General features: G+C 41.6%; 1 protein-coding gene across 4 annotated transcripts; it reads right to left on the bottom strand.

Annotated features, from left to right (window-relative positions):
* Window positions 1-25,357: 25,357 nt before the first annotated feature.
* On the bottom strand, window positions 25,358-125,663 carry ATP10B (ATPase phospholipid transporting 10B (putative)). 4 transcript variants are annotated; one of them, XM_045999267.1, is made up of 22 exons: window positions 125,374-125,663; window positions 123,990-124,184; window positions 107,259-107,463; window positions 90,925-91,010; window positions 88,121-88,227; window positions 85,886-86,017; window positions 82,402-82,529; window positions 80,572-80,824; window positions 79,032-79,270; window positions 69,382-69,573; window positions 67,248-67,848; window positions 64,753-64,862; window positions 62,412-62,538; window positions 59,071-59,255; window positions 54,468-54,789; window positions 51,098-51,174; window positions 49,007-49,132; window positions 42,152-42,352; window positions 40,889-40,969; window positions 39,575-39,679; window positions 33,181-33,368; window positions 25,358-28,241 (listed from the first exon to the last, which is right to left on the bottom strand). In XM_045999267.1, exons 1-22 carry the CDS (start codon window positions 125,646-125,648, stop codon window positions 27,782-27,784), a joined length of 4,395 nt encoding a protein of 1,464 aa, XP_045855223.1. In that variant the 5' UTR covers window positions 125,649-125,663; the 3' UTR covers window positions 25,358-27,781. The 4 variants fall into 4 exon arrangements, with proteins under 4 accessions (XP_045855223.1, XP_045855224.1, XP_045855226.1 ...); XM_045999268.1 differs by lacking the exons at window positions 123,990-124,184; window positions 125,374-125,663 and adding an exon at window positions 122,424-123,087; XM_045999270.1 differs by lacking the exons at window positions 123,990-124,184; window positions 125,374-125,663 and adding an exon at window positions 122,546-122,698.
* Between the last annotated feature and the right edge of the window lie 18,516 nt (window positions 125,664-144,179).

Raw genomic sequence — 144,179 nt, 5'->3', positions numbered from 1 at the left:
ATTTGTGGGTGTTGAATCATCCTTGGGTCCTTGGAATAAATCACACAATTATGGTGTATGATCCTTTTAATGTACTGTCAAATTCAGTTTGCTAATATTTTGTTGAGGGTTCTTGCATGTCTGTTCATCAGGTTATGAGCCTGTAATTTTTTCTTGTAGTGTCATTATCTAGCTTTCATGTCAGAGTAATGCTGGCCTTGTGAAAATGAGTTTGGTAGTGTTCTTTCCTTTTCTAAGTTTTAAATTTCTGTTGTGCACTTTCAATGAAGCTTCTATTGGCTCAATACCTGTCTGAACCATGATTAGACATGAGTATTGCATCAAAGACTTTCACAATATGGACAGTAGTTAAGTTCCCACAGTTCTGTACCTTGCTGTAGTAGGTAGATGGTGAGGAACATTGTCAGTGAGTCAGGGGATAGGTATGTTCCTAGATGCCAACAGTTTCCATATGACCTTGACCCTTGAAGGTAGAGACAGAGGCACAGGTTGACTATACTGTCTGCTTTGATATCCTCACCAGTGCTGGTTCTCTACAGGGTAGTGGGTGGAACTATACAACCTTGCTTCTACCACCACCGCTTGTTACACAGTTGCAAGGGCCTACCCACATCAGTTAAGGCACTGCTATTAGGCCTCACTGTTTGCTTCTGTAACCACAGCCGGGCAAGGTTATTAGGTGGTTTGGAATCTTAGTAAGTAGGGAATTTCTCTCTGACCACCCTGGATGTGTTTTGGTATTTTAACAATTGTCATGATGTGATAGATTGAATTATCCTCACATCTTTACTCTTTCTGCCATGTAACCCTGCAGTGCTTTGGGTGGAAGGAGTATATTTCCTAGTTCTATTGATGTTGGGCTTGGCCACGTGGCTTCTTCTGGTCAATGGGATGTGGGCATAATTAATAGTTTGCCAGGTCTTTCTGAGATGCACATGGTACAGATTGCCATTGTTCCTTTATCCTGAACTCAGAGTGAGACCAATGGATTAGATGGAAACTGCCCTGAAGCCAGAGCCAAATGTAGCTGTCCTAACACCTGAACAACCTGCTGTCCTATGAACAAGAAATAAATGATTGCTATTACAAGTTGAGTTTTGGAATGTTATGTTTTGCAAGAGTATTGCCATAACAGCTGTCTGTACATAGGGCCAACATGCTGCATGCTAGTATAAGTTAGCCTTAAGAGTAAATGAAGGGCGCCTGGGTGGCTCCGTGGGTTAAGCCTCTGCCTTCGGCTCAGGTCATGGTCTCAGCATCCTAAGACTGAGCCCCGAATCGGCTCTCTGCTTAGCGGGGAGTCTGCTTTCCCCTCTCTCTCTTCCCGCCTCTCTGCCTACTTGTGATCTCCCTCTCTGTCAAATAAATAAATAAATAAAATCTCTTAAAAAAAAGTAAATGAAAAATTTGTTGTTAGAGTTGTTACATTAACTGCTTGAGAAAGCACGAAGGAGGAGGTAGAGAGGGAAGAGGCAAGAGCTAAGATTTATAGGCAGTGATGTTCAAAGGTTACAAAGCGGGCAGTGAGGAGGTCTGCCTGTTTGAAGGAAAAAAATAAAGCACCAGGATTCAGGGGAAGGCCTCCAGGCTTTTTGACATGGACTTTCTTCTTAGATTCCATTTGGGACTCACAAATCCCCTCTTGTGAACTCTCTCTCATGTCTTCAATGGGATGTCCACTAGTCTAGCCCTGAAGAACAATTTAGCAAAATACATCAAAGCTTTAAATGTGCATATTATCGGGGTGCCTGGATGGCTCAGTGGGTTAAGCCTCTGCCTTCGGTTCAGGTCATGATCTCAGGGTCTTGGGATCGAGCCCCGCATCGGGCTCTCTGCTCAGCAGGGAGCCTGCTTCCTCCTCTCTCTCTGCCTGCCTCTCTGCCTACTTGTGATCTCTGTCTGTCAGATAAATAAATAAAATCTTTAAAAAAAGATGTGCATATTATCTACCTTTGACTCTGCTATTCCTCCTCAAGTCTGTATCCTAAGGGAATAACTGGGCAGGTGAGAAAGATGGAACAAGAATACTTTTTCCTTAATTTCTAATATTAAGAAACTGGTATCCAATAATGAAGAATTACTTAATGCATACTTTGCAAGATATCATACAGCTTTGAAAATGCAAAAGGATATTTATTGACGGAGAAGTTTGTGATAGAGTAAATGAGATTAATGACCATATATTTATATCCCATGTGTATATAGGTACAGTCTTAATTGTGTTTATGGGATTTTGACTATAAAATACTGCATGCATACACTCACATTATTGGAGGCAACTCCATTCATTAGGATATCTCTTGGGGAGTCTTCTTAGCTAAAAATAAATGCTTTCCTTGGGGGTGGGGTATGAATCCTGAAACACAAAAACAAAAATAAAATCCTAACAATATGGGATGCCTGGGTGGCTCAGTCAGTTAAGTATCTGCCTGTGGCTCAGGTCATTATCCCAGGGTCCTGGGATCGAGTTCCGCATCAGGCTTCTTGTTCAGTGGGGAGCCTGCTTCTCCCTCCACTTGCTATTCCCCCTGTTTGTGCTCTCCCTCTCTCTGACAAATAAAATCTTAAAAAAAAATCCCAATAATTTTGTTGCTATCTTGTTCTGAATAATAAAGAAGTATTGTGGAGGGAGGCAGGATCCAACAAGGCTGGTCATTAGGTATAATAAGAAGGGTAAAGAAACTATATTCTTCCTTGGCCTCCCTCTTACCCTTCTTCTTGATTTCCTCCTTGCCTGACCAAAGTACAGCCTAGGAGGGACTTTGAAAGGACTGAGAGATCTAATGAGGGAAATTAGAAGTGGCTTTTGTGGAGTGTGTGATGTAATCTCCCTCCATTTTTCCTCTGAGTTCTAGAGTCTCCTCCACTTTGTTCTCTTGTTTTATACCAGTGGCTGGTTTTGGGAGAGGTCGAAGTGGAGGTTAAGGGAACAGCTCCCAGAGTGTGGAAGAATACTCAAAGCACTGACCATGATTATTATGGGCAATAGGAATTTTTCGTTTGGTTTCTTTGTTGTCTAGGTAAAAAATATTAATTTGTATTAAATAATCATCTTGGTGCTTGGGTAAACTCAAAAGAATTAACGTGCCTCTTTGTGTTCTTCTCTTGAGACAGGAGTTCTCTAGGGCCTTTCTTCCCCAGAGGGCAGGAACAGGCAGTTGGCTTCAGCACTGGTCCTCCCCATCAGTTGCCATAGGTATGGGTGCTTTTCAACCATCACTATGGCAGAGTTTGTTCATGATGCTCTGATAAAACTGGAATCCAGGGATTTGAGTGCATACTAGCCTCAGTTTATTTTTTAAGAGCAAATTTGGAGAAAAAGCCAAGACCAAAGGCATTAGCTTTTTACAAACTTTGTTTCATTTATTTCTCACAACAGACTTGAACAGTTGGAAAAAAAAATGAGGTTCAGAGATGTTAATGACTTGTAGAAAGTCATATAGTAGATCTAATTGATCCAAAACCAATCTGATACTAAAGAGTTTTTGTTTGTTTTTTGCTCTTGCTTTTATCTTTTTAATTCCAAGGGGCCATCTGGCTGGGGCTATTTAACCTATGGAGTAAAACAATGTTTTATTTAGAATCTCTCTCAGCCACTAACTTTTTTTTTTTTTTTTTTTAAAGGAAGAGTATGAGGAGAGAGATACCTGCACCTTGAGGGAATGAAGTTAGCAATTAGGGAGAAGAAAATCCTTGGCTGTGTTGGGATGTTCCTTGGACACTGGCATTGGTTGCCAAATATTTAATCAGACTGAGTTTTTACCTAAAGGTGAACTTAAGGATAAACTGCCTGAGGGAGGATAGTATAGACAGGATGATTTCTGTAGTCCCTTGAAAACTGTGTTTGGCAAAGAATGGTCTGAGACCACACATCAAAATTGTCAGGGGTGGTTCTGTGGGGGATTTGCATTCTTCACAAGTTGACTTTATCAGTTATGGTTCAGTCAGGGAAACTGCAATGGAAAAGAGACTGAGGCTGAGGAATAAATGAACAGAATTCAAAAGGATCAGGGAGTCTGTTGAGGAGGAAGCAGCTAGTCTGGAGCCCATGCAGGCAGTGCTGGGACCTTGGAGAGTGGGTACCTTTTGCTACTGTTACTGCTGGAATTGCTGAAGAGATACCACCTACGCTTGGAACCAGCGTGACTTCTCCTTTCTGGCTGCCAGGGGTCTGTAATGGCTCAACCTAACCAAAAGTCCCTGGTAATAAAACCTGGGACATTCAGCATGCAGTCTTCCAGGCCTGGCAGTACAAAAGCAAGGATGGAAGCGAGAGTGTGGAGCTTCAAGCAGATAAGCCGACAATCGTCCCTCTCCTGTGGAATTCTCACCGCATTACAATTTTGAGACCTGCTGCTGTAATATACTATGATTCTAGAGGAGCAGTGAAATGTGAACCCATTCCTAAGAGGAACACTGGCTGCATCAATTAGGGATTGGCAAAGAATTCCCAGGGAATTACTCTTGCTAATTTTTACCATGTAACTTGGCTGCAGATAGGCATGTGGACAGCATGACAAATCTGAACGGGCAAGACAGTCAGATTTCAGTCCCATTCATTACTATGTCAGAAGAGATTATCTGCATGGAGAAGCCATAGACCTAAAAAACCTTGATGTTTGCCATCTGATCTGTTGCTTGCCTGATGGTCTTAGCCATCAGCACAGGGAGTATTTGCCTGCAGGTGTACGTGAGTGGGGTATAGAGAGGAAGGCAATCAGAACAACAACAACAAAAAAATGAGGATATTAATCAAATGGAGATGATTAGGCAGAAAGTCTGTCTGTTAAAGGTCGATAAAAAGACAACTCTGGATTCATTAATGAGGAGAAGGAATTTACAGACCCTATTGACACAGAAATCCAGTAGTTTCCACGTAAGAGTCAGATAATGACTGACTACTGCAGCTGTGGGGACACCTAAATGATGGGACAAGGCGTGGGAAGGCAGAAGGCAAGGTGACAAATAGTACAAAGATGACTCTGTTACTGGGGAGTTTATAAAAATTCTACACTGAACACCCCAGAAGACTAATTATGGATCCTGAAGGCATTTAAATATGTAATGGGCCAATCTGGCACAAATATATTTTAAATATTCATTACTTTCTTGTAAAAAAAAAACAACTCTTCTTAACAGTGATATTTATACTGGGGCTTAATCAATTAGTATGTGAAATTGGCCTGCAAACGTGGAAAAACTATAGCTATATAAACTTAGCTTCTCCAGCAAGATGCTTCAGAAATGATCTACTCCTTCTCCCCTCCTTGTGCATATGATGACACCGGTCCAGAAAGGTGGAGTATCTTTTCTGAAGTCACACAGCTGATTAAAGATAAAATCAGTACTAGAAGTCAGCTTGCATGATTTCCAGTTGCGTAGTTCTCTATCCATTTACCAGAATTTGTACCTTGTATTTTGACAGAGATCAGGCTTGTATCTAAATGAAACTTAAAGACCATGTTTTCTAGATTCATCATACTTACCTGTGGGTACTTATTCAAAATGTATCTGACCAAAGCCCAGCCTAGAACTTGAGAGGCAGAATTTCTGGGGTGGGAGAATAAAGCCTTAGGAGCATATATACCAAAAAACTTAAGAGTGTTTCTTATGAACCGCCCCATTTTCCTTGTCCAATCTGCCTAAGGATGTGGTTTTAGGTACTGGTTGGCAGAAGAGAAAATTCTTTGCAGATACCTACATACTTCTCATTCAGTAAGGCTTTTTGCCTGAAGCCCTTCTTGACTGAGTGACTTCCTGAGTGGTTCACGTGTGGGACAACCTCATTAGAAATTTCCATGGATCCATTCTTTGTACTGGGAGTATCAATACGGAAGGTGAAATATTAGTCATCAGGTTGGTTCCTCCAATATCTGCAGTCCAGGAAACTGTACAATGATACCCAGTTCAGGACATCTCAAGTATTGATCCTCAGGTACCAGGGTGTGTGTGTTTACCTGAAGGTGAGGGTAAGTTAAATTTACTAATTATAATGGGGAGGGGAGCTGGGTCTTAGGATAAGTTTCTCTTGTGTATTGCAGTGTCTGTAGCTCCTAAAGTGGTACCTGGAATATGTTAGGTGCTCAGTAAATATTTGTTGACTTAACGAATGAAAGGGAGCTCTTCATTGGGTGCCAACTATGAAATAGCTGTACTTAATATTTCTTGAGTTCCTAAGTGTCTTCTTTGTGGGAGTGTGGTTCGATTCTGCATGTAGTTTGGATTCATCCAGTAAAGCTCCATGGGGCCTAATGTATGATGATAAATCATAACCCTCCTAAGTGTTCAGAATCAATTTCACACCTCCTCCGTTATCATGAGCAGAATGTGAGAAAGTCCCCTCATTGTGGTAATACATCAGCTCACACACACAAAAAAATGCCTGAAGATCAGAAAAGGGAACACTGTTATAGTCCATGGTGCTTAATCAGCTACCCAGACATTGATGGATTTCAGGGATATTTCAATCATGGCATCCGGAATGTTTTAAGCAGAACCCATAGTTGATGGACAGCATAGAAACACCTTTAAAAAATCCTTATTATCTGTTACTCAGAACCTAGTCTCTTCATAGAAATACTAAGTAGAAAAATGAGAAAAAGCTGAGGATAAAGTACTATGTAGAGGATAGGCTGGACTGTCAGAATCCCTCACTGTGTCCATGAATCCCTCACTGTGTCCATGACTGACACCACTAAGTGATCAGTGCATATTCTCATGCTGTACCTGGCCCGATCTCCTTATTTCTCAACCCAAGGCTCTAAGAAGCCACTACAAGTTGGTGAGACTTGGCATGCTGAACTGAAACTCACTATTGCTGATCTAGAGTTTGACTATGATTTTTCTAGAAAGCTAATGCTAGTAGGTAATAAGATGAAGGGAAAAGAAAATGAAGTATCATAGGTTGGGAAAACATACTGAATTAGGTAGTGGGTCTCTTCTCTCTCTTCTGGGCAGGATAATATTCACAGCTATGGGTTGAAGATGCTTTCCTCATGGCGGTGTTTCAGCAACTGAGATTTTTGGGCCATATGCATCAGAATCACTTTGGTGATAATGTAGGTGCTTGTGCTTCACTCAAGACTTCCTGGATCGGGGGGCGCCTGGGTGGCTCAGTGGGTTAAAGCCTCTGCCTTCGGCTCAGGTCATGATCCCAGGATCCTGGGATGGAGCCCCACATCGGGCTCTCTGCTCTGCAGGGTGCCTGCTTCCTCCTTTCTCTCTGCCTAGTTGTGATTTCTCTCTGTCAAATAAATAAATAAATAAGTTATATATATATATATATATATATATATATATATATATAAAGACTTCCTGGATCAGAACCTCTGGGTTTGAAGCCAAGGGCACTGCACTGGGACAGATTTCCTTGGTGTGTCTTATTCATGCTCAAGTTGGTGAACCAGTGCCCTTTGGAGAACTGCATTCTAGTCTCTGTTCTGCCCAATCACTTGCTGTGTGAATTTGGGCACATGCTTACCGGAGCCTCAGTTTCCTTACTGAAGAATAATAACACTTGTGCCATCTACTTCATAGGGCTCATTAAAGATAAAACCTGAGGATGCTTTGGAAAGGTGCTATAAAGATGGAGCATGTTGTTGTCCACCTGTTAAACTTGGTGGGGAGTTGGGGAATTTGGGTAGATTTATGAACATTTATTCTAACTCCATCAGGAGTCCACAATCTACTAAAATTCAGAATGACAAAAGAGGGAAACCATTCTTCTGAAGAGACCAAAGAAGTAGTTATCAACCATGTTTACAAATCAGAATCATCAGGAGAAATTTTAAAACTACTTAAGCCAGGTCCCCAGCCCAGAGAGAGTTTAAGAGAAGCCAGAAGTGGGTCTTGGGTCTTGGCAACTCTTGTGGGAACCGTTCTGGGTTCCAGCTTTCCAGAAGAATAGCTGACCTGTTTGTGTCTCAAGCCTCTTGGCATTCCAGTATTCTTCCAACACTTTTCTTTTTATCTAATTTACTTAGGCTCAGATCTGTTGCTTGTATCCAGAAAACCTTAACCAACATCTCATTAGCCAGTTAACCCCCAAAATAGGGACTGTGGATGTCTTATTTACTTCTGGATCTTGAGCAACCAGCACAGTTCCCCACACACAGTGGAGATGAGAAATTGGCTTAAATGAAGTGAGAGCTACCCAAGTGGTGTTCTTAACTGGGTAGATTAAATCTAGGTTTCTTAAAAACAAAGATACAATGCACGTAATGTTCCCGGCATTTATACGTGGACACTCAGGGAATGACTGTTGTGGTGTTTTCTGAACATCAAGGAGATAGAGGTGGGTAAGACTTAAATGAATTTTCAGGAAATAAAATTTTATAAGTAAAGAATGAAAGTAAATTTTTATTGGAAAATAAAAGAAAATGTTCATTTATGTGTTGTCTGTGAGCTTTATTTTTTTGGTGCTATGATGGCAGAGTTAAGTAGTAGCAACTGTATGGCCTGTAAAAGCTAAAATACTTACCATCTGGTTCTTTATGGAAAAAGTTTGCTGTCCCATGGTCTAATGGTATAGATTCAATAGATGCATGTGTGCCCTTCTGGATCAACATTCCACCCCTTCCACCCTGCTCTGTATCGCGGAGGCTGGCTGGTATAGTAAAGTCTATGGCAGCTATTCTCACTGTGTGTCCTGAGATCCACATCTTTCCTGCATTATTGGTGGTCTTCTGGTCCCACCCAACATCAAGTGAGTCAGAAAACTTGGGGATAGGGCCTGGGAATATTTGTTTCAACAGTCCTCTGATGATCCTGACCTAAAAGTGTAAGAACTACTAGTTTATAGCAATGAGTTCCCTTGCCCTTCAGCTTCTGGCAGATTTCCGTCAGTGTAGGGCAGCAGCAAGAGATGGGAGGGAGGAAAGAGAGCAGATGAGGTGGTTATTTTCTGTTTCCCACTGTATGGGCTTTTTATTCAACTGAAACATCTCTGCTCTTATAAGACTGTCTTCTCTGTGTTGGGTTTCATTATGTAAAAACATCCCCTCTTCTTACTCTTTCAGGCCTAGAAATTGTTATAGAAGCCGTAGGGCTTTTGAGGGTGCTGGAGCCAGAAAAGATTTGGGGAGACACCTGATTTCTCACTCTGCTTTGTCCCCATGCTGAGAATTGGTCTTATACCGCTAAGTTGAAGAATCTGGGTAGACTGAAACTTTTAAGTAAGTCTCATAATTCCTGCTTCCTCAACAACATTTATTTTTATTTTTATTTATTTTATTTTTTATTTATTTATTTTTTTTTTATTTTGACAGAGAGAGAGCACAAGTAGGCAGAGAAGTAGGCAGAGAGAGAGAAGGGGAAGCAGGCTCCCCCCTGAGCAGAGAGCCTGATGTGGGGCCCGATCCCAGGACCCTGAGACCATGACCTGAGCTGAAGGCAGAGGCTTTAACCCACTGAGCCACCCAGGCACCCCTTTATTTTTATTAAAAAATTTTTTTTATTATTTATTAACATATAATGTATTATTAGCCCCAGGGGTATAGGTTTGTGAATCGCCAGGTTTACACACTTAACAGCACTCACCATAGCACATACCTTCCCCAATGCCCATAACCCAACCACCCTCTTCCGCGCCCCCCCCCCCCACTCCTCCTGGCAACACTGTTTGTTTTTTGAGATTAAGAGTCTCTTATGGTTTGTCTCCCTCCCCATCCCATCTTGTTTCATTTTTTCCTTCCCTACTCCCCAAACTCCTACTTTGCCTCTCAACTTCCTCATATCAGGGAGATCATATGATAATTTTCTTTCTCTGATTGACTCATTTTGCTCAACATAATACCCTCTCATTCCATCCATGTTATTGCAAATTGCAAGATTTCATTTCTTTTGATGGCTGCATAGTATTCCATTGTATATATATACACCAAATCTTCTTTATCCATTCATCTCTTGATGGACATCTATGTTCTTTTCATAATTTGGCTATTGTGGACATTGCTGCTATAAACATTCGGGTGCATGTACCCCTTCGGATCACTACATTTGTATCTTTAGGGTAAATACACAGTAGTGCAATTGTTGGGTTGTAGGATAGCTCTATTTTCAACTTTTTGAGGAACCTCCATACTATTTTCCAGAGTGGCTGCACCAGCTTCCATTCCAACCAACAGTATAGAAGGGTTCCCTTTTCTCCGCATCCTCACCAGCATCTGTTGTTTCCTAACTTGTTATTTTTAGCCATTCGTACTGGTGTGAGGTGATATCTCATTGTGGTTTTGATTTATATTTCCCTGATACCGAGTGATATGGAGCACTTTTTCATGTGTCTGTTGGCCATCTGGATGTCTTCTTTGCAGAAATGTCTGTTCATGTCTTCTGCCCATTTCTTGATTGGATTATTTGTTCTTTGGGTGTTGAGTTTGATAAGTTCTTTATAGATTTTGGATACTAGCCCTTTATCTGATATGTCATTTGCAAATATCTTCTCCCATTCTGTCAGTTGTCTTTTGGTTTTGTTAACTGTTTCCTTTGCTGTGCAAAAGGTTTTGATCTTGATGAAGTTCCAATAGTTCATTTTTGCCTTTGCTTCCCTTGCCTTTGGCAATGTTCCTAGGAAGAAGTTGCTGTGGCTGAGGTCGAAGAGGTTGCTGCAGCTGAGGTCGAAGAGGTTGCTGCCTGTGTTCTCCTCAAGGATTTTGAAGGATTCCTGTCTCACATTGAAGTCTTTCACCCATTTGGAATCTATTTTTGTGTGTGATGTAAGGAAATGGTCCAGTTTCATTTTTCTGCATGTGGCTTTTCCCAACACCATTTGTTGAAGATACTGTCTTTTTTCCATTGGACATTCTTTCCTGATTCGTCAAAGATTAGTTGAACATAGAGTTGAGGTTCTGTTTCTGGACTCTATTCTGTTCCACTGATCCGTGTCTGTTTTTGTGCCAGTACCATACTGTCTTGATGATGACAGCTTTGTAATAAATCTTGAAGTATGGAATTGTGATGCCACCAACTTTGGCTTTCTTTTTCAACATTCCTCTGGCTATTCAAGGTCTTTTCTGGTTCCATATAAATTTTAGGATTATTTGTTCCACTTCTTTGGGAAAAAAAGATGGTATTTTTTTTATATTTATTTTTATTTGTTTATTTACAGCATAACAGTGTTCATTGTTTTGGCATCACACCCAGTGCTCCATGCAGTACGTGCCCTCCCTATTACCCACCACCTGGTTCCTCAACCTCCCACCCCCTCCCCCACCCCCCTGCCGCCCCTTCATAACCCTCTGGTTGTTTTTCAGAGTCCATAGTCTCTCATGGTTCATCTCCCCTTCCAGTTTCCCTCAACTCCCTCTCCTCTCCATCTCCCCATGTCCTCCATGTTATTTGTTATGCTCCACAAATAAGTGAGACCATATGATACTTGACTCTCTCTGCTTGACTTATTTCGCTCAGCATAATTTCTTCCAGTCCCATCCATGTTGCTACAAAAGTTGGGTATTCGTCCTTTCTGATGGAGGCATAATACTCCATTGTGTATATGGACCACATCTTCCTTATCCAAAAAGATGGTATTTTGATAGGGATTGCATTAAACGTGTAGATTGCTTTAGGTAGCATAGACATTTTCACAATATTTGTTCTTTCAATCCATGAGCATGGAAACTTTTTCCATTTCTTTGTGTCTTCCTCAATTTCTTTCATGAGTACTTTATAGTTTTTTGAGTACAGATTCTTTGCCTATATGGTCAGGTTTATTCCTAGGTATCTTATGGTTTTGGGTGCAGTTGTAAATGGGATTGATTCCTTAATTTCTCTTTCTTCTGTCTTGTTGTTGGTGTGAAGAAATGCAACTGACTTCTTTGCTTTCATTTTATATCCTGACACTTTACTGAATTCCTGTATAAGTTCTAGCAGATTTGGAGTGGAACCTTTTGGGTTTTCCACATAAAGTATCATATCATCTGCGAAGAGTGATAGTTTGACTTCTTCTTTGCTTATTTGGATGCCTTTAATTTCTTTTCATTGTCTGATTGCTGAGGCTAGGACTTCTAGTACTATGTTGGATAGCAGTGGTGATAATGGACATCCCTGCCGTGTTCCTGACCTAAGCAGAAAAGCTCTTAGTTTTTCTCCATTGAGAATGATATTCGCTGTGGATTTTTCATAGATGGCTTTGATGATATTGAGGAATGTACTCTCTATCCCTACACTTTGAAGAGTTTTGATCAAGAAAGGATGCTGTACTTTGTCAAATGCTTTTTCAGCATCTATTGAGAGCATCATATGGTTCTTGTTCTTTCTTTTTTAATGTATCATATTGATTGACTTGTGGATGTTGAACCAACCTTGTAGCCTAGGAATATATCCCACTTGGTCCTGATGAATAATCCTTTTAATGTACTATTGGATCCTATTGGCTAGTATTTTGGTGAGAATTTTCATATCTGTGTTCATCAAGGATGTTGGTCTGTAATTTTCCTTTTTAATGGGGTTTTTGTCTGGTTTTGGGATCAAAGTCATGCTGGCCTCATAAAATGAGTTTGAAAGTTTTCCTTCCTTTCTATTTTTTGGAACAGTTTTAGAAGAGTAGGTATTAATTCTTCTTTAAATGTTTGATGGAAGTCCCCTGGTAAGCTGTCTGGCCTGGGCTCTTGTTTTTTGGGAGTTGTTTTTTTTTTTTAAGATTTTATTCATTTATTTGACAGAGAGAAAGATCACAAGTAGGCAAAGAGGCAGGCAAAGAGAGAGGGGGAAGCAAGCCCCCCACCGCGCAGAGAACCCGATGTGGGGCTCGATCCCAGGACCCCGAGATCATGACCCGAGCCGAAGGCAGAGGCCCAACCCACTGAGCCACCCAGGAGCCCCTTTTTGGGAGATTTTTTGATAACTGCTTCAATTTCCTTACTGGTTATGGGTCTGTTCAGGTTTCCCATTTCTTCCTGGTTCAGTTTTGGTAGTTTATATGTCTCTAGGAATGCATCCATTTTTTCCAGATAGACAAATTTGATGGTATATAGTTGCTCATAATATGTTCTTATAATTGTTCGTATTCCCTTGGTGTTGGTTGTGATCTCTCCTTTTTCATTCATGATTTTATTAATTTGGGCCCTTTCTCTTTTCTTTTTCATAAGTCTGGCCAGGGGTCTATCAATCTTATTAATTCTTTCAAAGAACCAGCTCCTTGTTTTGTTGATTTGGTCTACTGTGATTTTGGCTTCTATTTCCTTGAATTCTGCTCTGATCTTTCTTATTTATCTTTTTCTGCTGAGTTTAGGATTTCTTTGCTGTTCTTTCACCAGCTCCTTTAGGTGTAGGGTTAGGTTGTATACTTGAGACCTTTCTTGTTTCTTGAGAAAGGCTTGCATTGCTATGTACTTCTTTCTCAGGACCGCCTTTGCTGTGTCCCACAGATTTTGAACAGTTGTTTTTTCATTTTCATTTGTTTCCATGAATTTTTTAAAATTCTTCTTTAATTTCCTGGTTACCCATTCGTTCTTTAGTAGGATGCTCTTTAGCCTCCCTGTATTTGAGTTCTTTCCAACTTTCCTCCTGTGATTGAGTTCTAGCTTCAGAGAATTGTGGTCTGAAAATCTGCAGGGAATGATCCCTATCTTTTGGTACCAGGTGAGATGTGATTTGTGACTCAGGAAATGATCTGTTCTGGAGTATGTTCCATGTGCACTAGAGAAGAATGATTATTCTGTTGGTTTGGTTGGAATGTTCTGAATATATCTGTGATGTCCATCTGGTCCAGTGTGTCATTTAAGGCCTTTATTTCCTTGTTGATCTTTTGCTTGGATGATCTGTCCATTTCAGGCAGGGGGGTGTTAAAGTCCTCTACTATTATTGTATTATTGTTGATGTGTTTCTTTGATTTTTTTTTATTAATTGGCTTATATAATTGGCTGCTCCCATGTAAGAGGCATAGATATTTAATATTGTTAGATATTCTTGTTGGACAGACCCTTTAAGTATGATATAATGTCCTTCCTGATCCCTTATTATAGTCTTTGGCTTAAAATCTAATTTATTAGATAAAAGGATTTGTACCCCAACTTTCTTTAGATGTCTATTAGCATGGTATATCTCCCCCCTCCCCAGTTTAAATCTGGAGGTGTCTTTGGTTCTAAAATGAGTTTCTTGTAGATAGCATATTGATGGGTCTTGTTTTTTTCGCCGTTCTGAAAACCTGTGTCATTTGATTAGGGCATTTAGCCCATTTATATTCAGGGTAACTATTGAAAGATATGAATTTAGTGCCATTGTATTGCCTGTAAGGTGACCGTTACTGCATATTTTCTCTGTTCCTTTCCGGTCTGTTACTTTTAGGCTCCCTCTTTGCCTAGTGGACCCCTTTCAATACTTCCTGTAAGGTTGGTTTGGTGTTTGCAAATTCTTTTAATTTTTGTTTGTCCTGGAAGCTTTTTATCTCTCCTGTTTTCAATGACAGAATAGTTGGGTGTAGTATTCTTGGCTGAATATTTTTTTCACTTAGTGCTCTGAATATATCATGCCAGTTTTTCTGGTGTGCTTGGTCTCTGTGGATAAGTCTGCTGCCAATCTAATATTTCTATGTATGTTACAGACCTCTTGTCTCAAGCTACTTTCAGGATTTTCTCTTTGTCACTAAGGCTTGTAAGTTTTACTCTTAGATGATGGGGTGTGGACCTGTTTTTATTGATTTTTGAGGGGGATTCTCTGTGCCTCCTGGATTTTGATGCTTGTTCCCTTGCTATATTAGGGAAATTCTCTACTATAATTGGCTTCAATATACCTTCTGCCCCTCTCTCTCTTTCTTCTTCTTCTGGGATCCCAATTATACTAATATTGTTTCGTCTTATGGTATCACTTATCTGTGATCCAGTAGTTGTTTGTCTCTCTTTTGCTCAGGTTCGTTTTTCTCCATCATTTGGTCTTCTATATCACTAATTCTCTCTTCTGCCTCATTTATCCTAGTAATAAGAGCCTCCATTTTTGATTGGACCTTATGAATAGCTTTTTTGACTTCAACTTGTTAGATTTTAGTTCTTTTATTTCTCCAGGAAGGGTTTCTCTAATATCTTCCATGCCTTTTTCGAGCCTGAGTATCACCTTGATAATTGTCATTCTGAACTCTAGTTCTGACATATTACTAATGTCTGTGTTGATTGGGTCCCTAACCGTCAGTACTGCCTCTTGTTATTTATTTATTTATTTATTTATTGTGGTGAGTTTTTCTGCCTTGTCATTTTATCCAGATAAGAATATATGAATGAGAGAATATAATACTAAAAGTGTGGCAAAGACGCTGGAAAAATATGTGCTAACCAAATCAGAAGAGACCCTAAACTGGCGAGAGAAGAAAGGGGGAAAATTTATATATATATATATTAGACTGGTGAATAGAAGAGAGCCACCCACTTTGATTTTGGGTGTATTCTGATCTCTTATAAGAAACTACCTCCCCAAATTTTATTTTATTTTTTTATTTATTTTTTTTAAAGATTTTATTTATTTATTTGACAGACAGAGATCACAAGTAGGCAGAGAGGCAGGCAGAGAGAGAGGAGGAAGCAGGCTACCTGCTGAGCAGAGAGCCCGATGTGGGGCTCAATCCCAGGGCCCTGAGATCATGACCTGAGCCGAAGGCAGAGGCTTAACCCACTGAGCCACCCAGGCGCCCCATACCTCCCCAAATTTTAAAGAAAGAAAAAATACATATAGGTAAAGATGATGAAGGGATGGAATATGACTGTAAAGATGAAAATTAAAATTCTAAAAGAATTGATAAGTTGGTTGGGAAAAGAAAAAAAAAAGAATGTGATCAGGCTGGAGAGTAGAACAAAGCCATGTGCTAGATTTAGTGTATATTTTGATCTATTAGAAGAAATTGTATCCCAAAATTTTAAAGGAAAAAAAAACCCTATATGTATACAAAAAGTAGGGTTAAATACAATGAAGGGATAAAATATGACTATAACAATGAAGATTTAAAAAGATTTAAAAAAAAGTATTGTTAAGATAAAGTATTTAAAAAAAATTAAAAGAGGAAAGAGGAAAAGTTAAAAAAGATAGAATAAGGAAAAAAATTTAACTTTGCAAGACTAAAGGATCATGGATCTGAGAGCTCACTCCTCGGCTCTGTCTCTGTGGTTAGATTCCCTGCTCTGATACCTGGGAGTTCTGCCACACTCAGACACCCCTGGTCTTTCTGTGACATGCGGGACCTGAGACCACACTGTCCTCACAAGGGCTCCGCCCCTGCTTAGCCTCTGGAGTGATGTCACTCAGTGGAGCAGATTTCTAAAAGTTCTGATTTTGTGCTCCAGTGCTCCACTGCTTGCCAGGAGCTGGCCCCTCCCCCCATAGTCTAGCTTCCTGTTGCTTTGGATTCATCTCTCTGCATGTCCTACCTTCCTGAAAGTGGTCTATTTTCTGTTCCTAGAATTGCTCCTCTTCTTGTATCTCCTGTTGAGTTTGTAGGTGTTTGGAATGGTTTGATAACCATCTAGCTGAACTCTTGGGACCTGATGTCATTTCAGTCTGCTACTCCTCTGCCATCTTGTTTCTATAGGACTGATCCTCTTAATTAAAATGTTCACCGCAGGGGTGCCTCGGTGGCTCAGTGGGTTAAAGCCTCTGCCTTCAGCTTGGGTCATGATCTCAGGGTTCTGGGATCGAGCCCCACATCAGGCACTCTGCTCTGCGGGGAGCCTGCTTCCTCCTCTCTCTCTCTGTCTGCCTCTCTGCCCACTTGTGATCTCTGTCTGTCAAATAAATAAATAAATAAATCTTAAAAAAAAATGTTCACCACAGTTAACTTTTGCCTATCTCTGTGTTCTCCAGAAATGATTATGAAGGGTAATGGCCACCCCTGATCCTTTTTAAACTCTCATTTTAAGCATAAGGGGGTGAGTTCCTGAGAGGGAAAGAATTTGCACAAGGTCATGCAGTGGTTTAGTCTAGGATTTGAATCAAGACCTCCTTACACTGTAGCAGTTGCTTTGATCCACAAAGAATGAGATTTGAAGGTGATTGTGGAGAGTCTAAAGTTAGTGGTCAAACAGTGGCTGCCTCTTATTAGCTGGACCACATCCTTTATTGGAAGCCTCACAACCTCCTACTCCGTGTATAGTCTTATATGAAAAAGTACAGTTAATAATCCTGCCTGAAATGGCCTTATTCCTGCTCCAGTATTTGTGTCCTGCTGGCTTGTTAATTTTAGTGTGTGAGACCTAGTTTAGTTTCAGAAACCTAGTGATGACCGCTACCATGCCGGGCTCCATTGCTGTTCGGTGGATGCTAATAAACCATTATCTGCCGTCCTAACAATCGCTGCTGCTTGAACCAAAATGCAAGGGCAAAGATTACTTTGGTCTGAATTGGATTGGAAACGGCTGAAAGAACAGGCTTTGAGTGTGCAGTGGCACTTGAATATTAATTAGAGCGGCACTGCGGGTCTGCAGAAGGTACAATGGTTCAGCAATGAGTGTTAAAGAAGGGTGAGCAAATGCAGGCGAGATGCTTCTGCATGTGGAATCTGGGCGTGTGGCTTCAAACAGAGTCCAGGGAGCCTCGGGTGATTTTCTGCAGCTTTCCTGGTGTTCAGAGAGGTCTTTCTGGCCTTCTAATTTGCTCTTTTTATTTACTTCTCAGAATCACCAGGATGACTTGGCCAAGAGCTATCTTAGGGGCAGGTTTTAATTAGTGGCTTGGGGATTCAGAAAGTGGCAGTGAGGTAGATGGGGTTTCCATAACCCCTCTGACCCACTGATTATTTCCCACGTTTTAGGAATAAAATACTGTCTACAGTGATCCAGACACATAATTACAACTAGACTCTATGTGGTAGGCATCTACACACAAAGACATAGAGCATTAATAGTATGGGGTGAGTGTGGGTGGGGATAGTGTTTTGCTTATGGATGTACCAAGCCATAGGCAAGTAATAATTTCCATATATCTCAACCCCTGGAAAACTTTTAAATTATTCACATTGAATAATTTCCTACAGATCTAACTGCCTGATAGATTGTGTGACTAATTGTTTCTTTCCACTTAAAATGGGATCCTCCTAGTAGGCTGTATGTTTTGGTGCAATTATGTTGCCCAGACCAAGGCTGAGGCCATTTTAGCCCCCCGAGGAGTGTGCTAATTGTCCTGAAGTATGTTGCCTGGTGTGTGCCTTATTGCTGTAGTGGTTTTAATGGAACTTCTAATTAAAAATAAGAAGAGAGGCAGGGATGGGTGCATCTCTCCCACATCAGGGGTTCAGGCAGAACCCCTTTGAGCATGGCTATGTAACCCTTCCCAAGGTGGGAGCCAGCTGGGGCAGAAAATTAATGTGCTTCTGGTGTGGTTTGTCTGCTAGGCACAGCACAGGCCTTTCGAGCTGTAATTAGAGCTAGGCCAATGTCTCATGGCTTTCAGGATGCCAATCCTTCTTCCAGGCTCTATGTGTGTTTGGAGGGTATTCCCATGGAAAACTGGGAGGAAAGGAGGCTGGAAAGCTTAAATACCTAGAGGTACAAACTAGGACCTTGAGAGAGTCTGGGAGATAGAACTGTGGAAAATTACAGGATGTGCTGTTTACCAAAGACCAGGCTGCCCTTGTTGCTAATTACAGTGGGCTGGGAATCTGGTCTGGGTTTGGAATAACTTTTCTGCTTCTTTTCTGGCTCTTATTAATGCATTATTGATGCCCATCATTATTGAAAATAATGCATTTTTGGGGGGGAAGCCTTGTGGCTCATCTGATTCTTGATCTCAGCTTAGGGCTTGATCCTGGGGTCCTGAGTTCAAGCCCCATGTTAGGCTCCATGCTGGGTATAGAGCCTGCTTAAAAAATAGCGCATCTTTGTATAAGCTACCCAAATTTTCTGAGTCTCAGTTTGCTTACCTGTAAAATGGAAATTAAAAATACCAATTGAAATTTTGATGGTATTTTGGTGTCATCATAGACCTAGAATACAGGAATGTCTGCAACCCACATGGATAATCACTTAATCTCCCCTTGGTGGGCCTTCACTTTCCCAGTGCTCTACTTCCTTCTCCTCATACTAGTACTACCAGAAACATTAGCAAAATGGAAACAAAAATAACTTATTTATAACTGTGATCCCAACAGCCCAAAGTAGAAGATGGATAAGGGAGCAAAGGAAAGGTTGGTTTTCCCTGTGAAGCGATACTTAGCCTAATTGTACTGTTTGACCTCATGGAAAGAGGAAATGGAAGAGAGACAGGAGAGCCCAGAATGTGTCTGAAGCTGTTTTAAGATTTGGCCCTCAAGAACTACTGATTTTTCTGGAACATTGACCATTGGATCATCCTTTGGTCTTTGCCTTTGGGGAAGAGAAGAAGTGGGAGGCTGAGGCAGAGAACTTTTGGCATGGGGAGAGGCAGAGGAAGTGTCTTTCCCTACCTCTGCCTCCTGGGTTTGCTGTCAGGAGTAGATGAAAGAACGTTCTTATGAGACAGTCCACTATTATTATTCGCCAAGGCTTGGTTCTAGCGCGGGGGTGAATCATTTAGGACTTGTCACTTCAGGCTCTGTCATTCCAGCAAGTATGATTGAGGGAGGAAGGAAGACCTGAGTAACGAAAAGTGTCTGTATTGAATACCATAAGATATGTACAGAGAGCTTTGGGAGTTCAGTGACTAGGGATAGCTTTATGGAAGAAGTGGTCTCTAGAGGGCTGAATTTGAGATTCAGGCTTTGAGCAGGCATTCTAGGTAGAGGAGATGGCTCAACCAAAGGCACAGAAGTTGGAAAGTATACAGTGTGTTTATAATGGTAAGCAATTAGTTTCCCTTGAACAGGTGCTCTGAGCCTGGCAAGGCAGGTCAGGATCAAGTGATGGGGGCCTAGTGTATACCCAATTCAGGAGTTGGGGCATAAGTAGAACACACAGCTTTTGCTTACTTCCTTTGGGATTTATCTTAATATCTTTCAGATTTCTTCTTTACCACCTGCTTACTTTTCCTGCTCTCCATCCCCAAGATGTATTTGTGATTTTCTAATGCTTAGCCAGTCAGCAGGTCTTCAATTGACTTGCTAGTGGCTCTAATTATCCTGTACAAGAGCTGATTATTTTGGTTTACAACTCATCTACTTGAAAAAAGATTTCTTATTGGTAGGTTGAGTGAAAGCTTCAAGGGCACTTAAGAGTAAACTGAGTATGTGTTCTTATAGGTGAGAATGATGAATTCAGAATAATCTGGGGCTTTAGAAGTCTCCATGCCAACCCCCTAATTTTAAGGATGGAAAATGATAAGGGAAGAAAAGTCTCATAATAAGAAATTTATAGATTTGGGAACCCAGATATCCCAACCCTTAATCTAGTCAGGGCTCTTTTCACTGTAGTATAGAAGTGTAGTATAGTTGTTAATATTTTGGGCCCTAAAATTGGGCTTCTTGGAGTTGAATCTCCTCTTTCACCCACATATTTGTCTGTTGACTTGGGGAAGTTATCAGACATTAGTTGGCTTCCTTGTTCCATTTTATAGAGGCACAGAATTGAAAAAAAACTTATTGGCATTTACAGGGAACAAAAAAAATGAGGTGTATTCCCTGTTTTTCCTATTGTTCCAAGAGCCACCCAATGTGTAGGCAATCACTTCCAGGGGATGAAACAAGGGCTTTCTAAAGAAAGGGTCTTCTGACAAAAGATGTCTATGTTCCCTTGCCCCTGCCACCATTCTGGTCTGCCACTCTGTCTGAACTCCCATGCCTGCTTATTCTTAATGATGAAGTACCCCAAAATGCTGATAAAATATGTTACCAAGCTCTCACATTTGGTCATGATATTCATTAAGACCATGCCCTAAAGACATCCTCTGATTATCCTGAGCCAACTGATAAATGGAGCCGGGAGAGTGATATGAGGTCCTACTGGGAGAGGCACCAATGGGACCATTTGGTAAAAGGGTACTCCATAAATTTCATTTTCAACCTGGAACCGACCTTCTAAATTACTACCCTCTAGCCACCTGGGACCAGCTCATGGGGTAGCTGAGGATAGCAGAGGTGATTTTCAGTCTCTGGCAAGTTCATGTCCCCTCTTTGGGCCTTCTATTCCTTCTCTGGTTCCTTGCTTTTTTTTTTATTTATTTATTTTTTATTTTTTTAATTTTTATTTGTTTATTTACAGCATAACAGTGTTCATTGTTTTGGCATCACACCCAGTGCTCCATGCAGTACGTGCCCTCCCTATTACCCACCACCTGGTTCCTCAACCTCCCACCCCCCCCCCACCCCCCTGCCACCCCTTCATAACCCTCTGGTTGTTTTTCAGAGTCCATAGTCTCTCATGGTTCATCTCCCCTTCCAGTTTCCCTCAACTCCCTCTCCTCTCCATCTCCCCATGTCCTCCATGTTATTTGTTATGCTCCAAAGATACAGATGTAGTGAAAAGAAGGGCCATTTGTACCCCAATGTTTATTGGTTCCTTGCTTTTTAAAAAGAGGAGTGCTTGGCTGGAGGCATAGCGAATGTTAAGCTTCCCTGGGGTCTTGTATCCCCTTCCTGAAAGACCACTTTCACTGCCTAATGTTCCGGTCTGTTATAAATGGGGAAAGCAAATAGATGCTTCTTTTCAAACAGTTCTTTTTGTAAAAAGGGGCAAAAGATTATAAATCTTTCTCTCTCTCTCCCTACCCCCAGAAAATCTGGGTAGGTTTGAAGGCAGGATTAGAGACTTAGAGGCAGCAGCAGTTGGAGGGTTTCAGGAGTCACTTCTGGCCCTGAAGATGGGAGAAGAGAATTCTGAGAGGTGACTTACTGGTATAACCCTACCCTTCAACTCTAGGCTGCCCTTTTGCAAACAGGGTGATATGAGGAGTTCTGGAAGGATTCTGTGGTCAAATAGACCCTGACTCACCTGCCGTAAAGCCTGATATTTTGAAATTTTACTCCTTTGGATTAATATTCTGAGATTTAAGTGTCCAAGCAGCCCTGGAAAGGACTGCCAGTTAATCTCTGGTTGATGAGGTGGTCAAAGAGCCTTCACTAATTGGTTCGGGAACCCCAGTTCCAGTCTCAGCTCTAATTATAAATTAGCTGGTAACTCTGGGCTCATCCCCTTACCTGTTATTTGGGTTTTGTCACCTATATCTGCAGGGTATCTTTCACCTAATTTTGTGGGATAAAGGTTAGCTGGGGTAGGAAAAGCTCATGACTCTGACGGGAGAGAAAACATTTTTCCTAAAAAAATCGGTCAGTCAGCCTCCCTTTGCTGAACTGGCACTGGGGACAGGCCCTGAGGCTACTGTTCCCTCCCAGGTGGTATTGGTTCCTGAGGGGCCTGGGCTTGTCTTTCCCCAGGCTTGACCTGTGAAAGGCTGCCCTCTCCTGTAGACAGACTGAGGGTCAGGGCACAGACGGTGGCAATTTAAATATTAACAGAGGAGGGGCTTAGGCACAGTGATACGCATGGAAGGAGGGTACTGGAGACGCGACTTGGTCCTTTATTTAAAGATTTTTTATTTATTTATTTATTTGACAGAGAGAGAGGTCACAAGTAGGCAGAGAGGCAGGCAGAGAGAGAGAGGAGGAAGCAGGCTCCCGCGGAGCAGAGAGCCCGACGTGGGGCTCGATCCCAGGACCCTGAGATCATGTTGGTCCTTTATTTAAAGGACAGAGGGGACAAAGGGGTGTTGATGGAGGAGATGGGTGCCTAAAACTGTTCTTCCCCACTCCTTAGACACCTCAGCACCTGGAGTGAGCCTACAGCCTATGTGAGGGAGAGAGATGTCCTAGCTCTGGCTTCCCCCGTCAGCTGGAGATGGTGGCTTCCCTGGTCCTGCAGCTCCTTACAAGCTACTGGTCTGAGAAAGGCAACCAGGGGCCTTACAAAGGCTTGGGGGGTTCATTATCTTCCCAAATAGTGTTTCTGTCCTGCCTGCTCTACTCCCTCTGAGACCAGCCCCCATTAATGAGTTTCTTCAACAGCAGAGTCACAACATTGTTGAGCATTGCCATGTACTGAGTACTTGGAACACAGCAGAGGAAAGATTGCAGGGTCCCTTCATTATGGGATTTTCCACTGTGCGTATGCATGATAGAGAATCAGACAGTTGCACAAATAGTAAACCAAAGGCTGTGGTTGCACCAGGGCATTCTGCAGTGTAACCCCTCACAAATAGCTCTTAGAACCACAGAATGTTAAAACCAGTCCAGTTCCTACCTTGAGTGTTTGGCGGAAGCCAAGAGAACCTCAGCGTGAGGTTGAAACCTGGTGAAGGGATTTGTCCAGAGTCACAGTGGACACCACTGGCAGAGCGGACTTGAAATCTCGGCTCCCACTCCTGGCTGAGTTCCCCGTCCATCTTGTTTTCCTTGCTCTAGCTGCGGGAAGAGTCGTCAGAAGCAGCAGCTCCTCCGCTGATGCTAGGTGGCACCAGACGCCTTTGAAAAAAAAGACTCTGGGTTTCAGCTCTTGTCTGACAATGCCCCATCCTCATTGTGGGCATCCTAAAGTTCAGATGGGCAGGACTTCTTTTGTAATGCTCTCAAAAGGCCTGTTGGCCCAGCTCACAATCCCCACCTTCTTTAAGAGTGAAATGGTGCCTGGGTTGGAGGTGCAGGGAGGGGCTATCTCTTCTTCGAGTGCATGGGAGAATTTGCTCCTACGTGATTTCTCCCGGGGCTCTCAGGGCAGAATAGAAAGTTCTGGCTAGGTGAACAGCTAATGGGAAGATATTTTAGGGCAGTGTAGGCATGAGTTCCAGTTCATCTTAGCTGTTAGTATTTTCTTTACTTAAGCCTTTGTCTGGGTGTGCAACCCAGCTGAACACAGTGTGGTCTTTCCCTGGGTCCCATGGCCAGTCTGTGACAGAGTTAGGGTGGAATTCCAGCTCACTGAATACTGGACTACTTTGCTTCTCAGGAGAATGTGGAGAAGACAAGACCCTCTGTCATCTGTTTCCTACGTGCCTGTTCAGCCCCATCTTGCAGTTGTGTAGCTTCGTGGCTAAGAGTATAGGCTCTGGTTTCAGACTCTTGAATGCTGCCTCCCCACTTGTTAATTGTGTGACTGTGCCATATTTATTTGCCTTGTCTTTGCCTCAGTTTCTCCCTTTGTAATGGGATGCCGTGGACCTCAAATTTCTTTGTAGATCCTCCCATTAAAGGTGGGATGTCAATGACCTCAAATTTCTTTGTAGATCCTCCCATTAAAGGTGGAATGTATTTTCCTCACTCCCCTGAAACTGGGCTGGCCTTGTGATTTGCTTTGATAGAATGTAGTGACATGGATGATATGTGAGTTCTGAGCCTGTCTCAAGAGGCTTTGTAGATTCTGTTCTCACTCCCAGGACATTGCTGGCATATGATGATGTTGGCTGACATTCTCGAGGATGGGAGATCCCAGCCCATCCACCTCAAATTGCACAAGGAATCTTGAGCGCATAAGTAATTGTATTGGTCCACTCCATTTTGTGGTGGTGGTGGTTAGGTATGTTGCAGGAGCTAACTGAAATAGTGGAGCATAATATTACCTACCTTGGAGGGTTGCTGTGAGGTTTCCATGATGATGTGCGTTAGTCTAGTGTCAAACACACAGTGAGCTAGTATGGTTGTGACTCTTAACATTACCGTGGGGCACTTACTCTTTCTTATTTGGGATCTAGTCATCCTGACCTTTCTTTTCTTTTTCTGAATACCAAACTCTTTCTTTTCAGGGCTTTTTTTTTTTTTTTTAAGATTTTATTTATTTATTTATTTGACAGAGATCACAAGTAGACAGAGAGACAGGCGAGAGAGAGAGAGGCGGAAGCAGGCTCCCTGCCGAGCAGAGAGCCCAATGTGGGACTTGATCCCAGGACCCTGGAATCATGACCTGAGCCAAAGGCAGAGGCTTAACCCACTGAGCCACCCAGGCGCCCCCTTTTCAGGGCTTTCGCCGTTAATTCTCTCCATCTGGAATAGCCCTCCCCTGCTGTATTATCATGGTTAAAGTCTTTTCTGGGAACCACCCTTCCCTTCTTTTTCATTCTTCTTTCTTTTCATAGAGTCCAACAGTCTCATTTATCTATTTCCTTAATTACTAGCTTCCCTTCTAGGTTGTAAATCCCCTGAGGGCAGGAGATGGGCCCATTTTCTCTCCTATTTTATCCTTGCTGCCTAACACAGTGCTGTGTACAGCAGGACCCCACTTGATCTTTTCCAAAGGAGTGTAAGGAAGCACCTGAATCAATCTGGGTTGGAGGTTGGTGTCAACCTTCCATCAAGAGGAGAGTAGCCAGCCTAGAGTTTCAGACAGAGGAGACTCTGTGTGCTTCTGCTTCTAATTCTTATAGCCATTTCGGTTTGTGTCATACTCTCATGTTAGATCAAACATGTTCCTGATACTCTGTCTGACAAGGTATGAGCTTCTTTTAAGATAGGAACTGAATTTCTCACAGCACATAGCACATCACCAGGCATATAGTAGGAGCTTAACAGAAGTTTATTGGATAGATAAATGGATGGACAGACTACTGAATAAATGAATGCAAGAAGGATGGATGGATGGATGAGAGGGTACTCAGAACTGCAGGCAATTATGGAAAACAATGTTTATTTTTTTTTCTCATAACAGATAACACATTTCCAGTCAATCAGTAAAAGGTCATAAAAGTATAAAAGTGTACTATGTACAATCATTAGCATAATGTTATAGGACAAGTTGTTATAACCCTTTCCCTTAAGATGGCATGTTGGATGGTCACAGTTGGTTTGGTTTCAAAGAGGGGCAAGAGTAGGTGACCAGTTGTCTCAGGTGCCCCAGGATTGAGGGGTTTCCTAGGATGTGGGCCCCTCAGGGCTGAAACTTGGAAAATCCCAGGCAATCTGGGATGGTTTGATCATGCAAGAAAGAGCACAACATCACAATGTTGGGTATGGTTTGACATATAGGTACAGTGGTCATTTTCACAAGTTTCCCATTACCTTGTTTCCCCTTAGCTCTGAAATGAAATCCCTGTGTTACTATTGAGGGTGTTACAACTTTCAAAGTGTTTACATGTCCCCTGCATATTTTTGACTTGATCCTTATGCCAAGCCTGGAAGGTAAGGCAGTTTTAACCTAACTTGCAGGTGTGGCATCTTGCTTCAAGGCTCCTGGCTCCTAAAGAGTACAGATGCGAAGACTCAAACCCAGATCTCCTGAGGCCAGTGTTCTTCCACTCCTCTGTTCTTCTCTAAAACAGCCTATTGCTCTCAATCTGGCTTGCAGGAGTGGGGAGGGATCAAATGGGGGAAAGCGGGGACCCCAAGATCCAAGTTTTGGCTCAATTCTCTCATTTGGAACAATTCTTATCATTACTGCTTTGCCTGCTGTGTTCACCTGCTCCTTCTCTGGCAATCAGCATATAGGATTCTCCTGTTAGCCATTATTGGCATCATTATGTAGCACAGTCAGTAAAAGAGATCCATGTATTGGTTCCAGGGACACAATGCTTTAAAACGTCCCCCAGTTAGGCTTGTCCACAGGAAGTTCAGAGGATGAGCTCAGTCTGTCATTTGCCAATTTGATTGTTGAGATTATTTTTGTGCATCCTTGCTGAGAAGTTACTCAAGTGATAAGTCAACTTGTGGGTGGCTATGATTCTTAGGCTCAAAGACTCATCACCTGTGTTGCATCTATCACTAATATACAGGGATTTTTGTTTAATATATAGGTACTACCTTAAGGAGGAGAGGGTTCAGTAGCCTTGTCTGACTTATCCTAAAGACTAGGGATATACTATCCTTGTCCATAATAGGCCTGAATTCTCTTGATAGCCTCTTGGAATTCTATCATGCATTCTTTCATTTCAACACTGTTTTGAGCACTTGTACATTTTGGCATTTGTAACCTCTAGGAATAAGAAGTTTCCATAATCCCTTAACCTCTGAAATGAGACTTCCTCTGACTCTCCCTAATATAAATGAAGCATGGGCCAGTGTCTTCCAGCTGGTAAGAATCTGGGATAAGCTTAATGATAGAGTTTAATATTGGACCTGTCCTTTGAGGTGTCCTTGTTTGGGCTTGGAGTTTCTCTATCATACAGGTTTATTCTGGGTCCAGAGGTATTAAAGTCTACCAGTCTTATATCTGAATAAGGATGAGTACTTCCATTTAAAAATAAATAAATAGCTTAAACAGTACTGCTCCTATTCTCCTGGTACTAACTGTGGACATATGGTCCTTTACAAAAGCTTGGGGTTTCTAGTGCACCCATTCACTTTTGTATGCTTATGTTGTTGCCTCTTATACTAGCTATGGACCTACAACTCTCAGAAGTGTCTGAGAAGTGTCAAATCTAGTTTTAATCTTTAGATGTTTTCTTTGACTTAGAGACAGAAAGCAACCCAATTCTCTATGAATGAAAGTGTTGTTAAGCTTGACATAATTACCCCTGCAATACACTCAAGATGAACGACCTGTGAATATGGGCCTCTTCTGAAACTTTAACTTTTGGCACAATAAGATGAGATGATGGCTTGACAAGCCCAGAACCTTCCATATCCTGAGAGATTGCCTGGGTTGATAGATCTCTTGGAATCTTGGAAAATTATGGCCCTGTTGTGTTGGCCATTGGCTCTACTTACCTAGAAGGTCACAGCAATGTCTCTGGGCTAAAAAAATTTAAGAACTCAATACATTAAAAACATAGCTTTCTTATAAAAATTTTGATGGCATGATGTGCTGCCTGGCAGCAGGAGAAAGCTAGAGGTTGACTGGTTTTCAGTCCTTTGTCAAAGCCTTGGGGCCAGCATTTTCTCCAAGGAAGTCAAGCCTGGTTCCTCCATGAAGAGGAAGATTCATGGGTTAATTAGGCCATCAAGTGGGTGGCTTCTTCTGAGCTTGTACAGATTTCTGCAGGCCATTCATATGGTCATTGAACTCTGGGATCGGCGATGACTGCCCCTGCTTAAGGGCCTGTCTTCATCAATATGTCCCCTTGAGTAGACTCCTGAAGCCATTGTTCTGCTAGGCCCCAGAAGAGGGTATTCCCTGGATGAGGGTTTAACTGAGGAGTCCCCTGGGCACGGATGATCCTTCAGATGGTCTCTGCTGTATTTCTCTCCATGTAGCACCCAATCCTCCTTACACTTCCGCTTGTGAGGGCTAGAGCTCTTTGGGCTACTGGCTCTGAAGTCTTGTTCTGGGACAGGTGGCACTGGATGGTGGGTGCACTGAGCCTCTCCAGGAATAGGGACAGGCCTCCGTCTGCTTCTCCAGCTCTGTATTTCTAGGTCTCTTTTGTCTGTGGGGAGTTTGTCGATTTTTTGAGCTTTTAAGATCAGAGACTTCCCGTAAGTCCCTTGTAGAGATAGGAAAAAGTACCTGGTGGGAGACAACACAATAAAAGTTCTTTGTTTTTTTGTGGACGTTTTGAATTTCAGCATTGGAAAGGGCCTTAGAATCCAATTCCCTATACAGGGCAAGATCTTCTTTGTTACAGTCCTGATTGTTGCCTATCAAATCTAGGCCTGGGCACCTCTGGTAATGGGGAGTTCAACAACAACAAAATATAATAGCTAACATTTATTGTGTGTCTGAGCTATCCTAAGTGTTTTAGATATTAACTCATTTCATTCTTCCAACAATCTTGTGCAGTTTGTACTCTTGTTGTCCCTGTGTACAGATGAGGAAACTGAGGCACCAAGGGATTAAGTGATTTGTCCAGAGCCACACAATGACAGAGCTGTGATCAGAAACAAGCACTCTGGATCCCAAGGCTTTTATCTACCATGTGAAAGTGGTCCATTCTATTTCTGGGATATTCTAATTCAGGTAAATGTATTTGCTTTGTAATATCAACCCTTTGTGGAACTTACTAATTTTTTTTAAATTTTTAAATTTTTTTAAAGATTTCATCTATTTATTTATTTGACAGAGAGAGATCACAAGTAGGCAGAGAGGCAGGCAGAGAGAGAGAGGGTGAAGTAGGCTCCCTACTGAGCAGAGAGCCCTATGTGGGGCTCGATCCCAGGACCCTGAGATCATGACCTGAGCCAAAGGCAGAGGCTTAACTCACTGAGCCACCCAGGCACCCAGAACTTACTAATTTTCAAGTAGTTTCTAAATACATACTTTCCCTGAATCTATGGACTGACTTGACAGCATCACTGTATTATTACTATTTTCTAGATGAAAAAACGGAGGACCTAAGTGACAAGAAGGGTTTCCCTTCTTAATTGACCTCCCTGATGGTTAACTCAAGTGTTCCTTTGTCCCTGCCAAGTTGAAGGTAGACTCTGAGAGTCTCTGTGTTTGAATCTTTTCTCTAGTCCAAGTTTAGGGAAGAAAGGAGTGGGGAGGTGAGGAAGACTGTATGGTGTATAGAGAAAGAATCACACCATTACACCATCTTGTGATACTGGGCAATTCATGTTCCCTCTCAATTTCTTAACCTAAAATGTAATTCAGCTGGTCAGGAGAATACTCATGGTCTTTTCCAAAAATAATTCTTTAAAAAGTTTTATTTCTAAAGCCTTATAGAAAGGCTCCATCCTTCCACTATTGTCTAAAAGCTTTAGGGTGGCCTCACAGTGGGCAAGGGTTTCTGAAGACAACAGTAGGTCCAATGGAATAAGATAAAATTTCCCCTTTTCTTTCTATCTCACCCAGTGAGGCAGTATAGGTGTCCATGTATATGTTTCAGGAAAGATTCAATTTCTTGGAAATTTAAATTTTTCCCTCAAGTTATCACTTTCTTTTCTCCATCCATTTATTCAACAAATACCTGTAAAGGCCCTACAACAAGCCAGGTCCAAAGGGATCAAACTGTGAACAAGACAAGGTTCTTGTTTTCATGTAGCACATAAATAGACTTTTATAAATGGAGAGAGCAATGAAAAGTGTCAAACACCTGATCTGGTGTGAGAGCCCTTCCTTGAGAAGCAAACGTTTAAGCTGAGGACTGAGAGATGTGTAGGAGGAAGTCAGGCAAAGGGGATGAGAACAAAATCCTGCATACAATGGCTGCAGTATGGAAAGTGAGGATAAGAGTTGGGGGATATGAGACGAAAGGGTTTGGTAGGGCCAGAGCAGGCAGGGACTGTAGCCATATGTTGAGTTTTTGTGCTTTATTGTGATGGCCTTGAGATGCTCTTGGGTGGAGGGTGGTACATAAACAGATGACAAGATTATACTTTGACACAATGATAATGGGTTAGAGCAAACCCATTAGAAAACTGCTGAGGTAATTTGGGGTAAAAAGATTAGAAATGGAAGTAGTAGATGGATTTGATAAATACTAGGGGATAAACCCATCTGTTCTTCTGACAAGTCAGATATGAGGTGATAGGTGGTATTAAGGATAACTCCCAGGAGTTTGTTCTGTCCTGGTCCTAAGTGGGAAGCATTTGATGGAGAGAACTCTGGAAGAGACCTGGTTCTTTGATGGTGGTGCTGATAGAGGATGGGTCATGAATTAAATTACAGATGTCTCTGTTTCCTCAGAGTAAATGTGCCTCATGGTGGTGATGATAGGTAGCTAGAAAGATATATCTGGAATTCAGAAGAGAGTCTGGACTAGGAACTTATATTGGAGATTCATCTATTAAAAATGATATTTAACTTCACAATAGTGGTTGCTATGTCTATGGAGACAATATAAAGTTAGAAGACAGAAGAACCTATGACCAAGGCTAGACATCCACTATGTCAAGAACATGAACCAGCAAAGGAAGCAAAGAAGTTGGAGAAAGACCAACAGAGTGCTGTGTTACTGAAGCCAAGGAAAGAGTGTTCAAGGATGGTTATCCTCCCTTATAGCTAATTAAGACACTGCTTTGTGTTGTAAACTTAGTGCAGTAGTTTCTTTTGTTTTATCTGTAAAATGATTTACATGTTCCTAGTTTAAGAGAATCTGTACATTTCTTTTATACTGCTTGAATTAATTAGACCAAGATAAGTGAGGTCACAGCTAGTGGGCTAATTATCACAAGATTGGCGTGTGAAATCAATCTCCATTATGATAAATATAGCTTACAACTTTAAGTGAATGAGTAGTTTTCTGTGGCAAATATTCTTTCTTGTAGGTTTCTATATGAAACATTTATTTTTCCAAGGTTATGAGTCTATAGTCCTTGGAACTATTAAAATAATCTTTATCAGAGGAAATATCTGCTTTTCTTAGAGAATGATGATAAAGAACAGAGATGTAACTTATGTGCAATGTTAATTAGCAAGCAAATATTTGTTAACTTTTTCCTAACTTGTCCCTTATCTGTTATAACAAGCTCTGATGTTGAAGGCATGTCTTTTCAAAACAGGTGTCAACAGCCTTGATACTTTTCAAATATCCCAGCAACCTGATTGGTTTTGGCTCTCTGTGTTTCCCACCCAAGGGTAAGACAAAGAATATAGGCTGATGACTTTCCTTCCATACCCTAAATATGATATGCAACAGGGGAGCTCAGTCCTTGGCTTGTGGTGATCATACCTATGTTTAATCCAAAAGTGTGAACAAAAGTACTTAACCCACATTTTGATGCCCCTTTCCAGTGAGCCCACATTCTTAATGGTCTCTCCCAAGGGGTTGGGCCGAAGAAGGGGTGGGGTGGGCAATACATTCTCCGAGGCTTGTACTTGTTCTTAATTGCTTCCTGTTCTTCACTCAAGGCCCTTTTTCAAAACTTGTCACTTCCCCTGTATTATGGTCACAGTTCTATTGGAATTGTCTGTTGGATTGCAGGTTTCTTTTAGAAAAAGTGTCCTCTCTTATTCCCCTTTCTTTTCTAACCTGGATTGCTCATTTGTCTCAGAATGAAGCCTATGTGACAGGAACTGTGCTAAGTATTGGTTATATAATGATAAGGAGGATACCTTCTGTCCAGAAATTAATGGTCAGACAGAGATAGACGATTTATAACAAATGGCTATAAGCAGTGACAGAGACACACTCAGGTGATGGGAACAGGCAAGAGAGGGGAATGTATTTCCACTTGAAGGTAGGTGAAATCATAGAAGGGTTGGAATTGGCCATGCCTAAAATGTCAAAAGATGAGGAGGTTTGGTAATAGAAAATGTATTCCAAATAGAAGGAACAGCATGAATAAGAGCAAGAAGGTGAGGAGACCTTGTGTTTCCATCTAGGTATCTTCAGCCTTCAACTTTGCATCAGAGGTGCATCAGAGATCAAGGTTCTGAGCTGGCGTAGGACAAGGAAATGGCGACCAACCTAGGTAAGCAAGCTGCCACATTTATTAAAGGAAGTATGACTGGCTATGGCTCTCTAATTTTGGATTAGAGAAAGTTCTGCACAATGTTGAGATTGTCTGTTTACTACAGTTTATGAGGATAAGGTGGCTGAATTTCAGTGTTCAGAGTGGTGAGATCTTAAGGATGGAGAGGGGCTAAGTCCTGCACACATGTACATATTCAAGTTCATTGACTGTTCTAACTCAAGTATGGGCTGCAGAACAGAACACTGGCCATGAAATTGGGAGAATCCAGTTCCCACTGTGGTTTTTGGTAGACTTATGGACACATTAGGGTGCATCCTGGGACTTAGCTGTCTCATGAGCAAGTGGTACTAGAACTATAGCTCTGCCTAACAACTAGTTGATGGCAAAAGCAAAACAAAATGCTAGATAGTGTGTGGCAAGAATGAGCTTCAAGGAAATGCAAGGCATTGTTGTTGTTATTCTTCTGGAAAAGTAAAATGCAGGTTTAGTCCAGAAATGTTAGAAATAGTCTTTGGGCTGGAATTGGCTAATACACATTTTTTTATGTGTAATATTTTGAATTACTTTAAAAAATTGGCTATTTTATGCAAAATTTGAATTTCTGAAAGAAGCCTAAAGCTCTGGAATGCTGAGACTTGATCTTTTGTGGTGACAATGATAGGGAGAAGCTGAGAAGATCTTTCTCCCCATGTCTGTACGACACCTGGTTTGTTGCAGTTGTGTGTCTGTCCCTATAGTTATTAGAGTTATGAGACTCCTGGGCTAGTAAAGGACCACAGAACTTCTCAAAACGGTCCCTTATACACAACAAAATTTGTAAGGCGGTAGGGCAGGAATTATCATTTTATAGATGTCACAACTGAGGCCATGCCAGTTGGTGACTTTGCTACTCTCTGGCTGACCTGGGATCACAGTCCCTCTTATTTGCCTTCTAATTCATTATTCTCTTCGATCTAATATCCTGTTTTTGAAACAGTAGCCTCAAGGTTCCCAGCAGGAGTCAAACTCCTGACTCTTGGCTTATGAAAATAGCTTATTAAGAGGGGACATTTGTGGTTCTAGGAAGAAAACAATCCCTGTGCTCAAACCTTGGGAGAAGAGCCATGACCGGTGTGAGGAAACAGACGAGGTAGAAAGTGGGGTCTGAGAGCTGGCCTTCCATCACCCAGTAGGGATTGGTGGGACTGTTGCAGATGACGCAGGTAGCATTGTAAACAAGGGATACCACAAAATACATCAGGAAGCTGCCTATAAGAACAAGCCCGTGGATAATGGTCTGTGGAAGGAAAGGAAAAGTAAACACTGTTGAAACTATAGCTTAGATCAGGGGGCAGTGAAATCATGGCACAAATTTTGTTTGTTTTTAAACTTTTTTTGAGGGGGGAATGTAACACACAGACATAAAAAATTTAAAAAAAACCATGCAGTTTAATGGAGCATTAGAAGCAAACACCCATATTGCTATCACCTGGAATTTGAACATACTTACTCAAAGAACCCCTAAAGATTCTGTCTCACCCTTGAATTTGGTGATACTTACCAGCCATCCTTTGTAGTTTCACTGCCTATATACTCTGTTTTTCAAATGTTAGATAAATAAAATCCTGTTTGGTGTGAGGAATCCATTTTTTCCACATGTGGTTGGCAGTTTATTCGTGTTCAAAGCAATAGTATGTCCTGTTGTCCAATCTTATTTTGTCCTGTTTTGTGTTCTTTTACCCATTCTTATTTTCTTTTAAACTTGATTATTTTGTACAATTTCATTTTCTCCCTTTACTGGTTTGAAAGCTGTGTACTCCATTTCTGTTCTTTCATTGATTACTCAATAAATGATAATAAGTAATCTTAACTTACCATAGTCTAAAGTATGTAACTACTTTTCCCTACTCCTGAATCACACAAGGGCTTTAGAGCACTTTAACTCTGTTTACCTCCCTCCTGACTTTAAATCTTATTGCTACTGCATATTTTAATTCTATCCTCTTTTAAAGCAGACAAGTCATTATTATAGTTGAATATCATGTCAGTGAAAACTGACAGTTACTAAAATTCATGTTAAATTTCTACCCAGGAAAGAGAGTGTTTGGCTTCAAGTACTTTCAAAAGGGAAATACACTTTCTCATAATGATTTTAGTAACTGACTCCTTTTCCAAGAGCACCGGAAATTACAAGTAACTACTGGTTTAGCTGGTCTAGAAATGCATTGGGCGGGTGACTGATTTATTCAGGTTTGCTAAATGACCTTGGTTATGTTCTGGTAAATTTTATATTTAAAGAAATTACCAACTTGTTTTAAATTTTCAAAAATTTAAAGTGAAAGGAGTGAAAGGAAAATGTCCTCTCTTTGAAAGCAGATGGATGTGGTGCTGTGAGAAGGTGGGCTGAGCAATCAAGATACAGAACCTTTTTTTAATTTTTTTTAAAATATTTTATTTATTTGACAGAGAGAAATCACAAGTAGGCAGAGAGGCAGGCAGAGAGAGAGGAGGAAGCAGGCTCCCTGCGGAGCAGAGAGCCCAATGTGGGGCTCAATCCCAGGACCCTGGGATCATGACCCAAGCCGAAGGGAGAGGCTTTAACCCACTGAGCCACCCAGGAGCCCCAAGATACAGAATCTTTAGTTCCTCACCCATGTGATACACAGTCGAGGCCTGATTGTACTTTTCAGGGCCTTTTGAAGGGCTAAAAAAATCTAGTGGTTAAGAGGGTGGTAGATAGTAGAATTCCTCTTGGAAAATGTCTTGAGCTAGTTTTCTTTTATTTAAATGTAATTAAATTGTAAAATATTTCAAGCATACAGATAGTACCTCATACACCCAACATCCAGCTTTATCAAGTTTAAATATGTCATATTTCCTCCAGTTTTCATTAAAGAAATTTAACATATACAATTAAAGTACCCATGATTCCCTTGCAAATGTTTTCTTTTCAGTCTTGAATGTAAATTCAGTGGTTCACCATTCTTATGCATATTTTTACATACATGTTTATGAATGCATCTTTAACTTTTTTCCCTAGACCTAATGCTTTGGAATGCCATCTTTGTTGATAGATCTGGCTGTGGTTATTTATTTTAACTGTTCTATTATATGAATATGCCATAATTTATTTTCCTGTTGATGAACATTTAGGCTTTTTCCTTTTTTTTTTTTTTCCTCCTGCTATTAGGAACAATACTATAATAAGCATTTTTGAAGACATCTCTGTATATACACATGTAAGAGTATTTCCAGGGTGCATCATACTTAAAAGTGGAATTGTGTCCTAGCAGGTGAGTACTTAAACTCCTCCAGCTATTTTTTTTTTAAGATTTTATATATTTATTTGACAGACAGAGATCACAAGCAGGCAGAGAGAGGAGGAAGCAGGCTTCCAGCAGAGTAGAGAGCCTGATATGGGGCTCCATCCCAGGCCTCCGAGATCATGACCTGAACTGAAGGAAGAGGCTTTAACCCACTGAGCCACCCAGGCACCCCAACCTCCAGCTATTCTCAAACTGCTCTCTAGAGTGGTGACATCAGCTTATAGTTCCTGGTCTACTACCAGGATATGAAAGTTCCTTGGTTGGGCTTTCTCAGCTTTCACATATTCTGAGTTAATTTGTCAATAATTTATTTAGAATTTTTATATCTCTGTTCATTTAGTCAGATTGGTCTATAATTTTCTTTCTTTGAACTTTCTGCGCCTATTTTGGTATCAGGATTATTTTAGCCAATTTCTTTAATGTGACTGATTTATTCAGGTTTGCTAAATGACCTTGGTTATGTTCTGGTAAATTTTATATTTAAAGAAATTACCAACTTGTTTTAAATTTTCAAAAAATACCTAAAAATTTTATCTATAATTACCAGTCATTCTCATATTTTTGTGGTCTTTTTGGTGTCTTCTCTTGGATCAGGTTTGCCATAGATTAGTTTTTTTAGTTAAAATTTCAGTTAGCATACAGTACAATATTAGTTTCAGGTGTGTGATACAGGGATGCACCAAGTCCAGACAACACCCAGTGCTCATCACAAGTGCTCTCCTTAATTCCCATCAGCTATTTAACCCATCCCTCAAGCACGTCCCCTCCGGTAACCATCAATTTGTTCCCTACAGTTAAGAGTCTATTTCTTTGTTTGCCTTTCCTTTTGCTTATTCGCTTTGTTTCTTAAATTCCGAACGAGTGTGGTATTTGTCTTTCTTTGACTGACTGACTTCGCTTAGCATATACTCCCTAGATCCTATCCCTGTTGCTGCAAATGGCAGGATTTCATTCTTTTTTTAAGGCTGAGTAACAGAGATTAGTTTTTATTAGGGTTTTGAAGAACTCAGTTTTGGTTTTATTGATCCTTTCTATTAAGTTCCTTGAATCAAATTCTTGTTTTTTATCTTTTTGTTTTTTAATAATAAAAGTATTAGCTTCATCCCACAAGTCTGCATATATGGTATTTTTATAGTCATTCAGCAATAGTTTCCATCATGATTTACTCTAGACCTCATGGGTTATTTAGAAGTACATTTTGAAACTTCCAAGCATGTTAGGTTTGTTTGACTATCTTTTTATTGTTTGCTTTTAATTTAAATGCATTGTCAGAAAAGATGATTATGATTCTTTCAAATTCCTGTAAGAATTTAGAATTTGGTCCTTCAGTTTTTGGTACATGGTCTGTGTGTTTTTGAAAAGATGCATGCTTACCAACTACATTAGATCAAATGTGATAATTTCAGGCTTTTATATTCTTTCTATTTTATCTGTTTCTGATAGGGTTGTATATAAATCTCATACTACAATTGTGAATTTGTCTACTTGTCCTTATGTCTGCTGGACAAAAAAATCCAATTTGATAATTTTTGCTTTTAATAGGTGATTAAATCCATTAACATTTATTATGAGTACTGATACATTTGGATTTCTTCTGAACATCTTATTTTGTGGGTTTTTTGGGGGGGCTATCATTTTTCTTTGCTCTTAACTTCTTATCTTTCCTACATCATGCAGAATTGATAGTTTCCTATTTCCCTCTTATTTCTTTCCATTTCTTTATGGCTAAACCTTAAGTTTGGAAGATACATTTTCAAGTATTAAGAGACCTTAAGTTTTGAGACACACTAAATAAATATGGACTTTTATGGAAAAATTGATAGTTAAATACATATTTCTATTCTCCTATTAATGATGGAGATTTTAGCATAAATTGCCTATTGAACAATCTTTTCTTACCATGTTGTTGTTTCTTATAGTTTGGCTTTTATGTTCTTACAGACATATGTTTCTTCTTTAGGAGTAGCAAACCTTACAATGTCTGTTTATCTGAAAATGTCATTGATTTTGCCCTGGTTCTAAGTGATGTGTAACTGTTTGTTATTTCCCCTCAGGTCTTTGAAGATAATTATTCCATTGTTTTCTAGCTTCTATTGTTTGTCAGTTTAATGGCTATTCCTTCTCAAGTAAGTTGTCCAGAGCCTCTGGTCAACTTTAAGATTGTCTCTTGTATGCTATACAGTTTCACTATGATATATCCAAGTGATATGTTCAGATTTATTTTAATTTTCTGTTATTATCTCTTCAGATACTGCTTCTCTACCATTTTTTCTTCTTCTATGACCTCTCTCTTATGCGGATGCTGGAGCCATTGATTCTAGCCATTATTTCTTTGAATTACTTTATCGTATTTGGTGGCATTCCAGTGATTTCCTAATCCTATCTTCAATCTGGTAGTTTACTATTTGTCAGAGTCTGATCTAGAGTGTATCCCACAAAATAAATCCTTAATTTCAGTGACAAAATTGTTCATTTTGAAGAGTTCTATGTTTCCTCAGCTTGGTTCAGTTCCCAGTATTAAAATCGTCTTTGACTCTTACCTCCCTTCCTCATGGCTTCTGATAAAACTGGAATTCCAAATAGCATGTCCTTGTCAACTTTTCTTTAGCTTGCTTTCTTGAGTGGGCAACTCTAGTCAAGACCTTGAACCTAGCAGTAAACAGGGCTCCAATCTTCCTTATCCCATAGGAACCAGACTCCCCACTGCCACAGTCAGTTTCTTGTCCTGGATTCTGGAAAGCCTTTAGTTTCAGCCAGGCCAGTACCTCTCCCTCCTCTGCCTCACTGTTCTTCAGCCTCTTCTGTTGCTGGTGCTTCTTCTTCTTCTTTTTTTTATTTTTGCTGGTGCTTCTTTAAGAAATTTATCCTGTGCTTAAGCTTGACTATACCTTTTTGGTTTTATCACTTTGTTCTGTTTGTCTTTGGCATGAATTGGAACACAGGGTGTCTGTGATCTGGAAGTTTCCTTGGGTAACTCCTACTAGCTCTCACGTCGTACAGGCTGATCTAATTGAATTGATATCCATTACTTTACAATAAGTGTATATCAAGTGATTATCTCGTGTACCTTAAACTTGTTGAGGAATAATTACAGCACTGTATAAGACTAACCACTACCCCCCAAAACCTACAGAGTGCTCTGGGATGTTAGATAAGATGATACATTAAAAATCATATAAATAGGTACCTGCTATATGATTTTAAGCTCTTTGTTTTTATAATTATCACTGACTATAAGAATTTAATGAAAAAGCTTGCATTACCTTTTTGGATACTGAGATGTGATATTTGGACATGCTTGAGGTGTGCTCACATGAACGTAGCCTTCTAATCTTTTACCCTGAAATTAAATGGAGAGCATATGCTTCCCTAACACAGCCTTAAGTCCAGTCAGGCTACTGTTTTCCTCATCTCCAAAAATACCCTAAAAGTTTTTAACCCCAAATACCTAATTTTTGCAATGAATTGTCTCATGGTTTTATAGGTCTAATTTTCGTAATCCTGGATAGATGATAAGCAAATTGAGGTTAGGCACTTTATTTTTTTTCTTTTTTTAAAGATTTTATTTCTTTATTTATTTGACAGACAGAGATCACAAGTAGGCAGAGAGACAGGCAGAGAGAGGGGGGGAAGCAGGCTCCCTGCTGAGCAGAGAGCCCAATGTGGGGCTCGATCCCAGGACCCTGAGACCATGACCTGAGCTGAAGGCAGAGGCTTAACCCACTGAGCCACCCAGGTGCCCTGGCACTTTATCTTTTATACCTGGCTCCTCCCTGTTCAAGTGGGACACAGGAGTTCAGTAGTTATTTTTTTATTATTATGTTCAATTAGCCAGCATATAGTACATCAGTAGTTTTTGATGTAGTGTTCAACAGTTCCTTCGTTGTGTGTAACACCCAGTGCTCATCACCACATGTGCCCTCCTTAATACCTATCACCCAGTTACCTCACTCCTGCTCCCTTCTGTATCCCCCAGTTTGTCCCCCAGAGTCCAGGTTTTTCTCCCTGTCTGATTTCTTCCCATTCAGTTTTCTCTCCCTTCCCCTATGGCCCTTATGTTCCACATATGAGTGAAACTATATGATAATTCTTTCTCTGCTTGACTTCTTGAGTGGATCAATGATACAGAGTAAAACAACTCAAATATTTTAGGTCAGAGAGGTTCTGAGGTGCTTACCCAAGTCTTCATTTCCATTGCCTGGTGCAAGAGAATTGTGGTGAGGGAGATGGTATTGATGGGTGTCCCAAAGGTAAAGACATCAATATCAGAATCCTTGTAGGTCTGCAGAGAAGGAAAAAACAAGCACTATTAGATGTGCCCTGGGATTCAAGGTGGGTGTCATGGGAGGGGAAGGAATGAAGAGAAGATATGCAGCTGTCATCCATGGGGAACGGGCCCAAGGAACAGACAAGATGAGGAGTGAGTTAATATGGCTAAATTCTTTGGAAACACATTTGTGGCAGAATCCACGATGGGTATTCCAGAACATTGTGGAGTGACTGAACCAGCAGGCACAATGACAAATGCTTAAGATACTTCTGTGTCTACCTTCAAGGAGGTTATTGTCTACTAGGCAGGGAAAATGTGGTACAATTAAGGGGATAAAGGATACAATGGTACAAGGTATACAAAATACCCTGGGGGTACAGAAGAGAAGATGATCAGCTGAGACCATAATAAGAGGAGTTTAACTCTTGAAAAGAGAGGAAAGGCAGGCCAGACAAAGGTGAGAACTTGAGGATGAAAAGTTCAAATAGACCTAGAAGGTAGGTGGGTTGAGCACAGAGTAGGGACAAAAAATAACCAAGAAAGGCAAGCAGAGTCCCAGAGAAAGAAAGTATTATAAAATCGGAAATTCAAATGAAGCACAAAATGACTGTCTCCTTGACCTGTCTTGTCACTAACTTCAAAAGAATGCACTTACCCTACCTTCTGGTACCCTATCCAGGAGAAATACAGCTATGCTTGACTATCTAAATTCCCACTCTTTAAACTGGGAACCATATTGAGATGGGGCTGGTATCTCTTGCTTTTATTTCAGATGATGTAACATCCGTTATTATCAGAACTTACTGCCTGAATGCATGCTGCCCTGACCCTGGAATCACAAATCTAAATATAAATCAACGATTGTAAATTCAAATACCTTCAGTGTTCAAGTAAGGAATGGTAAAGGAGTGTAGAAGGCTAGGTATAAGACAAAAGGGAGTGGTAGAGACTATGGCAAACTGGAGAACATACACCCCATCTACCAGGTAGGTGAGTCAATTCTGGGTTTTTGCCATGTGGGGAAAATGACTCAGTGTAATGGTAGCTTCCAGTTTCTCAAAAGCCAGCAACAATTGAGATGTTTTGGTAAAGCAGTCTGATTTTTCAAATACTGCATTGGATGTAGTCTGCAGATGGGGCCTCTGTGCTGCAGTATTTCATATTAACAGGACCAGTTCCACTCTGTGATTTGTATAGTTAGAATGGGATTATAGAACTTACCAGGTAAGGAATGAAGAAACAGACAAGGCTCTGGTAGAATGCATCCACTATGGAAATCCAGAAAGTCATCGGGTTGTAGCACTGCCAGGAAAAAACACATCAACTACCACCAAAGTGAGCCTCCATTCTTTGTAAGCAACTTTCTTGTGCTACCTGGACAGACAGTATGGTATTTACAGTGTTCTTAGAGGCAATAGGATGGAAAAATTAGAGTAGAGACCTGGGGGTGACAGACCTTAGATCAAGTCCTAGCTGTGCCACTAACTGTATGACCTTGTGAAAGTCACTCAACTGCTTTGATAACTGCTGCTGCTTCCACAAAAAGGGTAAAAACAACATCAACTCTCTCCTTAGGTTCTGAGACATCTCAATGCAGTTGTGCTTTAGTCCCCAGGAAGTGCTCAGGTATTAATAACTACCATTCATCAGCACATCACTAGTGTTAATACACACTTGGTAAGTTTAGAGATTCTAAGATTTCTACATAACATCTGAAAGGGAGTTCTCCATCCCAGCCCAGGATCACAGGTTCTCAACAGACAGGGCTCAGTGGCTTCAGAGACAAGTGTTCTCATTTTGTGCTTCCCTCTTCCTGCCTTCCCTTGAAAAGCGAAACTGTTCTCAGTTTGTTTTTGTTGTATTAACTTCTCTTACTGTTAGATACCCAAGGAATACATTATACATCTAGCACATCAGCGGGAGGGGAAAAATCAGAGGAGCTCTGGGTGTACGTGTGCTATCACTGTGTCTCTCTCGCCTGCTGTGCTAGGGTAGCTCTGTTGCTCTCCTACCATTTTTGGGTTAGGACTGGGCTTGGTTCTTTGTTGGCTGTCCACAAAATATTACTAGCTCTCAAACACCTTTCTCCCGGGCCCAGAGGTATTCTCATGCATTTAATGCCCCTCTTCCCAGAACTCTTCCTTCAAGGCAGTCAGTTTCCCTGTCTGTCTCTTCCATCCAATCTCTGGGCTGTGTCTGTGCAAATCGGACCACCTGGAGTGTCTGTGGTCTGACTTCTCCAAACCATTCAGGGTGTCAGTGTGACCTCTTTCTGCCTTCTAGGAAACTATCCTGATGGTTTCCTAGAAACCCACTGGTCTGATCTATCACCCTCCACAGCAAATGAGAAACAGGCCAGCAATGAGGAGTGGGCCACATGGGAGGAAAGAGGCAGAGTGGTGACGGGAGTGCAAGGCCCCCGACCCCAGGTCAGTGCTCCCTCTCTGACACCAGCAGGGAGGAGCTGGGGCCTCTCCATCTTACCTCAGAGTTTTGGCCACTCTTGTACAGCTCAGGCAACGCCAGGAGTGTTTCTGCAGAGATGTCTTTATCGAGGACTCCGAAGACGAGAGGAGGCAAGGACGTGAAGAAGAGATTGAAGAATATCATCTGCCAGTAATCGATCATGGTGGAGCCAGAGAAACCACAGAAAAACTGGTACCAGAAGAGCAGGTTGACGTAGCACTGCAGGCAGAAAGTGTGGCCTTGTGAGGGAGGACCCATGGGCGGTGGTCACCAACGGCTGCTTAGGAGCCTCTGGCAAGTCACCACGCTGACTTGGAGCTTCTGTTTTCTCATTTGTGACATGCAGAGTTGTGTAGGGATCAGAGGTAACTAATCCTTAGAGTAGCAGCTGCCGCTGCAACTCCCATGAATGTGCGTTAGGACCTGAAGGGAACTACACCACCTTGTTAAGGTAAGTACACTGCTGGTTAACAGCACAGGTTGTGGAGGCAGAAAATGTTGGTTTGGAATTTCCAGGTCTGTCACTTACTAGCTGTGTCACCTGGAGCAAATTGCTTAACGTTTCTGAACATCTCCTTGCCATCTTTCACACAGGAACAGTCGTAACCTAGACCTGTCATGGGATAAGGTAGTTTTTATGATTAGCAGTGTGGAAAAAGAAGGGGGTGCTCCTGGGGAAGGAATCATAGAAAGACTGGACTATGGGCAGGAAGCCTGATGGGAAGAGAATTGCATGAGGTTTTCCTTACACTATTTTCCTAATGGTCATGCAACTCAGAAGGGTAAGTAAGAAATCTGCTCCCTGTTTCTTTATGCTTTCTAAAACTGTTTCCCACTCAAAAGCACCCCACCCTGAGATGGGCCGGGTCACTAGTACAGCCTACCACACTGTGATATGCTTTGGTAACCTGACCAAGATGGTCACGTAAACTGCTGCTCCCAGAGTTAGGACTAGAAATTCTCAGCTCTGTGTGACTGAGGCACAGAAAGGTGAAATGTATTACAAGAAATCATTCAGCAGTTTTGTGTACAAACTAGAATGTTCATGTTCTAACTGCTGGGCCAATGTTGTTTTGGAGAGGTTCCCTAGAATTTTAATAACATGGACATGTTAATTCTAGGAACACCAATGATCATTGCTGAAGCTTCTATTCGTGCCAGGTGTGTGATATATATTATACTATTTTAGTATCTAGTGCATTAGGTGTGCAACAGACCTAATTTGTCCCAAGACTCTTGAAAGCTTATTGCTAATAAAAATAGTACATATTATATTAATGTTATACCTTGATGATGTTATTAGCCCTACTCGACTGACAAGGAATCTGAGGTTTTCAGACTCACTTACCTCTTGTTCAAGTTCAGAGCTAGAAAGTCACACAACCAGCATCCGAGTTTTCAAAGCTCTTTCTCTTTGACTACCCCCAAACTTTCTTAATCTCCTGTTGGTTTATACAGAAACAATGCTAATGGAGATTCTCGCTTAGGAGCTCTATCCTTCGGCTTTTCTGCTCAGGTGACCTGTGGGATGTTTCTTGGCTCTGAAAGAGATCCTAGTGCCCTGAGATATCCTGGACCTTTCATCTTTCTGTCAGAAGGAGTGAGAAGGCCCAATCTGTTTGCTGTGCTGCCAGTAGGTTTGAAATATACTATGGGCAGACTTAGAGTTTTGAGATCAACAACAACACTTGGGCACTTGACATGGTCGGCTTAAGAGGAACTTGAAATACTGAAGTCCCCTTGATATTAGCATTCAGCAGCTGTATGAGGCTTTGACCTCTCTCTCTCACTTTTTTTTTCCCCTTTGAGAACCTTGCCTTACTTCTCCCTCCCCAGCAAGATGGGCAAGACAGTAACTCTTATCTCCCTTACACATAGGTAGACTGAGCAGCTCACATAGGTAAGTGACTGTACCAAATACCCTTGGCCACCTGGGGTTGGAACTGTGACTTGAAGTTGTAGAAGCCTAGGATGCCAGAGCTGGAAGTGAGGCCATCTTACAGATGAGGATACTAATAGCAACACAAACACCCAAAGCACTTACTATTTGCTAAACTCTGTTCTGACCCTGAGCCACCTAATAGCCCCATGAGGCAGTTATCACTACTCTCATTTTACAGTTGAGGAAACTGAGCCTCAGAGTCCTTGCTTTGGCAGTAGACAGCTGTTAAGTAACAGATTGGAGTTCAAGCTCAGATGATCTGGCTCTAGAGTCCATCCTCATAAACATGATGGGGGAAGTGGATGCTCTTGTTAAACCAATTCAAGATTTGAGACTGCAGCTCAGTCTCCAGCACTAATGTCTAGAGTCGTTTATCCTACACCATGAGAGGCCAGGTGGATCCATCCTAAAGTGCTACAAGTGGGAGAAAGTACTGAACACAGAATGCTGTGATTGGCAGTTCCCGCCATGGGGGCCAAGAGAGCAAGGCAGCAAGTTTGCCAGCTGTAGGCCATCATCTGATATTTGCAATGTAGATCTGGTCTTTCTGACTCCAAGCCTCAATCTTTCCTCTCCAAATTGCGGCTTTCAAGTTGTACAAGTTTATGGTAGATTCTATGATGCTTGACCCAGTTTTCACCCAAGCTCCAGTCATAGTCTAAGCTAAAGGAGGGAGAGAGCAGTGACTGGCTGGTGTTGGAGGCTGTCTGAAGCTCTCCGGTCAAGTGTGATACCACATGATATTTCTTGAACAATTTATGTTGAGACACGGTGCTAGAGATGCTTGGACAGCAGAAAACACACAAAGAATTTGGCAACTGCTGGAGAACAGGGTGCTTGGACCTCTGGGAGACACTGAATGCCATGGCGGTGAGGACATTCAGTCTGGGGATTTTGGAGTACCGTAGAACTAGGTCCCATCCTGATTCTGTGATGTACTTAGCTGTGTGATCTGGGTAACCCCTCTGGCTTTCAGCTACCACATCTATAGATGAATAATAACTGTCCCTACCCCCACAGAGCTGATGAAGCATTTCCTAGGTACCTCACACATATTAACTCATTTATGCACATAGTAACCCTGTGAGTTAGGTAGTATCCCCCTTTTACAGGTGAAAAAACTGAGACACAGATCTGAAGTAAGTTACTCAATGCCACATTGCTGTTAAGTAGCAGATTGGGGCTGGGATTTGAACCCAGTCTGGTTCTAGCACATATTTTTGGTCTTAACCCCAATATTATACATAGCTCTTAGAGTTACATACATACATAAACATACATACCAGGACAGCACCTGGTATGTGGTTGGTTCCCTATAGATGTTGGTGGATATTAATGCTAGTGATGCTATGCCAAACATTAACCAGCTGTGCTAAGTACCAAGGACACTACAGCAATCAAGAGTGGCGTGGAGAACTCTGGGGACCTGGGTGTTGGAAAACTAGCATTTACTGAGCTCCTGGCCTTGCACTTCACCCATGGGCAGTATCAAAGGGTTTTAATCCCTAGTCAAAGGGAGAGAACACTGCTTGGATATCATTGGCCCGTTTTTCCATAGAACCATTTCTACCGAATTATAATTTAATACTGATTTATCAAGGGTTGTTAGAAAAAGTTACCATATGGAGGTTAATTTTCATTTCCAACAAAAATGCCACAGAAGTCAGTTTCTTGAAGGTTTTTGTGTGTGACCTTCTAAAGGTTTGCTTGACAAATTGATGCAAAGAGAGAGTGTTCCTCCTGGAGAACTGGTCTGCTTGTTTTAACCAGACATTTAATAATTAGCATCTTAACCCAGGTTCCTGGTACAACTGACTTGTTTCCTTTCTGTAATTCTGCTCCATACTCTTATAAATTTCCCTTCTTACTTCTCTATTGCCTCTGTTTTTACTATAAGTCACTTTCATCTCTTTTTTTGGAATTAGATACAGTATATGATACAAAAATTATAAACCGCCTAAAATATTTTTTATAAAGACTCAGGTTGTCAAGACTCTCCTTCTTGCAAGGAAACTGGCAAATTCATAGTTCTAGCTCTTCTTTTTCGTCCTAGCTTAAATGTTACTTTCTTTCTAACTGATTAGGTCAAGAATCTCCTGGTGATATGTCCTTAGCACCTTGACCTTCTTTGAGGGAGATGTGCCTAAGAAAATATTGTAAAGTATTTTTTCTGTTCTTTTAGTATAGTAATACTTCTTTTCCTATAGTAGTACTTTTAATCTTTAAGGTGCATACAAATTAGCGGGGGATCTTACTAAAAGTGACATTCTGAGATAGTAGTCCTGGGATGCAGTTCTAAGGACCTGCATTTCTAACTAGCATCTAGGTGATGCTAATGCTTCTGGTCCAGAAACCACATTTTGAGAAGTAAGATTTATGGAGCCCAGGAGATGACAAACCGCTTCCTACAGGCCAAATCCAGCCATAAATCAGGTATTGCTGGGACACAGCCACATCGATTCATTTGCATGTGGTCTACAGTTTGCTTTCATGTTGCCGCAGCAGAGTTGAGTAGGTCAGATCGGGAGTAGGTAACATGGACTATGAGGCCTGCAAAGCTGAAGTCTTTCTTACCTGGCCCTTTGCAGAACAAGCTCACTGAGCCCTGATTTAGACTGTCAGCTTCAGGAGGCAGGGACAGAGATGTTCAATAATGATTTGCATAAATGAAATCAGTCATTGTTCCATTGTCCCAACAATATCCTGGAGTTTAACATTGAAGTATTTTCTTCCTCTGCAGGCCCTGTTAGGACCTTGCTTGCTTCCGCTTCCATCCGCTGGAATATCTGCCCTATGGAGGGGGCGCCCAGAACCTGATGACGGCATCACTGAGAAGGGGGCCTGCATTTTCCTCCCAAGAAGCTACAGTGCAGTAATTAATTCATTGTTCAAATTTCAGAGCAGGCAGGGTTTTAATCCCCTCTGAAATTGGTTTCGGATGTGGAAGTCATAGTTCTCCACCCTCTAATTGCAATGGGGAGATAATGCGGCATCAGTATCACAATTTCGAGCACGGCATCAGGCTGGAAATAAATACCATTTAAGCTTTGAAAGCATGGCTGGCTGGAAACATTTCCTTTTCTATTTCACAAATTTAATGCGGAGAAGAGGTTGTACTTATTCAAAGAACAGCTCCTTTGGAGGCAAGAAAAAAAAAATTAAACGGGCATTTTGAATTCTAAGTAAACAGTCTTTCATGCCCAGAGTGAGTTTCAAGTTAAATAGAGTGACTTGTTTGCATAGACTGGCTGAATATTACCATACAGTTTATCGAATTTACATCATTTTTTGTCATGCTTTTTATTTACATATACATTGAACTTTGCACAAAAATGCTTACTCTTGAGGGAGGGCAACTGTGACAGTGCCTAAATCAGGACTGGGAGAATGGAACAAGGGGACAAAATGCAATTTTGCAGCTGCTACTTGGCTAATGCCTTTCTCTGACATCACTCTACTCATCACTCAACTCTTAATCCTCCCTTTTCCCTTATGCAAACAGGAATGGGATTCTATTTGGAGACTCTTGGGGATTATTCAAAGGTCCTTGAACTAGGTAATGAAAACTCAGGCCCCTTGTTCCCTCCGTTAGTACAGCAACATTCTGGCTTCTTCCAATACCCATTGTTAGTCAAGGGCTTTTCAAATAAGAGCCTCTGAAAGTTTTAATGCCTCAGTTAGGGTGTGCCTGCTTTGGGCTCTTATCAACAAGACAGAAATGTATTTTTTAGGAGAAACAACGTTACCTTCCTATGATTGTATAGTGCCACATGCTTTCCTGAGCTCTGACACTGAAGTCTCTTGATAATACTTCTAGGGACAGAGGGAGTCCTAGGGTCTCCATATTATTGATGAGGAAACCAAGGCTCAGAGAGGTTAAGTAACTTCCAAGTTCACAAAGTATGCTAGAGTTAGGCAATACTAAAACCCAGATGATCTCTCAATCCAAACATTTTTGCCATGAGGCGTTTTATTTAATGTCCTGACCTCAGTGCATTCCCTGCTGAGAAGGCTGGGGAAGCTGAAATGATACTATGTATCAGGGACTCTAGTCTTTTTTTTTTTTTAATTTTTTTTTAAAGATTTTATTTATTTATTTGACAGACAGAAATCACAAGTAGGCAGGGAGACAGTCAGAGAGAGAGGAGGAAGCAGGCTCCCCGCGGAGCAGAGAGCCTGATGCGGGGCTCGATCCCAGAACCCTGGGATCATGACCCGAGCCGAAAGCAGAGGCTTTAACCCACTGAGCCACCCAGGCGCCCCAGGGACTCTAGTCTTAAACCTGTACTCTCCCAAGGCGTGGGATATAGCGCTTGCATTGGGGTGGCTCTGTCTGGAAAGAAAATTTAAGATATGTGTCAGGCTAATTATTCTTCAAGTCCTTTTTTCTTGTAGTCAGAAAGTAAATCTCATTTATGGAGCCCAACTAAGAGCAATGGCAATAGCAATAATAAAAATAATGGCTGACTCTATAGGGTGATTACCATGTGCCTATCACTTTATATACAAGCTCTCCTTTAATCCTTCTAGTAAATATAGGAGAAAGGTACTATTATCATTCCCATTTTACAGATAGTAAAAATAAGGTATAAGGCCATTACCAAATAAAAGAGCCTAGACTTGAAACAAATATGTTCGACTCAAAAGTCCATGCTTGTAACCACTCATGCTGCTTTCTTTGTACCAGGTGCTTTCCATACAGTGTTGCTAACACTTACAATAATGTCACAAAAGAAGAAATTGAGACCCAGAGAAGTGAGTTATACCGCTCAAGTTCACAGAGCTAGTAGGAACGTTTCAGGATTCAAAATCTAGGTCGGCCTGACTCCCTCCCTTATGCTGAGCTTGTTTGTCTTACCACTGTGGTAGGAACGTGTCCCCTGGCAGGGCCTATTAAGGCCTGCGCGAGAGGTTCCCATAGGGCTACTCACCACGTTCTTGTAGAAGTAGTACACCACCATCCTGGCCAGGCGTGAGTAACACCAGTGGCCGTGCACAAGCAGCAGCTTCTTGAGGTGTCTGAAGCGAGATATGGCAAAGTCGCTGGCCATAACAGCCTGAGAGGGCAGAACAGAGACATCAGCTTCTATCCATGGCCACCAGTGAACCAAAGAGTCCCCCTTGAGGGCTCTGCTTTGTTCTAGGTCCATACCTGGTAGGGCCAAAAAGACTCTTTGTCATTAAGTGGAACCTAGGGTGGCTCTTTGGAACTGGACATCCCCCTCCTTTCTTCTGAAAAATCCAAACCTCACTAGAATCCAAGAAAGGCAGCTTGTAAAGAATTAGTGGTCTAGTCTGGCCTTTCATCTCCCTCCTTTTATCTGATAAACATTAACTGTGGCCTAAAATGTGTTAGCACCATGCTAGAGATGCGACGGCTAACCGGAAAGTAGCGGCGTCCATGCAGAAAAGCCTCACACCTCTCAACGCCCTGGTTGCCTCCTGCGGAAGAGCGTGGAGCTGATGGCGGGAGAGCTATTCCTTTACATGGAGCTGAACTGTGTCTTCTGCCCTTGGGATTATTCAGAACAGGACATAGTTCAAGGTACTCTTAAGAGTATGAGGTATGAAACTATGGAAAGAGTCTAGATGTCCATCAACAGATGGATAAAGATGTGGTGTATATACATATAATGGAATACTATGCAGCCATTAAAACCCCCGAAATCTTGCCATTTGCAATGACATGGATGGAACTAGAGGGTATTACCCTAATCGAAATAAGTCAATTGGAGAAAGACAATTATCATATGATCTCACTGATGTGAGGAATTTGAGAAACAAGACAGAGGATCATAGGGGAAGAGAGGGAAAAATGAAACAACATGAAACCAGAGAGGGAGACAAACCATAAGAGACTTAATCTCAGGAAACAAACTGAGGGTTGCTGGAGGGGAGGGAGGTAGTGGAAGGGATAGGGTGGCTGGGTGATGGACATGGGGGAGGGTATGTGCTATGGTGAGTGCTGTGAATTGTGTAAAACTGATGAATCACAGACCTGAACTCCTAAAACAAATAATACACGAGTATGAGGTTTGGAAGTGCCTGGTTATGGACCCTGGTATAAGTCTCGGTCAGGCTGTTTAACCTTTCCCAGCATCAGTTTCATCTAGGAAAAAAAAAAAGGAATAATAATTCCTAACACACAGGGATGTGATTGTTCAAATCAATTGAAATAATAAATGCAAGGTGCCTAGTACAGTGCTGGCTTATGGAAGATACTCAAAAGATAACTGTGTTCTTCATCCTCACCAACAAATTGAGGCAATGCCTCCTGTCTGTACTAGCGGTACAATGGTTAATGGTTCAAAACCACAAAGTGGGGTCTGTTTTAGTGGGAAATGTTAGTAGCTCAAGCTAGTATCCTTGTCCCAAGCTGAATTTTGACTTAGTAAGTGTACCTTACAATTTATAGGTCAATCTAGCCATCAAGACTAAAATGGCAATTGAAAAATGTTTTCAAATGTCCTTATATCTGTCACTGCTCATGGAGGGCACTGCACTCTTGGATGTGGATAAAGTTACAGAGAGGAAGAACGGAGTCAGTAGAAAGCTTAGCCCTCCCATTCAGGGAGGCTTTAGAATACAGGTATTGCTGACTGTAAAAAAGCTAAGCCCCCTCAAGGTCCTGGAAACCTTACTTCCAGAGTTCCCTAGGGACTTATGCTATCCATAACTCCCTCCCAACTTTAAAGTATATAACGGGCCACTCCCCATGACCTTGGTGCAGCTCTTTCTGCCCGTGGGTCCTTCCCCATGCCTTAATAAAACCACCTTTTTTTGCACCCCCCTCCCCCAAAAAAGGCTAAGCATCCTTCAATTTTCCTCTGTATCAGAAGGACTGGGCAGCAAAGGATATAGTGATGGAGGTTATGTATAGGCATGGAAGCCCTGTGACTCTCAGATGATAATTCTGCAAAGCTCTTGGGGAGAAGATCCTCCAACACTGTGAGGGGATTCCATAACTCTCCAAAAAGAGTCAGAGAGAGGGAAGAAATGAGAATAATTGAGGGGAACAATACCTGCATGCCTTCCTGTCCAGATATCCCAATTCCAATATCAGCAGCTTGAATCATGCTTACGTCATTTGCTCCATCACCTGAAAGGAGAGAGATCATGAGATGTCTTTATTCCTGGTCTAACTGCTGCATGACAATGAAAAGGGTGTTACACGAATGGCTCTAAAGTCTCCCCGTTTGTACATAATTGAATACATTTAACATTGCTCTGAATAGTCCTACAAGAAAAGTCATTGTTACAGTATTTGGCCTGAGAGAGGTCTTTTCTTCTTCTTTTTCTTTAAATTTTTTTTTGTAAACATATAATGTATTACTAGCCCCAGAGGTACAGGTCTGTGAATCGCCAGGTTTACACACTGCACAGCACTCACCATAGCCTTTTCTTCTTTGACAAGAAGCTCTACTATTTGACAAATTTTTTTTAAGATTTTATTTATCTATGTGACAGAGATCACAAGTAGGCAGAGAGGCAGGGGGAAGTAGGCTTCCCGCTGAGCAGAGAGTCCTATGTGGGGCTCAATCCCAGGACCCTGAGATCATGATCCAAGCCGAAGGCAGTGGCTTAACCCACTAAGCCACCCAGGTGCCCCTTGACAAATGTTTATTGTACCTTTTGTCTAGGGACAATATTAGGTATTGGGAATAAAGTAGTGAGTGAGGCCAAGGCATGGCTTTGCAGTTTACAATAAAAGGCCTTCACAAACATTACAGTGGACTTCACTAATGAGCAAATGGAGAATCTGAGCAACATAGAGATTCTGCAAGGGTAAACCAAGCTAGGGAAGGGGCCCAGGAGCATTGGTGTGAAGATCTTTGTTACCTTTCCTAACTCAGTAGAAGCTAAAATATTGACCATATTAAGACCGTTGGAAGGTCTGGACAGCTAAATCATCAGATTGGCAATGGTGTCCAAAGACAGAGATGGTGTTCGGTTTTGTTTCTGAATATAGGGAAATGGGATTGACTGATTTTTTTTTTTTCGTTGAGGAACATTTAGTCACACTGTGTTCCCATGTAATGAGCTAAGGTGTTTGTTTCAGGAAATTGGAGGTTAGGGCACAGGAATACACGGACAGCCTCCAGCACTGTCATATCGTTTTCAGTGAGGATGGAAACATCATCTATCTTTACTGTCTAATATGGAGACCACGAGCCCCATGTGACTATCAAAACGTGGCCGGTGAAATTCTATTTAATTATAAACGTCAATACCTGTATATAGCTAGGCAGCAACCATTTTACACAGCACAGCTCTACCCAGGGAGGCTTTCCTTACAAACCTGGCTTTTCCCAAAGCTTTATCTTTCAGACTACAGAGATTAGCAAACTTTTTCTATAAGGGGCCAGATAGTAAATACTTTAGGCTCTATAGGCCAAGAAGCAAAACTGAACAACTCTTCTTGCTGAAAGGCGAGTAGTCTTGTACACGTTTCACAGTTAAAAACATAAAAGTCATTCTTATATTCCTGCAAGAGCATGTAGTGGGCGGGATTCAGCCTGGCGGCCATGGTTTGTGGTCTGCATTGCCTTCATTCTCCTCCTGACCCCACCTCTTTTTCTAGTAGTTTCTCATAATAGAATGCATTTAAATATATATTAGATAACATGGAGAATATGGAATTGGGGAGAGAATTTTCTTTCCTTTGTTACTTGGCAATGAAATTAATCTTTAAAACTTTATGAATGGGGCGCCTGGGTGGCTCAGTGGGTTAAAGCCTCTGCCTTCGTCTCAGGTCATGATCCCAGGGTCCTGGGATCAAGCCCTGCATCGGGCTCTCTGCTCAGCAGCGAGCCTGCTTCCTCCTCTCTCTCTGCCTGCTTCTCTGCCTACTTGCGATCTCTGTCTGTCAAATAAATAAATAAAATCTTTAAAAAAATAAATAAAACTTTATGAATGTAAGTAGCCATTATTCTTGTCATGATCATTATTTATTTTCTTCTTCCCCATGGAGAACAAATCTACTCTTTAACTTCTTCTGTTAGCAAACCAGTGGAAGGAGAGGTATGGAATCGTGCCATAACTCCCCCTGCTGGGTTTTTTTCTGCTTCTGCGGCAGTGGAGACAATTTCTTACCTCAGAATGTCAGTCCTGGGCTATTGCCTTGTGTGTGAGTAAAGTTCTGAAGAGGACAATTTGGGGAATAAAATCAGGATGCAGTTGCTAAAACTTTGCTCCCTATCTTTTTGCCTATGCACAAAGATAGGCATATCTTTTTTTTTGGTTTGAATTGCTTTCACCTGAAGACTGGGAGAAAAAACAATGTGCGAATAGTCTTCTTAATTTGAAATGCCGGGAAGGAAACTCTTTCTGCCTGTGTAGGAAGGATAGAACCTGGAACCATCTGTAGGAATATCCCTAAATGAATGTAATGTTTACTATGTGCTTGGTATGCGCAGAGCACAGACAAAATGATAAGACTGATATGGTTCCCCCTATTCAAGGAACTCCTGGTCTCCTGAGCAGGCCATCGCAGAAAGCGTATCAGTGCTCTGCAGCTCTGAGGGCTGTGTGCTGCAGGAGTTCCCAGAGATAAGGAAGGTTAGATGGGATTGGAACAAGGGGTGTTTTACAGAGGAAATAGCTTGGCAAATGCAAAGGCCCAGGAGTGAGAGAGATAGGCCTGGAGAATGGCAATCAGTTCCATCTGGTTAGAGCATGGAGTGCCAGATGTTGGGGAACAGACAGTAGCTGTGCTGAAGGATGTGGCTAGAGGGTTAGTGGAGACCAGATTGTGAAGATTCTTGGAAACCAGGTTTGCTTATCCCTGGAAGGTTTGATATAGGTACAGTTTTGATATCTCTGCCTTAACCACGTTTAAAGTTTAGGGTCCCATGAGGAATTTCTTCATCAACCAACAGGTCTGCATTCGTTGAGCGTTTGCTTTGTGCTGGGCCTTGTATTCCAGGATGAACATATGGGATAGGCTCAACTTCTACAATCTCCCCACAAGCCATCAACACTCAGCAGAATATCAAATCCACAAACACCTGATGTTTATGCTATTATGCCAGCTGTTAAGTATCAAAAGGGGAATGGACTGTATCCCAGAACTGAATTGGCCTGAGTGTATTTTACTGAGTTATGTGAATATTCTGAATTTGAGGCTCCTTCTGGCTTTAACCTCCATTCAAGTCGTTAAGTTTTCCTTAGTGATCTGCTCATCCTGAGAACTTTGATTCACTCTCCCACTCTGCTTAGCCTCTGCTTCATCTCCCAGCTGCCAGTCTTGGCTGTCACTTTGAACTCTCTCAGTCTAAGACAGTGACCCTCAGCCTGGGTATCTTGACTTTGACACATGACCTTCCACCTCTGGTCCAGGCCTCTTGCCAGATCAGCCTCACAGCTGCACCCACATCTCAGCATGATAGGTACCTATGGAAAGGGTCATGACGCTCAACTTGTCTCGCACCAACTTGACTATCATACTCTTCTGGAGCGGGGTGGAACGGCAGCATAGGACAGACCGGCAGTACTGCGTCAACTCCAAAAATTTCATCTCCAGTTTTCCCTGGAAAATGGCATTCAATGTCTTCCCATCGATGACCAATCCAACTTCTGGAACTGCAGCTCTTGAGGAGGGAGATAGTGTCTCAGAAGGTAGACAGAACCCAAAGAGCTTGGGGTCTGGCTTCTGTGGCCCATGAAATTGCTTTACTTCTTCCAGTGCACAGCTGAGGACGGATTCACAAGTTTCCTGTAGAGTCAGAATAATAAATATGGTATTAGTAAGCAACACTGGAAGTGTAGGTTAAAGATTTCACTTTATCCTTTAGTAAAATAGTTATGAAACTCTACCACCATAGAGATCACGCAGGAAGCATTCTCTGATTTCTCTCGTTTCCCTGCAATATTTCAAAAGGCATCAAAGCAATGTTAATTTGGAAGCAGATTAATGGCAAAAGAGAGATGGCTAGGGAATGGGAGTAGAAGTAGTTCAGCAAGATGGAGACTGATACAGGGATGGTATAAGCTCATAAATAATGTTATGAAGGTATTCTGCTTTCTATTTCTCACAAGTCATTTTAGTTCTCCTGAGGAAATTGAGTGATGAGGAAACTGAAACAGTGAAATCATTAGTAACTTGCCCTAGGTCACCCAACTTACATTGGAAGCAGATCATTATTACCAAAATTATGGCTTTTAATTAAAAAAATACATCATATGTTTATCTGTTGGCATGAATGTGTTGGTCATATAGGTTAAAACTGACTATGAATATGAACACCTTAATGATGTAAAGAAACTTCTCACTGATTTTTTCTGATGTTTACCTTGAAATCTAGTGAAGAATTTATTTGCTCTTATCAAAATTTTCCTCTTTTACTTTTGATTGTATCAGAGATAAAGTCATCTTTTGGTTCTAAGTATATCCTTTGTACCTCTTGAGATTTTGCAACATTACTTTCAAATAAAGATAGAGAAAAGTTGTGGCAGTCAACTGTATCATCAATTTTAATAGCATTGTTTTTTCATATAATCTTTATTTTTTGTTTTGTTTTTTAATAAGCTTTTTAAAAATTTAAATTCAATTAATTAACATATAATATTACTTTCAGAGGTAGAGGTCAGTGATTCATCAGTCTTATATAATACCCAATACTCATTACATCAAGTGCCTGCCCTAATGCCTATCACCCAGTAACCCCATCCCTCCACGCTGCTCCCCTCCAGCAAACCTCAGTTTGTTTCCTATGATTAAGAGTCTCTTATGATTTATCTCCCTCTCTGATTTTGTCCACATGATCTTTATTTAGCAGTGTTCTTTTATTCATGGCAAGGATGATTTTCATTTACTATAGTGCCAAAAAATTTCTAAAAATAAATTTAAGTGTTTAAAGTTAGTCAATTTAAATGAAATCATTAAATAAAAAAACAGTACAGGTAATATGTGGATTTAGGCAAAAATTGTGAAGACTGTTCTGATACGATAGGTTTAATCTAGAAGCTTCTGAGAATATTTGGAGTCATTTATTCTGGAGTGAGTAGAACTGCAGATAATCATTCCTCAGTCTTCCCTGAGAGGATGCTAAATTGAGTGTTGCAAGCAATAGGGTATGCCCAGAACCTAGAGGGGTAATAGGAAGTAGTTCCAGGAGTGGGTGGTTATGCCTGAGGCACTTATCTGGGAAAGAGATCAAGACAGTCCATGCTGGGAGTTGGGGCAGACACAAATTATATAAATTTCTCCAACATATGGCTGCAGGAAGTCACTGGAGATATAAGTTTCAAAATCTCTGAATTTACTTATTTCAAATTGTGATATAATAACCAAATAGTTACCATTCATTTAACCTTTAGTATATGGTAGGTACTGTGGTAGGGAACCCTGCCCTCCTGGGATGCATGCCCCTGTCTAATCCCTTCCCTTGGGTGTGAGCCACATCTAGCAATTCCTTTCTACTGTTAAGAATTCTGCAAAAGTGATGGGAAGTCTCTTCCAGATTAGCTTATAAAAAGACCATGGCTTCCAATTTGTCACTATTTTCTCTCTCTCTTGGATGGCTTACTGTGGGGGAAAGCAGCTGCCATGTTGTGAAGCAGCTCTATGGAGAGGCCCATGTGGTGAGGAACTGAAGTTTGCCAGCAATCATGTTTGTGAGCTTGGCAGAAAGGCTTCTTTCCATGTCCAAACAACCTACTGGTTGAACCTTCAGATGAACGTATACCCTTGACTGACAGCTTAACTGCAGCCTCCAGAAAGACCTGAACCAGAGGTACCCAGCTAAGCTGCCCCTGGACTCCTAACCCACAGAAACTGATAATAAATATTGGTTGTTTGCAGCCATTAAATTTTGGAGTAATTTGTTAACTAAGACAAATACTATGCTAATAAGTATTTTTCTTCTATGATTTTATATAATCCTGTCAATAGCCTCTGAAATAAATCTTTCTAATCCCTGTTTTACATATGAAGAGAGTGAAGTTTTGGGAGGTTTGGTACCTGGACCATATTAAGCTTTCAATATATGTTACTAAATGATAATAATCATTGCTGTTATTAATTTCTATCTAATACTCTAGTCCCTTCTAAATTCCTTGACAGACCAGCCCTTTCAGTGATGGATTAGTAATTCTCTCATTTTATGGATGTGAACCCTGAGGTCTAGAGAGGTCCCATAACATGCTTATAGATTTAAGGTACATAACAAAGAAACAGTAGCCCTAAATCAATTTATAATGAATTAGGCAGATTAAAACCCTTGGAGAAATTATTCACTGAATACAGAATTATATTAAACTAGGGTTTAAGTAAATCTGAGATTTGGAATGGCTTTTCCCAGTTTCTGGCTTTACATATCCTTGTAGCCAGGTAAGGGGGTGAGAAAAACTAATCTTAGAGGTTTAGTGGGCTTAGGGTGTGGACAGGGGCTAACATTCAGATACCATCTGGGAGGATCCCAGAAGCTTTAAATGAATCAAGAGTGAGTGAACAAAACATGAAATGTGACCCACTGTTCCTTAAGAACGTTGGCTAATTAATTGCTAAACATCTTTAGCTTCCTGGAGGAATACATTACATTTAACAGAAACCACAAAAACCCACTCTATCACTCTTGGTCTGACTGACTCAGAAGTTTGCCCATGTCCTCCTTCTGGGATCACCTGGAGTGAAATAATCCTTGTAAATAGAATTTCCATTGTAAGCAGGGCAGGAAGATATCAACTGTTATTATAGGGATCAAGTACTCAAGCAAGCAGCAAATTAGAAAGAAAAAAAAATTTCTTTCCTAAGCATAATATTAATGCCAAAGACTTCCCCAAGATTATATTCATTTTGAAAATTCATTGGGGTTTTAATCTAATCACAGCATAATCTGTGCGCTGGTGAAGAAAGCAATTTTTCCAATTCTTACAAAGGGCCTCAGGCACTTTTCATAGTATACACTACTTAAAAAAAATATGTGTATGTGATTCTTTATGGAAAACAACAACAACAACAACAACAACAACAGATTTAAACCTCCTAAATCTCTGTTCTGGGTCCAGTCAGTCTTAAGCAAAACTGAAAGAGTGTGGTTCCAGCATCCTCCCTGCCTCCCTTTTCTGTGCTGTTCGTTCCCATCTTTTTCCCTCTTCTCCATCTTTTTCCCCACGGAATGCCTACATCTCCCCGTGCCCTCCTCCCACCACCCCTCCCATACTTTTCCTGCTTGTTTCCTTCTGGTAGGAGCAAACATCTTGATACCTCCTTCTCATAGTCATCAGCCAAGATTTTGGAACTTCACTTTGTGCAGTTTGCATTGTGAAAATAGATTTTCCCCCCCAAATATAAAATTGTATTGTAACTTCGAATACTCTTCCTCAGACTTCACACAATCCTCTCTCCAAACCCCATCCCCTGCTGCCCACAGTCTCACTGGGGGTTGAAAACTGCAGTTCTAGGATTCTGTTTCTCCCTTTCTCTTTCTCTCCCATCCTATCTAAGCATGCTGTCTCATGAATCATTCCCTTCAGGTTTTATGCTGTGGCAAACCAATTGGACACATAAATTGGAGCTGCAATTTGAAACTCAGAATCATTTTAATGCAAAGGGGGCTTTTTCAATGGGAGAGTTAATCCAAAGTAGAAGTAGAACTCACAACTGGGGTTCTGTGAGCAAGTAATGTGTTACGGTACAGATAGCACGAGCCTGGCGGGAGGACAGTGTTCTAGATTTAGTTCTGTCAGAAACTACCAGGGTGACTCTGGGCAAGGGACTTAGTCCCAACGATCTTTAGTGTCCCCATTGTAAAATGTGGAGATTGGGCCAAGGGTGGAAGTTAAAAGATCAAAACGTTCTAACATGTACTCCTGGATATAATGTGATCAAACTGGTCAGTGGTGCATGGGGCTGAAGTGAGTGACTCCTGAGGGCCTCGGAGCTCCAAGGGGGCAGGGGTGCTTCCCTGTGTACCCAAGTCCTACCCGTAAGCCTATCTCTTTTGACTTAGAGGCTGTTCTGCACTTGGACATCTGGTCTCTACTTTGGTCTCACCTGACTTTCTGTATTAATGGAGTAAACCGTGTCAGTCTGATCTAACAATCTGCAGGAATAGGCGATGTTGACTGCTGTCTCCTGCTTATCTCCGGTCAAGACCCAGAGCTGGATGCCAGCCTCCCGCAGAGCAGCGACTGTGTCCGGAACCCCTTCCTGTAGCCGGTCTTCTATCCCAGTGGCTCCTGGAGTGATCAAAGACACCAGAGCTTACAATTAGTGTGAAAAATTGCTTAAATTCCCTCAAGCCCTCTCAAACCAGATAGGGATTATTAACTATCTCCCATGTCCTAGGCTGTGCTAAGCAGTCAGCATACAGCAGTGAAATGGAGCTCGTCTCTACCCTTTTGCAACTCAAAAGCTTATTGAAGAAGGATTTATAATGGAACTGTATGAGAAGAAAAGCCCAGGGTGCCATACACTAGGAGACCTGAACTTCATCTAGAAGGTCAGGGACAATCTTGGTAAAAAGTGCCGTTTGAGCTCAGACCTGGAAAATAAGGCCAAGAAATGGCCAAGGAGGAGAATTCCAGGTAGAGGGATGAGCATCTATAAAGGCCCAGAGGTCAGAGTAGAAGAAGGCAGAAATGGAGGCCAAGTGGGCTAAGAGATGGGGACAGGAAGAAAGGAAGTCTGCTGGATCCTACAGAGCTTTGTCGGGGCATTACAGGATTTCGGATTTACTGTAGATGAGAAAGGATTAAAGGGAATTAAGATGGAGAGTGATGGGATCAGTTTTGAGTTTTAAGAAGATCATTGTAGAGAAGGACTGGAGATTGGGGGAGGTGGGATGAGATTAGAGGCTGAGCCGTGTGCAGAAATCGCCTGGGTGGGTCTAGCAGCAAGGAAACTGGAGAGAAGTGGAGAGACTTTGCTCTGGAACCGCTCACCGCAGAATCGGGACTCAGGGTTTTGATACTGTTCTTGGAATTAAATATGCAGACTCTATTATAATTTTTGAATGATCTCAAGCTTTGCACCAACCCTGATGAATATATAGCCAAATATTAAATAGTTGTGAAGTGATTAAGCATAAATTAATCTGCATTTAAATTGAGATTCACTTCAGACAACAGACTAATGGCTACCCATTTTACTCTGGGCAGGAGCAAGGCATTTCATTTCTTTTAATAGTCCCTAGCGACAATAGGTTGGCAAAGCAGTTACAGTGGATGCATATTGAAAAGATCGTTTCGTAGTGTGGGACCCAGGGTGAATGCAATGCGGCTTTCGTGGCGTAGCAGATTCTTGGTGGTAAGATGAAATCTCTTCCCAGCCCCAATCCTCCCCTCCCCAAGCCACCTTGAGGGAACAAAAATAATGACTCTATCCTGAAATGTGCCTCTTTTGTATTGCAGGCCCAGATGCGCAAACAACCCCATGAAAACTGATGGCTCAGGCCTTGTCTTTCCCTCCAAGGGTTAGCCTGGAAGGTGAGATTCTGAAGCTGATTTATATTACAGGGAAGCAGAGTGAAGGAGAAAAGAGGAAAAACACATTTATTTGCGTGAAAGAAAAAATGGAGCAGAAACACCGTGAAAGTCTTTCGCAGCAAGGGAAGTCGACAGATCCCGACACGCGTGTTCTCGTTCTGCAGAACCCGCTGTGGAGTACCGCTCGCTGACTGAGACCGAAGTGCTCCCTGACACAAAAGCAACCTGGGGGGAGGGGAGTAGGGGGGTGTGGGGGGAGTGAGGAGGGAGTCATGTGCCCGAGTGGGATGACGTTCTGTGGCCTTGCGTGTGGATAGAGCTGTCTGGCCTGGCTACCTTCTGGTTCCTGTTAAAATAAGTTCTCATGGCCAGTTTTCAGAAAGGCCTTGGGAGGCAGCGGGCAAAGGCCCCGGAGTCAAAACACAGGAAAAGAAAAAAGGCTGAAGGAGGTGGGGAACAGGTCTCCTCATTTGCCACCCTTCCTGACAAATCTTGCTATCTCTTTCCTTTTTTTTTTTTTAAAGATTTTATTTATTTATTTGACAGACAGAGTTCACAAGTAGGCAGAGGGGCAGGCAGAGAGAGAGAGGAGGAAGCAGGCTCCCCGCGGAGCAGAGAGCCTGATGCGGGGCTCGATCCCAGGACTCTGGGATCATGACCTGAGCCGAAGGCAGAGGCTTTAACCCACTGAGCCACCCAGGTTCCCCTTTTGCTGCTATCTTTAATCCATAAAGTCGTCACTGTCTTCTTACAGCACTCCTGGTGCTTTCCCCTTGCACTGCTGCCTGGCTGAGAGTTCGGAGCAGTCTGGTTTACATGGAGGGGCAGCTAGGGCTCAGCGGGGTGAAGGGATAGGTCCCCGAGCATACAGCACAAGACCAGGATTTGGCCCTCATCCCCAGCTCAGCATTGCCTCCCAAGACGAAAGAAGGCTTTCGCCATGTGGTTAGCACATACACACATCAGGCGTTGCCTTTTCCAGATCTTGCTGCCAGCGGTGAGGTGATTAACCCCGATAAACAAAGCCTCCTCCTTCTGCCCAGGTAATGTTTTCCCTCCCACAGAAACATAAGACTACCACATAGCCCGTCTCCCCGCTTCTCATCTTTACCTCAGTGTTATCGGTCGGACTGCCATAGAGCAGCAGCTTTTTGTAAAGCTTGAGTCTGTCCCTGCTTTTCGTCCCTTCTCTCTAAACCGTTAGCATATTATTTATGTGTCCTTCATGACCTGCGTCATGCTGAGCTTTCTCCCCGATACTCTGTGGTTTAGCCATGACAGATCTCGGGGTTTCCAGCCCGTTTGGGCTGTCTCACATCTAACTCTTCTGTAGGTCCCTCCCTCTGCCTGACAACGCTCTGCCTTTGCTTGACCAACTCCTCTGCCCTGCTCATTTCCTGCCTTCCAGCACTCTCCTTGGCCCCAGTCTAGGCTGGTACCTTCTCTTTTGCGCCCATACCACCAGGTGAATCTTCCAGCCCGACCCTCATCACACTTGGTTGAAATTCCTTGTTTAATCATCCAGTTTCCTTGCTAGATCGAGCTCTGAGAGCATAGGGTGTACGGCTCTTATTTGTTAGTTCCAATATCTAACATGCCACTTGGCACATAGTAGGTGCTCAATAAACATTCAAATAACTGGAGGAGAAGTAACCAAGCTCCTGGGCTTCATCCAGCAGGCAGGGTGGGAATGCTCCTGGGCATCCTCAGGAAGCAGCTTGTGGAGTCTGGATTGGGTATCTCTACCACTTGTGCCAAATACCTGGAAGGGCACTCCAGGGAAGGCTTTTAATTGAGACACATCTGCAGCAGTGCCAGAGTCAGGGCCAAGAACTCCTTCTACAGCGTGTAGCCTTCCCTTTTTTTTTTTATTTTTTAAAAAATTTAGTGATGACTTATTTTAGTTACCGAGTAAGGTGAGTTGATTCTCCAGATGCTGTGCAGTCTCCATTAGAAGCTCATCTCGGTTGTCAAGGGATGCCTCTGCCTCACACCGGAAGGTGGCCCATCGCTGGAAGTCGTCTTCAGTTATGACCTGCAGGACAAGGAAGAGGCTCTTTCCAAATGTAGAGTGAATCCCAGAGCATTTTCTGTGGGCCTGTTTGAGGTTCCCTATACAATTAGATATAGGAATTACACTTCTCTACACAATTATTTCTCCTCATTGATTTTTTTTTTTAAAGATTTTATTTTTATTTATTTGACAGAGAGAGATCACAAGTAGACAGAGAGGCAGGCAGAGAGAGAGAGAGGGAAGCAGGCTCCCTGCTGAGCAGAGAGCCCGATGCGGGACTCGATCCCAGGACCCTGAGATCATGACCTGAGCCGAAGGCAGCGGCTTAACCCACTGAGCCACCCAGGCACCCCTGATTTTTTTTTTTTTGAATGCATGAATCATTGAGATATTGATCCTGAGGTTCCATTATCACCAGCGAGCCCCTGCTGTGCTCTAGACACTGGAGGTATAGTAGTGATCAAGATGGACAAGATCCCTGCATGCCTGGGCTTATGTACTAGTGGAGGGTGAGAGGCATTAATCCAAGTAAATTACTTAAAAGGACAGATCACTTTAAGGGGTTACAGAAAACAAAGAGGGTGACGTGACAGAGTGTGACTAGTTGGGGGAAGCTGTGTGGTTATCTCATTTGGATCTTCAGTTCTCTTAGATAAAGTGACATGCAAGTTGAGATCCAATGATGGGAAGGGGTCAGTCATGGAGAGGGGCAAAGGCAAAGGCCATGAAACAGCAATGAGCTTAGCTTTCTTTCTGTTCCCTTGAATATACCAGTTGGCTAAAGGATGGAGAGCCAGAGAGAGAAGAGGCAGCAATGAGGCTGGGAAGGTAAGCAGCAGTCAGATCTTGCATAGACTGGTAGACTATTTCACCAGCAACTGGAGATACACAGTAGTTGGAAAAATCCAACTGGAGGACGTCTCTTCCTCCCTTACAGTCCATAGCACATTAGACCCCTCTGCTGGTGTCATGTACATACTGTCTCTAATAGCAATAAATGATTCTTTTGTCCAACAATCAAATATTCCTTGCTTTTCCTTCTGTACATGGCATTATGGGGAAAACCAAGGGGACACATGTAGGCCTTGGCTCTTGAGGTATTCATAATTCTATTAGAGGAGACAAAAAGGCACAAAGAATTTCAATGGTAAATAGAAGGTGGTAAGGATATACTTAGAATTTATGGATAGTAAGCACTGGTCACTGTCTCAGGCACTGTATATGTGTTACTTTAATCTCCATGATAACTGTATGAGGGAGGGACCATTAATGCCATTTTACAGATAAGAAAATCCCAAACTCAGAGAGGCGAAGAACTTTCCCAAGTTCACATAATAGGCAAGTAGTGAGATTGGGACTTGTACCTGGGTAGGTCTGAGTTTAAAGTGGGTGCTCTTAAACGTAGTTGCACTAGGCGTCATAAAAGAGATGAAGACCTCTGGGAATTTATAGACAAGAAACTAATAAAAGATGAATTTTAGTCATCTAGAAATGCATATCATCATAGCTCCCTTATCTGATTTTTAGGTGCCTCATTAGATGGCCCTACTCTGGGATTCATATTTCTTTGCCTGCCTCCCTAGCAGGGTCTGCAAAGTCAAAGGTCTGCAGGGCAAGAGGTTGGTAATTACAAGACTACAGCTGGGCCAAGGGCAAGACAACAGGGAAGGTAGGGGCTGTGACCAATTGCAGAACACAGAAGAATATACCCTATATTGAAGGGATCAACTACTACAAGGCTCTAGCTATTAGTTGCTCTTCAAGAATGGAGACATGGTTCATCAGATTCTCTAAATTTTTAAGAGAAGCCAGAAATCTAGATTTTTATGTGATCACATAGTCTCTCCCAAATTTCAAGTCTAGGCAAATAATGCAAAATTTAAAAAGTCTACTTTGAAGGTAAAATTAGAACACTAAAAATTATTTTATGAGTTATGGGTTACCAATTATATATGTATATATAAGGAAAAACAGGGAACATCAAAGCTACACTGAAATGGAACCTTGCCATTCAGATTTCTGCCCCAGCATAATTGTCAAGATCCTGGGTCTTTATGGTGAGTCAGAATAGCAAATTTTGAAAATATATATGTGTTTTGAATTTTTAAAATATATATATTTTTTGAATTTTGAAAATATTAAATCAACCAATATTAAGGGTCTTCTAAAAAGAAATAGAAAGGACAGACTCAGGGCTGAGACCTTATAGCTACTAAAGAAAGAATTTTCTTTTACCTTCTTGGCGATGCACAGTGTTCGAAGGCCATCTCTTGCATACAAGTCTAGATGTTTTTGGGTCCTGGCTCGAATTTTCCTCACCTTCTTTTCCACATCCGTGTCAGTTGCTGTCAAATAGTCATTGTCCTCCATGAGGTCATGTACAAATGCATGGGGATCCTTGTTTCTAACACTCTGAAAGAGTGAGGAGGAATCCCCTTATAGCCCACCCCAGAAATATGGACGGTCTCTCTTGTTTGCCATGATGTTCGTGATAACTCCAGGAATCCTTAAATTTTTTGCTTTCTATATCTGATCCACAAAAGCCTGGCTGAGAAAAGTCCTATTTAGGGATGGTGGGTTGTCTTAGGTATTGTTCCCAAACACAAGTTTGCATCAAAATAAGCTGGGAACTTACACAAATAATAGAGGTTCCCAGTTGAAGCCCTGCTGAATCTGGACACAGAAGTCTGAATCTTTGTTGTTACCTCCAGTGTTTTCCATGTAGCCAGTTAGCCCTGCATGATCTTAAGACATACCATCCATGATCCCCTCTGTCCTCTATTCCAGTCTTTATACAACTGAGGGCTCAGGATAGCCACAGCTCTAGATCTCATTGCTAAGCTCTTCATCACATTGGGTTTTTTGAGTTAGGCTTTCTTTCTATAATGGGAAATGGCCCTAGAAAAAAATATTTTTTGTATTTCCTATAAATCTAGCTGGAAAAAATATTTCATTGTGTTGCGCAACGTTCCCTTTATGAAGTCTGATGGGTTTTCTTTTATCTTTTTCTCCTGAAAATCCAGTACTTTTTTCTATCAGATAAAAAGAATGTTTCAGCCTGGGTTGGCAGGTCTGGGGCAGCTCTGATGCCATCCCCACCTCCTTTACTTAAGATGTCCCAGACATCACTAATCAGGTGCAGCACTGTAAAGCTGAGCTGGGAAAAGGCTTCCAAGTCCTCCCTTACCAGGGCTGGATTGCGATCTTCAGACGCCCAGGGAGTAAGCAGATTTTGTGTACCTCATCTATTTCCTCCATATAAAGCAAAATCAAACATACAATTCATTACAGTAAAATGAATATAAGGGAATGCGACAAATCTCTGATTTTTCCCATGATACTATTCCAAGGCCGTTTTTATGCAATATAAAAATCATTTTAAAGATTATCTCATTTTTCAGATACTACTTTTTTCCCTGGTGCCTTCAGCACAATCTTTGTGTTTATTGAGCACTACTGTCCCAACGAGCACTGTCTACAATATTTTATTTTCAAAGACACTAGCTCCCTGAGATGAGTCCCTTTTGCCTTCTACTGTGTGCCTTGGAGTTTATTTTTTTGCTCAGGCTACCAGGAACCTCAGGGTCAAATTGAGTGCTCAAACACTGTAATTATATTATACCTAGGGTTATTTTCTTCTTTCCTTTTCATAGCGTTGATTCTCAATTCTTATGGTAATATTGTGTATGTGTCTTTTATTGGAAGCATCTCTAATCCATTTTGGAATCAGGTGAGGAACAAATAAAAAAAAAAAACAACCACAAAAAAACATCTCTAGGGCAGTTTGGATGGCTGTTGCCCAGGGATAGAGTGCCGTGGTTCCCTTGACTCAGAAACACTGAATTCATTGTCTGCCAGAGTCTGGGATGAAGAGACCTAATTAGCTCCCTTCCCATTCTAAACACTCATCAATCCCCATGAACCTCTTGGCTTTGGTCCACTGCTGATACTGCAGGAGGCACAGGGCTGCCCGGGCAATTCTAAAGCTTGGCTGAAATCTGCTATCCCGGGAGAATCATGGCCCCATAACTGTCTTCTTCTTGTTAGCAATCAGGAAGCGGCTGCACACTAATTCATGCTGCTCCAAAATTGGACACAGAGATGTAGGGACTTTGGAACATTTTTCTGGCTTGGCTCAAGTTTATGAAAATCCATTTGGGGGAGGCTGGGGAAAAGGATGATAAAGAGCGACACCTGAGGCTTCCCAGAGCAGACTGGGCCTGGTGCAGAGTTCTGGTGGCATGGAAAAGGCTCCAAACTGGGATTCAGGGTACCCGGCCTAGGATTTACCACTAGTTAGCTGTGCACCTCTCTTACGTCACTTCCCTTTCTGGGTTCAGCTGGCTTCTTTCCAAAGCTAAGAGTTAGGACCACAGTGTGTTCTAGGGCATGTTAATGGGTGTCATGGTAGAAAAAAACTGTGTACGGCTAATCCATGTTTAAATGAGTTTGAGAAACCAGAAATTGGGATAAAGGTAAAGAGGTTTCTCCAGCATAAGACTGCCCTAAGTCTTTAATAAGCTCACGAACACTATAATTCTCCAGGGCTCGGAGATGCAGAAGGCAGCATGATTTAAGGAACCTGCTTTGAGGAAAGCACCTGTGGCCTCTGTTCAAATTAGGATCTGTGGGACTAAGTGACACTATAACTCAAGCTCCTTATTACTGTTCTGTGCTGCCTCTTAAACCAAGGAGCCCTCTTCCTAGAGCCCTGGTGAGGTGGGACTCACCGCACTCTGGGTCTTCCAGCAGATCCATGATAACTGAGTCTGCCCCCTTGGTGTAGACGATGATCTCACTTGTCAGTGGGTGCCTCACAACCACGGACATTCTTTTCCTGACAGAGTCAAAGCCCAGCGTACAGAGGATGTCAAAGGTGAGGCAGGTGCCCTGGGGCAAGCGCACGGTCACCTGCTCCGGTGTCCGGGATACCAGTGTGAAGCTGTAGGCATGAGCAGCATGCACCAGGGCTGCCTCATCAGGGCTCTCAGCCTCATAACAGAGCTCAGGGCTGGCCAGGCCTAGAGCTGGGGCCTCCAGCACGTCCTCCAAGGAAGCCTCCAATCCAGACCCCTGGATGTCGCCCTCGTCCCATGCGCTGCTCTTATAGCCACCATCTGTGGAGTAGCCTCCGCTGTACACAGATGCATCATCTCTCTCTTCTGAGTCTGTGGTAGGCATGTTGGCTCCCAAACTCTCCCCCAGGTCAGTGTCAGAGGGCGCAGTAGACGAGAATGACTGGCTGAGGTTCAAAAGCTTCAGTCTGTGGAAGAGCTGCTGAATCTTCTCCAGGGATGTCCCCAGAGTCTTGGTCGAGGGTGGCACGGTGACCTTGCAGTCAAAGGAGGAAAGCAGAACATTAACTCTCAGTGTTGGAAAAAATGTCAAGCTGTTTTATGGAAGACTATGAAGGTCATTTTGAAGTAAGTGGATTATTTGGGGTTTCAGTGATTATGGGCAAGTCTTCTCTGTGAACCTCATTTCCTCTACCTAGAGCATGAGGGAATTAGGCTAGATAGTTCTTTCTATGTTCTATGTTCTATGTTCTAGGGATTGATAATGCTCAATTTTACCATCTTGCTCTGGTCATGGGCAAAGGAAAAAAAGGAGACAAAGGCCAGACCCATATTAAGAGTTCACATTATCCAAGTCCTTACCATGGCTTTGTTTGCTTTATCCTTGCATTCAGCATCTCATCTCACTCCCTAGTAACTCTAGGGGATGCTATGTTATCCCAACTTCTGGATGAGGAAACCAAGACACAAAGAGGTTAAATAAATAGGCCATAACTACCTGGTGTGTAGGTAATAGAGCTGGACTCAAATCAGAGGCTGCCTGGCTCCAGAGATTGGTCTCCCGAGCTCCATGCCAGCTAATATCTCCCCATTAATTTGAAAATCGAGAGTTAAATGCTCTTTCCCAAAATGTACTTCTTCCTTTCTTGAAAACAGAACTAATTTCTCAGGTAATGTTCTCTGTCTCCCAAAGCTTTCTAAAAAATTTTTTGATAACTTGGTGAGGTTTCAGTGGCTGGAATGACTGTTCAGAGCAGTTTGGGATCTAGGTGTAATAATGGGAGGCTCTGGTTTGGTACCTGGGTGAACATTCTTTTTCCTGATTTCACAGCCACCAGTTATAACACTCAGTTACTCTCATCAGTCACTCATAAGGGACCTTGGGTGAGAGTTTGTGGATAATTGAAGATCAATCCATCTTTAGTACTAAAAAACAATTCAGAGTATAAACTTCTATAAATAGCCATCCAGCTGCATTATTTCTAAATTGGCAGAACTTCACCCATGGTGTTAATAATAATAATAATAATAATAATAATAAAACAATAATAATAATTTTTTTTTGCCCTCACATAAAAGCAGAGACCAGTGTAATGTGATATTATTATGGAGTTGTACAGATGGTTCTGCTGTGTATTGACTATACATCCTTCCTTAAGTTGCTGAAACTCTCTGAGCCACTGTGTCTTCCCTTGTGAAATCCAAGGACATACCGCATAGGGTTTTGGGGTCGTGATGATTAAATGGTAATGTAGAGGATGTGTTTAGCATGGAGCCTGGCACATACCAAGTGCTTAGTAAATATTAACTTTTAACATCTATCCTATAGACAGATAAAGAATTTGAAAGCTATAGAGAAAGCACATATATAAGTGCATATCTTCCATTTTATTTTAAAAATGAGGAAACCGAGGCCCAGAAAAGATAAAGAATATGTTCAAAGTGTCACAGTGATGAGATGGTGACTCTGTGACTAGGGCTCAGGTGTCTTGTCTCTCTGTTCAGGGCATCACCCCTTACCCCGAGCTCTCCTTCCAACCATCCCACCACCCACCCCAGCGATCCTTACCCTCTGCCGGGGCTGTGTGGTTGTGGAGACCATGACAGAGTTGCAGATGGTTAGGGCAAGGAAGAAGTCAGCAATGGAGGAGGCAGTGGAGGGGAAAGGCTTGGCAGCTTTGGTGTCGGACAAGGTCTCCAGCCACAGGGCAGCATCTTGCACTTTAGGCAGTAGATTTTTATCTGGAGTCACATCTTTTTCCTGAAAAGGAAAGGCCTGGATGAGAATCTTTCCTGAAGGGACAGGGGAGGGAGGCCCCTCCAGCAGATGCTTTGCACACCTGGGAAAGGAAGATACAGTCTTTCCCAAAGTCATGCCTCCAGCACATCTCCTCCTCCCACAGGCCTGGTCAATGCATTCGTACGTGATTCCTCCCTTTCCCTACACCTTGCATGCTCATCAGTGACAGACTCTGGTAGCCCTTCCCTCATAGTTTCTTCCTGCCATTTGCCCTTCATTCCTGATGCTTTCAGCCAGGCACAGATCTCTAGTCCTCAAATCTGGATTTCTGCATCAGCCTCTGAAGTGGTGTTGCTGCTTCTTATCTCTCTTTTTTCTAACCTTTCATATGTATTATCCATGCATCTTTCTTTCTTTCTTTTTTTTTTTTTTTAAGATTTTGTTTATTTATTTGACAGACAGAGATCACAAGTAGGCAGAGAGGCTGGCAGAGAGAGAGACAAGAGGAAGTAGGCTCCTCACCGAGCAGAGAGCCCAATGCAGGGCTTGATCCCAGGACCCCGGGACCATGATCTGAGCCAAACACAGAGGCTTTAACCCACTGAGCCACCCAGGCGCCCCAACCATGCATCTTTCTAAAACATCATTTCCCTCAAGGTATTCTTGAGCTTGAAAACCCCTTCAGGAGATCACCGTTAGCACAGTCAGTTCGGTCTGGCATCTAAACTCTTCCACAGTCTGCATTCCCGCTCTTTACTCCTGCTGCTTCTCCGTGCAGACCCTCTGCTTAGTCTGCTGTTCGTTTGCTGCCTCCTGGGTGTATACTCCCTTTAAACGCCTCTGACCATACCCTGTTGGAAAAACCATCTCTCTGCCAAAATCCCACCTAGACTTCAGTAGCTGTGAGAAGTTCCCTCTGTCCACGAGATCTTATCCAGCCCACAATGAGTTCTCAGCCTTTTGAGCCACAACAGCGTGTTCTTGAACTTAGAATGTCCATAGGAGTCATGTAGGTAAGGTGAATGAGGGTAGTGGGCCACGGTACAGATGAGGACGCTGTGGATGGCAGGGGCCGTGAGCCCTGGCACGTCCTACCCTGCCTAAAAGGTGGCAAGTGCTCTGTAGTGTGGTGCTCCGGTGCTAGCCCAGTTTGCCAAATCTATTGATTTTTCAAGATGAAGAGAGATGGTGTGAGAACTCAGTTTTTTAGGAAGAAAAGTCCGTGGGCTGGGTCTGACTCATGGGTTTCCAATTTTTCACATCTTTGCGGAAACTGCACTTGTGCCGTCCCTTTGGAATTCACCACATATTGACCTATTTTTAAAATTCAATTTTCTTAGATCCATGTTGAATCTCTCTAGAGATAGGGTAAGAGCCTCAGACATAGAGATCGCATGTTCCACAAAGCTGTACCTTCAAGAGCCCCGGCTCTTGCTTTGTTTGAAGCAGAAGCTCAACAAACACCGACTCTTAACAGATACGACAAAAGTCACCAAGCAAAGATGTTTCCACACAAAACGACTTCTATCAGTGTTCATAGTCCATAGGTTAAAGTTTAGAAGAAATTCAATGGTTGAAAAAGATGGGCTGAAGGAATCTGGATTAATTTGTCTAGGGTGAAGACTGAGTGCCAGTGAACTGGACTGAGTGCCAAATAAAACCCAAATTGAGATTAAAAAAAAAGAAAAAAGGAAAAAAAGAAACAGAACCCTGTGGAGAGAGAGTCCCCAGACTGTGCCTTCTCTGATTACCAAATGGGATGCCTCCAGAAGTCTGTATTCTCTCTGGGGTTGCTGGCACAGGTGAGAGCACAGGAGAGGAAACCCAGACACCCAGGGGAGGAGCTTGATGCCTGCAGGGATGAGAGTTGGGCTTTCCAACAGCACAGGGAGGCGAAAGGAAATGGACTGGAGCAGAGTTCCAGCCTTCATCTGCAGTGCTTTCCAAGCGTCTACATTACACTCCTCGGGTTCACACCATCTTAGGAAAACAACATCCAGAGAAAAGCACTTATTAACAGGAAGAGTGCTAGTAAAACCGCAGCAAGTCTGCATTTCTTCTCATTGCCTTGTGATAAGCAATGGTGAACCATCTAGACCATATGGTGTCACTATTTTCAGAAAGCCTAGGAAGGGAGCATGCACTATCCAACCTCTTTGCCTTTGAATGGGTTTTCCTGGCAGGAGTTCACTTTGAGATAGCTCTTCCTACTTTTCCAAGCAAAGTCATTTACGTGACCTCACTGACTTCTCACAGTCCCAACCTAACTGAAACCCAGAAAGATGGGCTGACTTAACCAATCATTCAGAGAGTCAGTATAAAGCCAGAATCAGATGTCAGACCCTCTGACTGCAAGTCTAGAGTCTTCCTTTCCTTTCCATGGTCATGGTAAAGTAACGGTGCTCCCTTATTGATGGTCATCGGAAAACGCCCCTAGCCAGATACCAGACTCCGACTCCATCCACTGCCTGTTATCAGTGCACCATCAACACTCAAGGGTCTCGGAGCTCCTTTCTTAAGGTAGTAATGATAGTTTCTATGCATACAGTACTTCTTACATTCTGCTTACCTCCATTATCTCACTGTGGTTCCACAGCAACCTTATCTGTTCAGTACAATCATTCTCCTGGTTACCCATGTAGCAGATAAGGAAACTGCTGCCCTGGGAGACTAAGTGTTTTTCTCAAGGTCACACGGTAAGTGAAAGAGACTCCTTTGCTTGATTTGAGATCGTCCAAACAGAATTCATGCTCTTAACCTCTGTGCCACGCAAGATCCCCCACAAGGGGGAAGTAGCCTTTGATACTTGCTGACAGCAAGCATCTTTAGTGTTTGGCATCCCAAGCACAACTAATAGGCTTATATATCTAATCCTCAGGACTCAGCAGATAGTCTGTGAGATTATAAAAGGGATTATGGGAATCTCCTTTTTTCAGGAAAAAGATTTCATTTGGGGCCGAGGGTATACATGAATGGGATACTTTTAACCCCTTGCACAGATTCACAGAGCTGTGGACGAGCTTGGGGGTCATCAAAGCCAAATGTCCCATTTTCCTGATGATAAAATTGAATGTCAGAGAGGTGGGAAGTGAACTACTCAAGACTGAACATTGAATTAAGGTTAGAACTAGGGCAGTTTTCACACCAGCTGACTCCCAGCTTCTGACAACATACTGCTTTGCTCTAAGGTATGCATTACATATTTCCAAATGGTGACACAGTTAAAATGATTTAATGGCTATTTATTGCTTGCTCATTTACCCTTTAGTCTATGAGTGCCATGAGGGCAGAGACAGCCCATGGTATGTCCCCAGTGCCTGGCAGCAGCAAGCACTCAAACCGATGCTACCCCATCACTGATTAACTCGTGGGATCTCTTTGTTAAAACTCTTCTTATTTCAACCCAATCATACAAAAATGCATTACTGGAAAAAAAGTCTCTGCAAAGAGCCTACTTCTCTCTGGCACTGGCAGCAGGCCCAGCCTGCAGTGTCAGCAGCAGACATCAGTTAAGCTTTATCCTGTCACCACAGACAGTTTCTACAGGGCAAAGTTCTTCATGGTTCCCTTCGCCCAAGCTCATTGGTTTCTTGTCTGGCCCATTAACATATAGGAACTTGGCACTTAGGACACTTAGAGAAAGCAATGCTCCCATCCACCTCTGAGCCCTTTGGCTAGTCTACTTCTCTGAGGGAAAAGAAATATATAATTGTGGGTTACCTGGTTGTTCAGGCTAGAGCTCTGTGGCAGCCAGCCACCCAACTGGCTGGATTTCTTTCTACTGCAGAACACCTATAGCTCATTCAAACCTTCTTTGATGAAGGTGATCTTGGACCTCCCACTATACCCTCAAGGATCCTATTATTATCATTAGATTACATTTATTGAGAAATTATATCAAAGTCAGGTGTTTTGGTAAGTGTGTTCATGTACATCGTTGAGTTATCATGACCGCATTGAAATAGGTGCTATTATTCTCCCACTTTAATTATGAGGTAAAGGAGGCTTACTGAGTTTAAGTAATTTGACCAAGGTCACAAAGTTAATAAAAAGGATGGGGCATGGGTCCAGTTCTGCCTCCTGATACCAACGCCTAAACCCTTCAACTCCATGCTAGCCCTTCCCAAACGCTAACACACACACAATCAACTGGGCCTCTGGTTTAAACTCAGATGCTGATTCAGTGGGTTGGAAATGTGGCCTGAGCATCTGCTTTTCTACAATGTTTATGCCGCTGGTCCCGGAAACCCCATTTGAACAGCAAGAATTTATATGGGCACCGTGTGCTACATGGCTGAGGTATGTCCCACACTGAAGGCTAGGGAAAGCAGGCCAACCTCCAGTCTGCCCCTCTCTTCTCAGTTTTAACGATAACTCACTCAAGTTGACATTGACAACGATCATTCATTGGGTGTAGCAGTTTGCTGCTATTAGGAATCCATGGAGCCAGCAGTGGAAGTAAAAGGGGAACCCTGGTCTCTAGCCTGGAAGAAAAGTCTCTGTGGCGTGGTTCTTCCTGGGCCTCCATCTCCAGGTGTCAACCTCTCTCCGACCTGCACCTTCTGTACCAGCTGCTCCTCAAAACCCCAGTTTTCCATGTCACTTGCACTCTTTGCTGTTCCCCACTAGATGGTCTTCTCTTTGCTCTGGTTAACCTTTAATTTTGTCTCGAATTAAGCTCAGGTGCTAACCCTTCCAGGCAGCCCTCCTGAGACCTCATTGGATGCAGGCGCACCCCTTCTGGGTTCCTACAGCCCCTTGGTACCCATTCACCCAGCACCAAAAGGAACATTCTATAGGAACTGGTGTTCTCTCCTCTCTTTTGGGTTGTAACTCCTGAAATCAGGGACGAGACCCTATTAAACCTTATATCCCAGTGTTTAGAACAATACATGCTATACTGTGGAAGCTTACTCGAAGTTTGACAATAAATGACAGGCTATTCCAAAGAAATGTAGATACTGAGTAGATACACAGAATTGGCAGAAGTGGACAGAAGCACATCCTTCTGTTTGTTGTTGGTGAGTGTCTGAACTAATAGCCTCTTGGGAAGTATCAATCAGAATAAAAAAGATACAATTTATCAATTATGTTTGAAGAATACTATAGAAAAATACACATGTGTAAACAGACAATGGCTCAACCACCCAACAAATTCTAGCAGCCATTAAAAAAAAGATGAGCCAGCTCTCCATTGAATATCTGTCTACATCTGTGAAATAGTCCCTCAGATTCTCTAGGTTAAAAGAAAAACTCCAAAACAATGTGCAGGGTGTGCTAATATTTGCACTGAAGGATGTACTCATGTGTATACCACACTTGTATGCTCCCATATAGGTAGAACATCTCTGGGACATACACAAGAAAATGCAAATAATGGTTGTCACCAGGGTTGTGGGAAGAGAACAGGAGGGAGGGAGACTTATTTTTTATCACTTGACCTTTAGTTACTTTCTACTACTTACTTAATTATGTGGTTATATCACTATTGTGTAAACAAACTTTCTGGGTTGCTGGGGAGCTGGAGGCTGAACTATGATTTAAGAAATTTACAATTTTGCCCAAGTTGAGGCTGTGACCTAGAGGACACTGCCTTTCATTCAAGAACTGAGAGAACCTGGGGTTCCTGGGTGGTTCAGTTGGTTAATGGCTGCCTTCGGCTCAGGTCATGATTCCAGGGTCCTGGAATTGAGCCCCGCATTGGGCTTCCTGCCCAGCGGAGAGCCTGCTTCCCTCTCTCCCTCCGCCTGCTGCTCTGCTTACTTGTGCTCTCTATCTCTCTGTCAAATAAACAAAATCTTGAAAAAAAAGAACTGGGAGAACCCAATGTTAGCAAATATTTGCTTAAATAGAAGCATGTGGGTTTTAGATAAGCTCTTCCCAAAAGGGACATAAGCCCCAAGGAAAGAAACTAAGCGGCCTAGCAAGGAGGGAGTTTTCCAGATCTTGCAAGACCTCACGCTCTGTGAACAGGGTCACCGCAGCTGTGCGCCCCCTTCTGGTACCCTGGAAGCTAAGGGAGGCACAGCGGGTATAGGCTTCATCTGTTCCTGCCCTGTGTGGCCACATTATTCCGAAAAGATTTTGTGTGCTTGGCTAATTAAATCAGGACTCTTATCTAACTTTCGAGTGGGAGTTTGTATCTGTGGGCTGTCCTCATCTGTCCAGAGAAGACTGGAAGTGCTGCACACATTTCTTTCAAAGAAAGGAAGGAAGACCAAGACTAAGGAAAGCAGACAGAGGGCCAAAGACACCACCTTTACTTTTCTTCATTGCCTTCTTTCCAGACAGGTGGGAGAGGCCATGCCCACAGAAGGAATTGGTGGTGCCATCTGGAGGAGTGTAAGGGCTCCAGGGCAAATTTTATGATTAGAAAGATATTCTTTGGTCTGATGGTTCCGGAGAACCTCTTGTAAATGGCACTTCTAAACAAAGACTCTCTGCTCAAATCTTGGCTTCTTACGCAGCTGGGAGGGTGGGGAAACCATTTCATTTTCCATCTGCCAGTAGTCTTAAACACTGGCTTAGAACTAACTCACCACTCTCCTAAGTGTATTATCCCCACCCTAAAGCCACAGATTTTATAGCAGCCAATTAAGGGGCATTAACTGATACTTCCTTGTTCTTTGTAGTAAAAGAAAAAAAAAAAAGCCAGCTTCTGTTGTTGTTAGCCTTGATGCTCATTTTGTTCGGGGTTTAGGGCAAAGTTCCAAAGAAACCAACAGCCAGCTTCTTTAGATTGTGGTAGGGTGCTTGCTCTGCCAGACTTGGCATTGTGGTGGTTTTAGAGGCAAGTTTGGAATGACTTACAACCCCTGGGGCTGCCACCGATATTCTCTATGGACTGACTCAATGATCTGCCACTCCAGCCACAGGTATTTTATGCGTTAGTATCAGAGCCCTTTAAGGCTGCCCAAATCACCCTCTTTAGCTACTGCCTCCCAAGCTATAGAAGATGTCCATTTGAGCCAAATGAAGATGATTTCCTAGGGGGGCAATGCTAGGTTTAGAGAGGTTCTTGATCTTGTTGCTCTCTAGAATCATCAGAAATAAAAAACGTGAATGCTCAGGTCGTACCCTAAACCATATATACCAGAATCTCATGGGAGAGGGCTTCACAATACATTTTATGAAAACTCCCATTTCCCATGTCATCAGATATGAACCTTTATACCAGCTAGACAGCTTTCCTTGGAAAACACTGTTTTAGACTTCTACCAGTTATCTATCTGGAACACATGATTTTAAGAATTAAGTCCTCAAATAAACTCAGGAGACAGAACAATTATCCTCCTTAAAGATGAAGACATTGGGCGCCTGGGTGGCTCAGTGGGTTAAGCCACTGCCTTCGGCTCGGGTCATGATCTCGGGGTCCTGGGATCGAGTCCCGCATCGGGCTCTCTGCTCGGCGGAGAGCCTGCTTCCCTTCCTCTCTCTCTGCCTGCCTCTCTTGTGATTTCTCTCTGTCAAATAAATAAATCTAAAAAAAAAAAAAAAGACGAAGACATTGAGGTTCTAGCTCAGTAAGCTGACCAAAGTCACAGAGTAGATGAAGGAGGAGAGATGAAAACCTAGAGCATTTGAACCCGAATGTACCTAATTTATAGCTGAAGGGGACCTTGCAGGTCGGCATGAACATCATGCTATTTAGCTTTTAGAACAGCCGGTGATAGTTGTAGGCCCTAGTGATAGATAGGCCCTGAATAAAGTTCCTCCAGCTGGCTCACGGCTGCAGTTTTCCTGAGCCACTAAGATTTGTCAGGCTGAACAAGGGGGAGCGAATCTGTGTGTTGTCCCAAGTGAGATCTACAAAAGAAAGCTTCCTGTTTCTCTTTATGTGTCTTGGGGGAGACATTCTCAGGCACACGGGATGCCCATGGCATCCATAACTGGAAGGTATCAAAAGACACATGCAACGCAAGACTTAGAATCTGTGCCTGGTGAGAATTCACTAAATGTATTGTTGATATATTTAGGTAAGCAGCTGGAGGAAGAGCATTATAGTCAGAAGGGACAAAATTAAATTGAAGAAGAGAAAGATGCAACAATATGCATGTTCTGTTACCTTACCTGAGAAAAAGAAGAAAAAAAAAGTTCTTCCTAAAGGCTTCTATGGATCATTCCTCTTGTATGTTTATGAGCATCATCTGTCTTAACACATGGCTAATGCTTTATCCTTGCTAATGTTGCATTTCTTTGTGTGGAAGTAACATAAGAGAGTTAACTTTGTACTCACCTCAAGTTTAGTAAGTAATAACCCAGAACACATAGACTCACAGAATTTCTTGTCTGTCAGGATCAGAAAAACTTTTTAAAAGCTTTTAAAAACTAGGTAGCAATATGGAATATACTTTCGATATTATTTCAGATTAAAAAGACCCATCACACTTAATTTGTAGGTACTATGACTGCAGAAATGTTAAATGAATGTAGTTATGTGTGTCTTAATGGAGAAAATAAAAATTGGAAGGAAATTCATTATGAGGATAATTTTTAAAATCTAATTTTCCCGTAATGAGATAATAGCATTTCAGTCCTTTCTTAAGATGTGGGCCTTGTTCAGCATAGCTGGGGCTCCCTGTGGCTTTTTCTGCAAGTGCAAAAGTCTCTACATGATGTGTTTCCTAGAGAAAGAACATGGTGCAGAGAAAAATAGAATGGGACAGGACTCAGAAAGCTCTGGTTCCGGCCTTGCCTTCTAGGGAATGCGGTGTAATCTTGGGGAAGAAACTCAATTTCTTTATGTGCCAGGGATTTAGTGACAGCTGTAGCATTGGATCAAATGTGAAGGAAGCATATACAAAAAGCTCCAGACCCAAGCTGCAAAGTCAAATCACCATAAGGGCCAGGAAACTAATTTAAGGGAATGGAGTGTACTGGGTAATTTTGACATAGATGTTCTTTGCTTTATAACTATTTAAGACTCTTTATGATTATCACAAAAAAGTATACTCTTCCATTACTCTTGAAACCTGCAAGCCTTAAGGTTTGTCTTGTTTTTGCACCTTATAGAAATATGGGCACGATCACGATTTCTCTTTCCTTTAACTGTATTTTGGAAAAACATGCATCACGGACATGCTGCTGGCTCTCAGTTCAGTGATGGGGGTAAACAGAGAAGAGGGATAGTCTGTGGTAACAGAAGATCACATGCCCAGTCTAAGGAGCATCAACTCCATCATTCAAGCCAAGTATTGCCACAAGGAAATGTTGGCTTAATGTGGAGAAATTTTCCAATTCCTGTTTAAGAAGAGAAGTCAGAGATCTATAGGTTTATATGAAATCTACCAATTTCTAAACACTGAACATTTAAAATGAACAAGAAGTGTATATGCCCAACAAAACATACGTGGACTGAGTATAAGACAACGGGCTGCCATTTTGAGAGCTCTTCAGGATTTGTACACCCCAGAGACCCCTCCCTTCTATCCCCAAAAAGAGGTCACTTGCAACTTGAAGAGTAAAAAACAGGTACTTACTATGGAGCTGCTGAAGGCCACGGGAGGCTGTGAACTTTCACAGCGCCCCACAGACCTTTGTCTGGAGTGGCCCTGGATGGGTACATGGGCACTGTGACACCTCCTCAGAGGCTGAGCCCATCCTTGGCCCCTCCGTGTTGCTGGGCCCTGAGCCCATTGGGCTGGGAAGGACAGGCACTGGTATTGGGTCCACTCTTCACTGTCTGAGTCAAGCTCCCTTGGGGTCTCCAGTCGCTTGGCTGCAAAAAAGGAGTCCTGTTATTACAGTAGTCATACCTTGGCCAAGTCACGGTCTTGGGGATACCAGACTTTGGAGGTAGAGGAAAGAACACAGGGTAAGAGCACTTTGCTGCTCTGGAACATGGGCAACTGGGCCACCTTGACTGGAGAAAGAGGGGTGCAACTAAGTTGCACAGATTTAAATCCAGTCCTACTCCTTCCTAGCTCTGTGACTGAGCTTTGACTAAATCTGTGCTCCTATTTCCTCCATTAGGGATTAAAAAGAAATACTTAACTCATAGGATTGTTTGGAAGACTTAATAAAAGAGTGTGTCAAGGGGCGCCTGGGTGGCTCAGTGGGTTGGGCTGCTGCCTTCGCCTCGGGTCATGATCTCAGGGTCCTGGGATCGAGCCCCGCATCGGGCTCTCTGCTCCGCAGGGAGCCTGCTTCCTCCTCTCTCTCTGCCTGCCTCTCTGTCTACTTGTGATCTCTCTGTCAAATAAATAAATAAAAAAAATCTTTAAAAAAAAAAAAAGAGTGTGTCAAAGTGATTGATACACTCTAAGGACTGGTCATGGTAGCTGTTACTATTAAAAAGATATCAGAAGCTCCCATGTAAATGGTTACCACATGGCAAAGGTGATTGGGCCACCCATAATATCTCCCCCTTTCTTCTTCTCCATTCCTCCCACTCAAAAGAATGCATGCTGCCCTTTTGAGTGTCTTCCTTTAGTTAGAAAGTATGTGCGGTATGTTTGTGGTGGTGATCGTGGAGAGCTGCTGAGGCAATCAGGTCAGCTTTACAGGTCACTTTCAGTCCCTGTGTGATGACCATCCTGGCATTCTTCAGCTATACCTCCTAAGTCAAAGTTCTGCCTCAGTAAAATTCCAAAAGATCAGTTAACATGGAAGGCTTTTCCTGGATGTAGTGAATCTGATCATGCATCCATACTAAGGCCCGTCCTGACATGTCAGGTAAAGTGACCCCCCAAATTCTTAAATCTTGGTTATATACCTGGTACATAATTGGACCTGTCCCCAGTCCATTCCTGGCAGATAAAAATCCTGTGTGTAATGGCACCAAAGACTGACTGGAGGGTTTCCACACAGGAGGTCACTGATAGCCTTTGTGAGCAAGGGAAGTTCACAGGTGATAAGAACACAGCACAACTGATCTAGGAAAAGGAAGCCCACGGGGATAGAGGAAGCAATCTGCCACAGAGCCAGGGGAGCCAGGAAAATGTCTTTCATTACAACTCTTTTAGGATAGCAGGGTGATTCATTTAGAAAGAGTGGTGAGGGCCCTTGGAACTCTCATACCATTTTCTTGGTGAGAATACTCGCTGCCCATGATACTGCAACGCCGAAAGACCATCTTGTTCTCAGTCAGTGTCCCCGTCTTGTCAGAGAAGACATACTGGATCTGGCCCAAGTCCTCAGTGATGTTGAGGGCTCGACACTGAATGGACAAATCAGTCTCTTCATCATACAGGTCAAGGTCATTGTGCAGGAAGAAGACTTGCCCAAGCTTCACCAGCTCAATGGATACATACAGGGAGACTGGGATCAGCACCTGTGGGGAGATTGAATCCCACAGTATCAGAGACCAGGCCAGTTTCCTGTCTCAGAACTCTCACCAGTAGGCAGCAAAGGCATTTAATGGAAAGCTGAGGTCAGCTCACATGATGGACTTTCTCTGAGAAACTAAGGGTCAATGACTTCATTCCTCCTTTGTAATTCTTAGGAGCATCTGGAAAACAGGTGCCAGGGAGGTCTGGTAGGGGTACGCTCTCACTATTTGTTGTCTAATGACTGAGTGGTTAGGGGGAGAGGAGCTCTAGTGCCTCTGTCCAGAGTTTCCTGATGCTCCTCAGATCTCTATGCCACCAAGGGCTATTGCTCCCTCTTATATGTGTTCAGACCCATTGTTGATTACTGTCCTGGATTCAATACCTAACATCTTCTGAGTGTTTGCTGTGCATCAGATCTTGTGCTAGGTCCTGGAGATGGTAGCAAGCAAAACAAAATCCCTGACTTTGAAGACCTCACATTCCAGTAAACAAAGAAATATATTTCAGGTAGTGAGAAAGAAAAGTCAAGAGTGTAGAAGGTGGTGACTGGAAGGGACTCTTATAGACCATGACCTTTGAGCAGAGATCTAAAGAAATGTGGGTGTGAAGCATGAAGTTATCTGTGGGAAGAGGACTGGGGCAAAGACTGGGGTGTGAGCAGACTGGGTAATTGAGGAGAAAGAGTAAGCAGGTCTTATATGAATGAGCAGGAGATGGCTAGGAGATGAAGTCGGTGGGGGAAGTCAGGGTTCAGAGCATGTAGGGCCTCGTTCGCTGTTATAAGGACTGTGGATTTCTCTTCGAGCAGATGTGAAACCATTGGAGGATTCTGTGCAGAGGAAGAGTATGGCCCAACTCACATTTAAAAGAGATTACTCTGCTAAATGAACGAATGAACTAATGACTGAAAAAAGTTCACCTGTAAGAGGACAACAAAACACCCTCAAATACTACAAGAAATGAATGTAAACGGAGCCTCATGAAAACAAAACTGCAACTTCCCTGATCTTTCCATTGACTGTAACTTCTTCTAGAGCCTGGAGAATTTATTCCTCTTTTTATTCCTTAATGCCCATTTCTTATAGGTGCTCTTTGTTTTTGTGTTTTCTCCTCTATAGGGCCAGCTGTGTTTTTTCCCTCTCAATCTATCAGATGCTAAAATACTAACTTGTGGTTTATTTCTCCCAATCCTTTGGGCTTGACAGTTCTCTGTAATTCCCTGAGATATTTTATCTTCTTCTGTTCCCAGGTCATTAGGATTTTACCTGTTCTATTATATCTGGCAAAGGGGTAGGTGCACTTAGATTACTACGATAATCTTATGCTTAAATAGAAAAGCCTGGTAAATATTTTCCTCCACTGTTATCTGGGGAGCAAGGTTCCTTCCACAAGGTAGGGCTGGTCTTGACATTAACCCAAATGTGAGTACTTTCAAAGACTCACACGAAAACAATGGCCATTTTCTCATCTTAGTTCAGTCAGTTCTTTCTTGGGGACAGCACTCTTTGTTCTTTATTTCACAAAGTTGTGCAGGTATTGGTCACAGGTCTTGAGCCCCTAGCTAGGGAGGGCTTCCTACCTGGAGCAGGATGATCATTGTAAGGAACATGTAAAAGCCTCCAAGGGCAAGAGGAAGGAAGCTGCCCTTGGCATCTGGCACATCAAAGGGAGGGTGTTCTTCGAAGGTCCCATTCCAAAGGCGGTGACCTGAGAGTAGGCAAAATCAGAGATTAAGCAGAATCCTCACTTAAGTATACTAGTCTAATTAAGGGCTATTGTATCAGCCCCTAATTTATTCCCAGAAGTGAGTTGCTTTGAAGGAACCCATCTTTATTCTATACAGGCTAATTCTATGTGTATGTATTCATCTAAAGTGGTCCTTCACATAGCCTACACTTCCATCTCTTGATGGCATTAAAGTCTGTCCTACTGGGAGGAGACTAGCATGCGGATTACTTATATTACTTATATATAAGTACTATTATATAGGGATTGGAAAGAGAAAAGGGAGCACGAGTTCCTTTCAGTTGTATGGTAGAAAGTTCATAGCTGGGGATCTTGATAGACCCATAAGCTAGCCCCTCTTTTTTCCCCGTGCATATGCCCATCCATTCATCTACGCATCCACATTTTCACAGTTCATGTATTCATCCATCCATCCACAGTTCATCTCTTCACACTCCATCCACCCATATCTCTGTTCACCCACTCTTCCCTGCTTCCCCCTCTTCCTCTCTCTCCAACATTTATTAATTCAGGAAGGAATTGGTCTCAGCTCTTGTCTTTGAGGAGGTCTAATAATTCAGAGACCAGATGTAAAGGGACAAATCCCACAGATTGTAAGAGGTACTACGAGAAGTGTGGAATGTTATGAGAACTCATAGTAACATATCCAGATGCAGACTGAACCCCATTTCCTTGTCCACAGAAAGGGACAACCACATTCATCACTTGAGGCTTAATAGGAGGAAGTACTACAGAGTTTTCTGAATCTCAGTTTTCTCATCTATCAATTAGTAATAATACCTCTTCTGTAGCATTACTGTGAAAATAGAATGACTAAATGTGTATAATGCTCTCAGCCCTAGGGTAGGAACTACAGGGAATAAAAATCCAGGGGATATTGCCCTGTCCCCTGTGGTCTTTTCCCAGGAGGTTGGGCCCAACGCCATGATATACTGCAGAAGAACGGAGACTTACAACCATGAGGTTATTTTAAGGTAATATTATAGAATAAATAGCTCTGGCCCTCAAGGGAGCCAGATAGTCTACATGGAGGAGGAACCCTTGGGGAGGCCTGGAGACCAGTGATCAGAAAGGCCTGGGGAGGACATTTGGGCAAAGAAAAAAGAAACATCATCTTTGCACAGTCCAAGCAAGCATGTGATAGAGAACTCTTGAATGACACGCACTTGAGAGCTTTTACAGCAGGGGCTGGGCCTTAATTAGGCACCACCAGAGGCCTGTCACTGTGTATGAGTAGTGATTCTCAGACAGCATACAATTCTGCCCCTCCCTGTTACTTTCTCAATTTATTTATTGTTTTGGGCAATCTGCCAAGCAGATTCTGGTTTGCCTATACCTTATCTCCCTGTGTGACCTTTTAATCATTAACTTCCTTTCTCTGGAGACACAGTGAGATTATCTCGAATGTCCTTTCCAGCTCTGACATCCCCTGAAAAATCTGTGTTCTGAAGCAGAGACAACAGTTCCTGTCGTGTGTCTGAGGGCATGGGGGTGGCCTCACCTGGATGGTGGTGTTCCCCCATTTTGCTGGCTCTCTGGGTGTTCTCCTGCCAGCTGTGGGCCACCCTTACCTGGACCATTGGACATATCTGGGAAGCATAGTTAAAAACCCCAGGCTACTCACAAGACCAGATCCCATTGTCCTCACTCTGGTGGCACACAAAATCTCCCTGGGCCCTGGGAGGTCTAATCTTTTCAGACACAATCTTCCAAGAACAGTGATGGGCACAATTTCTGACCAAGGCAAGTAAAGAGCACACACCATTGCTGCCCATTGGTATGGGGTCAGCAGGGGGTTCTGGACTTAGCACATGAACTTCTCCTCTTGATCATCCCTGGTTCTTTTTTGGGGTCTCCTTTAGGATCCTGAGGACCATCCTTAGAGAGAGTGGATAAGAGCAAATATCCCTTTTTGCTTATACTCTGAGAATCAACTTAAAGGCTCAGATTATTCATGTCTGTACTCCCGCAGCTTTCCACACTCCGCAGTTACAGAACGTGGCCACAGCCTGGGTCTAATTAGGTCCCATGCTTGGCTTTACTCTTGCCACACCAAAGAGCCAAATGCCCCTTTGCATAAAATGATTCTCCTTCCTACTTCTGTGCTTTACTTGTGTTGTGCCCGAGGCTAAGAGTGACTTCTTTCTTTTCACAGCTGCCTGCGCATCCTGCCTCTGCCACCTATCTCCTATGGTAATGATGACTGCATTCAGGCATCAGCGCCATCCATCTCTTCAAGGAAGACTTCCTCCCCTGATGCTCTCATATTACCAACAGTAGAGTGAATAATGGCCGCCTCTAATGTCCATGTCCTAATTCCCTGGCCCATCAATATGCTCTCTAACTTACGTGGCAAAAGGAGCTTTGAGAATGTGATTTAAGTTAAGGGTCTTTAGATGGGGAAGAGTATCATTGATTATCCTGGTGGGCCCAATGATGTAGTTATAAATGTCCTTATAAAGAAGAGGCATAAGGAGATGCTATTACAGAAAAAGGCAAAGGGAGATACACTACAGAAAAAGAAAAAGGAGGCATAGGGAAATACTACTACAGAAAAAGGAGAAGGAAGTATGAGGAGAGATTAGAGTAAGGCACTTTGAAGAAAGAGGAAGGAGTCACTAGAAGCTCAGAAAGACAAGGGATAGAATTCGCCCTCAAAGCCTCCAGAAGAAATGAGCCCCACTGACCCTTGAACTAACCCAGTGGAATTAATTTTGGACGTCTCACCTCTAGCTTTGTAACAGAATAAATGAGTATTGTTTTAAACTGCTAAATTTGTTTTGTCTTTTTATAGCAACAATGGAAAACTAAGACAGTGCTTGCATGCAGTCTTTACTGTGTAGGACAGATTTTACCAATTCTGTTCATGTGTTGGACTCCCTCCTGCTAAACTGTGAGCTTGTTAAGGATCAGTCCTCAGACTGATGCATCTTTTTATTTTCTTCTGCTAAGAGAGTGCCTGGTTTCAGTAAGTATTTCTTGGAGAAATAAACAATAGATGGTATTCCTAATATTTAGAGTGCATAATACTTTTCAGCAGATTTTCATAAGCATTTTTAAAAAAGTAATCTCCACCCCCCAGCGTGGGCCTAGAACTCAGGATCCTGAGCTCAAGAGTTGCACACTCTACCAACTGAGCAAGCCAGGTCCCCCACAAGCATTTTTATTTGACTGATATCTTATTGAATTACAGAGTGGGACTTGTTTTCATTAACTCTATTTTATCGATGAGGAAGTTGAGATTCAGAGAGTTGAAACAATTTTCCCAAAGAAACAGAAGTTTACAGTTGTCTTGTTCTTTCCAGAACATTCCATACCTACAGCTCCAATGAGGCACATGAGGAAGAGGAGCCCAATGCAGAAGAAGATGTCTATGTTCATGCGCCTCTCAATCTTGCTGCGTTTGTACCGTGGGCCACTGTTGTTCAGCATGGCTTTTGTCTCATGGCCTTTGAGAGAAAATGAGGTAATAAGTCTTTAGCATCTGTTTTCCTCTGGCCTGGATCATATCCTTAGCTCTTCTCACGGAAGCTTACAATAAAAGAGAGGCTTCTTCCCCTAACCTAAGTCTTTCCTGCCTCAGGGAGATTGCTGAGAACAGCTGTAGAGGCCTCACACAATTTGTCACCATGTGTTTCCTGAGAATCACCTCCACACCAGACACTGTGGTGCACACTGATAGAGCTACTAGGCACAGGTTGTACACTGCACAACTCAAGAAACACCCCTCATTTTGTAGTTGTTTTAGATTTGTAGGTTTACCACGATAAACTTCTGCAAATGACACTCAGCTGACTGGAAGAAAGGCTATTTTTTTTTTTTTTTTCTAATTTGCACTAAGACACTGTTATGGGCTAATGGTAAGATACAAGGATGAGGCAGATGACTCACATTTTGGTGAAAATATTTAAGAAAACAAATAAATAATTACAGTTAGTAATAACTCCCATGAAATACACAATGAGCTAAAAAGTAAGAGATGGTGTTAGAGAACATGGTCAGGGATGGCTTCTCAGAGGAGATGACATATAAGGGACATTTGAAGGGAGAGAAAAGAGTTGGGCAAACACGATTTTGGCTGTGGGAAACAGTGCGTACCAAGACCGCGTGGCAGGACAGTGCCTTAGGCCAGTAGTTTTCTTGCTTCTTCGCCCAAGATGTTGGTGTTGCTTGTGTAAGGGAGTAGGGGCCAAAGGCCTCTACCCCAGCATTAGCCTTGAGCCGCGCTACACCTATCTTGGAATTCTGCATAAAATTTTGTTCAAAGAGAGGACAACAAAATTTGAAAACTACCAGTCTCATCCAGTCATCCTTGTTCCAGTTGGAGACTGGGGACCAGTGAGTAGAAGAGACCTGCCTAGAGGGAAAGAGCCATAACGTCAGAGCCATACTGAGAACCCAGGATTCTGATTCCTACTCTTTCTCCTACCAATCGTGCTACCCAGGCCACACAGCTAAGAGCTGAGAGCCAAGTTGAGATTTTGTCTTCAGGCAGAGCTTGTCCTTTGGGGCTGTTAAACTTAAACACCATGCTATATTCCTCAGCAAATTAAAAAAAAAAAATACACCACATATTTGCTGTGCAAAATTAAAGAAAACCAATATATCCGCTCCAGCAGTGAATGGCTTTAATGCTCCTTAGCTGGTTGCCTTGTGGATTTAAAGTGGCAACAAAACAGTAGGAGTGAGCAAACTCTGGGCTTATTAATCAGACTCAAGTTGCTGTAGTTGTAAGGGGGGTTTCCACAGCAATGAGCACAGGCTGACTGTGCTGATGATACTGTGGCCTTCCCACCTGCTTCAGGCTCACCTCACATCAGGGTCCTCAGACCTCCCTCTTTACCCACCTGCTTCCCACCTTCTGAGAGCCCACTGTTCTTTTGGTAAACAGGCTCCCAGGGAAGGCAGTATGGTGTAATGGTTGGAATGTGGTCTCTAGAGTCAGAGCTTATCTCTGTAGAGACTTGACATTGGGTTATAAGGAATTAATCTCAGGAGACAAGTCACCATGGGTGAATTAATCTGTTTGTACCTCAATTTCTCATCTGCAGAATGAGAGACAATAGTTGTATGTGTGTGTTTGGGCAGGAGAGTGAATTAATATACACGAAGTATCTGAATTACTTCCTTATACACAGTGGGAACTCAATATATGTTTTTTTTGTGAGGAGCACACACCTATATTGGATCTCTTCCTTCTGGAGGCTTACTTTGGCCTTTTTGAGCCTTTGACTCTGAGGTGCTCCTATTTCATTTGTCCATATTGTCAGAGGAGAGACTATGACTCTAGATCAGCCTTTGGGTCACAAGACCATGAGAGGTGAATGAGCACGAATCCCTCTTCCTGTTCAGATGAGTGATGTTAGCCTGGCATCTGAGTACATCTCCTGTGAACCAAATAACATGCTGTGATTCTAGTCTCACTTTGCTTAGCTGAGAAATGGGAAGTTGCTTGTACCCCTCAGAACTGTTGTGGCTTCCCACTGACTGCAGGCAGGTTTGGAGGAGCTGGAGGAGGGAGGACAAGGGGAAGGACAACATAAGTCAATGACCTGCATAGATGACGATGCCAATAGCCACCTCGGTGTTTCTGATGGTACAGCCTCGAAGCAGAAGACTCTCGCTGCCAAAGCCTGTCCTTGTCTGGTCAGGATGCTCCCTGGGGATGAAGAAATACCAGGAGTGGTTTGGTGGCCTCTTCATGCTATCACTGGTGAGTGTCACAGAATTAGAAGTGGTGAGTGAACACGATCCCTCTCCTCCCTTTTTTCAGAAGAGCAATGGGTATTATTAACTTAGCATCTTGTCTCCAAGTTCAAGTACAACCTTCATTGCTCCTGGGAGGCCTGGTAGGGACTGGACCATTAAAAAGGAATTATCCATCTTTATGGAAATCATCATCTACCCACCCTAAAGTCAGGGTTCTACTGAAAAAGCATTGGCTTCAGTTTTCTCACTCAGAATGGTTTAGTGTGGATAGGATATCCCAAAGACCACAGAGTGTTCCCTCAGGCAGCCTTCCCATGCTCTGTCTCGCCTGGCTGCTGGGACCAGACCACAGGGTCTGACTGCAAGTCTGCCAAAGTCAGCAGACAGTTCTGCTCTCCACCCTCCACCCCGTCCCCTGTGAACTGGCAAGGGTCCTCTTATATGGAGCTACATCTCTCACTTGCCTCTCTCCTGTACTACCCTCCTCTTGCTTCATCTCTTGTGAAATAAACAGACCTCACAGGAGGGGGACAGAAGCCCTCTGTGCCACATGGGGGAGGCAGCTCCTGAAAGCCGAGAGGTTTTTCCTTGCTCTAGTCTCAGGGGCATTGCAGTTTTCTACCTCACACCAGAAATTTCTGGTGTGAAATTTCCACCCAACACCAGTTATTACCTGGGGTCTGACCTTTACTCAACCCTGATGCCCTTCCTTTGGGAGCATTTAAATTTAAATATAATTTCCCCAAAGCATTAGGGAGAACAAAAAGAATAATAATATGAGCCTTTAGGGCCTTTCTCTTTTTAGTTCTTCAATACTTCATTTTTCTAGGTCTGGTTTATAATTGTTTTCCATTTACTAACTCAATTAATCATCAGGACAACCTTGGAAGATAGGTTATGTTACCATACCCACTTTGTAAAAAGGGAAACCGAGGCAAGTTCATAGAGCTAGTAAATGGCAGAATGGAGATTCAAGTCCACAAAGTCTGGCTCCAGAATGCTATCCTGCCACTCAATATGCCTTTTAATACCAATTATTCCTTACTGTGGTTATAAACTAAGTTTGCTTATATCGTTTTATTTGATTCTTCATACATCTGGGAAGTTAGAAGGGTGATTATCTTTCCTGTGAAAAAGATGAAGCCCAGAGAGGGCGAGAGATATTTTGAAGGCCGCATACCTGGGGCGTGGGACATCCTAGGACTCAGGGACCCAGGCCACAGACAGCAGCTGTCATGCTGTTTTCACAACACTAGGATTCCCAGAGTAGTGCCCCATTAACTTGCACTGAATCAGAGTCCTTTCCATTTGCAATTCTTTTGACTCTAACAAGAGAATGTCTGACAGCTGACTTGGGATGAACCAAATCCACGAACCCCAGGCAGGAGGGATGGCCTCTTTGCCGGGGCAGGTGGCAAGTTCACCTGAACAGATGCAGGCAACGAATCCTCCTCTTTGCCAGGAGCTCTGGCCCTTCTCTGCCTGTCTCCATCTGTGTTGTCTGTGCATTTTAAAATAATTTGTGTTTAAAAGTTGCTCTTTATCTTGTGTTGTTCTTATCCTTTCCCCTCTCTCATTGTTTCTCTTGACAACACAGGCCTGAGAAAATGTGGGCGGAGAGAAAGCATAGACATCTGCCTTCCAAGAAGACTACTTAAGCCTCATTCCAGACCTGATTGGTCAAGAAGTCACCTTACCAAGCTGAGCCTCGTTCTGCACAACAATGCAAAACAAACTGGGGCTCGAGTGGAAAGACTGGGATTCAAGTCCTGGCATTGTCTGGTACCTGTTGTGCGCCTTTGGGTGTATCTGGAAAGTCTTAGATTATCCCTATCTGGAACAGGAGGATCATAATCATCACTTCCCTGGGTGGTTGGACAGAGTGAAAGAGATGATGCTCCCTGTAAGTACTCTAGAAACTGTGAAAACACTGTGTGAGGGCTCATATTCTCATCGTTTCCATTGCTCTTTTGTGGTCTATCCTTGTATTAAGACCAGTAGTCTGATGTGGGTGCAGAATTACTGTCAAATTCTCAGGCCAAACTAAAGTTGAGGCGTAAGAATAACACTGATGACAAGAGCGCAGCCGCCATCAACTTTCACTCTGTGCCAGTTGCTGTGCTGTGGGTTCTGCGTGCAATAAACCACTTAATTCATAGAAAGCACAAGTCCCATGATGTAGACCTTATAATCTGTATTTTACAGATAAGACAACCAAGGCCCAGAGAGGTTAATGAATTTACTCAAAGCCACACAGCTTGTAAGTGATAAAACCTGATTTCAAACTCAGGTCTGTCAAACACAGAAGTCCCCGTTCTTACCTGCAATGCAATGCAAGCTCTGTGAGAACACTGACCTCAATGAAATCTTGCCTTTCCTGAATCAGAGTGCGGTCATGATTTTGATGTTATTTCATCACCAGAAGTTTAAAAAAAATTAGTAAATTTAACCCAGCAAGATAATTAAATGCAACTCTGGCCAAAAAAAAAAAAGGAAAAGTTTCCCAACGTTGTTAGTTTCCTTTAGCGTTTCTTTATGGTAAAAAGAAAGACACATCCTCAATCTCTTCAGCCATTTCAAGAAAGGATGTGGTGTTCTAGCTGGAGGGGAAACAGTTACCAGCAGCACAGGGACATTAGAGACTTACATATAACCCTTAAATTTGTTGAGGTGGTTGTTGGGCTTCTCACACACGATGGTGTTGCAGAAATATTCGGGTTCAAACTGTCCTTCCTGCGAGGGAGAGAACAGCAGGAGGGCATTACATCAGAGGGATCTAGTTTTACTAGGAGAGCTTAGCACTGTTAAAACCATCACAGCTAAGGCAATCCCTGTTTTGTCACACCGTGATAGTTGTAGAATGTTGGAAGAAAACTGAAATCCTCAGTAAGAAGGAGGAAGCAGATGCACTGAAAATGCTGGCAAGTTAGAAGCACAGCAGAGGGAGGGCCCTGCCCATCCCACAATTCTCTAGTAGGCGTGGGTTTGAGTTTCCAGACCAGCACCATCCAGCAGAACCTGCAGCAATGATGGAAGTGTTCTGAGTCTGTGTGTCCCGTATGGAAGCCCCTCATCCCATGGGGCTATTGAAATGTGGACGTATGACCGAGAAACTGACTTTTAGATTTTATTTCACTTTAATTAAATGGCTACCTGTGGCAAGTGGTGACCACATTGGGCAGCACAGACACAATCAAAAAGAGATTATAAATTGCACCACCCAGAAGTAACCATAATTAATATTCTTGAGTTTATAATTACTTGTAGCATTTGAAAAAATATAATTTAAAAAATATACCAACGCATACATCTATGTATGGGTATACATACATTTATAACATTTCAAAAAATGAGATGGTGTTCACGAAATTGGAAATTTTTACATCTTAAATTTTTTGCACAACTTTACTACACCTGCATAGAAACCTGTTGTATGAATGCCACCATATTCATTTCACCATTTCACTATGGCACATTTATATTGTCTCAATTTGTTTTTCTATTAGGAACATGCTGTGGAAATTGTAGCTAATAAAACACAATAAACAGCATTTACTGTATTTGTTTCTGTCAGATGTTATGATGAGAACTTTGCATATATTATTTATTTTTAAGCTTACAATTATTCTGTGAAGTAGAAATACCAATTATCTCCTCTTTAGGAATGGAAAAACCATGGCTCAGAAGGGGAGACAGGCTGCCCATGGCTGTCCTAGGACTGGAATTTGAATCCAAGTCTGAACGGAGGACCCCTGTCCTTTACTTGCACAACATGCTGCCCCCCAGTGAACATTCCCATAGCAAAGTACTTAGACAAACGCTTGCCTTTTTCTCCATGATTTCTCTTTCATTAGGTTATCTAGGTATATAAAATTTTACAATCCAGTGGGGGAGGGACACAATGGGAGGAGGGGAGATCTTGATTTCTACCTGCATGGGCTAATACTCCTTTTACCTCTTGAGCCTCAGTCTCCCATCTGTGGAATGGGGCTAACTCCACCTTCCCTGTCCGTCTCATTTGCTCCCCAGCAGACAGAATCCACATGGAAAGTTTTAGCAGATGTAACGTGCCACACAGTAGAAGAAGGAATGCTAAAGGTGGGGTGAGAAATAGTTTCTTGGGTAGAGCTTTTAGCATGGGGACTGAATTTATTGCTGAATGTTTCAAGGTACAGCTGTTCAAAGGGGCAAATTGATTAGAAGAAATGATAGCATTTTCTGGCTTCGTATAAATATACTGTCCATTGGATCTGTGGGGGCGCCAACATAAATAAACTCTCCACTCACTTGAAATAAATTACCCATCCAGGAGTTTCTAAAAATATGGCCCTTTTCTCTCCAGGTATCGATTCTTTCAGGGACAAACACTTGCCGAGTCCTGAGATGATGACAAATCACACTGTAATTTGTCAGCTGCTTTCAGGCCCCTGATTAAGCCGTGTGCTTCACTCCGATCCATACCACTCAGCTCATTGCTGGCTTTCTAAATCCAAACTCATTTCAGGTATGAGTGGCCGTGGGTCTCAGAGCTAATGATCCTGCTGCAGTGAGTCCTGGGTGTCTGCTGAATCCTACCTACCCTGCAGATGCCGGCAATGTGAGGTTGACCTCCCTTGTCCCTGCGCTGGGGCTTCCCAGGGACCTTTTTCCTCAAGTGTCCCTTGTTCTGGTTTTCTTCTGTGCACTGGCCTTGGATGCTCTGTCCATCTCCCTCTTTTTCTGAGGAGGTGACCGTTTCTAGCTACCTGTCCCCTGGGCTCCTTACTTCCCTCCCCAAAATGGGCTGTGAAGAGGGGCATGGAGGTCTTGCCATCTTCAAAGATAAGCTCTGGGGATTGCTTGCTTTGAAGGACTTGCTGTAGTCACTCCAGGGAGCTGCTAGGAGAGTCCAAGGACAGGAGGGCATGGAGGGGCCTGCCAAACCCTACAAGGTCCTTATGTTAGACTCATTCAGGAATTTCTGATTCCCTTCTGATTCATTACAGCACAGATTTTCATAACTTGTGGATGAAACCCACCTACCCAACATTTCTTTCTGACTCAAATCGTTATTGAAGAAAGTCCTGCTAATAAGCAAAATGGCCTGGGAAGCCATCAGGGTCCAGGAAAAGATAGTCCCTTCCCGGAGAGGAGTGTGTGTGTGTCTCTGCCGACCTTCAGGCCAGACCCTCCTCCCTCAAACACTTATTATACGCCAGGCACGTGTCATTAAGTTCTCACAGTGACTGTAGGAGACTTTGACAGATGTGCAAATAGAGACTGAAGTAAAGCGATTGTCTTAGGGTTGGTAAGTAACCGCTGTGACTGTGGTTCACATCACTGGAATCCAAAGCCAATTATTATCACTGTTGTCTCTGTGGTCATCATCGTGACCATCATCAATACATTTAATCCTCTCTGTCCTGTTTTTATTATTATTGCTTTAGCACTTATGAGTGCTTGTTATGTGCTAAGAACCAACTAAACATTTTATTATTTAAAGGCTATTGCCTTTAGATCACGTAATAACTCTATCAGACAGGGACTATTATTGTTATTATTTTTTTAAAGATTTTATTTATTTATTTCACAGAGGGCAAGAGAGCACAAGCAGGGGGAGTGGCAGAGGGAGAGGGAGAAGCAGGTTCCCCACTGAGCAGGGAGCCCAATGCAGAGCTCCATCCTAGGACCCTGAGATCATGACCTTAATGGAAGGCAGAGGCTTACCTGACTGAGCCACCCAGGTTCCCCAGGCAGAGACCATTATTATCTCTATTTTACAAGTAAAGGAACTAAGGTTAAGGAGACCCAGTAATTTCCCCAAAGACCTACAGCTAGCAAGGTGAGAAGGCAAGCTTTAACTATGGGACTTCTGATGCCATACACTTTGCTCTTTTAAAGATGGTGTTATTTTGATGCACAAAGGAAAGATTAGTGTTTAAGATCTCCCTTTGGGAGGGGGGTGGACGAATGAGGTAATTGAGGGACGGACATTAAGGAGAGCATGTGATGTAATGAGCACTGGATATTATATAAAACTGGTGAGTCACAGACCTGTACCTCTGAAACCAATAATACATTGTATGTGAATTAATTGAATTAAAATAATTTAAAAAATTAAAAAGATCTCCCCTTGGCTCTATTTCCTTTCCTGTGTTTCTTCTCCATTTTTTATAATTGAAATACCTGATATAATAAATTCATAAATGTGGAATTAAAAAACAAACCCAAAAAACTGAGCTCATGGATATAGAGAATGGCTTGGTGGTTGCCAGAGGTGGGGGTGGGTAAAGAGGTTCAAAATGTATAAGCTTCTAGTTAAAAAATAAGTCAGTCATGCAGTACAATGTACAGCAAGGTGACTATAGTTAATAATATTGCACTGTATATTTGAAACTTGTTAAGAGAGATTTTAAAAGTTCTCATCACGAGAAAAAAAATTATAACTGTGAGGTGATGGATGTTAACTAGACTTATTGTGATTTCACAATATATACAAATATCAAAACATTATTATATACCTAATGCTAATATAATGTTATAAGTCAATTATATCATAGTAAAAAAATAAACAAGCCCTAATGCCTGGAAATCATCATTATTATAATCATCATGATCACCTCACCCTTCTTAATAGGAGTCAAAGAAGAAGCATGAAAAATCTAAACTACATCATATTGTCAGGCTGACCTTTGATTTGCCTCCATTAAATGCTTTTATTTGATTGTTTCTAAAAGACTTTTACATTTTATGAACGTTGTTTCTTAGAGTCATTGGCTTAGTCTCATCCTTTTTTCTAGTATCTACATAAACATCTAGTTGGTAGGCAGTCAAGGCATTTCTAGACCAGGGTATCTCAACTTTGGCACTACTGACTTTTGGGGCTGGTTAATTATTTGATTTTAGCAGCATTCCTGGCCTTTACCAACCTCATACCAGTAGTACACTCTCGTTCTGCCAGATAAGATGACCAAAAATGTTTACAGACATTTCCTGGGAGTAGAACTGAGAATTGCTCTAGAACCAATTCCAGGCTAAGGAGATGTAAAGTTGCCAAGATTGAGAACACACTCTATCCTATCTGTCCATCAGGAGAGGACATGATAGGATGTTTTTCCTCTTTTCTTTTCTCTTCAATTGGAAAAAAAAGTTAGATTTTATGATGGGGAGTTCCTAATGATTGAATGATGAGAAATCTGTATATATCACTCTATCCTATATATACTATAGAAACTATTGTATAAGCATGGTGGAGGTTTCCTTACAATATATGTACCATGCCAAGGTTAAAAATAAAAGGGGACTGATAATAAAAAGAAATGAATTCATTGTCTAAAATCTAGTAGAAAATATTTAGAATATACCACAACTAATAAGAAATGCAATGTGTTGTGTTTTTCAAGTGTATTTGCATTTTAAAGCATGGTACCTTTGAAGGGTAGAGGTTAAGATACTACCTAGATTGGGACACTCTTTTAAGGATATATATATATATACTTCCTCAAAAAAATTTATATATATATATATATTCGCATTTAAGAAGGTTTTTTTTTTTTTTTTTGCCACCTCCTCTATCAAGCGCATCCAAAACCCCACAGACTGTTTCACCTCAACCAGTGAGAATTTGTCCTTTTTACGTGCTTCCACACCATACTACTTTTGCCTCCATTAACACTTCCTCTACTGCCAGCCTCCTCTGGGGCATCTCCCAAAATAACTTGAGGCAACAGGATACCATCAAGATTTGTTGAGAGAAGGTTAGTCCTGGAGAGGGTGGTGTGAGGAATGTATATATTGAAAGGTGATGGATGAGGAGATGAAGGAAGACCTCTCTGTAAAGACTGCCCAAAGCAATTAATTAACTTTGATTCGTGGGAATAAGGCTGCTTCTTGTAAGGAAATTCTTTGGCTCAACTTTAAAAAAAAAAAAAGTAGTTAAAGAACTAGATCCCAACGTTCAACATGGGCCAAACTGGTCTCCAATTCATCCATCCATCCATTCATTCATTCATTCACTCACTCATTCATTAGTATATTCAAAAATTTAATTGAATTCCCTTAATATATGAGCGACGGGGGGAAGTGAGAGAGAATCAGAAAGAGCGGAGAGGTTTTTGACACACATCAATTATTGCAGTCATAAAACAACTCAAAGTTCCCAGTTTAGCCCAGGTGCGTCAATGGCCATATCTGGGAAAGCAGAGGAAAGTGGGCCAAGTGTGTGTGCAATGACTCTCGGGGTTAAGGTATCCTCACTGACTTATGACCCAGAATCAACAAGCCGCATCCTCCGAGGCCCATCAGGAAGGCCGAGTTTTAACAAAGAGGCTGAAATATGTTCCAGTAACAAGAATGGGCCATTTCCCCTGCACTAGTCTCAATTTTTACTTTTCTAGGCCTATTTTCCTCTATTCTTCATAAATGAATTTATGTTGATTCATAAATATGATTACATATGTATGAATGATATTTCCAAATTGTTTGAAGTGGGCAGTTGTTTTCCGGCTACCCGCCTTCCAGTCTACTCCCTTTTCATGAATAGTCCTTTCACTTCCTTCTGGGAAACCACCTCTCCTCCGTGGTTTGTAATCTTGATGGGACTCAATGTCAAGATGCCCTGCCCCTTAGACTCTCCCACTGTGGGACTTTGACTTGAGGGGAATGACTCAAAGAAGAAAAAACAATGGAGATCATTAAGTAGTTGTTGCTCCCAATATTGGCCATTGCACTGAGGCTCCTGGTTCTTGTTTCTGAACCTGGGTTTTCAGCTTTCCTTTGATTCTGTGAGCCACATGGTACACTTCTTCCCCTCCACCCTACCTGCCCCTGCATTTTTGCAAGGATACTATTTTGCTTAAGTGAGCCGGAATCATTTCCGTTTCCTGCAAATAAAGAAGTCTAATCAAAACAGTGGCCTATTCAGTCCCATGGATATATCTTGGCCTTTCAAAAAAATAACGATTTTTATTTATTTGGTAAAATTGCAGTTCACAGAATGCTGTCCCTTATTGACCTGATTTTATTCACTCTTCCCAGCTCTCCTGTGAAGTGCCAAGGACAAGTTCACCCCATTTTATTGGAGAGAAAATTGAGTGTTGCTTGTATTAAGTAGCTTGTCTAAGAGTACACAGCTCATGAGCACCCAAGTTTGTCTGATTCTAAAGGTTATACATGTTCTTTGCTTGGCATTAGCATTTAATGCTGTCTGCCCAAAGGAAAAACCCTCTTGGTCTTTCCTTTATCATGCTTTCTTTGTAGGTTTTCCATATTGATAACTCTCTTAAACTTTTATTGCCAGGCCCAATAGGACCCATGTGTCCACCACAGACTGTAGCAATCTGCCTTGCTTGGGACAATTTTAATATCCATGTCATTCACTTGGAACTTGTAATATCTTATGCTTCTAATTGCTAAATACCAAGCTATTTCTATAAGCCAGCTGGTAGATTACACATTGCAGCTTGTCTATAAATCCCAAAATGCAGCAGGATGTTGTCCAGAGACAGAAGAAACATAAGTCTCATACATGGTTTTCTAATTTCTTTCTTTAAAAAAAAAAAAGATTTTGTTTATTTGAGAAAGAGAGAGAGAGCACAAAAAGGGGGAGGGGCAGAGGAAGAGGGAGAAGCAGACTCCTACTGAGCAAGGAGCCTCATGCAGGGCTTGCTCCCAGGACCCTAATATCATGACCCGAGCTGAAGGTAAATGCTTAACCGACTGAGCCACCCAGGCACCCCAATTTTCTGATTTCTTTCTTTTTTTAAAAAAATTTTATTTATTTATTTGACAGACAGAGATCACAAGTAGGCAGAGAGGCAGAGAGAGAGAGGAGGAAGCAGGTTCCCTGCTGAGCAGAGAGCCGGATGCGGGCTCGATGATCCCATGACCCTGGGATCATGACCTGAGCCAAAGGCAGAGGCTTCAACCAACTGAGCCACTCAGATGCCCAAGTTTTCTGACTTCTTTAGGAATTCTTGAGATCAGTAAATTACAAATCCAAATTCATAGTACCTTTTTGTTTTATTTTCTTAAGTAATGGACACTGAAAAGACAATTGCTTTTAGGTCAGAGGGCTTAGGCAGGGCAAGGTTATCAAAAATTTTTGATAGTCACAAAGGGTCTCTAAATTAAAAAAAATAGGTACCCATAGTCTTAAGTTCTTAGAGGAGAGAAGTACATTTTACATCACCTTGAAACCTCTCCATAGCTATGAGGAGATATTCAAGAAAGATTCTGTTAATTGGAAATCAGCTAAAGAAATCAGCTAACCTCCTTAAACACAGAATGTACTTATTTATTGAGTTTTCACTTTGAGCCTGTGAAAAAGAAGTATTGAACCAGGGATTGCCAAACTTCTGTGCAGCTCTCACTCTGTTTCTACATGACCCTCAGGCTAGATGACTAGAAAAACCAGCCCATACTAGGGAGAGGATGACAAAGCAGAACTCGCTCATTCGTGGAGAGTTCCTGTAGGTGGAGCAAGGTTTCAGGATACACAGACCACACCCCCCAGGTGGCTACCCAGGAGGTACACTGCAGGCAACTTTAGGAGGATACTATTTTAAAATTTTGCTTTTTTTTTTTTTTTTTTTTAAAGCTTATTAGTTTGGATAATGCTAGAATCAAATGTTCTTCATGCCCTAGCAGCTAAGCCAGGTGACCAAGGTTTCCTTCCCAGCATACAAATTAGACAGCCCTCTGATTTCTGAGAATTCCATCTGAAAACTAATGACAGTTACCAGCATTCGATAACCTTCCTGCTCCCGGTCGGTCGAGTCAGAGTTCTTTTCAAGATAACTGGCAACAGAGTGACTGGCAGTTACTTTCCTTTATGACTCTGGGCGAGGAGATGGTCTGTATTATGGAACCACCCTGGGTCTCCCTGCCTGCCCAAGAGATTCCCGCTAAAGCACACAGATTGGGCTGCAGGGCTGTGGATGGGAGATTCTATCTAAGGATTCCTTACAGTCTTGTGTGGACTTTATTCAAGTGGACAGATACTCTGATTCTTATTCAGGGCTAAGACTAAATTTAACCTTGAAATTGTGCTATGACATTTTCTAACCTCTAAGGCAGGGGTTTGACATGCCAAGTGAATACTGGAAAAAGAATGACTTCTTCTGTCATTCTTAGAAGGAACCAATTACTAATTATTTGTGGGATTGTTTGTTAATCATTGTCTTTGTGATTCTCTGTTAGAGTATATAGTCACAGCCTGTATCTCTCCTGTTTAAACCTGAACCCCTAGTGCACACTATAGCACCTGACACAGAGGACCTAATCCATCGATATTTGGTGAATGAATGAGGGACTGCATGATGCCTGAAATATGCCCACCAGATGGACCGTGGTGCCTTCACAGGCCATTGCACAGACAGACCTTTTCTGTATACCTTTTTCTGGCTATGGATAACTGAGACAAAAGAAAATGACATGAGAGCCAATGTTTTGTACCTTGTGTTTCTGGCAAAAGAAGTCACAGAGAAGAGAGTATGAATTCCAATTTGAGAAACTTTTTATTCAGTTGCTCTCAAAAGATATGATCATAGTGCGTCACCACAATAAACAACAACAAAATGATCTGGCATGGTATCTGGCAATAAAAGGACCTCACTGGATACTGGTTGGAAAAGTGAATTCATTGAATGAACTACGGTGAGGTAGGCACAATGGTTAAGAGTGACAAAGGTGGTCCATGGGAGCACAGAGGAAGGAACGATTTACTCTGGGTACATTACAGAGGATGCTGTGTAGGCAGAGATAGGGCAGATAGATAAGTTAGATACATATAGCCCTGATTCATAATACGTATTTAATGGACATTTATTGGTGAGCTGCTCAGAACCCTCCTGCTCCATAGTCTAAGCTCAACCATCAAGTCCAAGCAGAGGATGCCACTCTCAGAATCCTTCCCCTCTAGCCAGAGTTACCTGGTTGGTCTAAGGATGGGTGCGCAGTACCAGCCAGGCCAACCAGTCCCTGTCTTTGATACCTTTCAATTCAGACATCAGGAAAGTTTCCAGTCCTTCTCTGGAGGTGAAGCTGTGAGCGTTAGGTCTATTTGTGAGAGATGAAAGCCAGACATGGAGAGAAACCCAGACAAGAAATGAGGGTTGCATTGATGGATTCTAAATTTCTAGTTGACACTACCCTAAGGCCCAATTCACCTTATTTTCTTTCAGTAAATTCTCTTTCTGTCAAGGCTACTATGAATCAGATTTCAGTCACATGCAATGAAGTCTTGCCTAATCCTTACACTAGATTGGTATGGTTCTCCTTTGAGACGTCAAATAGTTCCCACACTGGCCTGAAATATTCCCAATTATCCCTGGTGGTTATGGCTGTGAAGGCTACTCTCCAAAGGTAAATATGTTCTCACTGTATATGGAGATAGTGGGGAGGAGGAAAAGTTTAAGCTATCATCTATTAACACTTTGCATGATTATGTCTTTCACATAACGGTAGCAGCGCTTCCTCATAAGGCCCTGAAGGGACAAAAATAGAAGAAGACTTTTTTTTAAAATTTATTTTGTCAGAGAGAGAGAGAGCGAGAGTGAGCACAGGCAGATAGAGAGGCAGGCAGAGACAGAGAGAAGCAGGCTCCCCGCTGAGCACGGAGCCCGATGTGGGACTCGATCCCAGGACGCTGGGATCGTGATCTGAGCCGAAGGCAGCCGCTTAACCAACTGAGCCACCCAGGCGTCCCGAAAAAGATTTTTAATAGAAGTTTCCAAATACTGCTAAACACTGGGAAGGGGAGGGGATCTCCATGTTTGTGTTTTGTGTGTGTGTGTGTGTGTGTGTGGTGCTCATGCCCTAGAACAACTCTGGCCAAAAAGAGGTCAGAGGGCTATCAAAAATAAAAGTAAGTTTTTTTGTACGGTTATTTCCTTCATGGTCTAATTATTATTATTGCAAATAATTACAACCAAAACTTGTATAGTTGCAGTATTTTCATATCTGTGAATTTCGTATTTACTTGAGAAATAAAATATACACATAAAAGTATCTAAGAATCACTTCAGCAATGGGAAAAATAATCATGTACATCTGAACGGAGTTCCAATTTTGGTGTAACACTACATTCGTGGGGTAATTCCTGATAAGATTTAATTGTTCTGCAATTGTTTCCTCATCTTGAAAATGTTACTAATCCCTTCCTTTTCTACTTCCAAGGATTGTTGTGAGTGTCAAATATCCAAGGGGACTGTGTAGTAAAATAGGCTGTGTAGTACAGTGGCTAAGGACTTTGCCTAATGTGAGAGAAGGGTTTACATATTTCATATTGATGAGGTTGTGTAAAGACCTCTAGTCTTGAATTTCAAGTATCAGCATAAATATTGATTAATCTTTAAAAAGTCCCTGTTGTGTCCATTTAAATGGCGTAGAAATAATGATCAATCCAATAGCTGTATATATCTCTGACATGTCTTATTGTGATTTCTAAATCCTATTTTACATTGAAAGGGACTTGATCTATTAAGACTACAGGGATCATGAAAAAGAGCTCAGGACCCAACCCAGAGAAGGTCTCGCCGGCTAAAAATGGGGTAATCAATAAAGATAACAACTGCACTGATTTGACACATATCAAATCTCTTTAAATCCATCAGTGCATATTGATACTAAGAAAGACAAACTCACTGGTCACCTTTGCAAGATGGGAGGGAATCAATTCATGCAACGGTGACATATACACTCCCAAACACAAACCCAACCTGAATCAGATTTAGGCATGAGCTCTAATTGCTAATTTATAGAAATATAACGAACAGGGAAACATGTTTAAATGACACAGCTGCGAGTCAATGTGACCAGCAAAATCCAGACTGTAGGAGATTTTACAGGACCAACAACCTGATTTATTCAGCAGCAAAAACTGAATATACAAGAAAAACAAAAAAAGAAAGCTGAACAGGGAACCCCTAGAGTAAAAGAGAAACTTATCTAGGTCTTTAGACTTACTTGGATTCTTATTCAAACAAACTGGAAAACATTGAACACTGACTTCAAAGCTGACATCAAGAAATCAATGCTAATATTTTAGGAGTGACAATGGTATCATTGCATGTTTTAAAAATCATATCCTTGAGAGAGAGATTAATTAAAGTATCTACAGGTGAAATGCTGCAACACTGAAGTTTACTTCAAAATAATTTGCAGAGTGAAGAGGGTGAGGCTATAGATAAAACAAAATTAGCTATGAGTTGATTGTTGAAATTGGGTGATGGGCACATTAAAAATTCATCATACTATTCTCCCTACATTTGAATGTACTTGAAAATTTCCATAATAAAATGTTAAAGTAAGGGGTGCCTTGGTGGCTCAGTGGATTAAGCCTCTGCCTTCTGCTCAGGTCAAGATCTCAGCCTCCTGGGATTGAGCCCTACATCGAGCCCCGCATTGGGCTTTCTGCTCAGCAGGGAACCTGCTTCCCCCTCTCTCTCTGCCTGCCCCTCTGCCTACTTGTGATCTCTGTCTGCCAAAAAAATAAATAAAATCTTAAAAAAAAAAAAAAGAAAAAATGTTAAAGTAAAATAATTCTGCCTGAGTTTAAATCCAAGCTCAGCTCACTGCTAGGATGGTTACTTAACTGTTCTTGCCTCATTTGTCAAATGGGGATATTCAAAGTGCCTACCTCGCAGGGTTATTTATGGGAAGGAGAAAAATAATAGGTATAAGACACTCAAGAGACCTGCCCATGGCACACAGTGTATGATCAATCAACTTATCTATTGATATTACTTATTATCATTATATATTGTGATGTAGATTTTATATTGAAGAGATTCTAGAAAATATGATCTCCGCTCAACATTTAAGCAGTGGTCAATAGGTAGAAAGACTATCATTCTTAAGGGAAACTTGCAACAGCCTACCAGGGGCAGGTCTTATTACAAAATCCCCCAGGAAAGGGGATTTTTCCTCTGGTTCTCAGGGAAGGCAGGGTTGAGAGATAGCTACCTTTTGCTTCTTTCTAGGTGTAACATCATTGAAATGGGAGGGTGATAAAGGACTCCCTATCTTCCCTCAAGTCTTTCAGCAAAGTGCTCTGCTGCCTAAATATGTTAAAGTCAGTGCACATATTTACTGTAGAAGATCTGAGCTCCAGTGGTTCTCCCTAACTGAGAAAATGGTTTAAAATCACTAAACTTCGTGGAAGGCAAGCTAGTTAAAAGGGAAAGTCAATTAAAAATCTTTAATTTGGGCAATAAACAGATAAACACAATTATTATGTCAGTCAATTATGCCCTAAGCCAGAGTTTTCAATTTTCTGCTGTGCACGGCAGTCACGTGGGGGATCTTGTTAAACTGCAGATTTCGATTGAGTTTAGGGCAGGGCCTGAAATTCTGCATTTTTAACAAGCTCCCATTTGACAATGAAGAGGCTCACCCACATATCATACTCGCCATGGTAAGCACTTGGTTGGCCACTAGGAAATGATCTGACACACGTTTTAGTGGGACTTAGGATTCAGTGATTTGTATAATAGATAGCCAGGAATATGTTTCATCTGAAATATTAATTGGAAGAATTCATTTCTGATTCTTTGGCTTTGGTATTTTCTATTTACCAAAATAAAGGCACATACTCCTTTTCAGGTATTAAATGCCTCCTACCCATCTTGGAAATCCTTTTAAGAAGTGATTTTGTGTATCAGAATGTATCAAAGAGAGAATGGTACAATTTAATTCTCTAATAAAGTCTTCTAACCTGCTTAGCAGACCTTAGCATAAGCCTAATTTTGGATTCCTTCCCTTTCCTCAGCAATGGGATGTCGGAATAAATATTTCAAGAACAGGTCAATAATTTTGTGAATTAAAAGATCACCCAGCATGATAAAATTCTAAATTGTAGAAAAAAAGTTGGCCTTGTCCAAGTAGGATTCTAAGAAAAGGATTTGAAAGCGACTCTTTGGCAACCTTGAGAATGATGTGACTTGTCACAGGAGAAAGATACTTTTGAGAAGCTCTTTCATGTTTATGATTTCATTTGAACCTATATAGGATAGGGGAGAATGAATTGCCTAGGTCCTTCTCTGTTACTGTTCAGCTACTGCGTTCATGCATGCTCCACAATCCAGGTTAGTTTTCCTCCCAAATTTTCATGGGCAAGCTAAAATTATTGCGCTAAAAAAATAGTTCTGAAAACTCAGGGTTAAAGAAAGTTTAAAAGATCTGTTGACTGTAGATCTTCTCAGAGACCTTGCTATGTTGATGTACATTGGACCCTCTAAGAGGGGTCCACAGGACACAGTTTTTCCAATCAGATTTGACCATGAACCTTGTTTTCTATGAACTGTCTCTTGAGATAAGCGTTTGGCACACTCTGCCTTGAGAAATGCTGATCTAGGGGAGCTGGGACAAAGTTTGCTTATCGACTCTGAATTTACAAAATATAATAATCTCTCATCATCTGCAAGATGGTAAAAATGGGTGTCGGTGTACAGATGGGGTGGGAAGTTTCTATAACTCTCTGTTAGTAGAAAGCCTTTTGGCAAGGTGAAGGTCTTATAGTCATTAGGAGTTAGAGGGAAAACTAAGAAATGCCTTTTTTTAAACTTATTTTTTACTACTTATTTTTTATTAGATATCAAATCATTTATTTTTTAAGATATCAAATTTCCCAACAAACCATATCTGTCGGTGCTCTTCTCTGAGATAATAGTGAAATATTCTACTTTTATTCCTCAGTTTTCATCCGTAAAATGAGGATAGTAATATCCACTTCATAGGGTGGTTGCAGGGACTAAAAGAGACAATGTATGGAAAAGCACAGGCACATCTAAGAAGCATGGAGATGGTAGTTTTGTTCTTATTATCAAAAGTGTTTTTTTGTGAGTGCTTGAGGTGACACCTTCCCTTTGTCATACAGGTCTTCAAAAAAGCTGGTATGTTGTAGGTTCATGGCAAGATCATATGGGAGAGCATTTAAAAAATATGCATGTCTGACCCCTACTCAGTCCTAGAGAGCCATAATTTAGTGATAATGGAGAAGAATGCATATGTATTTTTAAAAGTTTCTTCCTGTGGTGATGATGGTACATCTTGAACACCTGTAAGATATTTGGACCAAATCCCTAAATTGTGATCCTACGTCTCCTGCAGTAGTCCTAGAGTATGTTCTGTGGAACAAAAGTTCTCTGTGGTGAAATGGCTAGAGATGCTACATACTAGTCCCCGTCCTTTCTCCTCCTTGACTTTCTTAAATTACCTGAGATGTGGGGCAGTACTATGTGAAATATTTGAAAATTTGTAAACTATTGTCTTCTGCTTTATGATTTTGCAACATATATTTTTCCTGCAACTCTCATCAATGTCTGTCCAACACATTTGAGAAATGCTGTAGTAAAGAGTTAGAAGAGAATTCTACTTATGTTCAGAGATCTTTTCACGCTGACATAAGGGAGAAGCAAGGTAGCAAAGAAAAGCCCAAATTCCTCCTTATTAGGGAGCTGGCTGAGGCTACTTTTTAATTTTTTAATTTTAATTAATTAATTATTTATTTATTTAAAAGATTTTATTTATTTGTTTGAGAGAGACAGAGGGAGACCAATGGAAAGACTGAACCGCAAAATAGCAAGAAAAAGCAGATGACAGCAAAGTGGTCACGGTGGTTTCCATGCCCAGGGTAGTAAACACAGCTGAGGTGGCTGTAACAGACCATTTATTATGGGCCTACTATGCACCAAACCTTACATTTTGTTCCTTACTTTCTTTATCTCCTCTGAATCTCAGAGCAGAACTAGGGAAGAACTATGTAGGGGTCAGAGAACAGGTTTCTGAGGACTGAATCAATCACACCGAAGAGATTTTTCAAGAACTGCTCATCGGGTGCTTGGAGAGAGGCAAAGTGAGGTATGACAAGTTGTCACAGTTGTCAAGTTGTCACTGAAACTTCTCTCAAGAAGTTTCCATCTAGATAACTGAACTGTAGTTCAAGAGAATCTCTGAGGAATGAAGCACTTGCCTTCTTTCCCCTAAATCCCTGACTCATCTAATTTCTCTCCCGCTGAAGGCTGACAGAATGAAGAAACTGATAGAATTTTCTTCTTTTCCATAGGTAGAAGAAGGTTCTAGATTAAAAACCAACACTTCCAAGAGGAATTTTAATTGAAAATTGGAATATCACATCTAGTTTCAATTTATCAACACATATTGCTTCTGAACACCACTGAAATTTACTGCTAGCTATTTACGGGTTTCTTACTATGTGTCTACCTTTATGCTAAATAATTCCTATACACGTCCTTTAGTCTTCAGAATCATCCTAATGAAGAAGGACTATTTTTTTACCCATTTCCCAGATGAGGGAATAAAGATGTGAGAGAGGAGTAACTTGTTTGAGGTGAGAATATTAATAAATGGTTGGGTTGGACTTTGAGTTCAGTTCTGTCAGCCTCCAGAGCCTGGGCTCTTAACCACGAAACAGTTGTAACTTCCTTATGATGTCTACAGTACCATGCATGTAAGTATATGGGTGTTAACTAAAAGTGGTGATCATCATTCCCTGTTTCTCAAGGAGATAAGGTAAGATGTACACAAGTGGAAAAATAGTTAGCAATACCTTCCTGTAGCTTATATTGGAGTCAAAGTAGTTCTGGAGAAGATTCAGAGAGGAAGTGGTTGAGGGAGTGGAGCTGGGGAGGATGGGCAAGGACTGCATAAGCACAGAAAAGTGAGTTAGTCCCAAGGGTAACTGAAGAGATATTAGACTCTAGAGCACAGAACACAATTTCATTAATAGAGTGAGACCCTACTTAGGAATTCTGAGGCTTTCAGCAAGTTATTCAACTTTCCTAAGACTATTTCCCCATCTGTGATAAAGGGATAATATCAATCAAAAGACTTGCTGGGAAGATTAAGTATAGCTAAGTGTTTGGGAAAAGGAGGCAACCCCTACTCTCTCATCTAGCTACCAGCCTAAGTTCAATTTCCCAGTAGAATTTGGCTTGCTTCTTCCCTTTGACCTCATCTATGAAGATGTTAGAAGAGCCTTACCTGCTGTGAGAAGCCCTTCACAACACGTCTTTGTTTGAGGTTTGTCTCTCCATCAAGGTTGGCAGTTTCTAGGTGGCAGATCCCAGTGGGGTCTGAGGAAAAGAGGAGGAGTATGTCTGCTGGGATGATCTCGTTGCATTTCATTTGGATGAAGTCTCCCACACGCACATCCTTCCAGCATTTCTGCACGTAGCTCCGCTCTTTTCTTGGGTGGAAGAACAACAGTGAGTTTTAATGTTCTCTAGAGAATTAATAAGTGAATGGAGGAAGGCCTGGCCTGTGCCTAAATATCCCCCAAGCAGCCTGTCGCAAGATTGTTTGGTGTTCTACCTTGCCCCAAATAACCACCATCATAACTCTCTAGAAAAGCTAAGTATGGTCTATAGAATCCCACTAATAGAAGATCAGTCCTGAGCCTTTAGAGTTTTGTTTGACTGTCGGCTGTAGACTAAGTACTGTGCTCAGCCTTGCTTCCTAGCTGAAGAAAAAAAATTAAAGGAGAAGGTGATTACATAGTCATATTACTTTAGTACTCTTGATATACATCATTTTTCAGAATAGCCAGTTATCACTGTAGGAAGCAGGGTTGCAAGGAAAGTTTGTTCAGAAAAGAGTGTTTTTGATTAGTAAAGTGGCCGTAGGAAAGTGAGGATATAAACCATTGTGTAGAAAGATCTGGAACGATGCTGAAATGGAAAACTTTGGGCAGTCAGGGAATTAGAAAGCACCAGAATTCTGACAGGATGGGGGACCCATGGTAATCATAGAAACAGAGAGTTAAAGAAATCCCAGAAAATTATGAACTTTCTCTTCCCACCCCATTTATCAAGCTCAGGTATAAGAGTGGCAGCAATAGTCACAAATGTAACATATCTACTGTGCCAAGTACTAGTGATAGTTAATACTTTTTTTAAGTTTGTATAATAGCTTACTGAAATGAATATTATTGGACCCAGTTCACAAATGAGGAATAGGTCAAAGAAAAATTTCCCAAGGTCTCATAAAAATATCTGAAACCTAAGCCCAGATCCAAGTTGACACCCAACCCAATAGTTTTCAATGCTTGGAGATCGTACCTTCTCAAAAGTATTCCCCTCTTTCCTTAGTTCTCTGGTGGTATGGCAGCCTCAGCTTTGGCACCATCAGCAAAAGACTCCCTACTACCTGAGTCAAGACATTCCATTTCAAGGAGCTCTCGTCTTAGAAAGTCCTCCTTCTACTTAGCCAAATATTGAACTAGTTCTGCTCTCCTGGGTAATCTATTCCATCTTCTACCATTTTGTAAATATTTTAAGGCATTTATCAGGTATTTCTGGAAGCCTTTTGGACTTGCCAAGTCAAATTTAACTTTCCAAGTGCCCTTCATTACTCATACTCATACTCTTGTATGACAGTTTCAAGACCTGTCCTGAAAGTGTGGGCTGTTTTGTCTAGGGCTGTATTTGGAAATGTTCCTCTTTAAATATGGGATTTGGAACCAAACCAATATTGTACACACAGTCTTTTCAACCAAGCCCAGTTGGTTTTCAGCTGGGTACCTCTGAGCCCAGTCAGGCCTAGGGAAGCAGGCTTTTCTTGGCTGTTTTTCTCCACTGGTGCTGAGTCCCTCTGGCATGTTAATGTTTCTGTTGGAATCTGGGTGCCCTGGTCACAATAAGACTACTCTTTCACAGAGAAAGAGATGTGACTGGAATTTTGCTTTTCCTTTTTAACTTCATAAAAGTCCCTAAGGTGGATAAGGGTTTGAGGTCTTCTTTTCTTCTTTGGTGCCCTCTGGAGAACCCCAAATAAGCCCTCCTAAGACACCATTGTTCTTGTCCCAAAAGATCTATGCAGAGGACTCTCCTAATCCCCTGAAGTGAGTGTGGTTTCATCTGGAAGGCCAATCAAGGGAAGATCTGATCTGAATCTATAAGATAATCAGGGACAGTAGTACTGGGGAGCAACTTGCCATGCTAAAGACCCTCAGAATTCTGTGGACATTCCCATGGCTCCAGAAAGCACAGCAAAGCAACCACTGGTATAATAAGTCCATGGGCAATATCATCCAAATGACTAATGTTACCACTTCTGAGGATTTGGGGGGCAGTGCACCTGTGGCATTTTAGTGATAGTAATAGTGCTTCTTTCCATGGAAAGACATTTAACAGGTTTCTAAACACTTTTTTGATTCCATCCACTTATTTTACCACTTATTTTTCCTGTAAAGAATAGGGACAGGACCCCTCATATTTTTTTTCTCAGTGACATTTCAGAAATATTCTTATCCGTTTGTTTCTTGATATATTTGGGGTGGCTGCTCCTCCACCAGGAATGTGAATATTACTGTCAAATAATTCATGGTCTCTCTGCTGATTCCGGGAAGGATTTGTTTTTTTTTCTTCAGAGTATAAATGCTTGAGTATAAGGCTGCTTAAAGGAACTGGAATGACCCATGCTCTCTGTGGGAGAAGGAACCTCACAGGGTCAAAGAAAGACTAGCTTTCTCTACTGCTTTTGTTGTTGTTCTTCTTTTTGAGAGGGCACTTAAAACAAAACAAAAAATTCCTAAATGTTATAGCAAAATTCATCCAAGGAATAAAGGATTATTACTCAACCTGTCCACATTCTTCCCCACCTCCCAGCTTTGACTTCTGTGTCCTATCAGATAATGGCTTTGGGGATGGTGGGTATCAGTTGATCCCTATAATCTCAGCGTTCTGCCTGGTATTTGAAATTGAGTTTAGTGAAAATGCCTTAGATTCTGAGCAATATCCTCATTGCCAAAACTTCCAGAGCACACTGGTTCAGAAGATTTGCAAATGCTACTTGGGATTGCTGCATACATAGGCATATCAGAGGCAAGGCCAGCATACCCTCATCCATGAACACTGAATCTCATTCCTCCCCCTTCTTTTTTTTTTAATAAAAAGATTTTATTTATTTATTTGACAGAGAGAGAGAGAGAGAGAGAGAGAGAGCACAAGCAGGGGAGCAACAAAGAAAGAGGGAGAAGAAGGCTCTCCACTGAACAGGGAGCCTGATGCAGAGCTCTGTCCCAGGACCCTGGGATCATGACCTGAGCTAAAGGCAGATGTGTAACCAACAGAGCCACACAGCCACCCCTCATTCTTCCACCTTCTAATAATGAACTCAACTGCTTATTATGGGATCTGGGCTATTAAGCTGATGGAAGATGGAGAGTTATGGAGATGAGCTTATGGTATATACATTTTTATAAGCAGTCACTTCTGTGAGCTGGGATTGAATGTTGTCAATTCCCACTGGGATGATGGGTATAATGAGGTCAGGGAGCCACCCAAGATGCAGTAAGTCAGACGAGTCTCTGATTTCTATTATTCCTTAGATCCCAGGGAAGTCACTGCCTTACTAGTAACTATCACTTCTATCTTTCCTTAGGTTAATCCTTTCTTAGGATGACATGTGGAAGTAAAGAAACATTCTTAGTCCCTGTTGTAGGCATATCCTCCCTTATGAAAGGGATTGCCCATCTTTGTGAGTGTACACCTGAAACAGAGGCACATATGCCTTGAAGCACACAATCTATTATGTGTGTCTGGGATAATGAAGCTATAGAATCAACATGACTTTGGGATGTTAGTTTTAAAAAACCCGACATGTGTGTGCATGTGCGTGTGTGTGTACGTGTGCATGTGTAGGGATATGGTTTAGCAATTTAGCTAATTTATTAATTAGTTAATTTATATTAACTCATATATAGTTATGTTCTAGAGTCAGAGTCAAATTTTAAAGGAATTTTTGGAGATAAAAAGTCAGGTATTTTGGAGATAAAAATATCAGGGTAAAAAAACGAGATATTTCATTCTTTCACTTGGCCATTTTGTGCTGGTCTCTTGGTCCTCTGGTCCATTTTGTGTCCCCAATAGTCAGGAGTGTATGTTTGTGGGAAAGACAAGGATGCATAGCCAAATGGGGTCCAGCCAGAGGAAGTGATGAGTGGCTGAGCCCAGCTGATGTGGAAAAGCAGCATGCTCCTGCATTGAGTGACACCCAGATGTGGCCAGCAGCTGGCTGGGTGCCACCAGAGGAAGTCATTCGGAACAGCTGCCTCAGGTGGATGACTCCAGGCACTCTTGATCACCTCCTTGCTCAGAGAGTCACACCTGGGAACCGACTGCTATTTTAGTTTCATGGGGTGTTCACTGCTGTTTAAAAATAAGACAAATCAACATGGCTTGGGATGAAGACTCCATCTGGCAGATTCTGCTTCGAAGAGAAATTAAGTGGAGCCGTGCTAAATGGCTTTCTGAGAGGAGATGGGGCTTATTAAGAGGGAAATAAACAGCAAGAGAGGTTTGTAACCAACTGGATGCCACGAGGAGGCAGGTGAAAGGAGGGAAATGGGGAAGGAGAGGATGCTTAAGGCTCCATTCATCAAGTGTGTGGGTTTTACAAAAAGAGTTTCAAGAAACTAGAGGAGAGAGGATTTCTCAGGAGGTTTGGTTGTCTGTGAGACTATCTATTCAAAACAGGATGGCCACAAACCAGTGATGGGCTGACCTCAGCTGTCCTTCCAGAAGCTTGAATGGCTGACATAGAAGAGTCCACATTCCTACCCCAGGGTGAGAGAGGAATACCAGGGAGAATGAGTGTAGTGGAGGGGTTAAGAGTAGGTTTGAAGTTCAGCATCACAGCTTATTACCCATGTGACCCTGGGCAAGTTATTTAACCTTGCGGAGCCTTTGTTTTTTCAGTTGATAGTAATATGTGCACTTGCCTCCGAGGCTTGTTGAAAGGTTTGGTGACATGACCCATGAAAGGGACTGAGCTCAGGGCTTTGCATTTGGTAAGTACTCAATAAATGCAAGCTCCTTTGATGATGATGATGATGATGATGATGTCGATGATGAGGACAAGGACAACGACAATGATTGTTAATATCATGGTGAGTGCTGACTCCCTGCTCTGCAGGCACAGCGCTCTCTCCTTCACGCAACTGGGACACCCATTTTATGCCCATGATTGCATTTTATGGCAGACCCAGCTACACAATATGCAAACATAGGACACTCTAAAGACTGAATCCTTTTCCCAGGTTCAGAAAAGAGGGACTCAATCTAGCTGATTGAAGACTCAGGGCTCTGGCTACTGGCACAAACTCCCAGGAAAGAATATCCTTAAAATCAGTGCTGTCCAACAAGGTCATTTGCAGATGATGACACACTGATTCTAAAGTTGATATAAAGGGGCAAAAGATCCAGAATAGCCAACACAATATTAGAGGAGAACAAATTTGGAGGACTCTCACTATCTGATTTCAGGACTTCAAGCTGCAGTAATCAAGGCGGTGTGGTATTGGTGAAAGAACAGATAAACAGATCAATGGTACAGAAGAGATAACTCAGACACACACACACACTCAACTGATCTTTGGCAAAGGACCAAAGACAATACAATGGAGGAAAGATAGTCTTTTCAACAAATAGTGCTAAAACTGGATGTCCACAGACAAACAAATGAATTTAGACACAGACCTTATACCTTTCCCCCAAATTAACTCAAAATTTATCATAGACCTAAATGCAAAACAGAACTGTAAGACTTTCAGAAGTTAACATAGGAGAAAATCCAGATGACCTTGTGTATGGTGATGAAAATCTTTTTTTTTTTTTAGATTTATTTTTTTGACAGATAGAGATTACAAGTAGGCAGAGAGGCAGGCAGAGAGAGAGAGAGGAGGAAGCAGGCTCCCAGCCAAGCAGAGAGCCCGATGCGGGGCTCGATCCCAGGACCCTGGGATCATGACCTGAGCCGAAGGCAGAGGCTTTAACCCGCTGAGCCACCCAGGCGCCCCTGGTGATGAAAATCTTAATAAACAATAACAACAACAAATCAGGACAGAAGGGATCTGATGGATTTCCCATTCTACTCCTATTATTCAGGTAAGGAAACTGAGACTAGGAGTGACCTGGCCAAGGTACACAGTAACAAAGTTTGCTCTAGAAACTATACCCTTTCCATGGTGCCAAGGAAGAGAACCTAGGGCCCTGTGGCTGCCTCAGGAATACTTGTAATGCCCCATTGTTTTGCCAGTGGTGTGTTGAGGTAGAGGCAGTACCAGAGAATGGTTAAAAGCTTTGGAGTCAGATGAGCCTGATTTGAAACCTGGAACTATCTCTTACATGTGGTGCTGCCCTGAATCTACTGCTTTATTGTCTGACCCTCAGTTTATTCATCTATCAAATAGGACAACTAAAATATATTCTATAGGTTATAGTGAGAGCTAACTAAAATAATATATGAGAAGTGTTTAATGGTTGCACAGCAAATGGCATTTCCTACTGCTATTATTATCATTGTAGTTATTATTAGCTTGGAGCAAACAGGTTCACTGCTGTGGCGACGGTAGACTAGAGAGGGTGAAATTGTCTATTTTTATGATCTCATATGAATGAGGTGTTTTCCTCTTCTTCTTCTTCTTCTTTTTTTTTCCCCTGGGGAAGGAAAGTGGCAAGAAGGTATAGAAGATTTGAAAAGGGACAAAGAGATAAAGGGTTGTGTGGCCTCTGTCCCTGACCTGGCTCCAGGAAACAGACCAGAAGCTAAAGCATTTACGTTAAAGACAGCCTGAGCCTGGGTTGTGAGAGCGCCCTGCCTGGCTCTTCCTTCCCCTCTGCAACCACCTGTCAGCTATAGTCCACAAGTGAGAGGGCTTCAGGCTTACAGGACAAAGAAAAGTACCAGAAGGGGTTAGTGGGGGGGGGGGCAGAAGAGTGGCAGGGTACCTTGATTTCTGGCTTGACTGGAAATATTGAGGGACACAGTGACAGGCCCTGTATCTGAGGATGCTTAGATATGTCTAGGGTGGCTTGAAATTAGGGTGGGAGAACATGTCCCAAATCAACAGTTTGGAGTTAAGTGTCACTGGGGTATATGTATTAATGTGACCTCACCCAGAGGCCAATGAGCCTAACATAACCAGTCACGTTTGTTATTAAAGTCCTTCTTTATACTGAGAGTCCCATCTTTGTATCAAAGCTCCTAGGGACTGTCCACTCTTTGACCTCTTTGCACACACACCTGTCACACACAGAAAGCAGAAATGAGCACAGAATGGCACAAAGCAGTGATGGCCATTGAAACACCATGCTCAGGGGACAAGAGACTCGCAGGTGCAGTCTATCAAGGTCACATTCCCAGATTATGGAGCAGCAGCCTGGGAGTACTGAAGGCATGAGATGTCACCCCAAAGGTCCTTGCTCGAGCCTCTATAGATGTAAATGCTACCTTTCACTTTCAACTCTGGGCACTGAATATCAGTGGTGCACCTCTCTTTGCCCCATTTCCTGACATCCTGTGGTCCTATTTCCTAACTGTTTCATGGCTCTTTTACTTTTAACAATGTAATAAACTTGTGGAGAGGTGGGATGACCCCTGAGCCTTATATTTCTGTTCCTACATAGGATCTGGTGGGGATGCCTAGCATATGGGGAAGTGTTTGGTAAGTATTTAGTAACTGATTCTGGGCAGATTTGTTTTGAACATGAGGCAGCAGAAGAGAAGTTTTTCCGAAACTTTCAGTCATTTTAATAACCAGTCTCTCTCTTTTTGTTACGGACTTGCCGGGGGAAGACTTCTGGTAATATACAACACAACACAACACAGCACAATAAAACACAATATGCTTATCTATCTTCTGCCCAGCACTTAAGCTACATTACTATTTAGCTACATTATATTACCTAATAATGAAACAACCTTTATTATTACCATTATCTCCATTTCATAAATGAGAAAGCAGGCCCAGAAAGGTTTTCTAACTTGCATAAGGTGACACAGGCATGTCTATTTGGACATATAAGTGACAGCCATGGAAGCTTCATGGCTTGATGTGGTCTCTTGGTTCTATTTGGGAGTGAGCTATGATGCAGATGAAGCCTCAGAAGCTGGTGACCTAAACTAGAGCCGGGTTGAAAATAGGAGCCTCACCTTTTGGAACTGTGAGCTCCTTAACAGAGGCTATAAATCCCTACCTGCCAAAATATAAATCATGCCCATTGACATGAGGTCAGAGCTTCAGGGACACCTGGATTCTTGTTTTATGACTCTTCCATCCATTGAGTTTTGGAGAAGACCTAACGTGTTCGATGCTGAAATGACACGTTGAATTGGCCCAAATAGTTTATGGCCTTCTGTGAGCTCAGGGGAGGCAGTGGGAATAGGGTGGGTGCTTGTAAAATTGATGCTTCAGAGCAGAGCCTAGTTTGCTGATGCTGAGTGCAGAGCAAAGATGTGTGGGATGAATGCAGTGGGCTGCTGATCCATAAACTCCAGCCAGGGGTGCTTTTCATGGTCATGCTTCAGATGACACTAGACGTTTGTCTGTTGTTTGCATTTTTCAGATTCTTCCCTCAGGCCCATTTTGTTATGTTTAAGAGCTTGGAGTTCAAGTTCTTTAGCTACAGAGTTTGTCTTCTCTCATGTGGTTTCAAATGCCAGCCAATGGCATTTCTTCCTTAATCGTCATGGGTCAAGCTCATGGTAACTCCTGGCTATCATGATTATAGCTAACATTTTCTGAACACTACTGAGCGTCAGGCACTATGCTAAGCATTTTACATACATTATCTCATTCAGCACCCACAGCAACCCAGGGAGATAGTTTTAGAGAAAAGGTGTGTTTATGTATCTCGATGTTAGAATAACCCCGGCAAAGCCTGAATTCTGTCTTATCAACCATCTCCTCTCCTTTGGGTTTTCCAAAGAGCCATTATTTAGAGGAAATAATAGTGAAATGGGGCCCAAACCGCTGCCTTGTTAATAACCACACATGTATGATATTCTAACTCATGCTCTGTGTTAGAAGTTGGGTTGGACAAAGTGCCCTTGGTTGTGGGCTAATTGAGGTCATCTGGATCCTCTGACTGAATGTGACTGTTGGTGTGGATGTGCTCAGGTACTCTGTAAAAAGAGAGGAGGGGGAAAGAGGGTCAGGTTCCGGAGGGGTTTCTTGATTTCAGATTTCAGATTCTGCCACATTGAATAGAAAGAAGGGAGCAGAGCCTTGTTTTTCACTACTAACATGAGTGATTCCTCCCTTGCATGTGTGGGGAGTGTAGCAAGAAAGTTAAAGACTCTGGCTGGGCCTGACGCTGAAAAAATTAGAGTTGAAGTCACTGGAAATTAAGGAGAAAAATACTTAGTACTACTTATGGTGCAAATAGGAAGTTAAACAATTTATAAAGATGATCTCATTCCATCCACAGTTCCCCAAGAATTAGGAGCTAGTATTGTTCCCACTTTACAGGGGTTGAAATGAAGGCTCAAGGAATCAAATCACTACACACATCACGGCTTTGGTATGTGGCAGTTCTGGACAATCCTAGGTCTGAGGCCAAAGTCCTTGACGCCAAGCATCCAGTAAGAGGTCACATTTTCAGTAAATGCCATAGTTGACACTCATTTTTCACCCTCCTTTGGCACGCATTGCATAGTTTGTTTCTATAGCTCTGTTATTTTCAAGCCCTCTTGTAGGTCAACTGTGTGTCTTTTCACGAAATACACCATAGAGATTATGACCACTCTTTAAAGATGAGACAAATGGGGCCCCAACTGCTTAAGTGGCTTCCCTGACGACGTACAGTTAATTAGTGGCAGACCCAGGACCAAGACTTCTGGTTTCTGCATTGTCAGGCTTTCCAATAGGGGCTCTGGCATGAAAGGAGACTGACATATAACTAAAAACAGATTCAGGTCAGGCTTCTTTCTTCCCTCTAGAGCTGGTCACTGCTGGGAAATTAGGCCCTCAGTGCCATGCTGTCGGAAGACTGGCCCCTCTCCCATAGCATCTGTTACAGTGGCCACCTGACTTCCAGGAAAGAATTGGTAAAAGAGCCAGAATTTCAAAATCTCTAATCTGAGCCATTCTTTAAATTTCTGATGTTTCTTGATCCCGTTTTTTTGATACCAGCACAAGTCACACATACAACCTTTAGCTGACGCATGAACAGGCTATGAGCTAAAATGCGTTTCCTCGGCCCATTTAAATGCTGCGCATGTTCTGATGCCTCTTGAAATGTCACCTCTTCAGGGAAGGCTTCCCTCGACCTTGATGCTTTCTGCAGGCAGATGCATCACCTCATCCCCTTAATGACTGTGCCCTTTGTGCATAGGCATGGTACAATGTAGCTGTTTACAAGTTCCTTGTGATCCCTGGACTGAGAACCCCTGGGGTCTACTCAGGGCCTACTATGTGGTGTACACACATAGATCCCGAATGAACATTTGGGAACAAATGAGTGACCAGCTGCTGCTGAGACACGGGAGGGCTTTAGTTTCATTATAATATGTAACAAATAAACAAAATCACAGATCTCCTCGGTTCACACCCCTGCTTCCTTACTGCATGTTTTCTGAATACAAACAAAAATTTACTAAGCTGAATGGAAGGATAGAAATCTCTTGCTGGGTATGGTTCCTAGATTCATTAAACTGAGCCCTGGGAGAAAGTAAGCTAATACAATTCTGAAGCTAATCTCTTCTTGAAGTCATTCTATAAATCTGATTAATGGGTCACCTTTAGACCACAAGCACAGTTGCTATATTGAAAGAAAATGCTCTAACAGGATTGTAATTCTGTTAACAAGGCTTCTGCTGTTTGCAAAAGGAGTCTTTCTCAGTATAAATAAGTCTGGGCTGCATGATGCATAGGATTGGGTTGAGCAAAATTCTAAGGGCCCTAGTATTCAGTGATACTCATGTGTATGTATACACACACACACACACACACACACGAGGCAACATTTCTCAAATGTGTGACTCTGAGAAAAAATGGATAGAGCTAGTGCCTGAGATATAAGCTTTTACATTGTTCTCAAAAAATAAATTGTCCTCTTAGATCTTGTATTCTTTGCCTGACATCCTATCATGTGCCATTGATATTTGGCAAAAGGAAATGTCCTTTAGCTTCCATCAATTAAGGTAATAACTTACATTTACCTAGAATTTCCTAGCTTCCTATTCCAGGGTCTTTTATAGAATCAATCCACTTCAGAGTTGGAAGAACCTTACTGATATATAGTACAGAATGTCCCCAAGAGTATATGCTTCTGTTAATATGTGCAAAGCAATTTACAAAGAATTTAGGCTCAAACATATTTTAAGATGATGATACTGAGTCTATAGAGGTGGCCTCTTCAATAGCTGTTCCCCCTTCTCTTAGAAACTACTTTATTATTATTATTATTATTTTTATTTTCATTTGGGTTTTACATCTTCTCAGGGTAGCACATATGCATTCAGGGAAATGGTCTTCATGCTGAACTGTGGTTCAGTTAAGTTTAGTTCACATAATCCTGTCTCCTACTCATAGGGATTGGTTCAATGATGAGCATGTGACCCATTGGGGTCACTGAGGTGTGAGGAGGTTTGGGAAAATAAGCTTTCTTGCCCTTGCAAGAATACTCCCAGAAGTGCCTTTCTTTTTCCCTTTGTGGGTTACCACATGTAGATGTGAAGGCTGGAGCTGCTGCAGCCATATCACTGCCATGAGGGAAATCTGCCCCGGGTAAAGATAATGAAGAGGAGACTGAATGAAAAGGACAGCTAAGTGCTAGATCTAGAAAGCAGACTAAACTATACCTGATCAACTGACCACCTCAGAACATTTGTAGTGACTTAAACCAACAAGACTGTTTGTTGCTTAAATTTGAATTGGTTTCTGCTGCTTACAGTAGAGAGTATTCCAACGGACACAACTGAATTGAACAAAATTGAACAGGTTACTTATGGAGTGTCCTCCTAGGACCTTTATTATATTGCTGTGCATTGTTAGATTCAAGAGAAATGTCAAGTATGTTCTATTTCTCAAATTTATTTGGTTGTGGATTCTCTTCTTTCAGAGCCCATTTCACAGGACAAGATCTAGTCTGACTCCCAAGTCTTACAAAAGTGGAAACAGATCCAGAGAATTAAATGACTTTTCTAAGCTATTATTAGTAGTCAGTCATAGATGTGGGCTTCAAGTTTAGACCTACTGAATACCAGGCCTGCATTCTCACTTCACAGTTATACCCCATCTCTACCCAAAGAGGTTAAGAGGTTCCTTCACTGAAGATGAATCTCAAAAGAAAGAATCTAATTATTCTTTTTTAGAGACTCCAGATTCCTAGGGCCAGAGGCTAAAGCAAAGTTTGCAAATTAGGGACTCACAGGCAAAATAAGAACTTCAGGCCAAACAAAATAGGCATGAAGTATTTGAAAAAATTATTTCAGATTATTTCATTTAAATATCAGGTTATTTAAAATAAAAATACTAACTTCTAAGTTCCTTTAATAAAATTCAGACAATCTGGCAACACTAGGTCTATATTTCCATATGGTGGCCAGCTCTGCCTCCCGATATGAGAACGTGGGTCCCTTGTTTGCCAGAATGCTCACCATTCCCTCGCTCATCCTAGCACTGATGTGGGGGATCCGTTCCCACTTGTTAGTACACAGATAATATTGCTTTACTTTTTGTATCTGGTCCACTTCATTCATTCAATTACCTGCCTGGCCCTGTAGTCAATTATTTTGTTATACTGAAGAAGGTAAAATTCCCCAAATTGAGATGTTAATGTATGTTAGAAAAAATTTCCAAGTTAAGTAAGTTAGGAACAACACGGAGTTAAGGATGGACAGATTTCTTTATGGTGTCTCTTTTCTCAGTTCCCTCACGGGAACACAGGTTAGGAGGGCCAATGTATTATTTTTGATCATGAATGCCTTTTTTTTCAGAGACTACCTCTTTTTCATTATTGATCCACTGAATAAATTTTGGGAAATACTGCTATTCTAAAACCTCTTATGTCCCTCACGGCCAGTGAACCTGTGGACCAAGGTCTTTTTGCTAGGATTGCTATTGCCTCCATTTTTCACTGTTCCCTGGAAGCTATTTTGAGAACAGAACAACAGCGTGGCCTATGTCAGACCAGCTCCCAGCACAGGTCAGTCTAGGGTCTGATCAACACTGAGATTATCCCCAAGAACAAGCCCATGATTTTAGGAGGCTTAGGGCAGAGGATTTCTGGCAGATACGGGAGAATAGGATCAGGCTAATTGAGGTGTACACACTCATTCTTCCCTAAAGAACCAGTTTTCTGGCTCACCCCTGTATGTCTTCTCTGAGAAAAACAACAAAGGAGAAAAGGAGCAAACAAAAAGTGATGGGGTGGACTGGTTGACAGTCTCTTCAAAGAAAGGCAACCTGACAATTATTTTCCCTCTCCTTGTAATTTTATTATTCAAAGGTGAGGAATGACTAAATCTCATCTCTAGGTGTTCAGTGTGCTAACAACAATCGAGATAATTAGATTTAGCTGAAAACAGACACACAGACACACACAGACACAGACACACACACGCGTGTGCGCGCTTTGGGTTAACTTCTTTAGACATGCAACGGTGGCCCTGCAAGCAAAGAGACCAGAAGCACAGCTGCTGCTGAGGGAGGGTGTGGAGTTTTCCACAGAGGCGCCCTGGAACAAATGAGTACCTTGTAGTCAATGGTCTCCTATAAAACCTCTCATCAGCCAGCTCCAAGTCAGTCACCCTCCATTTCCCTGGAGAATAGAAGCCCTCCTGAGAAGGAAGCCACTAGAAGGTTGCAGTGCACACCTTGAAGCCAGTCCCTCTCATTCTAAGAGTGACGACAGTGACTGCAGAACTTCTGCTGAATTGAGATCGATAAAGTCAGAGGGATGGTGCCCTTTGAGAGAGATGGATGTTTTCCTCATCTGCCAAAAAGTCAAGACCGTCCCTGCTTGTGGCTCAATCATCAATGGCTTCAGACTGCTAGCCCAGAAAGCCCTCAGTCACGGCAGGCAGTTGCTCTGCAAGCCCAGACTTGAGTCCCTTGCTTCTTTGTTGGCACACATGCCGTCATAAAGTTAAGACCTATAATAACTCTTATCTTTTTCTCTTTCACTAAAGAAGGATATGGATATGGCTGACCAAGTACATGTCCTTTCTCTAACAACCCTCAGTGGAACCTTTGTAAAACAACAGCATATATGAAATAACTTTAAAAAATGTGGCAAGATAGGTGCTTCACCGTTTTTGCTTTTGTTGGGATGACATCAAAGAGAAATATATATATATTTTTAATTTATTTGACAGAGAGAAAGAGATCACAAGTAGGCAGAGAGGCAGGCAGACCGAGAGGAGGAAGCAGGCTCCTTGCCAAACAGAGAGCCTGATGTGGGGCTCAATCCCAGGACCCTGAGATCATGACCTGAGCTGAAGGCAGAGGCTTAACCCACTAAGCCACCCAGGTGCCCCCTCAAAGAGAAATCTTAAGGAAAGCCTTGATAATAGAGCTAACATGAGTTTTATAGTCTAAAAACAAAGCAACTACAGCTTGTGTATTGAGCATTTATTATATATCAGGCATAGTGCTAAGCACTTTCCAATGATGCAATTCTCATGACCACCCCAGGAAGGATTTCAATTTTATAGGTGACAAAATGAGGCTCAGAGAGTTTGGGTCACCTGCCTCATGTCATGTAGTTAATGAGCAGTTTGATTCAGGCAGAGTGTGTCTCCAGTGCATCTAATAAAAAAAATGCTCTATAGCTCTCCTGAAAAAGAGTGACACCTCTTCCGTCTAAAGCTTTCCAGATATGCTCCAGTGTGCTCATAGTAACACCAGACTAAGAGCGGATGAAAATTTATGCAAAATCCTTAAACGTTAAACACATTTGAAACACCAAAGAAAATACCACATAATAAAGACCTCTTAATTTTAATAAACAGCGGGTTCAAGGGGTGCCTGTGTGGCTCAGTCTATTAAGTGTCTGACTCTTAGTTATGGCTCAGGTCATGATCTCAGGGTTGTAAGATTAGCCCTGCCTGGGGCTCCATGCTCAGTGCAGAGTCTGCTTGTCTCCCTCCCCTGGCTTGTGCACTCTCTCTCTCTCAAATAAATAAATAAATAAATAAGATCTTTACAAAAAATAAGCAATTGATTCAAGACTTTTTTTAAAAAAAAATCTGGTTTTTGCTTTTAGATCATAATTCTGACTGTGGAGAATTAAACAGCTTCACTGAAATAAAATAATGCTATCTCCCTATTCCATCTCCTCTATCCACCATAGCGGTAGTGGCAGTAGCCATAGAAAGATCAGAGCTGGGCCCACAAGACTTCCCCAGTGGGTTTTGCTTTACCTGCAATAGATGATACACTCTTGGTTATTGATCACTTTGTCAGATTTGTACCTCCGGAGGTCTTCCCAAGCATCCTTGATGGCAGTGACCGCCAGAATGATACAGATAGGTATCATGCTCACCTCAGGCTGGAAAGCATTGACCACAGGGACGAAATTCAGAACCACAATTCCCAGAAAATAGAGATTGGCAAAGCGGTGTAGCTGTTCAAAGATGTTCTTGGGTATGAAGGACAACACAGTGTACTTGCTGGTCTTAATTTGATTTCCACAATAATGCCTGTTGGGATTCTCTTTGCAGGACCATACTTCAAAGGGCAAGTTGGAGACTACCACTCGTTTCTTGTCTTCTTTCCTTTTCCACCCTTTCTTCCCTTCCTTTCTCATCTTGGCTCAATTTGTCTCTTTAATTCTCATAGCACGGCACATGAGTTCCCCATAAAAGAGTTTTTCCCTAATCAGTCCCATTGTTGAGCTGCCAGTGAGTCATGTCCCTGACATCTTTTACTTGCCTTCTCTGCTGGCAATTTCTCTCTCTCCTTTCAAAAGGAAAATTAAAAATAAAAAGCTGGTTTACAAATGCCAGGTGAAAAATGACAAGGAAAAAGCTTGCAGAGAACCGGTGTGCACCTGCCAGGGCACTTCCTTCTACCTCTTGAGACTCCGCCTCTTGGAATACCGACAGCACCCATGGGGATCTTCCTTTTCCACCCAGGCAGCCAAGAACAGGTGTGCCAACTCTAGGTCCTAAAACCTACCTGGTTAAGTTTTAAAAACAAGAAGCCTCAGATGCTTTAAAAATGGTATATATATATATATATATATATATATATATATAAAATTGGTATACATTTTCTTGTATGGGAGACATAGCCTATCACTCATTCTCCAAAGAGCTGCTCTTAAACTTGGTCTCCTGAGATGATCTAGTCATTTTATTATTTTTTAATTTTTTTAAAGATTTTTTTTAAAGATGTAAAAAAAATATTTATTTGACAGACAGAGATTATAAGTAGGCAGAGAGAGAGAGAGGGGGAAGCAGGCTCTCTGCTGAGCAGAGAGCTCAATGCAGGGCTCGATCCCAGGACTGTAAGATCATGACCTGAGCCAAAGGCAGAGGCTTAACCCACTGAGCCACCCAGGTGCCCTGATCTAGTCAATTTTAGACATCAATTCTTGAGCTTTCAACTATACTCTTAATAATATAACACTCTTATATTTAATAATCTGAGTGTTTATACATGTTAAATTAAGGTATCTAAATCTCAACATTACTGACATTATTTGTTCTGGACAGCTGTCCTGCATGGTGTAAGATGTTTAGCATCATCTTTCTGCCTTTATCAACTACATGTTGTTGGCATTTTCCTTCCCAATATGGCAGCCAAAAATGTCTCTAGGCCTTGTCAGATGTTCCCTCCTGGGAAAAACTGCTCTGGTTGAGAATCACTGAATTAAGTGAACTTAAGAAAATAAAATGTGAGAAGAGAGACCAATCCTTTGAAAATGCTAGTGAGTTTGCATAAACTATTTGCAAGAAAGCAAACAGAAGAATGATTTCTCTTACCTTTCATATATCCAGATGTTGGAGCAGTTGATCTCTCTGTCAAAACGATGTCTCTTGAAGTCCTCCATGCCATCCTTGACCATGATGATGAACAGCACAATGGCCAATGGTAACATGGTGATTTCTCTGTGGAAAACTTCCATGGAGGGTATCCAGTTCAGAATCACCAGGAACAAGAAATAGAGATTAGCCCATCTGGAAGGAGCAAGCAAAGTGTGAGGGAAAACCACAGAGAAGAAAATATACTCTCCTCACTCTTTCCTACTGTTGGCCCTTACCAACAGAAATGATATTCTCTTTCAGTGTCACCTGGAATTATGGTAAGGGCTTTTTAGCCAAATCCAGATACATTCAAACTTGAATTGTTCACTAGTTGTGTGACCTCTGGAGCTTGTTTCAACTTGTATAAAAGGGGGATAGTATTACCTACTTTTAAGGGCTCATATAAATATTACAAAGGATAACATTTGTTAAATACACAATAAAGGGTTCTCAGTCATGGTACTTGCTCAATAAATGATAGCTTGTAATAGTAATTACAAAATTTAGGATGATAGCTTGGTATATATTTTGCTTTATAAATAAAAGATGATCTTGCATATATTATCTTGAAATTATGGCTTACATTTTTAAGTCTTCCAAGTGCATTTTGCTCCTTCTTGCCACTATGAAGTTCTGTTGGCAGGAACATTCCCCTGGCTCCCTTCCTGACTTCTGTTTTTATCCAGTTAATGCATTCTCTTCTTTCAGGTTACTTCAATTCAATTGTCACTTCCTCCTGGAAGTCTTTCCTGACTTTCTTAACTAGGCCAGATCTCCCTCCTATTCATTCTAAGATCACCATATACCTCTCCTTGGAAGTATCTCTCTGAGTTCTAATTTTATATCAATTTATGTAATTCTTAAAATTAACCTCTCTTTTTTTAAAATATATTTTTAAAAATTTTATTTGTTTATTTGACAGGGAGATCACAAGTAGACAGAGAGGCAGGCAGAGAGAGAGAGAGAGGGAAGCAGGCTCCCTGCCGAGTCTGATGTGGGGCTCGATCCCAAGACCCTGAGATCATGACCCGAGCCGAGGGCAGAGGCTTAACCCACTGAGCCACCCAGGCGCCCTACATCTATCTCTTCTACTAGAAAATAGTCAGGACAATCTCTCCCTTTTCCTCCCCTCATGTATCTCTAGCAGCTAATGCATGGCCTAATACAGAGTAGAATCTAATATTTATTGAATTAATGAATGAACAAATGAATGACAAGTCTTTTCAAGGTTTATGCATTTGGATATTAAAGGCTAGGTGGCCCTGAGGTCAGCATCTTTGTTTCAGAAATTCTAGCAAATACTTGGTTAAAGCACATATTACTTGGCCAACTGGTTGCATACCTATGAAACTGCTCAAAGAGATTCTGAGGCAGGAAGGTGAGGAAGGTATATTTGGTTGTGCAGATTCTGTTGCCAGAGTATTTCCTGGAGACCGCTGCCCAATCTTGGTGGCACATGCTGTTGTTGGGGAACACGACCCGCTGCTGTGTCAGGTTGTAGCTTTGCCTCCTTCTATCTTGGGACAACAGAGGTGTGGCTTCTGATGGAGACTGGGGGAGGCCATCTCTGACTCGCCACTGCCACCGGTGCCAAGATGAGTCCACTGAGAGGGCCATTTCTGACAGCAAGCTACGGTCTGAAAACAGACACAGGCAGTTGCCATGGTCAGAAGAAAATAAGTGGTATATTGGCTCACCCACTTGTTTACCCATCCATCCAAGGTAGATTCTGGGATACAATGCGAACCAAATAGGTTCAATCCCTATAAACCATATGTTCAAGAGTGAGAGACATAAAGCAAATAATCATATAAATAATATACAACTAGCACATATACCATGTGGTAAGTACCATGAAAGCATTTAAGATGGGGGGAGGGTGCTGATGACCTTGTTCGGCCTATCAGGAAAGGTATAGCCCTGTGGGCTATGACCCCCAGAAGTCAGAATGTGATCTGTGGTTTGTTCCTAACACTGAGCTGTCCCTTCACCTTCACGGTCCTCAGTGTCCTCCTGTAATATGAGGAAAACTACCTTTTTTTACAAACTTTTCTACCTTTTTTACAAGCTTTTTGTAAGGAGTGAATTAAATAGTACATAAAAATATGCTGAGTCATATCTTAAAGGGAAGGGTGTTCTCTACCTCTAAAATTCTCTGGTACAGATATTTTGGAGAACCTTGTTTGTGGTCAGAACCTCAAATGAGAGTAACAGGTGGGACAGAGGAAACAGTTTCTTTCCTAGGAAACTTTGGCCTGAGATGACTGTGCTGTACAAATTGTCGTTCTGGGGACATCTTTTTTTTTTTTTTTTTTTTTTTTTTTAATTGTGGCTGACTCGGTGTGAGGGTGGGAGACCCCTTTTCTTCCTCTCCAACTCCATTTGGTGGTTTTTGAAACTGAGCACTTTTTCATATGATCCTCCTAGATGGGGGACAAAATACTGCTTTATCTAGGATATTCCAGTTCCTGAGCTCTTTTTATGGAACCTATAAGTAAGACTTCAAGTTTCCCTCTGGCCATTCTTACTTAAAAACCCTGAAGGATTTTATTCAAAAAAATCCTTTGTAAGAAGTTGCATATAGTGGGGCTTCTCACTTAGGCTCACAGGATGATTTTCTTTTGAATAAATAGACAGTAAACATCAGGTATTATTTATCTTACAATGAACAATCTCACCTGTCATTGACGATATGGTCCTTTAAAGGAGAAAAAGTTCCATTTCTAGTTTAAATGGTAATATTTTACCTTCCTGATGCCCATATGATCTGACCCTTATCATAATTCTCCTCATGAGTTTAATCAATCCAAATGATTTTCAATCAGAAGAGCTCTTCAGAGTCTTAAGTGAGCCCTTGTAGCAAGCATGAAAAAATAAATGCAATTACTGATGCCCATCATAATGTGACTGAAAGCAATATTATGACATATGATAAGCCAGAAATAATATCGTATATCTTCTTTCTCGTTATAAAAAATGTTCCTTTCCAGGATTTTTTTATTATTGTAAAAGAAAAGGAAATGAAAAGATAATTCATGAATAGGGTTGAAAATGCAAATGAGAAATCTTGCCGTGCCTAGTGACATACATATCAGGCTTCTCTCAATTTTAGACAATAAGGACTTCAAAAAGGAAGACTGAATTAATATGGGAGATGCAGGTATTTTAGGTGGGGTGGTTTAAAAAGTCCATTTTTCATATCATATCCTTTGCTTTTCTTTATTCACACTGTAAAATAAGCTTTCTTTAAAATAAAACAGATGTAAAATGGATGCTAAACAAGTAGACTTAAGATTGATGAAGAAGTGAATATTTCCATAGTTTCAAAGTATCTTTCCCCCAAATTATTAATTACAATAGTAAAAAAAAAAGAATCATTGTAGTAAAGAAACATGGCAGGCACACCTAACCTAAGAGATTAAAGCAAAATCACCAATATGGTATAACCTGACATTCTGTTGTTATCATGTACCAAGGACACAGCATCATTTCTGTGGTAGTCACAAGGAAACACTGAAAATCCTCAAGCTGGGGATTATTTTACAAAATAACCAGCTTACGTTAAAGGTATTAAATGTTAAAGGTCAAAAAAAGGCAGAGGAACTATTTCTGATTAAAACACTAAAAAGGGGCTCCTAGGTGGCTCAGTCAGTTAAATGGGCTGCCTTTGGCTCAGGTCATGAACCCAGGGTCCTGGGATTGAGCCCCACATTGGGTTCCCTGCTCAGTGGAGAGCCTGCTTCTCCCTTTCCCTCTGCCTGCCGCTCTGCCTACTTGTGATCTCTCTCTCTCTCTCTCTTTGTCAAATAAATAAATAAAATAAATCTTAAAAAAAATAAAACAGACTAAAAAGATATGATAACTAAGTGTAATGTGTGATCCTGGGTTGGATCCTGGCCTGGGGGGGATAAAATAGGTATAAAGGACATAAATGGACAATGCATAAAATTTAAAAATTATTTGAAGATTAGTAATAGCATTTTAGTTATGTCAAATTTCCCTATTATAATAATTATATTGTGGTTTTATAAGAAAATGTTCTTGTTCCTAGAAAATTCATCCTAAAGTAGTTATGGGTAAAGGGGCAAGATGTTTCAGTGGTTCAGAAAATAATGTCCATGTTTGTATATGTGTGTGTATACATATATATATATGTATACACACACTTAGCTAGGTAGGAAGGTTGTGCAGGGGTGTTCCATGGAGAAGAACTGGGTCTAGAAACAAAAAGAAAAGGTCATAGGAGTGTCCTATAGAGCACACGAAGTACGGGACAAAGAACAAGGACTGAGTCTGGAGGGCCAGACAAGGACCAGATGGCTTGTTAAAGATTTTACTTATTTGACAGAGAGAGAGAGGGCACAAGCAGGGGGAGCAGCAGAGGGAGAGGGAGAAGCAGGCTCCTCACTGAGCAGGGAACCCGATGGAGGACTCAATCCCAGGATTCTGGGATCATGACCTGAGCCAAAAGCAGAGGCTTAACCAACTGAGCCACCCAGGAACGCCCCCCCCGCCCTTTAAAAAAAAAAGATTCTATTTATTTATTTGACACAAGGAGAGCATAAGCAGGGGGAGCAGCGGAGGGATAGGGAGAAGCAGGCTCCCCACTGAGCAGGGAGCCCGACCAGCTGGCTTGTTAAGGCTTTTGTGGTGAGAGTAGAATGGAGTCCTGAAGAGTTTTAGGCAGGGAAAGCACCTGACCAGAGCTGTGAATCCTAGGCTTTGCTCTGCCAGAAACTTACTGGAATGGGTTGGGTGGGGCCAAGAACCATTGGGACTGGGGCTCCCTAACCCACTGTTTACTCATTCTTCTAAGTAAGCTACTTCTTTCCAAAAGTAGATCAGGAAACAAGGGGGTATTGTGTAATCCTTTTATCTGAGGTGTGGTTTATTACTGCTTGCCTAGAGGGAGTGCCCTGTCTGAAGCAACTCTACAAGGTCCATCCAGTTACAAAGTCTTTCTCTCCTAATTTTCTGAAATGGTACCTCCCACTAACAATAAGCTTGAGAAGTTTCTAGTTTTGCTAATTCATACTCAGATCTCTCTGACTGGAAGTAGTAATTCCTTCTAGCACCACTATCATTTCCCCCTGGGCAGAATGTCCTCTAGATGGTAGGGGGTACATTTCTATTTGGTGGACCATTAGCCTAACGTACTGAGTTAATTACAGTTTACTGAGAAATCCTGTTCTTGTTCCCCAACTTTCTCCATCTAGCCTGGCCCACATTCCAATTAACCCTAGTCCTTTACTTTTTTATTTTAACAAACCAAGGAAACCCCATCTTCAGCAAATTTCGATTTTCACTGTTAAGGGGTCAATCAACCAGTCATTCTTTGAACCAAAAAATATTTATTGAACTCTTGTTTTGTATTAAGTGAGTAAAACCTACACATCCATCTCTTTTTTTCTGGAACTTGCACTCTAGTGAGGCACTCAGAAGCTAAACACACACTCATAGAAATAAATATAAAGTTGACCCTTGAACAACATGGGTTTGAACCACTTGTGTGCACTTATATGTGGATTTTTTTTTCAATACAGCATAGTACTGTAAATGTAATTTATGATTTTTAAAATATCTTTTCTCGAGTTTACTTTATTGTAAGAAGGAAGAATATAATACAAATGACATACAGAATATGTGCTAATTGACTATGTTATCCAAAAGGTTTCCAGCCAATAGTAGGTTCTTAGTAGTTGTTTTTGGAGAGTCAAAAATTATATGTAGATTTTGACTTGTGCTTATTATTTTGACTGTGCAGAGTGTCTGCACCCCTAGCCCCTGTGCTCTTCAAGGGTCAACTGTATATTCACCAACAAAGGAGATTAGGGCCCAACGTGATTGCACTGCAGAGGAGTGAGGCCTTGTCCCTGAAAAGGTGGGGTTTGAGCTGAGATCAGGGGGATGGGATAAGTGTGTGTGTGTGTTGTGTGTATGTGTGCATTGTGTCTGTAAGAGGGATGGGATAAGTGTGTGTGTGTGTTGAGTGTATGTGTGCATTGTGTCTGTAAGGGGGATGGGATAAGTGTATGTGTGTTGTGTGTATGTGTGCTTTGTGTCTATAAATAAGAGCACATCCTAGGAAGAAGCCATATTTACAAGTGTCTATGGCTAGAGCAAATACTGATTTTAAAAATGGGAAGAAAATTCAAGTAACACTAGAAAGTAGTAGTAAGTGAAGACTAGAGAGTTATTTTCCCTTCATGTCTAGTTCCTTAAAATGTATATCAGTTAGGCAGGACCATGAAGGGAAAACAAACAAACAAACAAACAACTATAAAATTAAATTTAGTCTACACTTAGATTCTTGATAAACAGTACACTATCTTGATATTAAAATTAATTGGAATCTTTTAAGCTTTACTACAAGGCTGTGATCACCAAGACAGTGTGGTACTGGCATAAAAACAGACACATAGACCAGTGGAACAGAGTAGAGAGCCTAGATATGGACCCTCAACTCTATGGTCAAATAATCTTTGATAAAACAGGAAAAAAATATAGAGTGGAAAAAAGACAGTCTCTTCAATAAATGGTGCTGGGAAAACTGGACAGCTATATGTAGAAGAATGAAACTCGACCATTCTCTTACACTGTACACAAAGATAAACTCGAAATGGATAAAAGACCTCAACATGAGACAGAATCCATCAGAATCCTAGAGGAGAACATAGGCAGTAACCTCTTTGATATCAGCCACAGCAACTTCTTTCAAGATATGTCTCCAAAGGCAAAGGAAACAAAAGTGAAAATGAACTTTTGGGACTTCATCAAGATCAAAATCTTCTGCACAGCAAAGGAAACAGTCAACAAAACAAAAAGGCAACACACGGAATGGGAGAAGATATTTGCAAATGACAGTACAGACAAAAGGTTGATGACCAGGATCTACAAAGAACTCCTCAAACTCAATACACACAAAACAGATAATCATATCAAAAAATGGGCACACTTCTCCAATGAAGACATACAAATGGCTATCAGACACATGAAAAAATGTTCATCATCACCAGCCATCAGGGAGATTCAAATTAAAACCACATTGAGATATCACCTTACACCAGTTAGAATGGCCAAAATTGGCAAGACAGGAAACAACGTGTGTTGGAGAGGATGTGGAGAAAAGGGAACCCTCTTACACTGTTGGTGGGAATGCAAGTTGGTGCAGCCACTTTGGAGAACAGTGTGGAGATTCCTCAAGAAATTAAAAATAGAGCTTCCCTATGACCCTGCAATTGCACTGCTGGTTATTTACCCCAAAGATACAGATGTAGTGAAAAGAAGAGCCATCTGTACTCCAATGTTTGTAGCAGCAATGGCCACAGTCGCCAAACTGTGGAAAGAACCAAGATGCCCTTCAACGGACAAATGGATAAGGAAGATGTGGTACATACACACAATAGAGTATTATGCCTCCATCAGAAAGGATGAATGCCCAACTTTTGTAGCAACATGCACGGGACTGGAGGAGATTATGCTGAGTGAAATAAGTCAAGCAGAGAGAGTCAAATATCATATGGTTTCATTTATTTGTGGAGCATAACAAAGAACATGGAGGACATGGGGAGATGGAGAGGAGAGGGGAGTTGAGGGAAAGTGGAAGGGGAGATGAACCATGAGAGACTATGGACTCTGAAAAACAACCTGAGGGTTTTGAAGGGGCGGGGGGTGGGAGGTTGGGGAATCAGGTGGTGGGTAATAGGGAGGGCAAATATTGCATGGAGCACTGGGTGTGGTGCAAAAACAATGAATACTGTTACGCTGAAAATAAATAAAAAAAATTAATTGGAATCTAAGAAAGTTTGGCCTTCAATTAACCACAGGGGTTTTTAAAACACTCTACCCTGAGCCCTACGAAATGCATGAATCTTACAAAATAATTTCCTCTTAGACTTCTAGTTAACAAACAATAGCCACCTTAGAGTAGTCAGGGGTTAGTATGTCCTTAAATCAATCAATTATATCAGTTTTCCCCAAACTGCAATCATTCTTGAATTACCTTTCCAATTTTTACCATACCCAAAGATCATTTGTTTTATTAAATGCAATATGTTTTAAGTCAACTCACTTTTTTTAAAGCTTAAATATTGACTTTAACAGTGATAGAACACTGACTATAACTCTGATATGAGACTGATATATGAAATTAGGGGTTTGATATATATTATTCTTCATAGGCACTAACATGCACCTACTTTTATTGAAATAAAAACTCCTGGCCCATTATCACAACACTGTCCTAGACCTTCTATATTTCCCTTTGCTATTGGGGGAACCAGGTACAGAAACATCACCAATTATAGAGAAAGTGTCATTTTCATTATTCGATGCTTACCTACTAATGCAGGAAATGCTGCTAACATGTTTTGCAAGTTGTTTGTTTCCCACAGAAGTGTCAAAACAACAAAAAGCTTTTCATCAACCTCAATTAAATAAAAAATCCAGAGAAATTCCTTCCTATCCATTTCCCAAATATTCTACTAGATCAAGGAAAAACTTGCAATACTACAAGCTCATCACCCATTCCCTATTCATTTTGTTATTTCCCCCACTTATTCTGATTGGATTTGCTTGAGGAAATGGCCACTACTTTTATGTAGTCCTCTACCTTTTTTACCCATACCCATTTTATAGATGGAGAAACAAAAGTAAGGGGAATAGAATTATTCCTTTATGGAAACTTCTTCCTCCTCCCTGTTAGAAAAACCTATATTTATTAGAATCCAAAGTATACTTTTTTCCCCACATTTTAATGTTTTGAACCTAGGATATGTCACATAATTGATATGACAATATTTCTTTTTATCCTCACAACATATTATTAAGTTGATGGCATTTTAGATTCAAGGAAATACGTTTAGTTGCAGACCACAGAACAGAAATCACAGTTTAAAAGCCTGTCACTAAGGCTTCCAGTTCCAGAACTTGGCTGGGAAAGCTGGGAAAGGAATGGCCCAAGGGGAGACCTTATTCTTCAGTGGAATTCAGAGAGACTAGGAGCCTTGAGGATGGCAGAACATCAGAGCCTTCATTTGCCTTGTATGCGGCTCCAGGATTCTACATATAGCTGCTGTGGGCAATCAGTTCTTGTAAGTACCAGAAAGTGCTCTGTCCTTCCCACTGGGAAGAGCAAGAGCTGTGATTGTGCTCATTCACCGGGTACAAAACGTGTCCTATAATTAGGATGCCAGATGCTGACTTCCTCCAGAGAGAAAGAAATTTTGAATAAGAAATGCGTCTGAGGCCCTTGCACAGGATGGGGTGGAAATTGTGGCTTTTGGAGGCTGATGGGAGTGAAAAGCAAAGGCAGAGTGAAAAGGAAATAGCAATCACCTAGATAAAATTTAATTTGAAGGATGTACTTCTGTAGAAGGTAATGAAAACATGCCACAAATGAAATCCTACAGAATGGGGTTTTGTGGGAATGATCAGAGAGTAGATCTTTATAGAAGTATTACTAGCATACCACACTCAGTCTCCATTACCAGTCTTTTTTGTGAACGTGGTTTACCCTGATTTTTTCTTAGCATCTTGGTCCATAAGAGCCTTACTACAACAGATTTTCAAGGACAGCAATTGTTTCTTAAACAGACAAGAAAAAAGTTCTATGGTCTGTTATGCTCTACTTCATTATTCCCCAGGTTCATTGGAGTTTAGCGTATTACCAGGTACCCAGCAAGCTGGTCTCCCATTAGGTGTATTTGGAGCTCAGACATCTTTCATGAGTTTTGGAAAAGAGTGTCCCACTGCTTCTTTGCCATCTTCTCTTCTTTTCTCGGTATCTCAGCTTTAATATTTCTAAAGCTTTGGACTCTCTCCAAAATTCACTTTGGTTCCAGTAGCCCCCATTCCTATGAGTAGCATCTCCCTTTACCCAAATGACCTGGAAGTTATCTTTGATTTCTTCTTCATCTGCTACAGTCTATTTTTAAAAATTATATTTAAAATCAATTAATTACCATACAGTGTATTAGTTTCAGAGGTAGAATTTAGTGATTCATCACATGCATATAAGACCCAGTGCTCATTACATCAAGTACCCTCCTTAATGCCCATCACCCAGTTGTTACCCTACCCCTTCCAGCGGCCTCCCCTCAGGCAAATTTCAGTTTGTTTCCTATAGCTAAGAGTCTCTTACGGTTTATCTCCCTCTCTGATTTCATCTTATTTTTCCCCATCCCTCCCCTATGTTCATCTGTTTTGTTTCTTAAATTCCACATATGAGTGAAATTATAAAATACTTGTCTTTCTCTTACTTACTTCACTTAACGTAATACCCTCTAGTTCATCCATGTTGTTGCAAACGGTAAAATTTCATTTTTTTGATGAACAGTCAAGCTATTTTTAAATTCTACATGTGTTCACCTAAATATTTTTCAAATCCATCTGCTTCTCAACATTTCTGCTGCTTCGTCTCTTGTATGGACCACTGCACAGACTCCTATCGGCTTTCTACATCCTTGCTTGCTCCCTTTCCACCCTGGTTTCCTCCTAACAGCCAATGTTGTTTTTCTAAAGTGCAAATCAGATCATGTCAGGTCTCTTAATACGTTGAATGATTATGATTGTTTTGTATAAAACCCAGACTTTTCACTACATTAGACTTCATGTGACCAAGCTCCCATCTACATCTGTTCTTCTTATTCAGTATTCTCAAATACTCCAAGCTTTCTTTCTCCACCTCCCCTGTCTACCTCCCCCCACCCTGTGTGTGCGCGCGTGCGCGTGCATGTGCACGTGTGCACATCTGTGAGAATCTAGGCAGTTAGTAGTTTGTCTCCTGTGAAGGCCCTTTCTTCATGCTTTGCCTAGTATATTAGTCAGGCTAAGCTACAGGCCAGGCTGTGAGAGGAAGCCCTAAATCTCAGTGGCTTAGCACAACCTATGAAGGGTTTGCAGCTCCAAAGTAGCTCTCCTCAACCCAGTGGCTCAGGGCTCCAGGCTCCCTCTGCCTCATAATCTCAACAGGTGGCTTTAAATAGAGCTATAACAGAGATGTAGTGAACTACATTACTTTGCTCATAATCAAATCGCGGCCAGAATCAGCCACATAGTCTAACCTCGGCTACAAGGGGGGTGAGCTATGTGGGCAAATACATAGAATCTTTGGCGAGAATTGGTGGTTTCTACCAGGTCCCAAGTTAAATGACATTTCTTCATAGATTTGGGTATAGGATTAATCCACTGAGGGCTACTAGGCAATGTGCCAGTGTGGCAATTAGGATATGGTCAGACCTGTCATTATTTCCTGTTAGCTGAAGAAAGGGATTCTACACTTTCTGAACACTTTGACCTTCTATTTGGGTGCCCTCCTTCAAATTTGAGGCCAAGAGAGGGAACTGTAAATACTGGCCCTTAGCTGCTGCCCGGGGTTAAGCCTGATGATAGTGAGATATTAGAGAATTCGTATGTGCTCCAGGCATAGTCTGTAGATGGAACACATGATAATGCTGCATACATATGTGAACTACTACTTCTTTTTTCTTTCTCTTTTTTCCTTTTAAGTTTTTATTTGGTTATTTTAATTTCACTTAACATACAGTGTTATAATAGTTTCAGGTATAAAATATAATAATTCAACGCTTCCATACATGACCCTGTGTTCATTAGGACAAATGCATTCCTTAATTCGCATCAAATATTTAACCCCTCCCCTCACTCACCTCCCTTCTGGTAACCATCGGTTTGTTCTCTATAGTTAAGAGCCTGTTCTTCAGTTAGCTTCTCTCTCTCTCTCTCTCTTTTTTTCCCTTTTGATTTCTTTTTTGTTTGTTTCTTAAATTCCACATATGAGTGAAATCATATAGTGTTTGCCTTTCCCTGATTTAATTTGCTTAGCTTTATACTCTCTAGCTCCATCCATGTTGTTGCTACCGCTACCTTTGCAAATGTGTAGCAGATAGGGTTGAAATGGATATATTGCAAATTTGTTTAAGGGCATTACTGACTTCATGGTAAACTTTTGCTATTATGTATTTCCTCAATCCAATATACTAAAATTATACCAACTCTGAGGTGTAGGTTATGAAATTTTTTTTTCGAATCTCTTTTTTTTTTAAGATTTTATTTATTTATTTGACACACACAGAGAGATCACAAGTAGGCAGAGAGGCAGGCAGAGAGAGAGAGGAGGAAGCAGGCTTCCTGCTGAGCAGAGAGCCCGATGTGGGGCTCGATCCCAGGACCCCGAGATCATGACCTGAGCCGGAGGCAGCGGCTTAACCCACTGAGCCCCCTAGGCGCCCCAAGGTTATGAAATTTTTTGATGAAAGAAGAGGTCTTTGGGCTTTGAAAGGTTGGACAGACTGGCGTAGCGGAGGGAGCATAGAGTTGAATACAGGGTATTTGGCTAAGTGCAGAGAAAAAGTTCTATAATGCACGGTTCCCGCCCCAACAAGATGGTTGGAGAGTTGAGGTTACACACAGGAAAGGTAACAGATAGGCTATCAACAGAGAAATGAATAAACACAAACAGCAAGCTCTGGAAGTTGTCAAAGATAGAAGAAAACATGAATGACTGAGTAGGACAAGGCAAACTTGCTGGAGAAGCAAAAGTGGTCAATTAGTGAATAAGAAAGCCTGGGTACCCAGAAGCAAGGCCTCTTGTTCCCACCTCTCAGACCTACTAAGTTAGAAATCCTGGGAATGGGATAGGAAATTGGTACTCCTAACCCGCTCCCAGATCATTGTGAAGTAGGGACTGCTAAAGAGCAAACCTGGAAAGACCCTGCCTTATGCCCTTAAATATCTGCTCTCTATTAAAAACTACCTTTACTTATTTTCTTTCCTCTATTCCAAGCCTGATTTCCCAAGTATTTTCCTAATAAAGGCAGAAGATCTTGGGAAATAAAAAGACAATGTAGGCAATCTTCTCTTTGTAAGAGGTAGGTAAAATGAGATAATAATTTCATTTCTTATATCCCTTCAGGCAGAAATGTGATTTCACTTAAAAGTTGTTTTATAGTTCTTTTGGTTTATTTTACTGATAAAATAATTAAATTGGGTCTAATTAAAAGTGAACAAATTGCTTGCACAAGCTGAATAAATCAGTGCTGAGCTGAAGGGTGAAGAAGGTTGTTCGAAGTCTGCAGGAGTGAAAGCAATTAAAAGACAATAGGACACACTGATGTGCTCAGTTCACCTCACTCCAAACATAAGCATGATTCTGCGAGTTACATGCTACTACTTCCAGGAAAGACTGAGGTGAGGTAGGCAGTGAGAGAGCAGGACCTGGGAAAGATGGGAGGGGTTTTCTCAGGGTCAAATGGACTAGGCAACTGGCTCAGCGCAAAGAAGATGGGACCAGATCTGTAAAATGGGGTGAGAAAAACTGATATTTCAGTGGGTGTCTCTAGAGTTTCCTTAGGAAGGAAATGCACACTGATCAACACTTGGGATGAAAGGCTATGGAACACAAATTAAGTAGAAGAAGAAAAGGGGAAGGGAAAGGAGGAGAGAATTAGTTGGCAAGAGTATAAGAAATAGAGATTAAGAGAGTTGGTGCTTGCGTTGTCAGAAAAAGGTAGAGGGACTTTCTAAATTTTTTGAGGTATAATTGCCACATAACACTACAATAATTTCAGGTGTCTAACATAATGATTTAACAATTGTAGATATTGCAAAATGATCACCATAATAAGTCTAGTTAAAATCCATTGTCATACATAATTACAATTTTTTTCTTATAATGAGAATATTTAAGAACCTTCTTAGCAACTTTCAAATATGCAATATAGTATTATTGACTACAGTCATGTGTTTATGTACATACCCAAGACTTATTTTTTTTTTAAAGAGTTTGTTTATTTATTTGACAGAGAGAGATCACAAGTAGACAGAGAGGCAGGCAGAGAGAGAGAGAGGGAAGCAGGCTCCCTGCCGAGCAGAGAGCCCGATGCGGGACTCGATCCCAGGACCCTGAGATCATGACCTGAGCCAAAGACAGTGGCTTAACCCACTGAGTCACCCGGGTGCCCCCCACGACTTGTTTTATAACTGGAAGCTTGTACCTTCTGACCTCCTTCACCCATTTCACCCACCCCAAGCACCGCCACTTCTGGCAACCACCAATCTCTTCTCTCTTCTTTTTTAACTTTAATTTTCTTTATTTGACACAGAGAGGGAGAGCATATGTGTGAGAGACCACAAGCAGGGGGAGCAGCAGAGGAAGAGGGAGAAGCAGGCTCCCCACTGAGGAGGGAACCTGAAGCAGGGCTTGATCCCAGGACCCTGGGATCATGACCAGAGCTGAAGGCAGATGCTTAACTGACTGAGCCACCCAGATGCCCATGTTCTCTATTTCTATGAGCTCATTTTTTTTTTTTTTTAGATTCCACATATAAGTGAGATTACTCAGTATTTTTCTCTGATTTATTTCAGTCAGTGTAAAGCCCTTAAAATCCATCAGCATTGTTGCAAATTGCAAGATTTCCTTCTTTTTTATGACTAAATAATATTCCATTGTATATATGGGACTTTTTTTCCTTTTTTTAAAAAATTTATTTATATATTTTTTCAGCAAAACAGTATTCATTGTTTTTGCACAACACCCAGTGCTCCATGCAATACGTGCCCTCCCTACTACCCACCACCTGGTTTCCCCAACCTCCCACCCCCGCCCCTTCAAAACCCTCAGGTTGTTTTTCAGAGTCCATAGTCTCTTCTATGACCATATAGGTTCGCCTATATGGGCCTTTTTTTAAAGGTCAAATATTCACTAAAAATATGTATGATATTGGAATATGTATAATGTGTTTTCATGTTACCGAAATTTTTTCATAAAACTTCACAACACAGAGTGGCCTTGTGTAAATGATAGCATTTGATTAGGGGTAGAAGTCTAGAAGTCAAGAAAGAGTTGTTCCCATATTTAGTTGGCTCAATGCCAGGGGAAGAAGATAAAAGAAGAGGCACAAGAAAGAGTAGAGAATAAGAAACTTAACAAATGCTGGAAATCAGAACTAGAGATGACAAGGAGAAACAAAAATCCCATAAGAATTCACAGAAGTTGGGAGGCAAATTGTGGCATAAGGTTTTTCATAGGATATGACATAGGGGTTCAAGTTCATCTAATTAGGATTTTAAAGGGTGGGGTAAGCCAAGCCAAGTTGACACCTGGCTTATACATCTCACTGACTAGCTGTGTGACCAGAGGGCATGTTGCTTACTCTCTCTGGGCCTTAGTTCCTTCCTCTATAAATGAGGGAATCTGACTAGGTAATCACTCACACCCATGTGTGTCTCTAACACTTTTGCTTCAGGTTTAATTCCCACCCTGACTTTTCAGAAGTCAAGGAAATGAGTGACCTTGATGAGGGACTTTACCAGAGGGCAGATTATTTCCTCCCCAGATGATAGCCTATCCTTAAAAGGTCAGGTCTCAGAGCAGGTGATTGCTAAGTGGCTGATCTTTTCTCTTTTCAGAAATGGAGCCTTTTTCTCAGATCTATTTTGGTTGAGTTATTTTCTTATACATGCCTTGGGCTGAATATTCTCATATTTCCAAAACAATACCTAAACCCTCTCACCTTTATTATTTGTCCTCTCTTATTACATTAATATAGCCATGATAATGTTCTCAAAAGGCCTCTACAAGTTCCAAACTTCTATTCCCAATATAAGGAGGAGTTTCAAGACAGATCCTAATGGTCTATTGGATATCATCACCTGGATGTCTATTAAGAATGTCAATCTTTGTTTGCTTCCAGAGAGACTCATTATCTTTACCCCCATATCTGATGCTAACTCCAGTCCCTATCTCCTGGAGTGACAGTGCTACGCCTTCAGTTGACTAGGCTTCTATACCACCCTGAACGTGCCTGATCTCGTCTGATCTCGGAAGCTAAGCAGGGTCGGGCCTGGTTAGTACTTGGATGGGAGTTGACTAGGCTTCTGATTCCTCTCCCACCTGATGTATCCAATCACTTACCAAGTCCTGTTGATTCCATCCTATATATATTCTGTCAGTTCTATCTACTCTCCTCTGGGCTCCTTGCCACCACAGCAGTCTAAGCCATAGTTGCCTCAATTACATGGATAGTTTCATAGTTGGTCCCCTTGCTTCCAAATTTGCTCCTCTCCAATCTGTCTTCCCAAAGTGAAATCAGAAAGATGTCGTCCAATTGTGAATCCATTCATGTCACTACCTTGATCAAAACCCTTTCTAGCTTTCAATTTCCATCAGATAGAATAAGGAACGAAACTTTAAAATAATTTACAAATCCTTCCCTCCATGAACTAGATAGAGCTCCTCTTCTATATCTCTTTTTTGTGCTCTGTTCTAGTCATAGGAAATTATTTTATTTCTTTTTGTGTCTCTCACTGTCACAACCAATACCAGCAGCACTCTCTATCCCTCCCCATTACAACCAGGCCTAGCTAATCTTCATTCATTTTTATGACTTAGATGTTCCCTCCCCTGGAAAACTTTCCTTGGTCCTAAAGTATGATTTAAGGGCTACTCATATGCTTCAGAGTACTCTGTCCTTATCCCATTTTAATTCCTAGTTCTGTGTATTGAGCCTATGCATTTGTCTGGATTGAAGGCTTCTATGGGGCAGTCACCACTCTACACTCCATGTTTCTTGGGGCAGCCACCATTTTAATAACCCCACTCCGTGTCTCTTGAAAGCAGTCACCACTAACAACCCTAGTGCATTCTGGGAGTAGACACTACTCTTCCCCAGTGCCTGGTGTGTTTAGTTATGACTTTACCCCAGCACCTCCTGGGAACAATCAGCTCTTTACACCTCCTTCCCCAGTACAATGATAGGCACCAAGAGGTGCCTGATTTGATGAAGAAAAATTTGTATTACAAAATTATTTTTAAAAATTTCAAAAAACCTCAACCTTATTATTCCATTTTACCCTCCAAATGATCCACTGAAGTATTATGGTGGTTCTTTCTAGCCATAGGTATTAAGTTCCTCAGTATGCCCACTTAGAAGGGAAATGTGATTAAGGAATTCGAGAACTCAGAACAGAAGTTCCTCTTCCTTGTGACCAAGCTGTGAGAAAATACTGTTTTGAAAAAAACAATTGATGTAGCATACTACATAATTTCAATATAAATGAAATTTTTCCTTTTAAAATAACAACAGATATGATACAGTTTCACTCAGAATCTGCTCTCTAGAACTTTCTAATGCTTGCCTCTCTTAATACAAGAAACTGGAAGTTAATTTTATTTGTAGCTAACATCTATTATGTATTATGTATATATGTATAACATATTATAACATCTATTATGTATTATATATATTATATATAACATATATTATGTGTAACATAGATGTATAACATCTATTATGTATTATGAAGCATACAAACAAAATTATTCTGATTTATGAAATAGTGTTTTTGATTTCTGGCTTCTTAGATCTCAATAACTATGGCTGGATCTTTGAAATAAATTACTGGGGAAGTGTTTCTGAAACTCTCTCCCCATGACATAGGATTGCATGTCCTTAACTGCTTAGAAGCATTTCTGACTAAAGTACTTATAAAAGGGTGCTCTTACACCTCCTAGCAAAAGCTCTCTCTGCAGTTCCAGGATCACAATTCATATGTGTTCAATATTTATCTTTCAGTGTTATCTCATGTAAACCTTTACTTCCAGTACATTGTCTTTCTTTATTACCAACTCTTCAGTTCCCTGTTTTCTTAAAATGATTTGATATTTGCACACAGCAGAACTGATACTGCCTGGGTGAACTAGAAGTTTGCAGGATTAAATTTGTTTGTACTAAATTTTTATATTTGGTGAAATTGTGGCTTGGAGGGCATGGCTGTGAATAATTCTGAATTTTTCCATGTTTTAGAGATCAATCTGATGGCTCTTTTACTCTGGAATGATAAACAAAAAAAAGGTTAGGTGGCTTAAGGTCATAAAGGTAATCAGTAGAATTGTCAGTTTCCTAATACACAGCCTGGACAGCTTGGCTTTTGGTTTTTCTACCTCAGTGTGAGCCATTTGTGTTTGTTCCTATAACTTTCAACATCTATTATTGCCCTGGATTATTTGTTTAAAAATAAAATTTTGACTTCAGAATAATTTCAGGTTTATGGAAAAGTTGCATAGACAGTACAGAGAGTTCCTTTACCTGACAATCTCCTAATCTTATAGAATCAGGCTACACTTCTCAAAATAACAAATTAACATCAGTACAATAAAATTAACTAAACTATAGACTATTTATTTTTCATCTGGACATTTAAAACATTTCTTAAATTACAGAGCATTTCAAATTGGAGAACAGTACAGATCTTGACCCCAGTGCTATAATGGTACTTGGTCATTGGCACCAAGAAACTCAGCTGGTCAAAGGTTTGTTTATGGATTGTTCATTTGCTTTATATCCCTTTATCTATATCTGAAATAACACTAAGTGACTTTCTGGTACAATTCACACTACTTCTGGCTCTCCCACTATGAGTAGAATGCTCGAGCTGGCATGGGTGCTTAGGAGTCTGGCTTTTCAGTGCAGGGAACCTGGACTCTCCATGATAGCCAATCATAACATTTCTTTTTTACATCATTTGAGATTCTAAAAGGACTTCCTGGTTGTTATAAGACTCATTAAACTACAAGCAAGAGCTTTCTGGACAGAGACTTTGCATTGGACAGTGAAAACAACACATATTCTTTTTTGTCTTGAAATATACACATTTTATCTTCAGGATGGAGCAAACAGATCCACAGATAGCTTTCTGGAGAACAATACACCATAATTGTTAATCTGTTTCCTATAGTCAAGGAGAAGATATTAATGTTCGCTGTGTGGAAGGAGCTCTATAAGACTGTGAAGGAGGGATGCCTGGGTGGCTCAGTGGGTTAAAGCCTCTGCCTTTGGCTCAGGTCGTGATCCCAGGGTCCTGGGATCAAGTCCTGCATAGGGCTCCCTGCTCAGCGGGAGTCTGTTCTCTGCCTGCCTCTCTGCCTACTTGTGATCTCTGTCTGTCAAATAAATAAATAAATAGATAGATAGATAGATAGATAGATAGATAGGCGGGCAGGAGCCTGGCTGACCCAGTCTCGGTCTCAGGATTGTGAATTCGAGCCCCACGTTGGGTGTAGAGATTACTTACTAATAAAATCTTAAAAAAAACAAACAAACAAAAAGACTGTGGAGGAGAAAATGGCTGTAGTCTCCTACAACAAAACCACAAACCTGTAAACGCAGAGACAGGAGAGGAGAGAAAAGACATGCACACACACACAATGAGAAAAAAGTAGAGCAACAGTTGTCACCACTTGAATATTCTTATGGTTTAAATGGCAAAGGTCCATGGAGACGTGGGGAAGCAGCACAGGGATAAATCAATCTGCCACCAAAAGCTTGAAGAAGAATGACAGAGTAATGCCCCCTGGCTGGACTGTCTGATGGGGGTTGGGAGCTGCCCACACCTCTAGGTAATCTTCCCCTTCTGAAGACCTAGTCCCTGAGGCTCAATTCTTCTCTCTTCATTAAACCTCAATCCTTGGCTAGAGATCCTGGATGTTTAGGAAAACCACTGGACCTTGCTTTTTATGTTCCTGTCTGATTGATTGTGGTTGAGGCTGCTAAGGCAGACTCACTAACATTTCCTGGTGCCCAGGGGGTTTGGCAACCATTTAAACATTTTTGGGGTGTTGCAGGCTTTTTAAAATTTGATTTATAAGACAAAATTAGCGTTCTTTCTGGTATAGTTTGTTTGGCTTATTATTGTGATGTTGGAAAATGAGAAAAAAGCAAATAACGCACGTAGGTAGCTACACTCACCTTCCCTCCCACTCTCTGATCACTTCATTCTGTCCTTTCCTGAAAGAGCCAAGGAGATAACACCCCATCTGGTGAGTGGATAATTTATTTCCAATTCTCTCAGTCTTTTTAGGGTCATGCATGTGGGGATTTGGTGACGGTTTACATCTCCAATATGATGGTCTCTGTCACAAGCACTTCATATTATGCAGGTTATAAATATTGCCTAGATACCATCTTTTCCTCTAGACCATTAGAAAGACAAATGGCTTTGTTGTGCAACAATGTGGGTAAGGGAGACTGGCAAGTACAGCATCATGTAGAGTAGACTTTGATGGTGGCAGAATGTGTGTACGGATTTTGGAGGCTGAAACACCACAGGGTATAGATTGAGAAAAGAGTAAAT

This window comes from Meles meles, chromosome 3 (assembly GCF_922984935.1).
Source record: "Meles meles chromosome 3, mMelMel3.1 paternal haplotype, whole genome shotgun sequence".
NCBI classification, from domain to species: Eukaryota; Metazoa; Chordata; class Mammalia; order Carnivora; family Mustelidae; genus Meles; species Meles meles.
This window is presented reverse-complemented; position numbering and strand designations above follow the sequence as displayed.

Coding starts and splice junctions, on each gene's coding strand:
- ATP10B (XM_045999267.1), bottom strand. CDS start 125,648: ATGGCCCTCTCAGTGGACTCATCTTGGCACCGGTGGCAGTGGCGAGTC. Junction 62,539..64,752: donor CACTGTGCATCGCCAAGAAG/GTAAAAGAAAAT, acceptor CTTGTCCTGCAG/GTCATAACTGAAGACGACTT. Junction 39,680..40,888: donor GTTTCTTCATTCCTTACCTG/GTAAGTTCTATA, acceptor CCTTCTCTGCAG/ACCTACAAGGATTCTGATAT.